At 34.8% G+C, this 144,179-nt stretch overlaps 10 protein-coding genes and 2 long non-coding RNA genes across 16 annotated transcripts in view; 7 read left to right on the top strand and 5 right to left on the bottom strand.

Annotated features, from left to right (window-relative positions):
* The first annotated feature begins 38,535 nt into the window (after window positions 1-38,535).
* Window positions 38,536-44,582, top strand: LOC146937677 (uncharacterized). 2 transcript variants are annotated; one of them, XM_085751875.1, is made up of 6 exons: window positions 38,581-38,824; window positions 39,102-39,178; window positions 41,649-41,663; window positions 41,703-41,752; window positions 43,185-43,275; window positions 44,158-44,582. In XM_085751875.1, the coding sequence occupies exons 1-6, from the start codon at window positions 38,695-38,697 to the stop codon at window positions 44,395-44,397; spliced, it is 603 nt and encodes a 200-aa protein (XP_085608001.1). In that variant the 5' UTR covers window positions 38,581-38,694; the 3' UTR covers window positions 44,398-44,582. The 2 variants fall into 2 exon arrangements, with proteins under 2 accessions (XP_085608000.1, XP_085608001.1); XM_085751874.1 differs by having other exon boundaries at window positions 38,536-38,824; window positions 41,649-41,752.
* Window positions 44,583-47,553: 2,971 nt separating this feature from the next.
* On the bottom strand, window positions 47,554-52,588 carry LOC146937678 (uncharacterized). The gene is made up of 9 exons (XM_085751876.1): window positions 52,463-52,588; window positions 51,592-51,788; window positions 51,396-51,484; window positions 51,171-51,309; window positions 50,010-50,084; window positions 49,774-49,895; window positions 49,456-49,531; window positions 48,939-48,998; window positions 47,554-47,834 (listed from the first exon to the last, which is right to left on the bottom strand). The coding sequence occupies exons 2-9, from the start codon at window positions 51,724-51,726 to the stop codon at window positions 47,706-47,708; spliced, it is 825 nt and encodes a 274-aa protein (XP_085608002.1). The 5' UTR covers window positions 51,727-51,788; window positions 52,463-52,588; the 3' UTR covers window positions 47,554-47,705.
* Window positions 52,589-63,741: 11,153 nt separating this feature from the next.
* Window positions 63,742-65,997, top strand: LOC146937679 (uncharacterized). Its single transcript, XR_015031011.1, has 2 exons — window positions 63,742-64,047; window positions 65,805-65,997. It is a non-coding gene; the product is annotated as an uncharacterized LOC146937679 (long non-coding RNA).
* Window positions 65,998-69,880: 3,883 nt separating this feature from the next.
* On the top strand, window positions 69,881-72,149 carry LOC146937680 (uncharacterized). Its single transcript, XR_015031012.1, has 2 exons — window positions 69,881-70,219; window positions 71,951-72,149. It is a non-coding gene; the product is annotated as an uncharacterized LOC146937680 (long non-coding RNA).
* Window positions 72,150-75,278: 3,129 nt separating this feature from the next.
* Window positions 75,279-77,101, bottom strand: LOC146937681 (uncharacterized). The gene has a single exon (XM_085751877.1). It carries the CDS (start codon window positions 76,810-76,812, stop codon window positions 75,685-75,687), a length of 1,128 nt encoding a protein of 375 aa, XP_085608003.1. The 5' UTR covers window positions 76,813-77,101; the 3' UTR covers window positions 75,279-75,684.
* Window positions 77,102-84,612: 7,511 nt separating this feature from the next.
* On the bottom strand, window positions 84,613-89,020 carry LOC146937682 (uncharacterized). 4 transcript variants are annotated; one of them, XR_015031013.1, is made up of 9 exons: window positions 88,806-89,020; window positions 88,112-88,206; window positions 87,429-87,455; window positions 87,236-87,289; window positions 87,047-87,100; window positions 86,858-86,911; window positions 85,496-85,622; window positions 84,991-85,397; window positions 84,613-84,887 (listed from the first exon to the last, which is right to left on the bottom strand). XR_015031013.1 is itself a non-coding variant. In XM_085751878.1 (8 exons), exons 2-8 carry the CDS (start codon window positions 88,139-88,141, stop codon window positions 85,153-85,155), a joined length of 591 nt encoding a protein of 196 aa, XP_085608004.1. In that variant the 5' UTR covers window positions 88,142-88,206; window positions 88,806-89,020; the 3' UTR covers window positions 84,613-85,152. The 4 variants fall into 4 exon arrangements, 3 of the variants coding, with proteins under 3 accessions (XP_085608004.1, XP_085608005.1, XP_085608006.1); XM_085751878.1 differs by having other exon boundaries at window positions 84,613-85,397; XM_085751880.1 differs by lacking the exon at window positions 84,613-84,887 and having other exon boundaries at window positions 85,216-85,397; window positions 85,496-85,576.
* Window positions 89,021-91,273: 2,253 nt separating this feature from the next.
* LOC146937683 (putative F-box protein At1g44080) lies at window positions 91,274-94,064 on the top strand. The gene is made up of 3 exons (XM_085751881.1): window positions 91,274-91,381; window positions 91,493-91,804; window positions 92,878-94,064. The coding sequence occupies exons 2-3, from the start codon at window positions 91,519-91,521 to the stop codon at window positions 93,945-93,947; spliced, it is 1,356 nt and encodes a 451-aa protein (XP_085608007.1). The 5' UTR covers window positions 91,274-91,381; window positions 91,493-91,518; the 3' UTR covers window positions 93,948-94,064.
* Window positions 94,065-96,095: 2,031 nt separating this feature from the next.
* On the bottom strand, window positions 96,096-100,018 carry LOC146937684 (phytoene synthase 2, chloroplastic-like). The gene is made up of 5 exons (XM_085751882.1): window positions 99,535-100,018; window positions 98,677-98,727; window positions 98,405-98,577; window positions 96,924-97,159; window positions 96,096-96,627 (listed from the first exon to the last, which is right to left on the bottom strand). Exons 1-5 carry the CDS (start codon window positions 99,890-99,892, stop codon window positions 96,258-96,260), a joined length of 1,188 nt encoding a protein of 395 aa, XP_085608008.1. The 5' UTR covers window positions 99,893-100,018; the 3' UTR covers window positions 96,096-96,257.
* Window positions 100,019-102,807: 2,789 nt separating this feature from the next.
* LOC146937685 (uncharacterized) lies at window positions 102,808-103,398 on the top strand. The gene has a single exon (XM_085749496.1). It carries the CDS (start codon window positions 102,808-102,810, stop codon window positions 103,396-103,398), a length of 591 nt encoding a protein of 196 aa, XP_085605622.1.
* A 31,505-nt stretch (window positions 103,399-134,903) lies between these two features.
* LOC146937686 (uncharacterized) lies at window positions 134,904-135,887 on the bottom strand. Its single transcript, XM_085749497.1, has one exon. The coding sequence runs from the start codon at window positions 135,885-135,887 to the stop codon at window positions 134,904-134,906; it is 984 nt and encodes a 327-aa protein (XP_085605623.1).
* Window positions 135,888-137,730: 1,843 nt separating this feature from the next.
* LOC146937687 (uncharacterized) lies at window positions 137,731-140,776 on the top strand. Its single transcript, XM_085751884.1, has 5 exons — window positions 137,731-137,807; window positions 138,635-138,751; window positions 138,852-138,968; window positions 139,597-139,719; window positions 140,474-140,776. Exons 1-5 carry the CDS (start codon window positions 137,766-137,768, stop codon window positions 140,579-140,581), a joined length of 507 nt encoding a protein of 168 aa, XP_085608010.1. The 5' UTR covers window positions 137,731-137,765; the 3' UTR covers window positions 140,582-140,776.
* A 2,853-nt stretch (window positions 140,777-143,629) lies between these two features.
* The window catches only part of LOC146937688 (2-hydroxyisoflavanone dehydratase-like), a 1,495-nt gene continuing 945 nt past the window's right edge, over window positions 143,630-144,179 (top strand). Inside the window, exon 1 of the mRNA XM_085751883.1 lies at window positions 143,630-144,179. This exon is cut by the window's right edge and continues 945 nt beyond it. Within this exon, the coding sequence (XP_085608009.1) occupies window positions 143,757-144,179 (423 nt within the window). The 5' untranslated portion in view covers window positions 143,630-143,756.

Raw genomic sequence — 144,179 nt, forward strand, 5'->3', positions numbered from 1 at the left:
GTAGTGTCGTACCAACTACACGCATACAGAAGGAGAAGAAGAAAACTCGAATCACTACCTCAAATCCGTACACAACACGAATCCGACCGCTTCAAACTCGAACACAACCTCAATCCGACAACAACGGACTACAAGATCGTGATTCAAAAATCAACGCATCACAAACCGTCATCAAAACCAGAACCGAAGCAAACAGCGTAGCACACAGGTCCAGAATCAAAACAAAGTGATAGAGGTAGTATTTCTTTTTCCGTTAGATCTAGGTCTTTTTGTGTGTGTTTGGAAATTTTTTTTAGGGTTAGAATTGGGAAGAGAAGAGAAAAAACGAGGCAAAAGAAATAAATAAAAAAAATAAGGATTTCCAGATTCCGGCGGTGGCGCCGCCGTACCGGCTGGCCAACCGCCGCCAGATTCTTCATCGGATTCTGGGTTCGTATGAACCCTACCGGAATCTTCAATCGGCGTTCTTGAGAGAGCAGAGAGAGCAGAGAACATTTGAGAGAAAAGAGAGAGTGGAGAGAGAAAAACAATGGGAAAATGAATGATTTTTTGGCCCACAGCCTATATATAGGCGATATACATTCTAGTGCGCGTGGGTGTACCGTCTAACTGTGTACCCATGCTCTCTGTCCCTTTAATCTTTGATTTAACCGTCTTGATTGCATTCTCTCCCAATTTGATCAGAGCCTTCTAATTTCAATCAGACGGCTTAGAACAAGTCAGACTCTAGCCCAAGCCCAACACGCCTCTAATCCCTTTGGCCCAATTCTATTCTTTTATTTCGCGCACCCCTGAATGCTGCTACACCCCCACCTTGTGATTGAACCCAATTTGGTGCACATATTTGTTTACGTCATTTATTTTATAGCAAGGATATTAGAATGAAAACTAGGCTTTAAGATAAATAATTTATTTTTTCTCGTCATTTATTTTCCAGACCTTAGAATGTATAGTAGGCTTAATGTAAATCATGCATGTGTGCGTGTGTGTGTGCCTCTTATTTTTTTATGCTCTATAGTTTAGGTTAAAGGGCCTTTGTGGTGACCCAACGTCACCATAAAATACCTACATTTTATTTTCTAGCTCCGTTAGCTTTAATTTTGGTTTAATTTAAAAACATCAAAAACATGCAAATAGTACAAAACCACAAAAAAAAAATTTTTTAAATAAACCTTGATTTTAAATCAAGTGACCGTCTTTTTATCTTTTATTTTCTTAAATCAAACATTAATCAATTTAATTTCATTCTGAGTCTCTTTTCTTTAAAAATAAAAAATACAAACGAGCTTATTTTGCCACTTGGCTTTTCATTTTAAAACCTTTTTCAAAGCTAATAAAAAACACACAACAAATCAAACGTCAATTTCTACCACGAACTACATGATTTTGATCCCTCACGGGTACGTATCAAAGGACTTGTCCTTCCAAATCAATAAAAAATGTAGATAATTAGGTCTTTCCTTTTTTAATCATTTAAAATTCCATTTTTTCAAAACAAGCAAGTTATAGCACATTAATTAAATGAAACCAAGAGGTTCCCGTAGAGTACTACGGACATAAAGGTGGCCAATACCTTCCCTTTATGTAACTAACCCCCGAACCCTAAATCTTTTCAAAACAAGGGGTAGTTTGAACTTTTTCCCTCTTTTTCTAAAAAAAATTAAATTGTTCGGTCGTGAAATAATTAGTGAGTCAAAAGCTAATCAAGTAGCCTTGATCTCCGAAAAATGATGCGACAGAAATGGCGACTTCACTGGGGACCCCCCTAAGAGGGTTGAGCCTAACTTGGTTTTATCTAAATTTTTGTGCTATAACTTGCTAAAAAACAAAAATAAAAGATGGAAATACGTGAATATATTTTTTTTCCTTCCTCTTTCTTGCTTCTTTTAACATGAGTGGTGAGATAAGTCCTAACCCAGACTTGAGAGAAATATAAGATAGGACGGGGTATAGTCATAGTGCCATACCAGGAGCATTCTTGGACCATGTGTACATGTTATAATCCTACTCGGTGGAGGCCTCACGGAAGGTAATACTCTTGTTGTCATGAGCATTTGTGTCAACATTATTACTTTTAATGTGAGTGTCCCGCGAAGCCGTGGACCTTAGTTACCCTTAACCCATCTTGGCCTTTTTAGGACATAGTGCGGTGGCTAAACCAAGAGCATTCTTGACTTTAGTTGATACGCGATACTACACTCAAACTAGACTACCTTATGAATGTTATTGGACTAGGAGCATTCCTATACACCAATATATTCACAAGGGGGTTGTAATTTGGGAACTTGGTAGAACCCTTGTTACATGTACATGTGAAACCATAGTCCTTACCAAATGGCGTTGTTACCCTTAAACTCTGACATTGTGGAATTTAAACCTTACGTTTTCACCGTTTGTGTTAGCATAATCATGCATACATGCATTCATTCATAAACAAACTCTTTTTCTCATTAAAAAATATATCGAAGGACTTAAACAAGTTTTTGTTGTAAACATTATAGATATGGCTACTAGGAGTATTAAGAAGTATAGCTTCCAAAGTCGAGCCTTCTTGTTAGAAGCTTGTTTCAAACCTCTTTTGATATATTTGTACAAGGTCTTCATGCATTTAAATTCGATCAAGCTTGGACTTTAGCAGAACTGCTATCGACGAGACTTCGATCTCCACGGGAAGCACGACCTCCATGTTGTATATTGGGGAAGGAGGGAAGGTTGCCTCTGTTGAAATGTGTACTGAAGTACGATATCCATGTGAGGCAACGTTAACATCTCGTGTCAGTCTTTGCGAATGAATGTCGTCTTCTGGACAATCTTCTTGATATTTTGTTTGCTGCTTCGACGGCTAAAATTCCCCAGTATATGAGAGATCCTGTCAAGAGTCTCTTCATTCTCCTCTTCTTCAGCTTCGGATGCAAGGAACTCAAAGTTGGAAGAGAGTACATGGTTAATGTGTTCAACGGGTTTATTGATGCATGATTTGATTATTGATTTTGACAAGTAAGTATAAGTTATGATTATGCAGATATTTGAGAATGATTATTTTTTGGTTTTTTGTATTACCATTTTTCCAGAAAAAAACATAATAAAACAAAGTTGGGATCAAAACGATCTTTTTATTAATGATGGGAAATACATGAAGCAAAAAGCCCTAAACAAGTTCACGTTCGTCTCGGGCGGGACGAGAGGATGTTTTTGGAAAAGCGAAAAGCAACAAACAAACATTATTTGAACAAATAAGTAGTAGGAGGAACATCAAAAACGACCCAATTGCAGCTATCCACACCATATGTCACAATATTAGGCAATATAATTTGGCAGTGGATTAATTTGCACATCCGAATTCAACCTTCAAAAAGCAACATATTGGCTTCAATCAGCTTCTGGACTTCAATCTTCAAAGATAAACAGTGATCGATGTCATGGCCGGGTGCTCCTTGATGAAAGGCACATGAGAGGTCAGGTTGATACCCAACCGGCAACTCGTTGGGCACTCGGGGAGGCTTTCTAGTTTGGACAAGGTTCTTCATGAGCAAGATGGGAAGCATCTCCGCATACATCATTGGTATTGGGTCAAACTGCATCCTTGGAGCCTGTTGTTGAGGCTGCTGTTGACGTTGGCATTCGGGCCCTTGTTGGAACTGATTCTGCGAAGCTACCAGTGAAACCACCAGGATGCTCAGTCTCCCTGATTCGGCCTGGAGTGTTCTGATTTCTTGTTCAAACTTCTCCCTTTTTGTTTGCACAAGTGTCGTAGGTGCGAGTTGACTTAGGATGAGAGCAGTCGGACCACTTTTGAAACGGGTTGACCTTTTATGGAAAAGAAATTTTGTGTGAGACTTTGGATTTGAAACTATGAAATGCAAAATGATGCATGATGCTTATGCAAAAATAGACATTTTTTTTATCGAAGGACTTATAAAAGCAAATTTGTAAACATCATAATTGAAAATTTCATTGACTAATTAAAGTACTACAAGATAATTCCCTTTTAACAAATCCGAGCCAAGGGATAGACTCCAAAGTTCATCACAAAAAGCTAGAAAATAGCATAAAGTGGTGAAATAACTGGGAAACTCTTGAGCTCCTATAGTAGACTACTCTTCAAAATCTGGGTGCGCCCCTGCGAAGAAATAAATGCACTCCTTCTTGCTGATAAATTGCGCAAGCCTCGCACTTTTGGCTTGGATCTGAGCATTTTTCTCTATCAATTGTCGCTCTTTGTTGAGGAGTTCATGCTTGTGCTGCAGTATTTCCACATCTTTATCCCCTACTTCGGATATAGCTTCCTCGTACTTCCTTTTCCAAGTAGCGCACACACAGTTTAGGTCAGCCATTTTCTCCTGGTACTTCTCTTGGGTACTGGGGGGTAAAGGTAAAGGTAGTTCCGGGGTAGTTTAGGACAAGTACCTCGGTAGAGGGTAAGGCATCCTATACTCAGCAGCTCTATCGACAACCCATTGGGTATAGGTTTCATAAGTGAGGTCCGACTTATCCCTTAATTGATTGTTGTTTTTCCTGCGGATGGTATGCCAAGCTTTCACGAACTGGTATCTCATACCCTTGCTATCGGTGAGGTTGAGATAGAATGTGCTCTCTAGTGCAATGTTGCAAGGCTTTTATTTCATAGGATACCCGAACTGGCGTCTAGCTAGGATATGGTTGTAACTGTAACAGCCCGGTGGGCCTCTCGCAAGGCACTGCACCCACCGCACTGCACTGTTACTCACAAGCTTAATCACTAGCCCCCTCACCATACTAGTGTTTTTGCCTCCTGTGGGAATCGAACCTAGTACCTGGGGATAACTACTACTTCAATGCATTCCCACTACCAATTGAGCTAGCTCAATTGGTGGTAGTGGGAATGCATTGAAGTAGTACTTATCCCCAGGTACTAGGTTCGATTCCCACGGGAGGCAAAAACACTAGTATGGTGAGGGGGCTAGTGATTAAGCTTGTGAGTAACAGTGCAGTGCGGTGGGTGCAGTGCCTTGCGAGGGGCCCACCGGTCTGTTACAGTAACTGATTCCCCCATGAATACTGAGGAGAGGCACATTACCGAACTCTCCACATGAGTCAATGATGGTTCCGGTGTCGTAAGCTGGGTTGTACCAAACTACATCGCCTGGAGCAAGGGACATGATTTTCTTTGAGTATATAGCTTTGTCTTTGGAGAGGTAGAATTGGGGTAGGTGTGAGATGTACCACTTATAGAGTAAAGGTGCACAGCAAAGGATGGTTCAGCCTTGCTTATCGGTTCTATGGTGGATGGAGTGGTAGGGATCAGCAAGGAGAGTAGGGACCGGGTTTTTGGTGAGGAAAATTTGGATGACATTAGCATCGACAAAACCATTAACGTTGGGGAAAAGCACAAGACCATAGATGAGCAAGGCCATGATAGAATCGAAAGCAAGGGTATTCTTTGCTGCAACAAAAATGTTGGCTTTATTGATTAGGAATTTGGAAGTGAGTCCCTGGATTTTCTCTTTCCCTTTGGTAGTAAGGTTATCAGTTATGTCAGATATCTTGAGATGAAGGGCTTTTGCAATATCTGATGCCTTAGGGGCCCCCTCGAGACCACTGAAAGGTACTATATCAAGTATGGGTAGACCGACCAAGTAGGAATATTCTTCTAGGGTGGGGAAAAGCGGTAGTCCGGGAAGGTGAAGTAGTGGAGGCGAGGATCGTAGAATTGGACCAAAGTCTTGAGGATCCCTTCGTCAAAACTTGTGTTGAGAATCTTGAGCAACTTCCCATGGTGAGACTGAAAACCCGCTGGATTAGTGATGACATCTCCTAAACTCCTCAAGCTTTCCAGATTTTGGCGTCAAGCGAATAGCTTGCAAACCTCTATTGTTATCTTGGTGTCAAGCTAATAGCTTGCAAACCTCTACTGTTATCTTGGTGTCAAGCGAATAGCTTGCAAACATCTTTTGTTACCTATGCGTCAAGCGAACAGGTTGCAAACATCTCTTGTTACCTATGGGTCAAGCGAATAGCTTGCAAACATCTTTTCTTACCTGGGTGTCAAGCGAATAGCTTGCGACCCTCTTTTTGTCATCATGTGTGTCAAGCGAATAGCTTGCAAGCCTCTTTTGTTACCTGTGTGTCATGCGAATAGCTTGCAAAAGTCTTGTCTTATAAAAAAGTGTCATCCCCAACGTTAGTTGTTCCAGTGATATCACTAATCAAGTCAATTTCAATGGTGTCGTCCCCAGCGTAGCTGTTCTAGTGATGTCACTAATCAATTTCAATTTCAATTACAAAAAGTGTCATCCCCAGCGTAGCTGTTCAAGTGATGTCATTAATCAAGTCAATTTCAAAAGTGTCATCCCCAGCATAGTTGTTCAAGAGATGTCGCTAAAAAGTTTTGTCTTCATTAAACTATCGTCCCAAACCAATACGGTAGTAGACAATCATTTTCCCCAGTAAAACTACATTCCCCAGCAGGATCGGATCCCTTTCTTTAACAAATTTGGGTATCTCGTTGTTGTTTCTCGTCTCAGTCAAGCCATCTTTGTCGTCCTGCATTCATAATTGCATCACATGCATTCATAGCATCTTAGGTCAAAAATGGTGTACTATGTATTTAAGTCTCTTCGACCAGTCAAATTAAAGATTTCATCTTCAAATCTCCGGACGAAGAAACTTAAATAGGGGCATATGTCATACCCCAATTTTTGACCTAAGATACCACTGACACGTGTCGTTGGACCCTACATTCATAGATCGTTCGATCCTGGTCGATCTCTAATTTTCAATAAAAATTCGGCAAAGAGGTATTTTAAAATACCTCATCTTTTTATTTTTATTTTAATTTTAATTTCCATCTTCTCTCTATTTTTTTCTTTTTTATTTTAATTTTAATTTCCATCTTTTTATTAACTTTAATTTGGTTTTTTTTGTTAAAAAAATCTTTATTGTATATTTTTTTTATTTTAATCATTATCTTTTATTTAGTTATTAGTCTTTATCCTTTTTACAATCATTATTATTCAGTTATTAGTCTTTATCTTTTATAGTATATATTTTTTTTATTTTTTGTCCATATAATATCCAAAAAGAAAAGTCCAAGTTCACGTCCAAATGCAAGCTGTTACAATCCCAGAACGTGTTCATCAACTCATGCGCGTTTTCCAGTCTCATCCCAATCCAGTGCAGATTTTTCTACCTCTTTTAACAAACCCTAAAATCAAATCCTGGCACTATAAATAAAACCAACATCACAACACAGGAAGGGGGCCGAGATTCACCAATTAAAAGCCAAAAATTTCAACGCACAGCCAAAATTAAACCTGCAAAATTCAACAGCTTCAAAAATTCACAACACCAATATTCATCAAACACGAAACCTGCAATTAGAATAACAGTAGGCACAAATACACAGAGCCCATTCACAACGCATAAGCCTGCAAACAATACAACAATTTCACAACCAATTCCTCAAAACCTCCAACATCAAAGACCAATTTTCACACATAAACCAGAGTCCCTTATCAAACCCAATCGGCCGCAAACACCCTTTCGTAACCAAACCGCATCACAGTAGTGTCGTACCAACGACACGCATACAGAAGGAGAAGAAGTAAACTCGAATCACTACCTCAAATCCGTACACAACACGAATCCGACCGCTTCAAACTCGAACACAACCTCAATCCAAATACAACGGACTACAAGATCGTGATTCAAAAATCGGCGCATCACAAGCCGTCATCAAAACCAGAACCGAAGCAAACAGCGTAGCACACAGGTCCAGAATCAAAACAAAGTGATAAAGGTAGTATTTCTTTTTCCGTTAGATCTAGGTCTTTTTGTGTGTGTCTGGAAATTTTTTTTAGGGTTAGAATTGGGAAGAGAAGAGAAAAAACGAGGCAAAAGAAATAAATAAAAAAAATAAGGACTTCCAGATTCCGACGGTGGCGCCGCCGTACCAGCAGGCCAGCTGCCGCCGAAGTCTTCACCGAATTCTGGGTTCGTATGAACCCTACCGGAATCTTCAACCGGCGTTCTTGAGATAGTAGAGATAGCAGAGAACATTTGAGAGAAAAGAGTGAGTGGAGAGAGAAAAACAAGGGGAAAATGAATGATTTTTTGGCCCGCAGCCTATATATAGGCGTTATACATTCTAGTATGCGTGGGTGTACCGTCTAACTGTGTACCCACGCTCTCTGTCCCTTTAATCTTTGATCTAACCGTCTTGATTGCATTCTCTCCCAATTTGATCAAAGCCTTCTAATTTCAATCAGACGGCTCAGAACAAGTCAGACTCTAGCCCAAGCCCAACACGCCTCTATTCCCTTTGGCCCAATTCCATTCTTTTATTTCGCGCACCCCTGAATGCTGCTACACCCCCCCCCCCCACCTTGTGATTGAACCCAATTTTTATTTCTTTCAAGTCTTGCATACATTTTATTTTATCTTTTAGCGTTGTAATTATTTTTATATTTTCTTTTATTTTTATCTTTTAGCATTGTAATTATTTTTATATTTTCTCATGCATATTTTAGGATTAGATTTATTATTTGGTGCACATATTTGTTTACGTCATTTATTTTATAGCAAGGATATTAGAATGAAAACTAGGCTTTAATGTAAATAATTTATTTTTTCTCGTCATTTATTTTCCGCAGACCTTAGAATGTATAGTAGGCTTAATGTAAATCATGCATGTGTGCGTGTGTGTGTGCCTTATTTTTTTATGCTCTATAGTTTAGGTTAAAGGGCCTTTGTGGTGATCCAACGTCACCACAAAGTACCTACGTTTTATTTTCTAGCTCCGTTAGCTTTAATTTTGGTTTAATTTAAAAACATCAAAAACATGCAAATAGTACAAAACCACAAAAAAAAAATTTAAATAAACCTTGATTTTAAATCAAGTGACCGTCTTTTTATCTTTTATTTTCTTAAATCAAACATTAATCAATTTAATTTCATTCTGAGTCTCTTTTCTTTAAATATAAAAAATACAAACGAGCTTATTTTGCCACTTGGCTTTTCATTTTAAAACCTTTTTCAAAGCTAATAAAAAACACACAACAAATCAAACGTCAATTTCTACCACGAACTACGTGATTTTGATCCCTCACGGGTACGTAGGCAAAGGACTTGTCCTTCCAAATCAATAAAAAATTATAGATAATTAGGTCTTTCCTTTTTTTAATCATTTAAAATTCCATTTTCTCAAAGCAAGCAAGTTATAGCACATTAATTAAATGAAACCAAGAGGTTCCCGTAGAGTACTACGGACATAAAGGGTGCCAATACCTCCCCTTTATGTAACTAACCCCCGAACCCTAAATCTTTTCAAAACATGGGGTAGTTTGAACTTTTTCCCTCTTTTTCTAAAAAAAAATTAAATTGTTCGGTCGTGAAATAATTAGTGAGTCAAAAGCTAATCAAGTAGCCTTGATCTCCGAAAAATGACGCGACAGGAGTTATGTTACCGAGTGATCCCATCGTGACTTGGACAAATATGAATGCATGAATATATGACTCAACAATGCATATATTCGTACGATACAACACACATCATCAACATCGTCACTGGTCAACAACATCGTCATTTTATGATCAATATCACATCATCTTCAATCTCATCAGCAATATAACATCATCATTGACATCATCAAACATTTATCACATTAATGAAACAACATCTCTTCATTTAGCAAAATTGCATATTAGACGATTCACCACTTATGCCAAGTTAATCAATATTATATTTTCATATCATTAACCAATTCAATTATATATCATTACCTTACCACTATCGTACAACCATTTACAAGTCAACATGGCATAATTCACTATTTTCTAAAATTCGTCTATTTTCACATATCTCACCAAAGCCAAGTTACATAATCACATATATTTCTCATTAATCCTACATGATATTTCTACGTCAATCATCACAATAGTTTAACCATAACAACATCATTCATTTGGAAAAAAAACTCTATTTCATTCTAAGCCATTTTCATGTTTCTATTTTCATTCATTTTCGTCTCAAAATTATCATAATCAATTCATTCTCAACCAAGCCTTCGATACCTATCATTCATTCATCAAAACAGCAAGTTTTCATCTTCCAAGGAATGCATAGGGATTGACCACCTCATCCCCTAAGCACCCGGAACACAAAGCAAGGAAATCCTTGCTCTCAGTTGGACGCCTGGTGCCAGAGCATGCCAGTCCAAGCGCTGGCTCTCTGTAACTGGGCACCTAGCTCCCCAGTTGCAGTCCCAACGCTGCAAAAAATACTTAAACGGGTGTTTCAGCCACTGTACCTTCAAAATCACCCCAAAAGTGCTTATTTAAAATCCACATACACCCAAAGTTTTAAAAATCTTTTCTCAAGGCTCAAACACGCCATTTAGGCTCTTTTGACAATGACACAAAACAACTTATACTTCATTGATCATAGTTTTCACTTAATTCAATAATAACAACTTAACACAATCTAACATCAATCAACATAATTCCACTACTTTCACTTACCCAATAACATAACAAGAAGATTAACCATAGTTTCAACATCATTCATCAAAAACTTCATGAATTCTATGAAATTAAGCTAAAAACTCAAATACATCAACTTATTATCATCAAACATAGATTCTCATGCAACAACAAGTTTTTAACACTTTTCATATATTCAAAACAACCATCATAATTAGAGCATGAAAATTAAATTAATTCAACAACAAACTCATGAAAACTCAAGAACACAAATAATCCAAAACTATACAATTGTTCATAAACCAATATAGGGAACATAACCTTTTCTGCTTTACCTCTAACTCCAAAACTTAAGTCTCCTAAGCTCCAATATTCCCCTCTATTTTGGTCCTCCAAGCTTTCTTTTATTTTCTCCCTTTAGATCTTCTTTCTCTGTCTCTCTTGCTATATTCTCACTTTTCTCTCTATTGTGTAAACTTACCAAATGATTTCACAACCCTAATTTATGACTACCACTACTTTATATATTCACACCATTTTGGCTTAGTTCACTTACTCCTATTGGGCTTAGTCATTATTCTTACTAATAAAAATAACACTACTCATTTTACAACACTTAAAACCCTCTTTTACCATTTACCTCTATTCTATTAATTCCACAAAGTTACTAATAACTTAACTAAATATTCCTCCACTTCTAGATTGCTAATAAGCCCTTTACTTCCAAATTACCAAAAAATCCTTAGTTCCTATATTTCTAATAAAAACTAATTTACCTTACAAACACATAATTAATAAAACAATTAATAAAATAATATCCTAAAAATTGGGTCGTTATAAGAAACACCACTAGTGAATTGGTCCACTAGCAGGCACAATTTTCGATATGGCCTGACTTGTCAAGCGAGAACAAAATGAATCCTTTAGTGATACAACAACATCACATGCACAACACCTGCACATTTGGGAGCATTGATGTACAAATTAGGCAAGTGTATCAAATCGTTACCAAGTAATAAAGTGATAAGTAGAGTATCATATCCACATGGATTGTCGTTTCGTCCAAACAATTCGCGTTACTTATTTTAAGTTTGACGATAAAATAAAAGAGTTGAAGGGTTAGAGATTTGCAATTTTTATCTGTTTGCAACAGAGCAAGTTACCTATTTTTGGATGCAGAAAAGTAAGCAGCGGTTAGGATTCTTCGAATCCCCCTATACATGTGATGAGGTCGTTGAGATGTTACTAAACTAATCGATCGTCAAGCTGCACCTACTGGTCACACAGTAATCCTTACGTGTGGGGTCTATACTATCTCGGTTGACTAGGTCAATCCCTCCAATGTTTGGTTACACCTGTTGGTCACACAGTGATCCTTACGTGTGGGGTCTTACCACCTCAAAGGTAATTGAAAGCATAGACTTTATATTGGCTTTCCAAGATTTCCCAAGGCAATGAAGGTCAAGGTTCATGTAGGTCTACCCTTCTATGAATATTAGAACACTCATAGCACACTCTCTCTCGCAATTAGTAGTTCTATAAACGGGCAACCCTATCAACGTCTACCTTGCCAAGGGTTTAAGAGAATGGTTCTACTAGGCTACAACTTATTTCCTTCAAGCAGACACTTGTTTCCTTAATTATTAACTAGTTACCTTCTAGGTTCGGCAGATTTTACTCAATATTAGTAATGTCACCTCCTAAGTACTTACTACTAGGGTCAACTCGCTTTTGGTATCTTCCGCTAGTTATATCTAATTACTTCATAGACAGATAGATATAAATATCAAAATATAAGCATCAAGATAGTAATATCAATATTAGGTCATGTCACAACCTACGTATCTAATCTAGGGTTGCGCTACTACATAAATAAACTAAATTCCTAATAAAATTTAATGGCAAACAAAAGATAAATAAAATATAAACGACATTAAATTAAATAAATATCCAACAAAAATAAACAGAGGTTCATCTTAGAACTCTAACCTAATAAGAATTAGTTACACATAGTAACTAAAAACAAATTACTAAAGATAAAAACATACCCTAGAAAATCAAGGAGAAGATAGAAACTCCTCTGAAGCTCTAGAATTGCCTTCCTCTAAAATTTCAATCTCTATCAATGGAGCTCAACATGGATACTTCAATTGTAGAAGGGGTGTTAGACAGGGAGATCCACTATCTCCCCTATTATTTTGTATAGCTGAAGAAGTTCTAAGTAGAAGTATCAAAAAGTTAGTGGAAGTAGGAAAAGTGGAACAGATAGCTGCTTCTAGATCATGCTTGATTCCATCTCATTGCTTCTATGCTGATGACCTTATGGTGTATTGCAAAGGTAAGCTCTCAAGTTTATAATCCCTCAAAGAAATCCTCACTAGATATGCTAATTGTTCTGGACAGATTGTTAATATTAGCAAGTCATCAATTCATGTTGGTGGTGTCTCTAACTCTAGACTTAATCATATGGTGCAACTGCTTGGTTTTTCTCTTGGATCTCTCCCCTTCACTTATTTAGGTGCTCCCATTTTCAAAGGAAGGCCAAAGAAAATCTATTTCCAGCCTATTGCTGATAGAGTGAAGATAAAGCTTGCTTCCTGGAAGGCATCTCTTTTATCTATTGCTGGTAGAGTGCAATTGGTAAAGTCAGTAATTCAAAGTATGTTTATTCACACCATGTCTGTGTTTTCTTGGCCAACAAGTCTGCTCAGGGAAATTGAAAAATGGATCAAAAATTTTATTTGGAGCGGGGACATAAACAAAAGGAAGTTAGTAAGAAAGTTTGTGTGGACATTGATGAGGGGGGATTGGGAATAAGGTCTCTTATTTGTCTCAATCATGCAACAAACTTGAAATTGTGTCGGGAGCTTCTCAATTCAGAGGAACAATGGGCTGAAGTCTTGAGAAGCATGACCATCAGAGGTAACTCATGCATTCAGTATCATATATATTCTTCTATATGGAGTGGAGTCAAAAATGAATTCAATACTGTGATAGAAAACACCAGCTGGGTCATTGGTGATGGTAAAGGTATCAACTTTTGGAAAGACCAGTGGTGTGGGGAGTCTATAACTCAATCATTTCAGCTGACCACCTCTCAAATTCAAAATTACCCTCAAATGTTGTGTGATTTTGTCCAGAATGATCAATGGGCCATTCCTTCTGATGTTTTGCATGTTTCCCTGCACTCAGATTGCTTGTTTAAGAAGTTGCTATTCCAGTCCAAAGAAATACAGATAAATTAATTTGGAAGCATAATAGAAATGGTATGCTCACTCTTAAAGATGCTTATAACTTTAAGAAGAACCATTATCCTAAATTACCTTGGGCAAAGATTGTTTGGTCTAAAGATATTCCTCCATCAAAATCCTTGCTAGTCTGGAGGGTTATGTTGAATAAACTCTCCACTGATGATAACTTGAAAAATAGAGGATGCTCTCGCCCTTCAATGTGCATTCTCTGCAGAAGACATGAAGAATCAATTTTCCATATTTTCTTTGAATGTTCTTATGCATCTAACTTGTGGAATTGGTTTTCAGCTGCTATAAACAGAAGATTATTTTTTCAGAATGTGGAGGATATATGGTCTGTTTGTAATATGTCTTGGAATCCGCAATGCAAATTGGTTATCACTGCTGCTTTGATTAACATAATAAACTCTATCTGGTATGCCAGAAATCAAGGTAGGTTTTCTAAAAAGACTGTTCCCTGGAGAAGTTCTTTGTCCAATGTCATTGCTAGCACTTGCTTATCTGGAAATTTATCAAAGGTTGTGGCATCTGCAAGCATTTCGAACTTTGTTATTCTTAAGAAATTCAATGTCAATTTACATCCCCCAAAAGCTCCGAAAATCATTGAAGTGATTTGAAGACCGCCTTTACCTTCTTGGATCAAATGTAACACTGATGGCTCATCAACGTCAACTAGTTCTGCTTGTGGAGGTATCTTTAGGGATCATGATTCCAATTTTCTTCTTTGTTTCGCTGAAAACACTGGCCATAATAATGCTTTCAATGCTGAGCTGCTAGGTGCTATGAGAGCTATTGAATTAGCTAAGCAATATGGTTGGAACAATCTTTGGTTGGAATGTGATTCCTCCTTGGTTATCAATGCCATCAAGAACAAATCTTTAGTTCCTTGGAAAGTTAGAAACAGATGGATGAATTGCATGTTAATAGTTAATAGTATGAGTTTTATGGCTACTCATGTTTTTAGGGAGGGAAATATTTGTGCAGACATTCTAGCAAATGGGTTTATCTTTGTCTCATCTAACTGTTTGGTTGAGTCTTCCAGATAGTATTAGGGAGATTTTTGTTAAAAATAGATTAGGCATGCCGAATTTTAGATTTGTGGGTTATTAAGGAGGTTTTGGTTCTTGTTCCCCTCCTTTTGTTTTTTTTTTTTGTTTCCCTTTGGTTTTATTATAAGTTTTGGTAGTCTAGCTCTTTGCTAGCTACTATTTTGCCTAAAAAAAAAAAACAAAACTCAAAACTGCTGAAATGTGAGAGAGTCTGATGGCTGATTATACATAAGAATTGTTCGGATTATAAAATCCAAATTAGTAAACATGAATCCGGATTTTAAAATCCGGAATGCACAAGGGCATTTTTGGAAATTTTACAAGGCGCTGGAGAAGGTCATAGGGTGGGAAAAGTAATTCTCTAATGATTATGCGTACAAGTCTCAAATAATTCTTTCTAGGGCCCCTCAATGTGTCTATGATCCCCTCAAAAAATTCGTGAGATAACTCTCAGAGGACATTTTAATTTTATGGGTAAAATATGCATTTCATCCCTTCAATGATAGGCCATTTGATTTTTCATCCCTGGGCTTATTAATCCTCCCATTTTGCCCCTGTAAAAGTTAATCATTTGAAAATTCGTCCCTCTTCCTGTTTAATCACTGCCACGTCATCAAATTAGCAAAATGGCATGGGAATGGACGAAAATACCCCTGGCTTATTTTTTTTCTTCCCAGAATGGCCTAAATATGATTTTCGTCCCTGTAAAAAAAAACTTTGAAAAACATCCCTGTAAATATGGAAATAAATTGGAAATTCCAATATTTTTTTAAATATGAAGAAAAAAATTGGAAATTACTTTTTTTTTAAATATGGAAATAAATGTTTGAAAATTAAAATATGAAGAAAAATAAAATTAAAAATTATATATTCTCAAAATTTATAACTTTTGACAATATAATTTCCAGTATTTTCAAAAAAAAATGTAATATATAATATTCAAATTAAAAAAACAATTAATTTTCGAAAATTTAATTTTCACTTGTTTTTTCATAAATTTTAATTTGAACAGTTTTTTTCCGAAATTTTTTTATGATTTTTAATTTTTTTTTCAGATTTTTTTAATTTAAAAACAGAATTTTCAGAATTTTGAAAAAAAAATATTTTTTAATTTTAAAAAAAGAATTTCCAATTTATTTCCATATTTACAGGGATGTTTTTCAAAGTTTTTTTTTTTTTTACAGGGACGAAAATCAAAACTGGTTCAAATCACAGGGACAAAAATCATATTTAAGCCATTTTGGGAAAAAAATAAGCCAGGGGTATTTTCGTCCATTCCCATGTCATTTTGCTAATTTGATGATGTGGCAGTGATTAACCGGGAAGAGGGACGAATTTTCAAATGATTAACTTTTACAGGAGCAAAATGGGAGGATTAGTAAGCTCATTGATGAAAAATCAAATGGCCTATAATTGTAGGGATGAAATGCATATTTTACCCTAATTTTATTTTAACACCTATAGGACATAACTTCGGAGGGTATTTGTTAGCACAAAAAGATATTGAGGAAGCTTAAACAGAAATCTTACAACTCTCTTATGATGTGATTTATGGTAAAAAAGTTTAAATTTTGATTAGTTGCAACTATGATACAATACCAAACAGATGCTTGATTGCTTTGTTATTTTGGACAAAATCTATGGTACACTCAAAAATTTGAGTATATCGGTACACCAAATATTTATATTAATATATAAATAAGTTGTTTTTTTTAAAAAAAAAAATCGTTTTATATCATTTACCAAAAGTGCCGGTGATATAATATTTAGTTTTTCTAAATTTTTATTACTCATAAAAGAGAATATTGATTATTTTATACGATAAATTGTAAAAAATTTAGTATGATTCTTATAATCAATGGATTAATGTTTTTCTTCTAAAATGATATTTTCTAAAATATAAGCGTCAACAATTAAATCTTTATTTCATGATAATGATTGTTAGTTTATAAATTTAAGAAGCAGGAGTATCGATACATGTCAATTTACAAGTGCATTGTAGAAGTTCTCTTTTTATTGTTCTATTTTTTTTAAAAAAACAATGAAACTTGCCAAGAAAGCAATAAAGCAAATAATTAATAAATAAAAAGAAGTCATCAACATATTCTTCGTTCCTATAATATTTGAACCTTCGAAGTTTAATTCCTATTTTATTTTTTTATTTTAGTCCTTTAGATACCCACCTCTTACGCTTACTAGTCTAGATAATGTTTCGAAGCCGAAATATATGGCTGACCAAAATACTTATGTTTATTTTAAGAGAATCCCCTGAAGTTTTATAAAAAGACACTCTCCCTTGAGATTTTACTCTCTGATAGCCACCATTAGCAAACTTTCCAGCTTCCTTTCTTGCCACCTCTACGATTGAGACCCATTCTCAACTTCCTTTCAAGTAAACGAAACAAAATCCTTCATATTTTCCCATGTCAATGCATTGCAACATGAGAAAAAAATGGGTTTTTCTATCATGTGCAAATTTGCACATGTTAAGAAGTTCAAAATAGAAATTTTGTATTGGAACTTGTACATTTAATATTAACTATAAAACTTTTGAATAAATAATTGTTGTTTTCCAATAAAAAGTTACTACTATTAGTTGTTTTAAGATGTGAAATGTTGCACATGTTAGACAAACCCAAAAAAATATAGTATTTTTAAATTAGTTGATTTATAAATCAATTAGTCAAAATAAATCAATTAATTGCAAAAAAGATTGCCATCAACCCATTTTGCTGCAAATGCTTCGTGCACCAATGATATTGTATTGTAGGCTCTATCATCTTCATTGTGTTTTATACATTTTTTTTAGTCTGATTTCCATTCCAAATTTATAGATTCATCTTTTTATTAGTCGAATTGTTTATTTACGAAACCAATTGAATAAACAACTTCAAAGGTTAAAGTTTAACCTTATACTTAAATGAACTATTTACATCACCATGAGAAACAGAAGAGAAAAAAAAAGAGAATTCAAAACACAACAGTGAAAGAAAACAAAAAGTTCAACGTAAAAGAGTTCATGCCATTGTGTGTAGAAGTTAAGGAGTTAACAGAGATAATAAAAGGTATTAAGTTTAAGGGTGGTATATGTCAATTTAATAACAAAATAAAGAAGGTTTGTGTTGAGTTATATTAGAGATATAGTTTACAAAGTAGTATTGGTATATATAGTTGTAACCACCCTATTAGTGGAATAACTTCCTCATTTGCAATATCACATTTTACTATCAATACACCAATTTCAAAGCTATTCTCTTATTCCTTCCATGGATGCCATGTTTCTTAACATGGTATCAGAGCTGATCTGGTATCCACCTTGAAGGATTTTCCGCTGCATTTTCTTGAGAAAATTCAATTTTCTCATCTTCAATTTTATTTTCTTTTTCTTGTTTTCTTTTTCAATTAATTTGCTCTGCGCCCTTTGATTTCTCGAGTTCTATTTCTTTTGTTCTATTAATTTGTCGTTTATCCTTATCTCCAAATTCGGTTACGATTTCTTGATCCGAATCCACGTTCTGATTCCTTGATTTATCCTCAAATCAATTGTTTCTGATTAAGTCTCTAATTCTATGATTTCATTCTTTGCTTGTCCGGAGTTGTGATTTCTAGTTCGATCTCATTTTCCATTGATTTTCTTTGTTCGTTTTATGCTTTTTCGTTCTTCTTTATTCTGTTAGTTTTGGTTCAATTTCCTGTGCGATTCAAAAGTTTTGGTCGAATTCTTACTAGATCGCAATTTTCAGTTTCGATTCGAATCAGTGATTCGAATCCGTTTTGCGATTCCTCTTTATCATAATTTTCGATTCAAGTCGGAGTCGTCGTTTTAGCATTGATTCTTTATGCCGTATTGTGAACTCTGTTTTCATAAACGAGTTGTGTTGTAATTACAGTCTGTTACTATTGTGCTCACTAGGTGTTTGTGGAAATTCCTCACTGAAAAACATATTGGTTTTTGGTTCATGATTCAGTTTTGAGAAACTCATGTGTTTTGATGGAGTTTTGAAATATTGTTTGTGGTTCTCTGTTTTGCTATTTGGACAAGGCTGCAATTAGTTCATTTTTTTGTCATCTACAATTGTGCATATGGTGCAGACAAAGTTGGATTCTACTACCTTCTGTTTTTTGGTTCACTTGTGTTGGAATGGTTCTTTGGGTACTTTTTAACACATTACATATGGTCTTGGTGCTTGGTTTTCTTCTGCTACCATTTCTGGTCGGTGAGCAATTGTTATTGTAAGTTGCTGCCTATAATTGCTTTTGATTTCCTACGATGATACACTGTTTTTTGGTTATTCCTTGGTGTATGGATGCATCTTGTTTCAAATTGAGATAGTTAAAGGTAAACATCCACCACTTTTGTTCATAAATTGTGGATCATTGGTGATTGCTGTTTGCGTAAAATACTCTCAGTGGTATAGAGGTTGATGTGCTTTTGCTTGGAAGTTGTTGTAGGTTGTATTTGCTAGTTGCTTATGGTTTGGTGAAACTTTTTTGTTGATTTTATTATACTATAAAAAAGGGATTCTGAATTGATAATAGATTGTGGAGTTACCAATGCAACATTTCCTGCACAAAGCTTTGCCAATCTGATATATGCAAGGAGCATTTGTTCAAGTTATTGTTGATTTCCTTCAGAAATGCTACTGCTGCACACAAATGATATGGTTGTTCCTTTAGTTGAATGGTAGTTGATATATACAAGGTTATTTTGCATTGTGTTTCTTCCTGTTTTTGTGGCATTAGTTGAATACTTATGTGTGTGCAAAAGGTATTGAACTGGAGTCTCTTTTGGCAGTATTTGGTGGCTTCTTAGTTTATGAGCTGTTTGATGTCCGAAGCTTGAGATTTGGTTACTATTGGCTTCTGATTTGGATATTGAAGGCAAGATTGTTTTGGGTTTTCTTTGATGGCAGTTTTGATTCCAGTTTGGACCATATACCACCGAGTTATGGATTTGACTCTTGGCTGATTGTTTCTTTATACTGTCAAGCTCTTGTGCTAGTGTTTATGTTGATTGCTCTGCCCTCGGTTTGTTCATCCTAGATCATTACAGAAGCTTTCTCTTGTTTTCGTAGTTTTAATATCATGATGTGGCAATAATTTTTAGGCTTAAATGCATTTTTGGCCCCCTATGTTTGCCATTGTAGCAATTTTGGCCCCTTATTAAAAAAAACATTTTCTAGCCCCCTAACTTCATCCCCTTTTGCAACTCATAAGCCCCTTTGATTTTGACTTGGTCAAAGCCCACATGGCCACTCAATGGACGCCACAAATTTTAGAATGAAATTAAATAATGAAAATAAATTTAAAAAAACGCAAAAATTAAAAGAAAAAAGCAAAAAGCTCAAAAATGCACCCCTTCATCGTCTCCTACTGTCCCTTCTTCCAACACCCACCACCTCTATTTTAACTCATCAAAATTCACCACCCACCAACTATATATCCAGCATAGAACCACACAAAACAAACTGAAGAAGAAAATAATGACCCATTTTATCATACATGAAATTCTACTACATGGCATATCATATTCTTGAACCTAGAAATCCATAAAGAAAGGTTCATCCTTTAAGACTTTTCCTCTAAAAATGATTAACTAGTAAACCTACTTCAGTTGTAATTTTGTCTTTGAACAGAAGAAGAAGAAGCATATTGATTTTAGATTAAAGCTAACATTTTTGTTGACTTGAAAAGTGTAGATTTGAAAATCAAGAGTCTTGATACTGAGGTGAAGAGTTGAATCTTGTTGTTCAGAAACATTGATACTGGATCTGCCTTCATTTGAAGATGGACTCACCATGGTGTGTTGTGTTGCTCAGCTGTAAAGTAATAGAGGGCGAGGTGAGTTGTGGCGTGATGTTGGTTGTCGTGGAGAAGGGTTTGGATTTCACGGATGGTGGTGATGCGGTCTTCGAGTGCGATGGTTGAGGTGGAGGAGGAGGAATGAGAGAGGGTGGTTTGTCTCGGCGGGAGAGAGAAGAGCTTAGATTATGGTGGTGGTGGTTGAAGGTCAAAGAGAGAGATTGATGGTTAGAGAGAGATTGAAGGTTGAGCGTAGATTTAGGTCGTGTTTTTAATTTTTTTTATTTTAATTTTTGGGTTTTTTTTAATTTCTTTTAATTATTTAATTTCATTCATAAAAATGTGGCATTTTTTATTATTTTTAATTCAAAATTAGCCACATGGCGTCCATTGAGTGGCCACGTGGGCTTTGACCCGGTCAAAATCAAAGGGGGCCTATGAGTTGCAAAAGGGGATGAAGTTAGGGGGCTGGAAAGTGATTTTTTGGTATAGGAGGCCAAAATTGCTACCACGGCAAACATAGGGGGTCAAAAGTGCATTGAAGCCTAGTTTTTATCCATGGTTTTCTTCTTCATCTTTCTTATTAGCCTATGGCTTTGATTCTTGTATTGTGCTTCTGTTCACGATGGTTAAGCCATGTTGATAAGCTTCCGTCATGAATGGTTAAGCGTTTTTGTGCTTCTGTTCAAGGATGGTTAAACGTCGTTTTTTGTGCTTCTGTCTTGAGTGCTTGAGAACTCATGATGGTTAAGCGTTGTGCCTTTTAGGGCTTTGTGGATGTTGGCTTCTACCGGATGGTGGTTAAGCGTTGTTGCTATGCTCTTGGCCGATGTATTTCCGGCATCTTTCCTTGTATTTTCATTTGCTTGATGTATTTCCTTGTATTTTCTCATCCCAAGTTGGAAGTGTTGTGAACACCTTTCAACTTGCGGGGGACTATTAGAGATATAGTTTACAAAGTAGTATTAGTATATATAGTTGTAACCACCCCATTAGTGGGATAACTTCCTCATTTGCAATATCACATTTTACTATCAATACAACAATTTCATAGCTATTCTCTCATTCCTTCCATGGATGCCATGTTTCCTAACAAGTTAAAAACTAGAGAAAGTGTGTGTTATTTAACAAGATCTTAGAGAAGGTTAATGTAATTTGCGTTATTCTAATTACGACTAAATTTAAAATGTTGTAATTTTATAGGATGAGAAATATATTTATAAAAAAATGTCGTAATTTTATAGGATGAGAAATATATTTATAAAAAAATGTAGAAGTAAAACATGATGTATAATATACGCAACACTCCAAGCAGCCACCATAACAACCAATGGCGGCAACAGTCCCCGAATATTTCAAACACATTTTTGTAATCTTATTGACTTTTTTTAATGAAGCAAAATGAATATTAAATTAGTGAAATACAAGAAGTTTTACAACTGGAATACAATAAAAATATTAAAATAATGAAAAACATGAAGTTTTATAACTGGAATACAATAAAATTAAAAGGGGGAAGCAATAAGATCAAAGTAAAATACAACACTTATAGCTATAGGATAGATATTTCCTAAAACAATTTGCACAACGACGCCAGATCAAGGTGAAAGCTTAATAAAAATATTATTAGTACAGATTTTAAAATTTCTCATCTATTTTCTTAAAAAAAAAATCTTATCTATTTGTCAAAAAAGATTATATCTAATTCAAAAAACTATTAACAAAACATAATGACATACGTACACTTAATAAAAAATAGATAAACTTAGCTAAAACTTTTAAAATTTAAAGTGTATAAATTATAAAATATTATTTAAATTTGGCTTAATTGAAGGAATAAAAGTTGAGCTTCATTGATATTTAGTGATTATGTAGATTTTTTTTTTTTTTTACATCTAATCATATCTCATCAAATAGATAGCGATGAAAAATTGATATATCAAAATAAAATAAAATAATTAAATAAAATAAAATAAATGTATAAACAAAATAGGATAAATTATATATTTTTTCGGTTAAGTTGATTTTAGGTATCAGTTTGGTACTTTTATTTTTTTCCATTTTATTTTGATCCCATAAATTACAAACATTAGAGAATTTAGTTTTTTTTTTTTTAAAAATCAGCAAATTTATTAAAGCAAGCCAATATAAGACGCACACGTTGCAAAACAACAAAAGAAACGACATACAAAGGTTCTGTATATAGGCGGACATACCCCAAACCTCAAGAATGAAAACCAAAACCTACAAACCATAAACAAAAGGCCAAAACAGAACCGTTGTTGGTCCTATAAAAGAGGCAGCAACAGTTGCCCAAAGCCCGCACTAAATAACCTCCACAACAAGCATACCTACCCAGCTATGCTACAATTGATAGCAACAACCCTACGCCCTAAGGAAGCAATCCTAAAATAGCTGTGAAACACGAAGCACAACATAAGTTAAATGATCTCACATACCGAAAAACAACTACCGCTTCAACCCTCACCTCCCACAGACCAAAATTACCAAGCAAAACACTCCCTTGTGTTCCAACACAACTCATAGTATAAACAAGAAGCAGTTTTCATTCTACTCAAACTCCAATACCAAGACGTCGCCTTAACTTGTTCCACCATATTATCAATCTCTGAAGCTTTATTGTTAAAGATCCAATCATTCATTGTCTTCCAAATAACCCAAATCATGGCATGCCAAATTAGACAATTTGGTTGCTTTGGTTTTTTGTCTCATTTTGGTCCCTTACAAATATTAGATACTTTCATCCTTTAAGTTACTAATTTAGACACTTTAGGCCTCCCTATCAGGACCAAAATGTCTTAATATTTGTAACTTGTGGAGCCAAAGTGTCAAAACATTGATAACTTAGGAACATGAAATGAAAAAAATTTAATGGTGTGTTTGATCTGTTAAAAAATGAAGGACAAGACATGACAACTCTAGTTGTACAATGTTTGATTTGTAAAACTATTTCATAACATAACAAACAGGAGGCAAAAGACATGACAAAAGCTGAAATTCTTATCCTTCACTAAACCACATCACAATTTTTGTCCTACGTACAAGTTGTGTGAAATACAAAAATAGTTTTTGTCGACCACAAAAATTGTATAAGACAACATTATTCAATACCATAAAATTTTGTCTTGTGCTGATCTGCCTTGTGTTGTGTTGTTCTGTCTACGACTTATTGTTTAGCAACTCAAACACACTATAAGAGACTAAATTGAGTAACATTTGTAACATAAGGGATTTGCCCCATCCTCTTCCTACGGGCGCTTATAGTCATGGTCTCCTTGTCGAGTCGACTTCTATGTGGGTTCCCAGACATAGCTACACAAAAACAATGAATAAAATCAATGAAAATCTCTTGAAAACTCATTCATGTATTTCATCAAATAGTTTCAGTGCAATAAGTACACCATTGTCTCCTTGTGTTAATTCAACTTATAACCAACCACATTATGCATAAACCTACTATAAATTACATTAACAACGACAACATTCAAATATCTGAACATAAACTAACCTAAAAATAAATTATTGAAACTGATCGTACCTGATAAGAAGGTGACTGTCGGTGCTTCGAATGCGGTGGTTGTGACGGTGGTGGAATGCGTCAGAATGCTTCTTGGAGCGGATGGGGGTGTGTACCTGCAGGCACTCCGACGCTTAAGTCAATAGAGATCAGAGAGTGAGGGTTTAGAGGGAGAGTAAGATTCTACCTTGGGGACTGCATTGAGTCCCCTATTTATAGAGGTGGAGGGCTGCAGAGCCGTTGTGGTGGCACACCTGCTTCTGGCGGTTACGAAATCGTGGGAAGTGTAACCGCCAGAGAGTTTATTGCGGGAACGTGCAGAATGTGCAAAGAGACGTTGGGGTTCGTTTGAACCGGTCTCGTTCGCTCCGTGCACCCCCCTCGCGGAGAAGGGGTGTGTCGCAAGAAATGCTGCCAAACGTGGAGTTTGGGCTTTGGGTTGTATTGGGCCTAAGTAATGGGCCAAAGGTCCTTTTGGCCGGTCTAGAACAGTAGCCCCCAAGTCATTGCTCTTGATTAAGAGCGATGCCTTAAGTGCGGGCGTTTAATCATTTGCGACCAACCGTCGGAGGGTGTTTTTTGTCGAGCATCTTTTCCGTTGGTGGGTAAAGAGAGTTTCACTCGGCAGATTTGGAGACTTTGTTGACCCAGAGGGTAGCTTGCGAGGACGGTCTGGAGTGTCGAGAGGGTTAAGCGAGCGGACTCGTTTTTCCCTGGCTCCATTCGTCCTACACCTGAGTGGATTCGCCAGGTTTGATGGGTCATGTTCGGCATCCTGATGTTTGGCACGCAAGATCATACGGGAAGATTCCCTCGCCAGAGAGTTTGGTCGAATATCATTCCGCAATTAATGCCCACGTTTCGAGGGAGAAACTGAGGGGACATGACCTTTGGTTTCTGTATGACACGTGTAAAGGCTATTGTAGTACTTGAGTACCTATAGTCTGTAGAGTGTTCTCAGTTTGTGTTTCCGAGGTGTCATCATAACCGTCGATTCAATCCTGACGTTCCACGAACCGCTACGAAAGATCAGGGCCCTTAGATGAATGGTTCGATCAAATATGGACCGTAGGAACGCTACAGGGAAGTAGAGTTGTATGTGAAGGGTTGTATTGGATAGAAAGTCGCGACTTTTGAGTGGTTTATGAAACGAGTATAAATAGCCCAAGCGTTGTTTGGAACACCACTTCGTTTCATTTTCTCAGAGAGTTAGAAGTTTTCTCCAGAGTTTCTCAACGGCGAAATACTTCCATTCCTTCAACTTTCTACTTCAAGTTCAAACCATCTGTTGTAACAGGTAACATTCTGATGACTTCATCCTTTTGCTTTTGTGTCTAGAATTTCTTTAGTTTCTGTTCTTTTTTAGAAACTGTAGGAATGCATGTCTTTAGGACAAAAGTGTTTCTGACTTGGTGGTTACCGTCGTTGGCTACGGTAGTTTCCACTGTGCATCAAAAGACTTTGAAAATATTTGCTGTCTGTTTTCTATTTAGTATTTAGAAGAACATTGGCGACAGACTTAGGTTTCATCCATAAGCTTTGGGTCTGATCGCCGGGAGTTGATCTTCCCAACGCGTCTGTTGTTTTCTTTATATTTTAGCGGTAGCGCGTGATCCCTTCCTGGCCGTGGCCGACCTAGTGGGTGAAGGAAGGGTGGATCTGACTGTTGGATTCACTTATTCCCTTGCTTTTTCAGGTCTTTCATGGAAAACGAGGGAGTCGCTGTGTCTGCTGCTTCATGGCTCCGAGAGGAGCCTTTAGAAACAGAGTCTGTGTTTGCTACTGATGGCGTGGGTGAAGCCCCTTTTGATTCTATTGGAGAAGTGGGAGATTGGGAGCTGGTTCTGCCGAGCACATCTGACAGGGTGTGTTCGGAACATGAAAACTATGTTTTTCCCATGTATGACGTGGTTTTCAAAGACATGGGTTTTCGACACCCTTTCTCCAATTTCCAACGGGAGGTGCTTCGTTGGACCAAGCTGTCACCTACCCAGATCCACCCGAACTCTTACGCCTTCATGAGGGCCTTCGAGTTGTTGTGGGATTACCTTCGCATCCCTCCTTCTAAAAATGTCTTCTTCTCCTTCTTCACCGTGCAACGGGGCGCGGATTGGGTTTCCTTTCGCCAGACCCAGAAGATGTTTGAGATTTTTGCTGGGAAGGTTCAGAGCTTCAAAGAACGCTTCTTTTTGGTTCGGCAGAGAAGCGTGGCTGATTTAGATAACCTTTTGGAGGCTGCGAAGGATGGCGTTCAAGAGCGTTGTCCTTTCTTCCACTTATGCTGGTCTCAGGACCATTTTGTTTATGAGCCGAGGGACTTTGGCCGAACCATGGCTAACCTTACTGATGAATAGAGACACCTGCGTCAACAACTTTGGGCCTTCGTTCAGTCTCTCCCGCGGAGGGTTAAGACTGATAAACGGGGGAACCCTGTGATGAGTGCGGATGGGACCCCAGTAACAGAGCCCCGCCTCATCAATACTTATGAGTTGTTGACTTCAGAGGATTTTGAAGCCTGCCTTGGTAGTTTACTTTCTTTCTGTTTTTTAGCTGCTTGCTTTCTTGCCACATCCTTGCTTTGTTTCCCCTAACTGATAAAATTTCCTTATCTTTGTGTTGCAGGAAAAATGAAAACTTTGAGGGCTCTAGTGAATGCGGCGAGTAAGAAAATCTCGGCCAAGAAGAAGCGCAAGAACGTTCAGTCTCTGGAGCACCTTATAGCTGGTTCAGGCCCCGGCTCAACCTCTGGTCCTGTGGTGGACTTCGAAGGTGAGGAGACTTCTGAGGAGCTGGTGCAGGATTCTGCAAAGAGGCAGAGGTTGAAAGTGTCTTTCGAGGACCCAATCACGCCGATCAAGGCCGTTCCTGTCCGCTCTGAGAAAGGAGACTTCATCCAACTTCCAAAGGTGCGGTCTGAACCGGAGTTGTGCGGTCCCCAGTCGACCCTTTTCTTGGATGACCCCGAGCTGAAGATTATCCAGGATATGGGCCCCGCTGGCCGGAGTAAGGCGATAACCGACGGGGTTATTGCCACCATGAAGGCCTTGGAGGTCGTCGCTGCCCTGAATAATGCTTCGCTTGAGGGTGAGGTTTGGGTCGATGCTTTGGTGCGGGAGAGGGATGCTCTGACCGCTAAGGTTGCTACTCTTGAGGAGGATCAAAAGAGCAAGAGGTCCGTCGCAGGAGCACTTTTCTTCAAACGCTTTAAGCTTCCTTTTCTTGATTCCTTAGCTCTATTTTGTTCTTCAGAACCTTTATGTCATGTAAATTTTTAACTATGGTCCTGTACACTTGAACAAATATTAGCTAGTCCAATTGACAGTTTTTAATACCTTGTTATCATCAAAACTCTCTAAGGTTTATTGTTAAACACATTTTGTTCCAACAGGGGGATCTCCTTCTGGTTGATCTCCTGGTGTAACTTGGAGATCTGATGCTCACCGAGTGTCGCGGGGATCTGGAGTGTGATCAGCGAGGGCTCCCTCCTCTACTGCTACGTACTGGGGAAGGAGTTCGTTTGGCTCAAACTAATGGGCGTGTTTGCTCCAGATCTATTAGGCGTCGATTCTGTTCCTCGATTAACGACGTCTGCCTTTGAATCGTGCGGATCAGGTTGCCAATGAGTACACCGGTTGGTGTAGCATCTTCAGGTGTCTCTATAGGGCGCAGGGGACCCTGCAGAGGTCTTTGCTGGAGAGGAACTATCTGAGCTGGTTCCTCCCTGGGTGTATCCACAGGTGAAGGTGAAGATGTCAGGCCATCCCGTTGAGTGATACGTATCTCACTTCGTATCTGGGTGTTGGCACCGTTCGCAACCATGGTGTAATTTTTGGGAAGCTTTGGTTTTTAGGAGTATAAAAACGGGGAGAGCTTATATATTTCCCACAGACAGCGCCACTGATCATACCTGATCAAAAGGTGACTGTCGGTGCTTGGAATGCGGTGGTTGTGACGGTGGTGGAATGCGTCAGAATGCTTCTTGGAGCGGATGGGGGGTGTGTACCTGCAGGCACCCCGACGCTCAAGTCAGTAGAGATCAGAGAGTGAGGGTTTAGAGGGAGAGTAAGATTCTACCTTGGGGACTGCATTGAGTCCCCTATTTATAGAGGTGGAGGGCTGCAAAGCCGTTGTGGTGGCACACCTGGTTCTGGCGGTTACGAAATCGTGGGAAGTGTAACCGCCAGAGAGTTTATTGCGGGAACGTGCAGAATGTGCAACGAGACGTTTGGGTTCGTTTGAACCGGTCTCGTTCGCTCCGTGCACCCCCTCGCGGAGAAGGGGTGTGTCGCAAGTAATGCTGCCAAACGTGGAGTTTGGGCTTTGGATTGTATTGGGCCTAAGTAATGGGCCAAAGATCCTTTTGGCCGGTCCAAAACAAAAAATATCCTAAACACTAACATTTAACCACAATTAAAAAAAAAATCCTACAAAACTAACATTGTGAATTCAAAGGATAAATAATACTTACTTGAGGATGACTTGATTGAACTTTTATAAGGAATTGGGTTGATTTGCGTTTGAGTGAGATTGGAGGAAGTTTGGTTGAATTTTAATTTATAAAAATACAAGGTTAACTACAATTGTTGTTTTGGATTAAACCCAGATCACAACGACATTTAACAGCCGCTAACAAGGGCGAACAACAGCTAATTACCGCTGCAAATAACGAACAACAGTTAGCTACCGTTGGAGTTATTTAGCCCATTTTAAGATATGGGAGAACAAGTGTGTAAAGAGCAATTTCCATGATAACAAGCTGTATGAGTCAATCTTACTCATTTATATAGTTGGACCGTGTCCCCATCCCAATTGACATATCTACTTGCATCGATCTATATATCTTGGCATTTATAGCTTATCATGTCTATAACTTTTTGTTAAAAAAAATAAGGCTTAATTGCATGTTTGGTCCCTTATGTTTATTTTAGTTTTCAAGTTGGTCCCTTACGTTTTGAAAGTTTCAAGTTGGTCCCTTACGTTTTAAAAGTTTCAAGTTGGTCCAAAACGTTGCTCATGTTGGAATAAGTTAGTCCCTTATGTTTATTTTAGTTTTCAAGTTGGTCCCTTATGTTTATTTTAGTTTTCAAGTTGGTCCCTTATGTTTTGGACCGACTTGAAAACTAAAATAAACATAAGGGACTAACTTGAAACTTTCAAAACGTAAGGGACCAACTTGAAAACTTTTAAAACGTAAGGGACCAACTTGAAACTTTCAAAACGTAAGGGACAAACTTGAAAACTAAAATAAACATAAGGGACCAAACATGCAATTAAGCCAAAAAAATAACGAGTAAATAGTCAATTACCCCCCCTCCCCTTGAAATTGTAACTTTTGTCAAAAACCCCCCGGAATTTTGCAAAACGTCAAAAACCCCCCTGAAATTGTCTAGCGTCTGTCAATTACCCCCCTCCGTTAATTTCCTCCATCCAACATGCTGATGTGGCCGTTAACTGCCACGTGGCACTGCCACATGGTCAGAAAAGTCATGCCACGTCATAGGGGGTAATTGACTATATATATTTTTTTTGAAAAAAATCTGATTTTTTTTTTCTTTTCAAAATTAACATTTGTGTCATCCACTGACCTTGCAAATACCCCCTGAAATTTAACATTTATGTGCAAATACCCCCCTCAAATTTAAAATTTATGTAGCAAATATCCCCTCAAATTTATATAACTTAATATGCAAATATCCTCTCCAAATGTAAAACTTATATGCAAATTACACCTTGAATCATAAAACTTTGATGGTAAAGTAAAACTTATTCTTCTAATCACAATAAAAAAGAAAAAAAATCACATCTTTAAAATAAAATAAATATAAAAATCACAATTTCAATCTATAATTCAAACTGTAAGGCTGGTTACAATCAGTAACACAAAAAATGCAGTAGCATATTTCATTCAAATTAACCTCTAGGTTAAGAAAACATTGAGCTTTACCTGTGAATCCACCAATGAATGTCATAATACTATTTCCATTGATCTTCGACTTGGACTGAAGACAATTTTCATGTTCAGTCAGTAGTAACTTTTTTGGTGGCAATAATATGCTTGCCTATAACCAACAAAAAAAAAAAAAGATCTCCAAGGATAAGAAGAAGTTATTTAATCTACCCAAAAAAAAAAAAAGAAGAAGAAGAAGTTATTTATAATTTATTTGAGCTTATCTTATAAAAAAATCACATCTTTAAAATAAAACAAATATAAAAATCACAATCTTAATCTATAATCTATGATTCAAGGTGTAATTTGCATATAAGTTTTACATTTGGAGATGATATTTGCATATTAAGTTATATAAATTTGAGGGGATATTTGCTACATAAAATTTAAATTTGAGGGGGGTATTTGCACATAAATGTTAAATTTCAGGGGGTATTTGCAAGGTCAGTGGATGACACAAATGTTAATTTTGAAAAGAAAAAAAAAATCAGATTTTTTTTCAAAAAAAAAATATATAGTCAATTACCCCCCTATGACGTGGCATGACTTTTCTGACCATGTGACTGTGCCACGTGGCAGTTAACGGCCACATCAGCATGTTGGATGCAGGAAATTAACGGAGGGGTGTAATTGACAGACGCTAGACAATTTCGGGGGGGTTTTTGACGTTTTGCAAAATTCAGGGGGGTTTTTGACAAAAGTTACAATTTCGTGGGGGTAATTGACTATTTACTCAAAAAATAACTGAGACAAAACTACAACTATAGCTGATAAATTTTGGTATATTATTAATAAGTTAAATGTTTCTAATTCCTACAAAATAACGAGTTTTTAAGTTTAATATCTATAAAATATAAATAGAGACTAAAAAAGAATAAATATTTTGTAAAATTTAAATTTAAAAATTTGTAATTTTATAGGGACTAAAACATATCTAACTTAATTTTTCTTTTTTGAGTGGAAAACATATCTAACTTATTATTAACTAAGAGATAATGACTTTGATAAGTTGAAAAAATGGATAGTTCCTAGTGGCCTACATATCAAGCTTGGGACCAATATAGGGCATGTGGAAAAGGTTGCAACAATAGAAAAACATAAACAAAAACTTTTCAAATTCAGAATTAAATTATTCCGTTTGACTAACATGATGGAGAATGCCCAGTTGTACCAGCAGATAATAAGACACAACAGCGTGCATAGGGATCAAAAGTAGTGATTGAAAATTTTATAGTGACTAAAAGTCGTAGGAAAATTTTAGACGGACTAAAATGAAAAGTTGACATATTTATAGGGACTAAAAACATATGGGAAATGCTAACCGGTGCCCCCGGGCACTGGTTAAGGATATGAAAAAGGAAATTATATAGTAGTTAATGCATTGAAATTGTGTAATTAATTTATAATAAAATCAAAAACAATTTTCTTTTATGATAATAATTTCCTTTTATGGTATGCTTAACCAGTGCCCCGAGGGGCACCGGTTAGCAGGACCCAAAACATATTTAACCCTATTATTTTTAATAATTTTCATAATGGGGACGAAGTGAGTAAATGATGAACAATTGTTCCATTACTTTATCCTAGCTTGCTTGTATACCTCATAAATACCTGTTTTGAAAATAAAATCATAGCCGTGCCTAATCCAAGACAAAAAGAGAACAAAGTGGTGTGAATGGAAGCATATAATATATTATTATATAGGTTTAATTTACGTGCATGGAAATCGAACCTCGAGAAACACTTGTGTGGACCAAGACCAAAAATTTTGGTTTGGTCACACACACAAGATTTTCTCTTTCTCTCTCTTCTCTTCTCTCTTCTACATTTTCTCTCTCTTCTCTCTTCTCTCTCTTCTCTCTTTGTGTGTGACCAAACCAAAATTCTTGGTCTTGGTCCACACAAGATTTTCTCTCGAACCTCTTCTCCTCGTGATCAATTAATTAATAATCAAGGGGCTGGTCAAAGTCATGACATCAAAGGGGTAGCAATCAGTGGTGGTCCATGATTTTCCATATGGACTAGGATGCATGGGAATATGTAAGCCATACATACATCAAAAAATTCTAAGGTTATAAGGTTCCTTTTTCTTTGGTGCTTGAATTTTGAGGTTAATTTAGTGTTGAATACGGCATAGGTCCAAAAAAAGTAGGCACCGTCTATTATTGACATGAAATTGATAGGAATTGGGTAAAGGGAAGGCAACTTGCTTTCCTCTATAATACTACATTCATAACCTTGACTAAAGGTATTTCTTTTTAAAATTATATGCTACATATTCACACCAGTTAAATTCAAGATTTGTTTTTTGTTTTAATTTGTAAAGTTCAAGAATTAATTACATTTAATCTATATACACACACACACACACACACACACAGTGGCGTTGCCAGGACCCCGGGTCAGGGGGTTCAAACCTTTGTAATGTAATTAATAATTATAATAATATATACCAAAATAATATATTTGAAAAATTACATTGTAATAAGTTTAAGTTGTACTAAAAAATTTGCGAAGATACTCCACAATTGTCATCCAAGCAATTTTATATTATGAATGTGTTGAATAATCAATTTTTTTATCAATGTTATCAAACACGTCTCTATCAATATAAGTAAGAGAACTGCTAGCCACAGTTGCTTTAACACTCGCTAAAAAACACTCGCTCATTTAGGATGACACGTCCCACTTTTTGCTAGTGAGTAGACAGGCAACCGCTTCTCTCACAACACATTCTGCAATCTCTCTTTTTCTTCCCCTTCGTCATTCGTCTCTCTCATCACAACCCATCATCCCTCACCTTTCCACACCACGAGTTACAACACATCTGTTCAGTAAGTCACTGGCTCACTTAACCTTCACAGACCACAAAATTAGATTCCTCTTTTACCTTCCTCAAAGAGATACCCTTCAAAATTATACAAAGAAAGTCGACTAATTTCTCGCTCCATCTTCGTTTTCAAATCAATCTCCAAACCCATCTTCATACACAACAAATTCAAAATTCAAGTTCAAGTTGGTTCACTTCTTTGGTGAACCCTTGTAAGAGGAGTGAGATAAAGACACACCATAATGAATTAGAGTTTGATCTAACAAGCCTACTAAAGATTAATAACAACAAACAAAACTCAATTCAAGACACACACACCAATCCACACCGTTTTGCAAGAACCCAAGCACTAGTCTCCACCAAGAAATGAGAGAACTAGATTTTTCTGTAACTTTGATATGCTTTAGAAATGTCATCAAAATAGGGCTTTTTTGTTGGAAAAGGAATCCTCAAATTAAAGTTGATAGATACGATTATTAAAAAAGTAGGAGTGTTGTTATGATTCCATGAAGTATGAGAATATAAGAGAGGCAGGGATTTTTTTTGTTTTGTTTTTGACAGAAGGTGGGACATTAAAAAGGTGTAATAAAGAAAAGGTAAGATTTTTTTGACGGGGAGAGCCGGTCATCCGGTTAAGAATTGAAAAAGCCTGGTGACGTGCCTTGAGAAACGAGCGAGTGTTTTTTAGCGAGTGTTGAAGCAACTGTGGCTAGCAGTTCTCTATAAGTAATGAGACAATCATTTATCTATTCGTCCTCAATTTGACTATGAATATAAATTGTTTTATAATACTAATGAAATATAAAATTTTACTTTTCCGATTAACACATATAAAATTAATTATCTTTTAAATTTATGTATAATTGTCAATATGATTTATGTAATTTATGATGGATGTAGGGCTAAATTTTAGGTGCAGAAGTAGTACTAACAACTCACGTTAATTAAGCAAGCAAAAAGCTAGGTAGGTGCAAGAAAAATCTTTGAACTCAATAGAAAATGTTTAATGCCAGCCTTAAATAAATTGATTGAGTCAAGATATATGTACATTACATATGTACATTACACCACGTTATTAGACAATATGCTCCAATGTGTGCAACTTTACGTTTACAAATGAGAGAGAGTTGGTACAAGCCTTATATTTAAGGGGGTTCAAGATGGAGGAAACCCAAAATAATAGGAGTAAATTAAAGGGTTGAGGGGGTTCAGCTGCATCCCCTGGATACAAGCTGGCTCCGCCCCTGCACACACACTCTAAACTCATATGATGATGGTCGTTAGTTTTTTGAGATTAACAACAAGTCTCAAATTTGAATCATGAGAAAGCAACAACTTTAAAATTCGTGGAAAAAGAGTTTTGCAGTGCACGTGCTTCTACCCAACTTAAGGGTTGCTACATTAATTTAAACAAAATAGATTTTTTTTTATTTCTTTTAAGAGAATTTATAAAAAATAGATATAGGGTTGAGTTTGCTGACATGTACTAGCTTATATTTATATTTTTTTATCAAACAAAATTTATTAATGGAAGGACAAGACTCCAATTTTATTAAAAAGGTTTAATCGATTATCTTTTTAAGAATTGAAATCATTTTCTTTCGGTACAATTGAAATCGTTTAGAATATGCATGATATATGAAAATTCTAATAACTTCCTTCATGATATGTCTCTGTGAGCGTAGCTCAGTTGGCAAGGACACACACTTATTCACCTTAAAAAAAGTGAATTCTAACCACTAAGCTACTTCACAAAAAAAAAAAAACTTTCCTTCATGATATAATAATTTTTGAAACTTTGTGAAATACTTTGTTTAATCAAATAATTTGATTCTTTACATTAGAAAATGATATTTGTACAACATTTTGTGACTACTTTCTAACAAGTCTATCTCATACTCATATTATGTTCTCATTCTCCCTCTTCTGTTTTCTCTTTCCATTGTTTTTGACCAATAAAAAGATAAGGAAAAAAAGAGGTTGTCATAAATGGTTGTACAAACATCATTACTCTTTTACAATTTATAATGAATTCATCTCATTATTATAAAATCTCTAAATTTAAAGATGATTATTATACTCTCTGCCTCATAAAATGCAAATTACTTAAAGGAAAATATATCATAATCAATGTCATTTTATATTTTTGATGTAATATTATTATTTAATTTTATTATTCAAGTATTTGTTTGAGGAATTATTATTAAATTAATATTATGTATATACTCCCAAATTCAAAGATATACATAATTATATCCCCTTTCTTTAAATATTTTTTGAAAAAATCCCTTTCTGTAAATATATCTTTGTTTTTTTTAATAAAACCAAATCTCATGTGGTTGACAGTAGCTACTGAAAATATAATTATGAAAAAAATGCACATTTAATACATAAAGTAACACTTAATATACTACTCGTATGTAGGATAAGATGATTTATTAGAAAAAAGTATGTGAAAAAATGAAAATATATGAATATTAATATTCTATAGCAACTTTATCTATCCGTGGATCTATTCTTGCATGACCACGCATATATTAACGCGCACTAAAAGCTGTATTTCGTATATGTCCTCTCGGTATTTCCCACGTGACTTTAAGATTTGGACACGTGGGCTATAAAAGGGTCATGTTATCTTGTGCCCTAAGGGCGCATGTTAAGGAACTCAAAATAAGAAATTTTGCATTGTAAAACATGATAAAATAACTTTTAAGAAGTTGATTGCACAACTTTTGATACGTATATTTCTATAATAAGTTTCTTAACATGTGCCCTTGATGGCACAAGTTAACATTTGCCTAAAACAATTATACATTTTAGGCTAAATTGCATTTTTGGTCCTTTAATTAAAATTCGATTGATTTAGGTCCCTTAACTTCTATCTGTTACACATTTTGGTTCTTTCCGTTAGTTTTAATTAAAAAAAACGTTAGGTTTTCTTCATCTTCTTCTCCTCTTTTTCATCTTCATTTCATCTCCATCAACCTTCAACAACAAGAATCCCAGAAAAATTCCAGAAGAAAATGAAGAAAATCTAACATTTTTGAATTAAAACTAACGGAAAGGACCAAAATGTGTAACAGAGAGAAGTTAAAGAACCAAAATAAATCAAATTTTAATTAAGGGACCAAAGCGATACTACCTAAATAGTTAAGGGACCAAAAATGTAATTTAGCCTACATTTTATTGAAGGAAAAACAACAACTATACATACTTCTTTATAAACAAGTATAAAATTATAGATTATTTGTAAAAAAAAAGTTAATTTAATTTGCACCAAAAACGAAACTATTGTTATTTTGAAAGTCTAATGAAATATTATTTATTCTTTGTCAATTATATTTTAAAGTTTTTTCTAAATGACAAATGTTAGTAATAGTTGTTAGATTAATAGTTACTCCTACGTCTGAGTTTGAATCCGTAACTTATAATTCATTATCTTTCCATTCAGATCAGTTATTAGATCGATAATTATGGGTTGGGGTGGAAATATGCTTGGGGGAGTTGAATGATCTACCCTACATCAAATATAGACCAGTTCATCCTTTTTTTCTCGATCAAATATATAAAATGGTCATGGTTGATGCCATTAAATAAGTATTTCAAACGTGCTGCTATACTTTTGAAGGTGAGAAAAACACAAGGAGAAGATTGAATTGTGTTGTCTTTTTCAAAAACATCTATATGTGTTTGTAAAACAGTTCAAAGTCTGAAACAAAACAGAGTTGTGTTCAGAGTATGAAACAGATTTGAATGCAGCGAAATAAAATCAAACAAGGAGGGAGGGAGGGAGGGAGAGACAGAGAGAGAGAATAATACTTGTTCCTCACAAACCGAGAGTAGTCCAATCCCCATGTACTTCTAAGGGGTTTACTGTAATCTCAAAGATTAAAATTTGCTCAAGCACACAAGCAAGAAACTTCCTTTGCTCAATCACACAAAAAAGAGATTTTTATTGCTCAATCACACAATAAAGAGACTTCTACAATCTAACTTAATCAATAAGAAATTGTTTGTTTTTACACTTGATATACAATTAGAGGTGTAATACAATAAAGTTCAAATGGACTATGAGAATTAAAAAATTCTAAGATATGAAAATTTGATAGAATTTCTCTAAGTGTTTTGTGCGCTATTTAATTTTGATAGAGTTGGGATACTTGTAAAATTTAGGTGTTGTCTCATATTTCTTCAGTTGCTTAGGTCTATATACAAAGGAGATTCTGAGAGCTGTTGTTGAAGAGTGTCAGTGCATCAAATGAGTCCATAAAAAGCTTGATCAAAGACGTTGAAATGTTTCCTCAAAAGGTTAATGTCGTTGAATAGTCATTCGAAATTCATTTTCTCCAAATAGAATGATTTTTTGCATTCTCTTTGCCTTTGAATTCCTTTATTTGTTTCTACACGTGGTCGAAAGAAGACAAATTGCACTACCCTGAGACTGATAATGACATTTCTTCAAAAAAACGACAAACTGATTCAGAGTCTTCAACTTCTGACATAACTTTTAGATGTTTCATCCTTCAGGTCTTCATTTCTCCAGAGTCTGATTTTCATATGCTTTTGAATGAAATTCCTATTCTGATCACGATGTTGACTCTATGATTGATCTTTCTTCAGATCTTATACCAAGTCATATAAGTTTCTCATTTGCTTCAGATGCCACCTTATGTGTTCACAATCTTTCATATTTCATGATCAGAACTTCACTTAAGAGTCAAAATATAATTTTATAGTCCTAGATACTTGAACACATATTAACATATTCAATTGTTCTTATATACGTTGTTACATCAAAACATCAAAGACATTAATTTGTTTTTATCTTTTCCATTAATTTAAACATATTAATCTGCATTAATTTTTCGCATATTTAAATGTACTATTTTAAATATCAAAGTGGAGTTTAATCTCATTAGCCTAATATATAGTTCGTTTGTCTTGTCAAACAAAACTCGGATTACTTATCGCTAGTTATTGGACCAAAGTCTTTGGATAGGATGAAGAGAAAAAATATTAGAATGATCACCATTTTCATAAGATATTTTAACCATGTGTAAGGATATCAACAAAATTACTCATACAACTAAAGGAATCAAAAATACAATTGACTATTCAATAGCCCACAATTCGAAAACAACTTTGATAAATTAATGTCTAATAGTACTTATTCAGTCTAGTCTCGGTTCCTTATTAATTATTATCATTCATAAAAAAAAAAAATCGCTTTCTAAATCTGATTTATCAAACAAAACAGTAGTCAATTCAAGAAATCCAACACCATATTAAAGTGGATTATGTACATTTTCATTGATGTGCCATAACTGACACATATTTTTTTTATACCTTTCATTTTTAGGAACGTTTATCTTTGAAAATAAAATAAATATTATGTATTTTTTTAATCTAGTGATAAAATATTATGTACTTCTAATATATATATCCATTACTTTGATAATTCATTTGAAAAGGATATAATGGATCATTTTTCAAAAAGGTGGAAATACATGGAATGTTCAAACCCAACAATGAGAGTACTTTATAAAAAATAAAATTAAAATTTAAAATAAAAGAATAAGACAGGAAAATATAAGAATATATGAAAAGTATAGTTTCACCAATAATATATCAGTTTTCTGACAAAAAAAAAGTCATTGACCACAGAAAACATTCTATGATTGCTGCTAGCATTTGTATTAGTCTATATCAACACACAAAACCAAAATCTTATCTATATATATGGTTTTCCATTAGCTTCTCTAGCTGCTGCTGCATCATCACATTTCATATATTCTAAAGTTGAATCTAAATCTGAGAAAATGAAGAACAATAATTCTAAGAGAAGTGGTGTAAGAAAATACCACAAATCAAAACAGCCACGCCTTCGATGGACACCGGAACTTCATCAATACTTTGTTCAAACTGTTGAAAGTCTTGGTGGAAAAGATAGTATGTTTTTCTTCATGATCATCATGTTTTATATAGGGTTTGCTACTAATTTATTTGATGATCCCTTCAATTAAGAGATCTCATATATCTTTTCCATAATATGCTTTGTTAATCATCTTTCATATCTTTGTGTTCTATTTTCAGTTTATTTTCTTCTTTCAATCATGGTTTTAAATTGCGGTCGCTGATATGAAAGAATTATGTATAAGTATTAAGACGGTGAATTTTTTCGCTATGGTTTAACGAGTGCTAATAATTTTGCAAATTAATTTTGCAGAGGCTAGTCCTAAACACATTTTGAATATGATGCAAGTGAAGGGGTTGAGAATCTCCCATATTAAAAGTCATCTCCAGGTACATATATAGTTCATGTTCACCCATATATATTTGATCCAACCTCAATTAATTTAATCCTCATTATTAGAATATATACAATTATGCAAAACTAATTTATCTATCAATGAAATATATTTTCTTGCTCATTTTCTTTTAAAAGTAAAAATTAGACCTGGATCTTCTTCTCTTGGTCTAACATATTTTTGATAGACTATGGTTTCATAATATCTCTTTTTCATAATATGTGAATATTGGACCTGTTCCTACTTTAGTTCTATATATTCCCTTATGGAAAATTCTCTTTCTTTTCATAATGAAATCATGGGACTGAAGAAACAAAATCCAGTCTAGGGTATTTTTTGCAGTACGTACAATTACAACAGTAGTATGTGGAAACAATGATTTTGTGACTTTTCACAATTCCCATGTATATCTCACAAACGTTGATGATTATCTTCCTTTTACTTTTGATGACAAAATTTCATCGAGACTCATCTTTTATCCCATTATAAACCCCACTTCTCTACGTTGTTACTTTTGTTAAGCTTTTTCACATCGTGTGAGATGAAATTCTGAAATGATCTAGTAATAACTAATTTATTTAACTAGTTAAAAATTATTTTAATCTATGAATGTATAAAAGTGTCACTAATCCCTTAATGTAATTAAGGTATTGGATGACCCGATATACAGATTTTCATATCATATCTCATATTTGACCCTCATCTCGTATAAAAGAATGAACATCTTAAACGTGATTCTAGTAGTCTAATAATAGTGATTCGTGCGACAAATTTTTTAATAGACTTTGAGATTATTTTAGTAATGTTGCAACTAATATTGTGCATGTTCACGTTTTTATAAAGGCTAACATCCATTTGATATAGTATTTAATATCTAATAATTTAATGACATGTGTTTTTTATACTTTATTAATTTTAAAATAAATTAAATGTTGTATTATTTTTGTCTTGTGGGTACCAGCCGATGAACATATTTTTTCAAGAAATAGACTTTGAGATTATTTTAGTAATGTTGCAACTAATATTGTGCATGTTCACGTTTTTATAAAGGCTAACATCCATTTGATATAGTATTTAATATCTAATAATTTAATGACATGTGTTTTTTATACTTTATTAATTTTAAAATAAATTAAATGTTGTATTATTTTTGTCTTGTGGGTACCAGCCGATGAACATATTTTTTCAAGAGGAGTGTTAAAACATTTTTGTTTCAACACGGTCTCTAACACTTATTTTTTATTGGATAAAATTTATATAATTTCAACTATTTTATATGTAACATATTTTTAATGCGTAGAACCTATATTGATATCATATAATAAAAGAGTGAGTGTTAGAGATAAAATGTTTTTATCACTCCTATTTTTTAATGGTACCAAAGAATTCACCTTGATTAAAATCACCTCATCAAGATATACACATCTTCTTTATTAAAAGATTAAACAAATACATGATTACATTGGTTTCCAGATTATTTTAAAATGCATTTCGTGCATGCGCAATTATATAGATTAAATAATTATGTTTATATGAAGCAATTACCATAGGTTAGGTACATGGGCATTATATGCAATGTGCTAGCTTCACAAAAAAGTAAAATTTAGATACATGAAATGAAATTCTTTTCTCTTTGTCTTTCGTCAGGATCAATGAAAACAAACGTGTTCTAGCTTGCTTTTTGAGATGCTATAAAAGCACACGGCTGTATAAGCTTTAAAAAAAGTCGATTTTTTATACTTTTATATGCTTGAAAATCGGATCTACACTTCTCTTCATTTGCTAATCTTGAGAATGATTACGTACTCCTTCCGTCCCAAAATATAAGCAAAAATTGGTCAACGAAAGTTAATGTATTTGGTACAAATTTTTAACCAGATATATTAACTTTTGTTGACCAATTTTTACTTATATTTTGGGACGGAGGGAGTATATGTTACATTCTTGTTTAGGTAAAAGTATATGTTACCAAAAAAAGGAAAAAGTGAAGAAATATGTCTAATAGAAATACATTAAGAACACTATCTTTTCAATATTTGTTTTTCATTCACTTTTTTATTAGGTAAATTAAAACTCATATGAGGCTCAATACTTTATTTGAAATCTATTTTAAAGTGTGATATTCATGTTGATTTTATCCAATAAAAGAGTGAATATTAGAGATTGTTGTAGCACTAATCCTATGTTGTTCGGAAATCTAAAAGCCATACTTGGTGTAAGTGTGATTTTATTTTGCACTTAGCTTTCTTTATTCTTCTGCTTTTTAAATTTCTGAACGAAATAATTTATGGTGAAGACTATAAAATCATGTAATCCTCTAAAAAAATGTATATAATATAAAATACAAAAGTTTCTAGATAAATATATTATTTTTAATATATTATACTATGCAAATTTGCACATAATAAAAAATTGCAATATTTATTTCCATCAATAATGTTAAGAGAATGCTGGTCGGTTTTTAGATGTACAGGAACGTGAAGGGACAAACTATTCTTGCACCAACACTGGAAGAAAACAAGGCACAATTCAATCATCTTCCAATCTGCTCCAGTTGTTCACCCCAAAGGTAAATTTTATCAAATGGTGCATTTTTATTCAAAAAATCAAATGGTGCATTTAATATATGCATGTTTAGAAAAAGTCTAAATATGAACATTTTTTACAATTTCTAGTAAACTTCAATGAAATATTGAGTGCATCTAATATGAACTTCCAAAAAGTTGGTGAACTCTTACTTTTTAAAGTAAATATCAAAATTTTCTTCATTTTTTTATTAAAAACGTTAAAAGTCCACCTTTAAATCTTTTTTGGATGGTTCATATTAGACAAATCCTAAAACATTACATCTCTTCTTCTTTTATTATTATAAAACTTACTATTTTACCAAAACTAATAATAGTCCATCTCCATACCTTTTTTCAGGAGTCTATATTGGACAAGCCTTATTTTACTTTGCTTAACATACTTTTCTTTGAGATTATATATTTATATAAAAGAATTAAAAAAATCCGAAGTAAAACTGTGTGTTAACCTATTACATATATAGCATGTGAGTGTATACATCTTTAAACTAAGAAAAAAAATAGTGATATGATAGGTATGATAGTTTGATGATGTCATAGAGAAAATAAGGTGTTGATAAATAAAAAAATAGAAAATAGAATGTCCAACTATCATTGTTGAATAAGTAGGAACCTCACAAATTTTTTCAAAGGTAAACACTTACTATTTTTGGTACAATGATAGTTTGATGATGTCATAGAGAAAATAAGGTGTTGATAAATAAAAAAATAAAAAATAGAATGTCCAACTATCATTGTTGAATAAATAGGAACATCACAAATTTTTTCAAAGGTAAACACTTACTATTTTTGGTACAAAATTGAATTTTATTAGGATATAAAAAGAGAAATAAATGTAATTAATATTCTATTAAATTAGTAAGGGTCCACCTTTAAAATAATTTTAGATCTCTATATTAGATGCATCATCCCTCTTTCCTAAAATAAAAAGATGCATCCATGTTAGACCTCTTCTTTGGGATGCCTTCATGATCTACCAAAAAAAAAAAAAGACAATTATTTTGAAAATAGACAATTAATAATCAAATCTATAATACATATCCAAACTATATCAGAGACTTTGGTTTTCTCCTAATCTAAATAATTTTACTACTTCATAATGAAATATAAGTAAAAATGATAGTTGTAAAGTTGATGTATGTGGTTAAAAATGAAATCCACATACCTAAATTTTTCAATTATCCCTTTTATTTTTATTTCATTTTAGAGGGTTTGAAGATTTGCTAAATATATGTCACGACTCAGTACTTGCCTATATTAGTCCATTTCTTTGATTGATTTTCATTTCTGGTTTCTTAGTTCATCAATCTTTTTTTCTTTAGGAGCTAATAATCATTACATGCACAAATAATGAAACATTTTTTTTTATAACATTATGATTATTAACTTCTTTCACATCCTTTCATTTCCCTTCAGATCGAGGAATATCAATCAAGAACTTCAACCTTTACACAACAAAAGACTTTCACAAGCAAGTGAAACTGATCATTATTATGATCTAAATCAGGTAGTCCCTCATGCCCCCAAAATAACGGAACTTCGCATAAAAACCTAACTTTTAATGTTCTTAAACAGTATCACTCGTTAACATTTTCCTATTTTATATTAGGTAGTACCATTTCAATTCTGCTGCAAAACATTGATACGTTTTTCCTCTTTTTATCAATTCAAACTTTTCCTTAAAAAAAAATCAATTCAAACTTTTATCCATTCAAACTTTTCCTTAAAAAAAAAGGGTTAATTATGTTTCTAGTCCCTATAAAATAGCGACCTTGTAAGTTTAGTCCTTACTTAATTTTAATAGCATTTTTAGTCCCTAATTTTGTTTTTTTGCCCTGAGTATTAATCCCTACTCAATTCAAATTTGTTTAATTTATGCTTAAACTCTTAAATTTTTGAACAATTTTTTGCAGACATGTTTAGAACATTACTAAAAGTTCCTCCGCAAAAAATTATCGCAAAATTTGATTTCTACATCCAGATTTTATTACTTTTTATCTTTAACTTTTGTCGTTTTAAAAAATTCATATTTAATTCATTTCATGTCTGAAAATTCTAAATTTTAGTAAACGAACCTTTCATAGTGTTCTAATCTTGTCTCAAAAAAATCGTTCAAAAATTTAAGAGTTTAAGGATAATTAATCAAACTTTGTTTTAGCAGGGACTAAAATTATAAGTAATTTTTTTTTTTATAGGGACTAAAAATGCTATTAAAATTAAGTAAGAACTAAACTTACAAGGTCGCTATTTTATAGGGACTAGAAACATAATTAACCCAAAAAAAAAAATCAATTCAAACTTTTGAAGAATTTAAGCATCAAATCACCTAAAACCAAAGCAAGTATTCAAACATCAAATCATTGTATAAATTTATTGCTATATGTTGCAGGAGCCTGAGTCAAGTGCATGCTTTCTTAGTGACATATCAAATGAAGAAGACGATTGTAGAACTACCAACAAATATCTAAATCTACCATTCCCTTTCAGTTCTCTATTAATTCCAGTGGTGCATAGTGATCAAGGAAGAACACATTTTTCTTCACCAAATACGACAAATAATCATGATGTAGATTCTAGTTCTATAAAATCCCATGGGAGAGATTATATAAACTTGGACCTATCAATTTGAATATATATAAATATATAAGATGTAGCCTTTCACATGTATTAATACCTATCATTATAGTCTTATTAGATAATGTTATGTTATATTAAGGGTAGTTTAGTCTTTTTCATGTGTAGTAACCTTTCTGTTTGTCTTGTATTGTACGTTAAGACTTTGCAATCTATTGGGAATAGCTTCTTTTGTTCTTTCTCTCCTCTCTTCTTTTCTATGGATTCGTTATTTAATGTCATAATTTTTTTTTAAGCTATGTAAGCTATTCTTCCTCTTGAGCTTTTTGTTGAATATGATCTTCCTTTACCCTTGGTTAGTTCCGGACATTCATTCACTCTTGTAGTGACCTATCTTTCCACATCCAAAGAAACTTACAACTTTCTCTGCCTTATCCGATTCTTTACCCTTAAGTGAAGCCTTCCTAAAGTTGACAAGGTTCTTGTCATTATGTTTTAGACCATTCCTCTTAATGTAGCGTAGCATCTCACGAACAATCCTATTTCTTCTTCATTTAGTGAATCATCATCGGATTCACTTTCACCTTGCATCGAAGAACTAGCCATGGACGAGTTGGCATTTAGTGCAATTGATTTTTTTTTCCTTCTTTTTGAGATCTTCCTCACTAGACTTCAATCAAATTATCTCATGCTCATGTTCCTTGAGTTTGTCAAAGAGTGTAGTAATGCCAAGGGTATTAAGGTTTTGTGATTCCTTAATAGTCGTTACTTTGGGTTGCCAATCCATAGTCATACATCTCAAAACTTTGTTAGTGCAATCTTGGTTTGAGATGTCATTTCCTAGATTTTGTAACTTGTTAACAATATCAGTGAATCTCATTTGCATGGATCCCATTGAACTTGAGAAGTTAGAAAGACCCCCACAATTCACCATGTTGTTTTTGGCCAAAATTTTGCACTTGCCACCCTTTTGTATATATAGTCACTTACTCATAATAACACCCAAAATATTGAATCATTTGCATATATTCTCTCTAGGGTGTCCAAACCTCATTGTTCATACATTCTTCAAGATTAAACAATTTTTCTTAGAATCACTTTGATCTTTGAGTCATAGATTTCTAGAGTGCTATAGGGATTGTAATTTGGTTCATTCAAGGAAATTGATTGGGTAAATCAAGGTTAATCTAAAGTGAAGTGAATAATCTCATTCCACCTCCAAAGGTCTTGGGGGTTCTTTCTAAAGTTCTTGTGTTCAAGGGGATGCAATTGCCGGACGGAGCATCGAAGAGTTCAAGTGAAGAACTTCAAGGGTTGCACGGGTGATTGAGGATTCAAAGACATCAAGAAGCACCAATTTCAAAGGGTTTTGAAGATTGGGGAGTGATTGCATAAGAGTTGAAGAACTAGGGTAGTTTCAAGGAATTTATGTATTCACATTGTAATCAAACATTCATATTTCTAGTGGAAGTCCTTGGTGGAGACGTTTTCCATCAAGAAAAGTGGATTAGCCCGAAGCAAGGATGAAATGGCGAACCACTATAAATCTCAGTGTTTTCTCTCTTCTCTATCCTCTTTAATTTTGATTAATTGTGTATTTGATTGCTTGATAAATGGTTAGTGTAGAGATTGAGTGTGATCTAGGTTTAAACCATTTAACTTGAATTTGTTCTTTGAATTGGCTTTATCTTACATCACTTTAGATCACACTTAGTTTCAATTCATTGTCAATTTATCAAACACTTACACAATTGAGTATAATTGATTAATTGCTCTTAGGTATGGTTTAGGATTGTACTTGTTTTATAACTTGTGTGAATTTTATTAATATTAGATTGTGCTAAGATTGCTTGGAATCTCTCAATTCCAAGTGAATATTACCTTTTGTGCATAGTCTTATTAAGTTTGTCATTGCCATTGAACCTTGCATAATCCAACAAGTCGGAAATCACTTTTCTTCAAAACGCTTTTGCTACAAACTCAATAAATTTTTTATATGCTATTCACCCGCCTCTAGCGCGTATTACCTTGCCATATCGACAAACACACTCTAGAAATCTATGACTCAAAATCCACAAAGAATATTATAAGAAGTGTTTAATCTGAAGAACAAGTGGAGAGAAATGTTTGGAGACTCTGGAATGTTATTTGCAATTGATTCAGTGAGTTGGAAGGTGTATGAGTATAGCTATATATGGACAGGAGTGATAAGTGCAATATTTGTGGTAAAAACAACGACTTGATTTGAATCATAGTAAGTATGATTTGATTCAGACATATTTAAAAGGATAAATTTGGAGCTATGAAGATCGGTACGATTCAAGCAACATTTGAATCGAATCAAGTGGTTTCAGATTAAAATTGATATGATTCAAAAGGGCACAGGGGAAATGAATCGCTTCAAATAAACCAGATAAAGGTTAATACTAATCAAAGAACAGTAATATGATTCATCAAGGCAAATCACAGAACCGGAGAACTCAAATGATATGCATCAACAACTTGTGATTCGATTCAAGCATGATACAAATATATAAAAAAAAATCATGAAACGATTCAGATTGACATGCCCAACAAGAGTCAAGACCAGAGAGCACAAATGATACGAATCAAGGCATAGTGAATCGATTCAAAGGAAAGAAAAATGAGTTTTGCCACAAAATGAAACTTGACACACAAGACACTTTAAAGAATCTTAAGAACATGGATTTCTAGGTACTTTAACATATGTTAAACACTATAAAAGGAACAACAAAAATCATCAAAATATCTAGCAGCCTAATCAAACATCGAAACAAAACTACACTAAATGAATCTTCATTAATATCTACATTATATGCACTCAAAATTTATTTACTAAACATTCATAAGAATATATATAATTTTTATAATATCATTATCATAGTCAATGACTAAAATATGTTGTACGATTAACTTTCTTCTATTGATGAATTTCATGCTTCTCCATTTTTTTATAGAATATTTCAATCCATCCCTCCCATGCTTTGTTATGCATAATAATATCAACATTTGATGTTTAATTTGTTCATTAGAAAGCTAAGCACAGTCGCTTGCACACTCCCTTTTGATATTAACAACTACAGTGAACATTTTATTTTAAATTTTAAAAGAATCAGATCCTTTTTTGATAAGTCCTATAAAGTTCAATGAGTCATCAAATGCTAAATATAAATGTCTCTACCAACATGAATTTAAAACATGGTTTTACACATTCCAAGGATCCAAACAATTCAAAACTGTAATTGGATATTGTTACATCTTTCAGTGCAGGTTAGACAAGGTGACATATATAAACAGGGAAATCTATACATATTTCTGTAATAAGCATTACTAAGAAGATTACTATTGCCTCTTTGCCAATGTCTTCCTCAAGCCTCTAACGATCTTTGCGAACCAAACCAGGTTCATGACAGATAGCACCATAGGCACAACAATTATCAATATCTGCCCAATGATGTGCATTTTCTCAACCTGTTGAATGATTGAACAATATGAGATCCTTAGTTGTTAAGCATGAATAATGGTATATATACTCGTGTCTGTAGGCACAATACACTAGCATAGTAAAAAAATGATCCTTTCACCTCTACCACCCTTCTGCTCCACACATGATGAGAACATAACTTACAATTTTAGTTGTTAATGTGAGATAGATATTTAGAGAATGATCTCACATGAAACAATGGATCCATAATATGAAGATACAACATCCACAACTTTTTTCTATTAGATGGGATGAATCACATGGATCAAACGATGATATATCGTCCTACCATTTACATCTACAGTGTGTTGTGTTGTGGATGGAAGAAAGAAGGAGAACCGAACGTGACATAAGTCACATAGGTTGTATTCCAACGTGACTTATGTTACGTTAAGTATAACACATGCGTGACTTAAGTCACGTGGGGGGGATTTTGGGAAGTCCAGTTGAGAGTGAGCAATTTTTTATGGAGAAGAGCAATTTTCCTCTCACAAATGAATGGTAAGGATTGTCAAGAATAGACTCATAATGGTGTCAACCCTTCCTTTGACCCTATACTATGACAATAGCTATATAGCACAATGTTGTCCCTTTTTCTCATTGAAAAACTTAAGAAAGTAACTCTTCCACTTTTCATGTTAAGAGCCATTTTGATAATTAATCTCCCCACTTTTATACATGATAAGATGTTATGTTGGTTTCTTAACGCCAGTGTTAACAATTGAAAATTCGAAAACTGAAGTTAAGTCTAGGATAGTTTACCCCTCTGCATTTCCTTTCTATACACTATACCCCTCATACACACCCAGTTTGGGGGTTGGCCATCTCGTGCCGCTATCCAGTACTAACAACAACTTTAGTAAAATCTTTTTTTTTTTTTTTTCTAATGATACGTCTTGAAATAACCCTTTAAATTCACCCAAAACTTAACTTTTTAATGCACTTGTAATCCTACTTGAGTTTGAAATTTTAAATTCAAATATACATATATATTTTAAATTTTTGAAAGACAAATATTGAAGTCAAGATCTGCAGCTATAAAGCACCATACACCACAACTTTCAAATCCAGTGTGTGAATAGTGTAGTTACCTGATCAAAATGCAGGTATACATGGTAAAACATGTAAACGAACAGAAGTATTCTGGCAACCTGCAAATAGACCATTCCGGTAAGCAACAAGTCCAATAGGACCAAAGTTATAAGGCTAAAATATGGTTTTAGTCCCTGCGTCTCGTTTTGGTTTTAGTCCCTGGTAAAAAAAAATTTGTTTTTTGTCCCTACAAAATTTTTTGTTTTTTAAAATAGTCACTGACCCCATTTTTGTGATGATTTGCATACGTGGCACTTGATGACTGAACCCATTTTGTAGTTTTTGGTCCCTCCAGGGACTATTTTCGAAAACAAAAAATTTTGCAAGGACCAAAAACAATTTTTTTTTTTACCAGGGACTAAAACCAAAACGAGGCATATTTGCAGGGACTAAAACCATATTTTAGCCAAGTTATAATTATATATTAACATGATATGATATCTCAAAATAAGGATACTTCAACAAACATGGCAAGAGCTATACAAATATATTTCAAACTGCAGCGGTTTAACCCACCATCCAAGCAAGGAATATTACAACCCCATTGATGAGATAAGCTTTGGACCTTTTCATACCAGCTACATCGAGATACCTTCACAAAAACAACAAAAACATAAACAAAGACAAACATTACATGACATTTTAAAATTCAACTATAAGGGTCCGGGAAGGGGTCCCACCATTTGGTGTATTGTACGCAGCCTTACCCTGTTTTTACACAAGAGGTTGTTTCCAGGACTTGAACCCGTGACTTTACAGTCACATGACAACAACTTTACCAGTTGCGCCAAGGTTACCCCTCATTTTAAAATTCAACTATAAGTGCAAGATTACCATCTCAAATTGATTCCCGGAGTAGTTGCCTCAGAGATCAGGACCATGTATGTGTAAAGCTGCCCTTCCCCGCTCAACATTGAATATGCTACTGCTACTAAAGAAAACAGATGATGAATTACCTGAACCAATGTTAATATGAAGTCAAGTTAAATGTCTTAAATTGAATAAGAGCATTCAACTACATAATAAAGTTGGCTTAATATATGCAAAAGTTGAGAAGATATTATCCTTACATACTCATATCCACCAAGAGAAGGAAAATACCAAAATATCATTACAAAATCAGCAACGAAGTAACCAACAGAAACCTGTCACAACAAATATCGAACATAAGATAGAAAAACTTCTCCACCAGATAAAAGAGAATGTTGCAGGTCACAAAATGGGTTGAAATGTAGAACAATGTAGGCTATAACAATTCAAAAATTGATCTGAATCGTTAAAAGAAAAAAGTAGGAAGAATATGAATTATGAAGTTCCATTAGATCCGAACCATCCATTCCAATCGGAAAGAAAGGCGATATGATTTATATTAAATGACATAAATAATAACAGGTCCACCATATCAACAAAGGATAATAGAAGCAATAACTTCAATGATGCAACACACATCGTCAATGATAATTGAAAATAGCTTCGCAAATAAGATTAGAAGACATTATTTGGCCAAATTCGTCAATGATAATTGAAAATAGCTTCAATGATGCAACACACATCGTTTCATAATCATATCAGAATCCTTTCCTAGCTCTTTAAGATAATTTATGAATTGTCTGATTGTAATTCTTTTGTTTCAACTCTCATCATGTCATTTTGTAGTTTTTGAAAATCCATTCCGCCAAGTAATTCATCAAAATGTTAGTATTAAATCTCATGCAAAAAAATAAAAAAAACAAATGGTACTCAACTCAAGGATATGCAAATTATATATAGTCCTCACAAAATAAACACTCTCTCCTAATTTTGTTCATGCAACAAACTTGATTATCAAACTCCTCATTGCAGAATGACTTAACCACGAGATACTTTGTTTTTCACATGGCAGATTTACAGCTATTGCAAATTTATCTTTACACTCGCAATCTATATTTTGACATAAAGATAACAAGTTAAATTTCATTTTTGCGGGAGTTAAAACAGAACTATACCTTATTAGCAGATTTATTTTTAACATGACTAAATTTATAACCTAGAAACCCATGACAAAAAAAAAATATCTTTAGACTTCAATAATAGCACATACAAAAGACTGAACACAAATCATGATTCATAACATCCAAGTATATATAAAGAGAAAGAATATAGTCCACCCATAGGTTTATCTCAGATACGATATTAGTAGTGGAAGGAACTCAAGAGAAAAGATAATGAAAAAAAAATGAGACCATACTTACCCCCAATGCAAATGTTGACAATGAAGAGCTTCGAACTGTAATAGGATCGGTAGATTGGTTGTCAGAAAATAAATTTGAGCAAAACACCATGTATAATGACATAGTTGTTATGAAAATTGAATGAATAGTTGACATAGCTCTGCACAAATAATAGACGTCCATAAACATTTTGTATCATGAGAAGAAAAAAAAGATATATTTCTATCGATGGAAACATTCAGTTACCGGTTATTCCACTCAATACGTTGGATTTTCGATAAGCTGGAATAGGTCTTAAAGTAATTAGTACCAATAAGTTGAGTAAGATCATAGACCTGAAAAACAAGCAATGCAATATGTAAATCAATAAAATAGCAATAATATCTTTTGAGCATCATTCATTAAGAAAATAGAATGAGACAACACACAAAAGTGTAAATACCAGTTTGCAAGCAAACATGCCACCAATAACAGAAGTATATGGAATAAAAGAATCGGCTAGTAAATAATCCTTCACGAACAAATTAGCCTGATTCTGGTAAGATTCGAGCGACATCATTTCTTTAGATTCCAACATTGCAGCACTACCCCTTGGTTGAGAAATCTCTTATAGACTGCGTATTCTATTTTTCTTTCCACCTAAAGACAACTAGAACGTAAACAAATAGTGTTTGAAGACATGATATTAAAAAATTGAAACCCAAAAGTATGAATCATAACATCACTTACCTTCGAAAATAATATAAGTCACGGATAACATTAACTTTTATAGAAGCTGATTGTCAACAACTCTATGTCTATAGTATAGCAGAGAGACTAACCATGCAATTAAATTTTTCTTAGATGAAACCGAAGTGTTTCTAAAGAGGAAAGAAGATATGCAAAGAAAATTTATGATAAGTTTTGTTTTTCTTATAATCAAAAAACAATACAGAATGTCACACACCCAATTACTATCAAAAGAGCTATCTAGTAAATATAAAAATACATAAATAAAGGATGACAAAAAAATCATCTTCATTTAGTAATGAAATATCAGAAAATTTTGCAACAAAATTCAAAACACCATTCTAATAAACAGGATTTGAGACATCATTAAAAACTACATAAACTTTTGCTGCAACTAATAATAACACTGACATCATTCATGACACAAATCTTCCAATTCATCATTTCCCTTCTCACAAACAAAACCATTTTTATAAATTTTAATGATAAAAATAATAATAATAATAAAACATTTGTTTTTTTTTCATTTTCATGTAAAACTTCAAATTAAAATATGCAAAAGAGTAAGGAGAAAAGCATCATACCCAGAAAAATGAAAATGTGAAATGAGATTTCACGCTGCAGAGGAGTAACGATCCAATACTGCGTCGTTTTTGAAAATAATTCAGAAACGCATTTGATTGAGAATTTGAGAAAAACCCAGAAAGATGAAGATCGTGAGAAGATTGTAATAACAGAATTTTGTTACGTAACAGCAAAGTGCTAACCGCTAATTCTCTTTCCCATGTTTTTTTTTTTCCTTCAAATGTGATAGAATAATAATTATATTATTTTTTTAAGGAATTATTATTATTTACTTATTTATGTTGGAAATTTAGGTTTAAATAAAAACAGGTTTCATGTTCAACAATTATGAATCAATAGCGGAAGCAAACAAAACATTGAACATGATTATGATCAGATCGACAACATGTTTGATTTATCAAGGATATTAAGAATTAGGGTATTAGGAATACCTGGATAAAGCTTTCATGTAGTCCTCTCAACATTAACCGTAAACCGAGAGAGGAGGTGATAATCTGAAACACACAGCAAGAGGGTTAACGGCAGCTGATTTGGTTCTTCCTCAACCGGTACCTTTATGCCTCAAGTTCTCTTCAGATGGGGAGAAGAGAGAGTTTGCCGTGTACGGTATATTGGGGACCATAGCCTATTTTATATTGGATGACCATTAGGGTTTCCCATTATTCCGTTAATGGGCCATCCAGACATCCACTCATATTGAGTCCATATCCATTAATTAATTAATATTCTAAATAGAAATCTAATAGCCTTATTTCTTAATTTGATCACTAATCAACTAAGGCTCCAAATTGATAAATAGCTAATATAATTATTATAAAGATATTTGCCCACACAATATCATTGGAATATAAGTAAATATTAAAATATTCCAACAATCTCCCACTTGGGCTACATATCTTAATAATTATACCAGAGTTCTTTAGGCGCGCGTATGAATGCTATTTATCTTTAGATTTCAACTTTACAATCTGGTCCACCTCATACATTAATAATGGGACCACCGCGGCTGTCGTCACTGACGTATAACGTGACGGAACCCCGACGACCACGATATCAATGCACTTGATGACATAGATCGATATGGATGAGTGGCATGGAAATTTCATGTAATGTGATCTCTAAATCATGTCTATTTCCAACTGATCCAACTTAAAACTTTAGTGAGATCAAAATGAAGTTTGCAAATTCAATATTTGCACAAATGATACAAAAATGGTTATAACAATAACAACCTCTTAAACTTTATTTCTGCAGAAAATCATAACATAAAGTCTGTATCAATACCAAAACAAAAGTATAGAACATAAAATGAAAGAGACTCCCACTAATCCAAGACATCCTTAATGACAACAACAATATGAAAGACCTTAGGTGTCAAGTCTTTGATTAATGGGTCAGCTAGCATAAAGTTTGTCTCTAATGTTCTATCATTTAACAACAATAATTTATAAGTTAATGAATCTTATCAACTTTGTTATTAAAACATTATATGACTACATTATGTCACTAAATAACTTAAGTGGTCTTTCAGTGCCTTTTTATTATGCAACCAAGTGACATAAATACTTACAGTCATTTCCTGAGTTAGGATGTCTATTATATACAAACATCCAAAAGTCAGATTCTAACACACTAATGATCTCCAAATTGTTAGATCTCTGATGTGAGCATAAGCTCTCTTGTTCTCTTTAATAATCCTTATGGTTGCCTTTTCAACAATTCAAACTTTGAATTGTTAAAGTATCTGTCAAACAATCTAATTATATGCGTTATTTCCAAATGCGTATAATAAGATCATACATAAGAATCCCATAAGTAAAGCATAAGAATATACTTAAGTTTCTGAATTCATAAATTTCCTAATAGGCAATATTTGAGACTGAAAAGTCTCTCTCGGTGATTATAGTCACCCATAACTTATTATGTCAATATATTTTCAACTTTATTGATATAAATCTTTTGTGACATCTGAAGGATACCTTGAGAGTAATCTCTAAGTATCCAAAACTTGATACAAAAGAAGTGTCCCCAAGATCTTTCGTCGCTAAACTTTCGTTAGAGATTTTCTTGGTTTCACGTAACATATATCATTGTTGACTAACTAAAATATAATTGACACATTAAACTTGAAATATAAATTTACTCCACTGAGCTTACTAAATCCACAACTCTCCATAATATTATCTCAAAACCAAATGAGATAATTACTTTATGAGAATTTGTGGTAACACTAAAGAGACAAATTTCTTAACTCATAAGTGGACTTCATGACTTTGCAAACCATCTACTTTGTATCCATTGACACAAAAGTTTTCTTCAGTTGCACCATATTGTATCATTAATGTTGCCATTAATAAACGTTGTATTTCCATCCATCTTATGTAGCTATAATAAGCAAACTAGTATCATGACTGTCCTAATAGAGTCTTTCGATTAAACCAAGTAGAATTTCTCTTTTCAGTCAATTCTTTATGACACTAGAAGCCCTAGTTCTTCAGGGTGTTGAGTTTGAACTATATGAATTAATTTCTTAACTTGATTGAGAGGAAGAACAATAATGGCCTTATGAGGATCCAAAAATACTATAATAGTAACTACATGAATTAGTTTAGAACTAATTCTTCCTCATTCAATTTTGTTCTATTACCATATCTCTCCCCCAAACTCAATATCCTCAAGAAAATTTAACAATTTATGTCTCAAAATTTCCTTAATTTGTGGGACGAAAAATTTATAGTATTCAAAACCTTAAACAATATAGAATGTCACAATCATAACTGAATCGACTCTAATAATTGAACTTAAAAGACACATTGAATCATCATTTGAAAATAAAACTCAAAATATCTTGATTTATTCAAAGAGAAATTAAAACAAAAATTAATTCAAATAATGATTCACCAAATTGTCTTTTAAATACAAAAAATAAGCTAATAAAGACAATCTAAAAATAGTTCAAAGATGAATAAAATAATCTTTATCGACTATGTCCATTCTAAATTGATATATCTTTCAACATCATTGGACATAAATCAGTCAAGACTACCTTTCTTTATTTGCCCTTATCTTTTGAGGTATTTTTCTGAATGAGCACCATTTTATTTTCTCTTGCTTCAACCTTTCCTTATTTGCACACTTTATGAATTGATCATTTAAATGATCATTTCTAACTGTAACAGTTATAAACTTAATTGTGCAAATAGAATACTATATACTGAATTCTCGAACAAGTCATATGATAGTCGAAATTACTGAATTTTCGAACAAGTCATGTGATAGTCGAAATTATAGTGTCTTAGCAAGATTAAATATTTACATAATGTGCTCCTAACATTTTCTTTGCCTAATAATCTTAATGAAATACTCACTCTCCAACGAGAGCTTGTCTTTCTCTATATTGCTTTTGAAACCACCTTAGTTTAAGCAAAGAAAATATGACAAAAAATTTGTTATCTTAAACAACACCTCTAATACATATGATATTTCAGCTTTATGATCTCACGTGACCTATGAGATTTGGCGCATACTCACTTGTCAAACTTAATTCTCACATTAGTTGCTGAATTTTTGAGAGAATGTGAGTTTCACCAACCTTATTTAAGGTCTAGATCCAAGAACAATGTAAATATTATTCTTTAATTCCTAAAGGAACTTTTAAGAGTTAAAATTTAACTCAAATTAACAGATACATAAACTATATTAGTTTAAAGAGAACAAGAGTAGTAAAAGCACTCACCAAAATACCTAGTGCACCATCAATATCAAGTCTTTAAACAATGATATCAATTGCTAGTGGTATTTTACAGCAATGATCAAACAATGACAATTTACTTTAACAAAGAATAAATTCTTATAATTGTCGTGTGTTTACCATCACAAGTGTAGATGTAAACTCTTAAATACTTGAATGAGTTTACATTCACACAACATTAGTAGACATGTCAAAATTAATTAATTGTAAGACATGCACAATTGATTCTTATTTGTAAATTAAAAGACAAAAAACAAGATACCAAGCGCACCATTAAAACACAATCTTTTGATTGCTAAGAATTAATTGCAAGTGGTACTCTCAATGCAATGATCAAATATTGGTAATAAGTCCTGTCAGATAATGGGTGCCTTTTGACATCCTCATTATCCACATGGAAAAACTTAAGAAGTCTTGTCAGGTAATGGCCGTCTTTTGACATCCTCATTACCCACATGAAAAATTTAAGAATTACCACATATTTAACATCACAAGTTGTAAATTAAAAGACCCAAAAAAACAAGATACCAAAGCACCATTAAAACACAATCTTTTGATTGCTAAGAATTAATTGCCAACGGTAATCTCAATGCAATGATCAAATACGGTAATAAGTCCTGTCAGACAATGGGTGCCTTTTGACATCCTCATTATCCACATGGATAAAACTTAAGAATTCCTGTCAGATAATGGGTGCCTTTTGACATCCTCATTATCCACATGGAAAACTTAATAATTACCTCATATTTACCATCGCAGGTATGTAATTATCCGGCCAAGCTGTGCCTTCCTTTTAGCCGACTAAAACAGCTCGCATGAACAATTCCATACTACATCTTTTGTAATTCCAATTGAATCAAATCTACGCAACAGAGGTTACTTTTGCAACTTGTTGTTTCAACCAAAACAACCAAAATTACTAGACAATTCAATAAATGAATTTAAATGATGGTCTTAAATTTACATGGCAGATGGGAAATGTCTTAAATTTACAAGGCACTACCGACATAATGTAGGCCAAATTAGTTCATTATGTTGCTAAATAACCATAAGGCCACTCAACAACTCTTAAGTGTGAAGACAAATTCACAATAATTGAAAAGAAGATGCAAGTCCCAAAAAAAAAAAAACAACACCAACATGTGTATGACAATGCATTTACAAATATCACATAAAAGCGACAACAAAAATAGCATGAAATATATTCAAAATGCATGATAAGACAAAATATTGTAGAAAACTTAATAACAATAAACTCTAACATCATAATCATGCTATAAGAAAAATATTCAATTTCAAAACAAAAGAAAATTGAATCTTATACACACCAAAATATTAATGTCACAATTGATTCGCATATACCAATTGATTCTTTACGTAAAATAATGAATAACTCTAGACTCAATTATTTCCTAAATAAGGAAATATGCTTTATGTTTATAAATAAACAAACAAAACTAGAATTATTATTTCTCAAACTTTAAAGAACCAAATTCTTACCTTATGTACAAAAAAAATGCTCCTAATATTTTGAAATTCATTATTAAAAGGCAACAAATATATCACAAATATATTTTAATCTTTATGTGCCTACTTTTCGAAATAACTTTTATGTACGAAATCTTGGTGAATCAAAAAAACTAATTTCAAATGAAAATTAAGCTGCAAGATATGATAATGATATTTGAAAATCATGCCAAATCAAATCCAAATACTTATTTGTTAACAACACATTTATATTTATTACACCTGCTACCAGAAAGATATAACAATATAAAAAAAACTTTATAAATAAGTCAAAATGAAAGATTTGATTTCAAAGTAAGGAACCGATACTTAAATTCAAATTAAATAGTTATCATATCCATATTCAAATCCTTATTTTGAAAAAACGTGCATATACACCAATCTTTCAGAGATTTCAATTGAAAGTTTTTTTTTAAAACAAAACAATCCACAATAGATTAAAATCCCCTAAGATCCATAGTGGAAACAAAAGTTTGTTAACAAATTAATCAAAATAAACAGTTTGTTAACAAATTAATCCATATTGAAAAAAACGTATCCCATGTGGCCACTTGTCTATAAAATGAAAAATTTATATATAAGTTATCTTAATTTCACATGAAATCAATTAACCAATTAACGTGAAAGCCAAGACACATTATGATCCACAGAAGTTGGGAAAAAAAATATCCAAAAATCCCACACAAAAATTGGATTCACAAAATTAAGCACAAACCACAATATAGGAAGGAACAATTACGCTTTATCAGCTATAATGTTATACGCTGTTAAGCCAAAAAAAAAGTTTGCAGGCGTACTTTTGAGGTACATACAGGAAGCAAAATCAATCGGAATTTTCATTCAACTTTATTTTTAAAATAAATAAATTATCAATATAATTTTCTTATAAATTGATAACTACAAGCAATTAACAGTTCAGGAAAAAAAAACTGGATTCAAAGGAGTGAAAAATTGTAGAATGATATTCCACATAAATCTTTAATCCAAGTCAAGCCATTAAAATGCACATACGATTGAAAATAAAGGGAAAAGAATAATCCCGATGGTCGGTATGTATGAAACGTTAGACCCAAAAAATAAAAAATTAAAACCGAGATTTAAAACCCCAAATTTAAATTACGGTTCAAAAATTCACTAATTTTAAATTAGGGTTCATGCAAAATTTGGGAACAGAACGCAAACTTAGAATCAAAACCATGGATAAATCCCAATAAATCAAACATGAAGTGGCTCTGATACCCCTTGTTGGAAATTTAGGTTTAAATAAAAACAGGTTTCATGTTCAACAATTATGAATCAATAGCGGAAGCAAACAAAACATTGAACATGATTATGATCAGATCGACAACATGTTTGATTTATCAAGGATATTAAGAATTAGGGTATTAGGAATACCTGGATAAAGCTTTCATGTAGTCCTCTCAACATTAACCGTAAACCGAGAGAGGAGGTGATAATCTGAAACACACAGCAAGAGGGTTAACGGCAGCTGATTTGGTTCTTCCTCAACCGGTACCTTTATGCCTCAAGTTCTCTTCAGATGGGGAGAAGAGAGAGTTTGCCGTGTACGGTATATTGGGGACCATAGCCTATTTTATATTGGATGACCATTAGGGTTTCCCATTATTCCGTTAATGGGCCATCCAGACATCCACTCATATTGAGTCCATATCCATTAATTAATTAATATTCTAAATAGAAATCTAATAGCCTTATTTCTTAATTTGATCACTAATCAACTAAGGCTCCAAATTGATAAATAGCTAATATAATTATTATAAAGATATTTGCCCACACAATATCATTGGAATATAATTAAATATTAAAATATTCCAACAATTTACTATCACATCACACTAATTATTGGGAAATTCTAACTTGTACACAACCCCAAATTAATTTCATTTGAGCACACACTCGATGAAAAAAAAAAAAAAGAGAATGGATTTGAATGATGTGACTAAATAATTTTTCTTTAAATTTTTTACATTTGTGTTTGTGACCAAATAAATTTGATTTGGGTTTGTGCCTATGTAAGAATTACTCCTAATTATTATACTAATATTAAACAAAAAAAACTATATATGTACCTATATACTCTATGAAATCTAGAAACTATACACATGAAAACATATTCGTATGAAACGTATTGGATAATGATACTCCACAAAAGTTTATGAATACAAATAATGTTGACAATGCCTTTCTTTTTAACGTTCTTTCTAACACTCATTATTTTATTAGATTAATCACCATCAGTCATAAATTATAGAAATAGAACTCACGTAAAATGGTAGAATATATTTTAATTTCATCGATAAAAGAGTGATTATTAAAAGGCTAAATTGCATTTTTGGTCCCTTAACTATTTAGGTAGTATCGCGTTGGTCCCTTAATTAAAATTCGATTTATTTTGGTCCCTTAACTTCTCTCGGTTACACATTTTGGTCCTTTCCGTTAGTTTTGATTTAAAAACGTTAGGTTTTCTTCATCTTCTTCTCCTCTTTTTCATCTTCATATCATCTCCATCAACCTTCAACAACAAGAATCCCAGAAAAATTTCAGAAGAAAATGAAGAAAACTTAACCTTTTTGAATTAAAACTAACAAAAAGGACCAAATGTGTAATAGATAGAAGTTAAGGGACCAAAATAAATCGAATTTTAATTAAGGGACCAAAGCGATACTACCTAAATAGTTAGGGGATCAAAAATGCAATTTAGCCTTATTAAAAAAAAAGTACTTTTAGTATTTCTCTTACCAATGAAGTATAGAAATTAATTTTTATTTTATTTATAAAAAAATTTCTATCGAATACATAGAAATATTTATAAAATATTAGAAAATGAAAATGTAAAAAATGTGAGATTTTCTACGAAGATTTTTGAAGTATTTTATATTAATTCTATAATAAAAAATAAAAAATATTGCGTCAACTTGATGTGTGTCAATCTTTTTTACTATTGTCTATCTCGAACCATGTAATCAAAGCATTTCTAACTTGAACCATTAATGTATTTATGAATTGATCGATTGGTTTAGTATCCAAATGTTGAAAATAACAATTGAGCAAAGTCAGCTGGTTTCAATTGGTTTAAACATACAATAAATTCGACAAAAATCACAGGAAAATTGCTCTTCTCACTACAAAAACTGCTCACTTGTAATCGAACTTCTCAAAATGACATGTGTGACAAGTCACGTAGACATTATAGCGTGACTTAAGTCACATTGGATTACAACCTACGACTTAAGTCACGTTCGATACATCCAGCGTGAGTTAAGTCATGTGGCGTACCTTTATAGATCAGACATCATCTTATCTCTTCGTTCTTCCTTATTTCTCATCCTAAATCTATAAAAAGTAAAAACTCTTTCAAATCATCCAAACCCCAATTTCTTTAAGTTCAAATCAACCAACACTCCATTAACAAGTAAATTTTCATAATCAAACACCATTAACATTTTATTTTATATGTTAGATTTTTCCTCTTAAATTAGAAATTTTTTAGTTTTAGGGTTTGTTTAAATTTTGATTTTTTTTTGCAAAAAATGATACAATGTTTACATGTAAATGACTTATGTTGTTTGAATATATTGTTGCATGTTTATGTTGTAGTTTTGAGTTTTAGGGTTTATGTATAATTTGCACTTCAAGTGTTTGATGAAATGTTTGAATGAGTTTTTCATTAATTATTTAATTTCTTATGTTGTAGATCTGAAACAATTGACAATTTGCCCAACGCTCAAGTATGATTCAACGGTGGAAACTCTTATTTGTTCAAGGTTCGGGACAATGTCACGTTAAAATATCTAAAGTATCAACCGAAGGAAATCAACCAAGGATTTAACCCCGGAGACACAAGGAGGGTGGAAGACGTTTTGTATGGACGTCCCGGTAGGGGTGGGAATGAGCCTGGCCGAGCCGGGCTTTGCTTAAATAGGCTAGGCCTAGTTGAAAAAACTAAGGCCTAAGCCTTGGCCTTTTACCTATCAAAGGCTTTATTTTAAGCCTGACCTGACCTTTTTAAAAGCCAAGTCTGGCCTATTAGCTTGTCTAAAAGCCTAGTTTGTATTATAAATTGCAAACAGAGTTTGTTCATCAAATTTTTTTCCTTTCATTTGTGCAACATACTTAATATAGAAATAAACATTAATTAGATACAAATTAAACTAATAAAACACAATTGGTGTGAGCAACTCTTCGTTAGATGAACTTCATCTGATATATGAGAGAAATAGCAAGAGTTGTGTTGTATCCCAAATACAAAATAAATAAATAAAAACTGAAATAATAATAATTGTGGTACGAGAATTTGAAGGATCAGTAATTCTTTCTGATATATATATATATATATATATATATATATATAAATGTGGAAAAATGTAATATACTTATATACGGGTCGGCCTGATAGGCTTGATAGGCATTTTTTATAAGCCTAAGCCCAGCCTAATTAAGTTAATAGGCCTTTTAAAAAGCTCAAGCTTGAATCATTTATTAAACGAGCTAGGTCGAGCCGGGCTTTTAGTAGGCCGAGTCATAGGCCCTTGATGGGCAGCCTGGCCTATTCTCACCCCTACGTCCCGGGTTATTGCAGTCCGACAAGATAATGGTCACATACGACGACTGTGTGAGGAGCATGTTCTCCGTATTTCGTCAGCACTACATATTCCCGAGGATTGAGATGGATGCAACGTTGTTGAGGTCGCCTGAAGATATTCTCAAGAGTTTGATTCTGCTACAAGATTATGTTTAGGTAGCATCATTATTATGTAGTGTCTTTATTTTGTTGGAATTTATGTTTAATTAATGGCAGTTTGCTGAGAATGTTGATATTAAAGTGTCTTATACTTAGGGTAAAGGTTTGCAAGACTATTTGACAAACTCAAAAGAATAAAGAGAACACGACACATGTATTTTACAAAATCAACTTTATAGGTTTCACATTGAATTCCTTCGTATAGGATGAGTGTGACGAACGAGAATGCACTTGTAAGATGTTGTTTTGTGCTTGATCATGCTCCTTAGTCAATTGAAACTTGTCAGTTGGCAGGGCAGTAGAATTAAGTTTAAAAGAATATATTGGAATGCATTCATGTTTGTCGTTACTCATCTTATATGAGTGAATTCGATGTGATAACCTATCAAGTTGATTTTGTAGAATACATGTGTTCTCTTCATACTTTTGAGTTTTCAAATAGCCTTGCAAATTTTTACACTAAGTATAAGACACTTTAATACCAACATTTTAAGCAAACTTTCTAGAATTTAATTTAAATCCAACATGATAATGATACCACAAAGTAATGTAATATAACGTTGATGAAATAAAAACTAAATAAAATTGTGTATTTTTGGAGTTTGTTACACATACTTATGCAACTTTATTCAAATTTATTCAACTTTATTCAAATTTATTGAAAAGTACCTAAATGTATACTAAAACGTACCAAAATGTGCAGCAAATCCAAAAACATAAAATAACATCCAAAAAATATGACATTATTACTAGTCATTACATTTAATCATCTTCCTCATCGCTTAAGTCAATTGGGTTGTCATCGACGGTTCCTTGGGCGCCTACTTTTGGCTGTGGACCAAAATAACACGTTCTTTCACTCCTTCTCATCTTGTTGAAATTGTACATTAGCACATTCACATTGCTTTTTTTTTTTTTTCCGGATCCTTCGCATTCGATGTCGTACCATGTCATGGTAGTTTTTGCTTTCTTCTTCTCAACCTCCTTTTTCAATTGAGCATCACCCTCTTTCTCAGACATATCTATACCATGCAAAAAAATAAATGGTCAAACCTATGGACGGACCTGATGTAACATCCCGCTCGTCAGCTAATGGAAATTTTACCTGTGAAATGTATCAGAGGAATGATATTCATGGAAAGTAAGTTCATGGGTAATATTTTATGACATGTCAGTATATTACGGATAAAGTATCAGTGTCAGATTAAACACGCTTGAGGCAGGGGCATAATGGTAATTGCTCGCAAAGGGGTATTTAAGTGGTTTTGGCTCAAAATATTCATTCTTCACTTGTCTTTCTCTCTCTAGGTTTTGAGAAGAGAATTCTCTCCTCCTTCTCTCTAACCCACGCCCTCCCTCTCCACTCTAAATCATCCAAACTTCTTCCTAGTGTGATCAAGCATGGTTATGGGTGGCTTAGCAAGCAAGGAATTAGTGGAGGAAAGATTAAAGCATGGTTTTTGGTTGAAAGCTACGGATCAAGATTGAAGCAAAAGCTAGGGTTTGAGCTTGGATCTTGAAGGAAAGCAAGAAAACATGATTAGGTGAGTTCCATAGATAGTTTACCTACCTTTGGTTGTGTAAATTCATGTTAGAAAGGATTGAATTAAGGTTATGAGAGGTTTAGAACCCTAATGTTCTCTTGATCAATTCTTGTGATTTATATGTTAAAATTGCCATGAGATATGTTTAAATAAGTCTATATATGTTGTTGGATGGATTTGGTGCATTACAGGGTCGAATTGGACGAGTTTTGGGTCGAAAATGGCGAAAACCCGCGGCCGAAAACACCGAAAACGCAAAATTCGCAGCGCTGCGCCTGTACAAGGGCGCTAGGCGCCCACACACAGGGAGCTAGCGCTAGGCGCCCTACTCCTGGCGCCAGGCGCCCCAGACAGGACAACGTTCGCGTTGTTCTGCGTTCGGGTGCTTGGGGGCAGTCGTGTGGGGGTCCGTAGCGATCGTTTCGACGTGTTCTTTTGCTGTTTTCACTTATTTTTCTACTGGAACAAGTTTGGCTTTATCAAATCATGGAATTTATAAATGGCTTGAAACTTGGGTTTATGGCATTTTCGGTCTTTAGAAATTATTGGAAATTTGCACACATCGTCAATTGATCCTTGCATCATTAATCGTGGCAATCTTAGCATGTAACACAAGGATGGCTCAAGAGAGTTTAAGCATGATGGGGTAGCAATGAACTATGAAAGGGAATGTATGTAGAGCCTCGGCTTAGCTAGTCGAGAACTAGAAAGATAGCAAGAATCCCTAGAATGATAAGACGCGAAGTGTAATCTCTTCGCACATGAGCTAGAATAACTTAGCTAGTATGTAAGTTGTGGAATGATAAGTTATTTCTCTCCACCATGTTAAGTATGAATAAGTATAAGTTACCGCCAATCGGATCGATTAAGGTTCAGGTAAATAAGCAAGTATGTATATGTTTAACTTATGCACGACAAGACTATGATTAATATGTGTAGGTGACATGTCTCTTGCTATCCACATCAGGGGGATACAAGGGGTTCTCGTAATGAGAACGATTCAAGCCGTAAGGGACCCGCATGTCATCGAGTATGCAAGACGTAGGTGTTCGTATCTCTTGTTATCCACGCCAGGGGGATACGGGAGGTTCTCGACCTAAGGGGAACGGTTTAAGCCGCAAGGGACCCGCACGACACCGAGGGAGTCCGATGTACGTACATCGGTCATGTATGGGATTGATCTCGGGGTTACTCCACCCGGGACTATCCGTAAAATGAATCAAGATAATAACTGTTTGTTCAACGCTAACCTAATGAATGAACTTAGATACGTTTATGCACGATATGTTTATGTTATGTTTATGTAAGAATGAATTCATGCACGTTTAAGTTTAAGAACAAGAGCATGAAATGCTATTAGACGAAAGCAAGATATGTATAGGACAAGTAAAGAAAGCTATGCCCGTGACGACCTTAGGTTTCCCTAATCGTCCGGATTAGAATCATGTCATGAATATGCTATGTTATTTATGTTTAGGCCTTGTTACGTATAGCGTACACTTGGCAATGCGGTTTAGGTTCCCTCAACCGCCATGACATGTATAGGTGAGAAGCCTATAACAAGTAAGATATGACTATGACGGCTCTAGTATGCACTACCGTCTAAGTTTGCAAGTCCCCACACACGTATAATCAACCGTCAGGTTGTAATGTAGACACGTGGTGACCGTAGGTTTTCCCTTGAGGTTGCCTATAGCCTAGGATTTAGGGGAACTCACTGAGACATTATGTCTCATCCCAATCCTTATTTGTTTCAGATAAGCAGGATGTTTATGCATGTTCGGAGCCGGATGGATATTACTTCAAGGATACGTTCGTAAAGCTGCAGGACGATATGGACATTAAAGATGTATTTTTATGTATGGATGAATGTATTGTATTATGATCTATACGAACGTGACTTGATGTAAATATTATTCATTCGGGAAAATTTTATGTTGTATATTTTAATGTATCCGGTACTAATATTAACGCACGTGCCAGACTTTCTAGATACGTCTGGTATGGGTGTTACAATTGGTATCAGAGCAGGTCGATTCAGACCGTGCCTTGGGTCATTAAATTACAACTAAGGTAGTGGGACCATTGGGTTCCGGGTAAAAGTTCTAGTTGTTGTTGTTAGTTGAGCCTGATCAACTCAATTAAACATTCGACTATTAGGATGGATGCCTGAGAGCTGGATAGGACTCAGGAGGAACGAAGTATGTGATGAAGTAGTTTGATTGTGCCAAAAGGTGGCCGGTGAACTAATCAAGTAGAAGTGTGAATCCTCCGGGAATATAAGATATGTTAAGAAGAAATGTTTCGACAATTCGAGTATGATGTTAGTGATACTTCATGTATCCGTAAGTGAAGAAGTTGGATATATATATATCTAAGCATGACCGGAAGCTTCGGTAAGAGTCGTTGTTGGAATGGGATTATTGTATGCAAAGGAAATATACTCTGGAACGTAAGTACAAGACTACAAGTTAAGGATAAGTCGATATGTGTTAATGGAGTTAGTAAGCTCTCAGGGATTGAGATATGAGAACGGAAGATAAAGATTTATATGTTCAGTAAGAATATGGTTCTAACAATGAATAAGTTGGCAGAGAAATAAGTTAAGTCGTTCTTAGCGGACGAAGTTAAAGTTTTAAGTGGAAGTTTATGTTAAGTGCTAGGATAACAAGATATAAGTTTCTAATGTGCCGTGAATTGAATTGATTGATGTTAATGATTGTCATGCAAAGGTTATAGAATTGTTTTTAAGACGATCGAAAGGAACGATATGCATTGGGATACTTGAGGAAATAAGATTTTATGAAAAATATGATTTTCTGGAAAACTAATTTTTAGGAAATATGCCAATAGCGAAAATTGCGCTAATAGCGAAATTACTCCAGAGGATTTCGCTAATAGCGAAGCTGGGGCAAAATTTTCAGTTTTTCTGAAACCTGTCATTTCGTCTCTAGGGTCAGTAGTAGCTATTGGGGGTTGTTTTCACAATCTTTTATGTAACAAACACTCGCTATAATATCAAGTATCGAATGCATATCACACCCTATGATTTCTAAGGAAGAAAATGCAGACAAGTATTAACGGTATTAATCCGGTTTAAGGCAACATTAGAAGTTAATGTGACAAGAGCTGACGAAGAGCTTGAGTCAAAAGTTTTAAGGTTCCGGCATATGAACGGATAAAGTGGATGCGCATGCATAAGATGAAAGGTAAGTGGTAAAGAATTATGTAAAGTCGCGAGATTTTCAGATTTAAGGAAGTTATGAGTACCCCCGGATCTATGTTTTGCTTAATTGAATTGCTAAAGCCCGTTAAGATATTAAATTCAAAAGTTTACAAGATTTTAGAAAGGTAGACACATATGGGTGATTGGAGTTGATGTTTATAGATTTTAAAATGGAATTTTTGTAGGTACCGGTTGTTACGACTCACGTAGAGTGGGCTAAACTCACCGGAACTAAGGTTGGATGACACAGTTGTGTTGTCAACTTATTCCGTGATTTTACAGTAACGACTGGGGCCAAACTTATTACGTTTTTATATAAAGAGAAACTGACAACGCCAATGACCCGTGTGTTAAATTATGATGTTTTCTTAAAGAAAGAAATTAACGAGCAAGCATTAGTTTGATTATGCGAAACATAGTATGCGAGAATACAAGGATGCAGTGAAGTATGATGAAGGAAAATATGTATGAATTATGATAAGTCTACTATGGGAATTCAAGATTTCTCAGAAACAAGTTTATGTATGATAAGTGTAAGTCATGAGGTGAACTCAACCAGTGAGAATATAAGGTCTATTCCCAAGTAAAGTATTGTGGTAATGTGACAAGTCTACTATAAGATTCAATCTTGCAAGGTATTGTGAGGTGCATTTTTATGGCAATGGTTGCCATATGAAAAGTTCAAGAAGATGATGCTCATATGGGAAAATTAATGTGAAGTTTCAGTCGTCTCAAGGGATTAGAATATTGGTTAAAGTCAACTGGTGGGAATCAGAGTGACGCAACGAAAGTTAATAAATAAAGTTCAGACAGTAATCATGGAATATGGAATGTGATAGTAAGAGCCTTCGTTAGAAGCATTAAAGGACAAGCGAGAAGTTCTCAAAATATTAAGTAAGAAAGGAGACTTATGTAATCACTCATGAAAAGGGATAAGGTATGTGGATGTGACTTCATCTAAGTATGATAAGGAAGGCTAGAGACACAACAAATGAAGAATATGTACTATGATAAGGAAGATGCATGTAAGAGTATGTGCCATGACAAGAGAAATACATGTAAGAGCGGAAGGAATCCTTTTTGTGACTCGAAGTAGAGATTGAATTATTAAAGTGTGGAACCGGTATTAAAGAAGAAATGTTATGCAGAATAAGGTAGTAATATGTGATCGTAGCCGGATCTGATGTTTTGAAACTTCAAGTTTATTGTTCTTAGAATGAGATAATAATATGAGGATCAAGGATCCTATAAGATATATGTTATGCATTTATGTGAGTCTCCAAGATATGTATGTAAGACAAGAAAGAATAAGAAAGAAGTTACTTTTGAAGTTCAAGAATTTCATTATGGATGGAGATATAAATCATGAGTTATGCACGGCGAGTTGCACACCCTCTTATGCCAGACTTGTTAAATGATCACGATACTTGCTATGAAGATTTCGAACTATGGTTTAAAAACTCTTGAATATAAAATGGATATTGAGGGACTTGAAACGAAATTATTATCCTACATGACACTTTTCACAAAATTCTTTTAAAAGATTATGTCTCTAATCGTTTCAAGGATCTGAATACTTATGTTAAAAAAAAAAAACTTCTTAAAGTAATATGTTAGAATGAGTATCGTCATTATTTAACAAGAAACGACACTTGAAGGGTGCGAATGTTATAGAGAGCAAATGTGTTGAAGTGAACAACAAATATTTTCGAAAAGTTTTATGAGATGTGCAAGTATATGTTAAGAGTATTCAAATGCATGGAGGTCTAAGTCGGAAGTTTTAAGAGCATTTAAGTTACAAGATGGGTTGATGAATGTTATATGTATAGGCGTAATTAATTTCACCTCTCTACGACAAGTTATATGAGTCATCCATGAATTCGGGTGCAATAAGAATGGTAATGAGATCGAAAGATTTCTTAAGACTCCGAAAAGAGACAAGTGATTCGTAGAATCTTCAAAATAAGTAATGTCAGAGTTCGGCACCTGTCTCAAGGTACAATAAGTAACTGATGTATAAATTATATGTTTACCCGATAAGATTATGTATGCATGAAAAAAAAATGTTTTAAAATTACAAGTAAGCACTGCAGGGCAAACCTGGTTTCTGGTAGGATTCCAGTTAAAAAGGCAAATCCTGAGTGTTCATGTTTATGACAAGATACCATTAGGAATGGTTTATGTTAAGCGGGTAAGATCCGAGTCTGAGGCAATAAGTTTATGTGTAGCAAGGTAAGTTCTGAATCATGATATACTAAGAAAACTCTAAGTTTGAGTGATATTAAGACCAAGAAGGCTATGCTCAGTTGCATGTGGGTTAAGAAACAAGATGAGGACATGATATGACGAACCCCTTGAGTGTGTATGAATTGAAATGTATGGTTCAGACCAAAGATAGTAAGTTTTTTGTCAAGATGATTGGTAGTCGATCTCTAAATTTCGAGGACGAAATTCCTTTAAGGGGGGTAGAGTGTAACATCCCGCTCGTCAGCTAATGGAAATTTTACCTGTTAAATGTATCAGAGGAATGATATTCATGGAAAGTAAGTTCATGGGTAATATTTTATGACATGTCAGTATATTACGGATAAAGTATCAGTGTCAGATTAAACACGCTTGAGGCAGGGGCATAATGGTAATTGCATGCAAAGGGGTATTTAAGTGGTTTTGGCTCAAAATATTCATTCTTCACTTGTCTTTCTCTCTCTAGGTTTTGAGAAGAGAATTCTCTCCTCCTTCTCTCTAACCCACGCCCTCCCTCTCCACTCTAAATCATCCAAACTTCTTCCTAGTGTGATCAAGCATGGTTATGGGTGGCTTAGCAAGCAAGGAATTAGTGGAGGAAAGATTAAAGCATGGTTTTTGGTTGAAAGCTACGGATCAAGATTGAAGCAAAAGCTAGGGTTTGAGCTTGGATCTTGAAGGAAAGCAAGAAAACATGATTAGGTGAGTTCCATAGATAGTTTACCTACCTTTGGTTGTGTAAATTCATGTTAGAAAGGATTGAATTAAGGTTATGAGAGGTTTAGAACCCTAATGTTCTCTTGATCAATTCTTGTGATTTATATGTTAAAATTGCCATGAGATATGTTTAAATAAGTCTATATATGTTATTGGATGGATTTGGTGCATTACAGGGTCGAATTGGACGAGTTTTGGGTCGAAAATGGCGAAAACCCGCGGCCGAAAACACCGAAAACGCAAAATTCGCAGCGCTGCGCCTGTACAAGGGCGCTAGGCGCCCTACTCCTGGCGCCAGGCGCCCCAGACAGGACAACGTTCGCGTTGTTCTGCGTTCGGGTGCTTGGGGGCAGTCGTGTGGGGGTCCGTAGCGATCGTTTCGACGTGTTCTTTTGCTGTTTTCACTTATTTTTCTACTGGAACAAGTTTGGCTTTATCAAATCATGGAATTTATAAATGGCTTGAAACTTGGGTTTATGGCATTTTCGGTCTTTAGAAATTATTGGAAATTTGCACACATCGTCAATTGATCCTTGCATCATTAATCGTGGCAATCTTAGCATGTAACACAAGGATGGCTCAAGAGAGTTTAAGCATGATGGGGTAGCAATGAACTATGAAAGGGAATGTATGTAGAGCCTCGGCTTAGCTAGTCGAGAACTAGAAAGATAGCAAGAATCCCTAGAATGATAAGACGCGAAGTGTAATCTCTTCGCACATGAGCTAGAATAACTTAGCTAGTATGTAAGTTGTGGAATGATAAGTTATTTCTCTCCACCATGTTAAGTATGAATAAGTATAAGTTACCGCCAATCGGATCGATTAAGGTTCCGAGGTAAATAAGCAAGTATGTATATGTTTAACTTATGCACGACAAGACTATGATTAATATGTGTAGGTGACATGTCTCTTGCTATCCACATCAGGGGGATACAAGGGGTTCTCGTAATGAGAACGATTCAAGCCGTAAGGGACCCGCATGTCATCGAGTAAGCAAGACGTAGGTGTTCGTGTCTCTTGTTATCCACGCCAGGGGGATACGGGAGGTTCTCGACCTAAGGGGAACGGTTTAAGCCGCAAGGGACCCGCACGACACCGAGGGAGTCCGATGTACGTACATCGGTCATGTATGGGATTGATCTCGGGGTTACTCCACCTGGGACTATCCGTAAAATGAATCAAGATAATAACTGTTTGTTCAATGCTAACCTAATGAATGAACTTAGATACGTTTATGCACGATATGTTTATGTTATGTTTATGTAAGAATGAATTCATTCACGTTTAAGTTTAAGAACAAGAGCATGAAATGCTATTAGACGAAAGCAAGATATGTATAGGACAAGTAAAGAAAGCTATGCCCGTGACGACCTTAGGTTTCCCTAATCGTCCGGATTAGAATCATGTCATGAATATGCTATGTTATTTATGTTTAGGCCTTGTTACGTATAGCGTACACTTGGCAATGCGGTTTAGGTTCCCTCAACCGCCATGACATGTATAGGTGAGAAGCCTATAACAAGTAAGATATGATTATGACGGCTCTAGTATGCATTACCGTCTAAGTTTGCAAGTCCCCACACACGTATAATCAACCGTCAGGTTGTAATGTAGACACGTGGTGACCGTAGGTTTTCCCTTGAGGTTGCCTATAGCCTAGGATTTAGGGGAACTCACTGAGACATTATGTCTCATCCCAATCCTTATTTGTTTCAGATAAGCAGGATTTTTATGCATGTTCGGAGCCGGATGGATATTACTTCAAGGATACGTTCGTAAAGCTGTAGGACGATATGGACATTAAGGATGTATTTTTATGTATGGATGAATGTATTGTATTATGATCTATACGAACGTGACTTGATGTAAATATTATTCATTCGGGAAAATTTTATGTTGTATATTTTAATGTATCCGGTACTAATATTAACGCACGTGCCAAACTTTCTAGATACGTCTGGTATGGGTGTTACACCTGACCTCACAAAATCAGTGAGGCACAATTTGTTGTAGATCTACATCAATGGTGGAGTCAGGAGTAATTTTTTGAGGGGACAATTTCTTTAGGGTATATATACTACTTCTCACAATAATTATTCATAAAAACATTGTAGATATAATGGTATATACTACTGGATTTTAAGTTTGTGCATTTTTTATGGTATTTTTAGTTAAAATAATATAGTTGAAAAGCTATAATGAGCAAAACAAGAATCAAACCCATATTCCCCACCCGAATAGGGCAAGCCTTTACCATTGGATTACACCATAAACATGTGATTAATTTACAAAGATTGATTTATATAATATAACATTTAACTAAAAAATTAAAAAAAAAAAAAATTAACTGGGCCTGGACTGGTGTGGCACTTGCCACACCGGGCCTAGTCCAGGTCCGCCCCTGGTCAAACCTACTCTAATCCTAAAAATTCTACCGCAATTTTGACAATTTCTAGAGGTAACATTCAATCATTAACATTTATCCAACAATTTTAACTTTCTCTTTTTTTCATGATTAATACTAATGCTTTCAATTAGCTAAAATGATCATGCTTTTCTTTGCCTTCAATCCTACTTTTAATGGCCTACATGTTAGATATATTTTCCAGATCAATGACAGATTTTTGCTTAAATTGTACAACTCAACTTCATGAATGACAAGTTTAGGCATGCTGGTAAAATAAGCAAAGTCAGCACCTGTGTTCTTGTTCTTTCACAGCATAACTTTCGAGTATAAAATATGCAACACCAAAAATAATTGTGACAAGAAGGTATTTGGTTGCTGTCAGTGTGAACCTTTTGGTGTGGATTCTCTCTGGTGTGAGCAAATACTTTCCGATGTTAATAAACTTTCCAATCATAAATGTCTTAATGTGACTGTGTTTGTTTGATTGAATTGGTTATGCATCTGATTGAATCATACGTTCATACTTAAGAAGTTTATTTGTAATTATGAAGTTGTACCAAGTTGTATTTTAAGACATTAAGTTTGTCTATATCTTTTTGAACCTAGGGTCCCGATTTCATAACCTTGTGAAATATGCCCCTGCTTAATCAGAAAACATGTACTAGTTAGGGTTGAAACAAATCTACAAAATGGCCACGATGAATGGTTTTCAGAGACAAGTTTTTTGGATACGATTGTGCGTAAGCAAGTAAATGAAGAGCTTGAATTAAATATTAATATCCAATAATATTACACCCTAAAGGAAGACAAAAGGATGATTTTCGAGTGTCTCAATTAGGAAAAGATAAATTAGTCTAGAGTTTTCAATGAATGTGGCACTAGAAAAAGATTATGCACATGATTGATGATAATTTATGTAGTAGAAAAGTCTCATTGTTAGTAGATTGGCAATGCTTCTAAATACACATTTAAATATGTCGATTTGAAACTGAAATAATGTTGAAAGATTGGCCAAAATTTGAAATCTTATGGCATGGACTGCTAATTTTAAGTTGTAAGAGCAGCAGCAAGTCACTCTGAATGTCCATCCCTAGGAAAATACCTCTTTCACGCATATGTCTGCATCTCTTGAGGCATCACAAAGCATATCAAACTAAGATTGTTTTTTATTCTCTATCCTGCCATTGCATTTTTCCACGAACTACTGATAATGCACTCAACCTTTTAGAATGAAAGCAGACAGATGTGATGAACTCATTATCTTACACCATAATTTTTTTAGGTAAAAGGTTGTTATAGTGAAAAGGAATCATTGTAGAGAAAAGACAATGGAGTTGACCATCATTGGACTTCAACCGAAATGGGGTATCACTTTATGAAGCACGGATACGGACATGCACACGACACAGACACAGACATGCCGACACAGCTAATAATTTGAAAAAATCACATAATTCAGTGTAATTACAAGTGTGGTGTCTTGTCGGTGTCGGACACAACAGATGTCCGACACTGGGACACGCCTAATTCAAGGAGTGTCCATGCTTCATACAGTATTAGTCAGTGGCTAGCCAGAATAGAGGGAAGATCATAGTAGTTAATAGCGGATAGCGGCGCGTAGTGGCCGACCCCAAAAATGCTATAGCGGGATAGCGCATAGCGCTATGACCGCTATTTCATAAAAACAAAAACAACAAAAATAAGGAAACAGAGAGAGCAAAATAGAGTTTTATATGAACAAAACAGAGGATTGTTTGTACAAACTACAAACAGAAACAGAGAGAGCAGAATGGAGTTTGGAATCCATAATAACAAAGAAAACTAGAACTAAAAAGTAACAGGACAACAGAGTTTTGAGATTGTTAAACAAAAAAATTACAGGATTTACAGAAATACCCTTGTTTTTTTTAAACCAAGGGCAATTTTGTATTTTCTCTTAAAATGAAATAGCGGTTCTAAACTGCAAAACCGCTACGAAGCGTTGCGTCGCTATAGCGCCGCTATCTCACCGCAACGCTATGGCTTGTTGCGTAGCGCTCCGGCACCGCACCGCACCGCGCGGCCGCTATAGCGGCGCTATTAGCCGCTATTGACTACTATGGGGAAGATCGAACCTCAACATAGCAGGTGTACAAATGCACCAAAGCTAGAGCATATACTAATAAAATTAAAGCCTATCAAAGAAATATTAAAATTCTCTATCACTCTGCACTGCAAAAAAAAGTGAACCAAGAAAGATGACCTTGGTAGTGTTACAATCGATGGTGGCATCATCATCCATTGTGGCCAACCTCCAAATCAATTAGTTTTTGTTTCTTCTAATGCACTGTTATTTTTTCATATATCTTACAACTTGAAATGGCAAAGCAAACAGAATAAGTGAGAAAGCACTACCATGACTAGGTGAAACAACATAGCTACAATTTTTGTACAAAAATTAGCAATATTAAAGGACTAAGACAGACCTAAAATAATAGGAATGAAATGGTGAAGTTGAATCAAAATTACAGCATTGGAAGAATCCCGGGAAGTCGCGAGTAGTGAGAACGAGTCACCAATATGAGAAGAAAGAATTGATCATGAATTATTTGAGCGAAGTAGATGTCAACGAGATGAAATGGTAAATCCATCTTTGTTTGCATCAAACATAAATTTCTCCAAATAAATATATCTAAAATAGCTCATGACAAAGTGTTACCAGGTTCCAGAAGATCATCAACTACCATATATATCATAATTACAACTTAGATAAGGCATTAGGTTAATATAAAATACATAGATAATCTTCATAAAAGACAGATTAAAGGGCTATTGTATGTCAAAGAATAGGAAAAGGGAAAAAAAAAACTCTGCTACAAATTAACTAATCCAATTGGCAAGATGACAATCTAACTAATAAAAATTGAGTATATAGAGAAGTTCGAATTTGATTGAAACAAAACAGAGATGTAGATTTGAAGATACAGTAAGCGGTGCAACAAATAAAATACTAACGAGATTCAGGGCTAAAAACCAGTAAAGGTACTTATGCAAATCAAGATGCTCAATCTGAATTCTGACCTTTATATGCATCCAATAACAATGGTAAATCTTTCTGAAATGGGGTTACATATCGCTCCAAAAATGTTTTCTCAGCCATAATAATAAAGGTACTTATGCGCAAACTACTCTTTATCAAACCCCTTGACTTCAAAATCTTAATAACTGCACATCTAGGGATAAGTATCTTCTCCAAGCTACGGATCAGAATAGCAGGGCATCCTACAATGTCTTGTGGTGTAAGACCCACATCGTTCACCAAGAAGTTCATTGTTTTCATAATCTTTTTTTCTGAAATCATCATACAATTCGGCTGTTTTTGGAAAGCCAAAAGACACATATCTCTCGACCAACCCCACCTCTCAAAAATCTTGATTTTTGATTCCCAATTCTCTTTGTCCATCTTTGCGATTACTTGAAGTGCCAAAACAAAATAAGACATCAAAGGATCAAACCCCATTTCCTTGACTGAATTAACAGCCTCAACAAATCTAGAATGCTTGGCGAACGCTACATTGGGAAAATTGGATACCAGTAGAGAAATGGAACATTGAGGCACACCAAGTTTTCTCAAAACCTCAATGTTTGCAACAGAATGATTAACCATTGAATGATAGTTAAAGGTCCATGTTCCACGCATCAAAGTTGAAACTACCTCTTTATCATTGCGAACTAAGCTTCTAATGACCTCATAGCGAGGGATAATAGATTTCTCCAAGCTTGATAACAAAAAATTAGTGTTCTTAATTAGTATTTTGGGAAGATCAGTGGTTGAAACCCCAATGGATTGCAAAAAATTGAGTTTAGGCAAAAGGGTCTTTTCAGGTTTTGAAAAAAGTACAGAAGGGTGTTTCTTTACATAGATACGTAATTGGGAATCAGAGAAACCATAGTTCCTTAGAAGTTGAATAACAGCATTTTGGGCATTAGGGTTTTTGCGTTTCAACCTGTTGAAGAGTTTAAGGGTTGTTTCAGGGGAAAAAACACATGAATTAACGAGGTTTGACACTGTAAAGGTGTCACCTTTATGATGGTTTCCAACAGAGAAAGAACGAGAAAAATCATTGGGAAATAGAACACAAAATTGAAGGGTTCTATGATGAGTGAATCTAGTAATAAGAAAATGGTACATTGGTAATGAATGAATGAATGATTTACTCACCAAGTTGTTTCAGGTTGCAGGATTATGCTCGATTCCATAGAATGTTCAGAGTTCACACTTCAAATGAGAAATTCAACAAATAAAACGATGGCGTTTTCCCTCAAGCTTTCCTAAAATTTACTCATAATATCCCTAAACCCTAATTTATCATAGCTCAAAGCAATTGCGTTTCAGTTTCTGGATTTGAAGAACCCTTAAGAATTTTGACTTTTTTTCTGTTCATCGCAATGTTGATGCTTTTTAATCTCATTTAGGATCTTATTGTGTTCTAAAGTGTGTGTTGGTAATATATATATGGAAAATGCTCACAAGTGCCCATTGTTTAAGCATCTAAAAGTGTCAATTTTTGCATTAGAAATTGTACGGTTATAACTTTTAAAAGTGTTTGACTTGTATTTTCAAGACATAGTTTCTTTTTTTGGGTTCCTTAAACAATGTCCTTAGGGCACTTGTTATATATATATATATATATATATATATATATATATATATATATATATATATATATGAGTGAGGATCCATTGACACCAGGTGTCAACGGATTCGTTGACACCAAATCCTAACCCTCCATTTCAGTTTAATCACCAAATCCTAACCCTCCATTTCAGTTTAATCAAAGGCTCGTAATTACTCACTAAAAACATAATGTGATCTCCAACTCTTCTAGTGTGTGTAATCTCGCTCTATTATTGTGTGTTTTTTCAACCGATCTTGAAATTAATAATATTTAATGCTGAAAATTGGATGCATTATTGTATTGCCAAAGGTGAACGGAGGCAATCAAGAAGATATCTTTCTTTATTTATTTCAATCACAGACATATCATATATCATGACAATGGAGGTTTAATATTTATTTTTTTCGATTTCTAACGAGATGCTCATAACAATTGTTTGGAAAATTTCATGTTAATGATAGTTATTTTATAGTAGAAATTAATCTGAGATGACAAAAAATAAAAAATTGATAAAATCAACACTTAGTAGAAATAATCAAATCGCACTTTTTCATTCTTGTTTTTCTATTAAGTATACGGAAATTTCATCCATTGACATGGAAAAATTGCTTCCAGATTTTGTTTATCCCAAAAAATGCTTGTTGTATTTTTAATTTCATTTTTTGTTATGACTTCGTCAATCACAGGTTTTTAATAAATGGATGATATTCTTCTTTTTTTAATAAATGGATGAAATACATGTTTTCTTAATCCATTCATATGGTAAAAAAGAATGGATATATTTTTTAATGGTAAAATAATTAGTATGTGGAGAGAATCAAAAGGAAACGAGCGCATGACATCTGAGCCATTGATTAAACTGAAATGGAAGGTTAGAATTTGGTGTCAACGAACCCGTTGACACTTGGATCCTGACTATATATATATATATATATATATATATATAGGAATTAGTTCACATATGCGTTGCTATACCACCCTTGACTTTTCAACTTATTATTCAACTTACACATTAACACAAATAAACTCCAAATGCATTGGTTGAGAAACTTATTAATAACTAGCGGAAAGACGGGCACTATCGTGCCCGTCTGTCCACTCTTTCTACTGCGCAAACGCGTGTGATTAATTTTATTATGTTTGTTTGTATAATTTTGATTAAATTTTTTAAATATTAATGAAAAATATTGATATATTGATTTATAAACAAAATATTGTGAAGGCATATAACAAAATTATTTTTTAACTCAACATATTTTAGTTTGCCTGCATATAAAATTAAGATAAAATAATGATCATCTATTGTTTATTCTAATAGTAATTAGTAAAAGAAACATTATTATGATTACGATAAAAAAATATCTTTAAAAACTACATTTTTCGTAAAGTCTCCATCTATGTTACCTTCTTTAATGAGAACTTTTGTTGAATTTTGAGAAACTCCTCTTGATAAAGCTACATATAATTGACCATGACTGAAAACATGTCGTAGAAGATAGATTCCGACATTGGGAATGGTCTGCCCTTGTGACTTATTTATGGTAATAGCAAAATTTGTCTAACGGGAAACTGTTTTCTTCTAAGCACAAAGGGAAGTCCCAACTCACATTTATTTTTAATTTAATTTTGGGCAAGAATGCTCTTTTTTCAGCATTGTTTCTTGTTAGGATTTCCATATCCAACATATTCTTAAATAAACCACGATATAACAATCGTGTCTCATTACACAGGCAATATCTAGGGTCTATGTTTCACAACAACATCAAAGGTGCACCTTTTTTTTACCTTTAAAATATGTGGTGGGATACTTCCTTGAGCAATTGAGTTTAGGAATTCCTGTTGATATAAGTTATAAGTTGAAGTGGAAGAAATAGTCACAAGAAGGGGGGGTTTGAATTGTGACCCTTTTAAAATTTAGTCCTGCAACTTAAATAAGTATATATACTCAAGAAGATTCTTGGTAAATGTTAGTCTAACAAGATTAGAGTATTAGATATATAACAATTGATTTATACACGACCAGAATGTTCTGGATTAAATAAACCTTAAATGATTAAATAGTTTTGTCAAGGACCAGAATGTTCTGGAGAATGATTATATAAGTCGAATGAGAAAAATGATATTAAGATAAAATGTGAAAACTATTTTATCAAGGACCAGAATGTTCTGGAGAATGATTAATATAAAAGCAGAATGATAAAACAATATTAAGTTAAAATATAAAGTTATTTTAACACGGACCAGAATGTTCTAGAGAATAATTAATATAAGAGAGAATGATAAAACAATATTATAAGCTGAATTTAAACTTTAGTTAAATATTTATGCAGTTGTTTTATCTTGGACCAGAATGTTCTGGAGGCAGTTAATATTGAATAAAATAATATAACAATATTAATGATTAATTTTGGACTAGAGAACTCTGGATTAATTTGATTGTGATTAATTAGGACCAGAATATTCTGGAGATTAATAAATATTAATATGAGTGTGATAGTGTGTGTATATTGTGTAGCTTTAAATAAAAGAGAAAGGGAAGAAGAATAACACAGGAGAATTATCCTGGTTCACCAAACCCGGCTACTTCCAGTCCCCACACCTCGTGTGAGATTGTCCACTATAGTATACAGTTGGTAGAAACTTCTAACCAACACTATAAGGTCTTGATCACACCAGATCAATCCATTACACCCTGTATTATCAACCTCAGCAGACTTCTACAATTCTTTGCTTTCGCACAAGAAAGGTTGTTACAATTTTTTCTCAAACTATCGCTACGGATAGACTTAAGAATTACAATACACTTTGTATGAGAGATTGGTTTAGGATCGAATTTACGCTCAACTCTTGTTTGAGGGTATGATGATCAGAACACACTCACAATATGTGATCCACAAATCTGTTATGAGCTGGAGTGTGTTATAGATGAAGAGATTATGATATTTGGACTTTAAAAAGTGGATTATGGTTAAAATCAATCTCTTAGCCTTAAAGGCTTCTCAACTCTTGTTTGAGATTTCGATGAACAAACTCTTGATGTTCATCAAAGATATATTGAGAGAGCAAGAGCTTGTTTGTTTGTGAAGAACTTTGTAAGTGAATAATATTTGCACTTAAGAGATGATTGCTTTGTATTGTAAGTTCTTGGTTTGATACTTGTAAGCCTTCCTCTAATTATAGAGCTTAGAGAACTTGCTCCCCAATCAATAAAACAGCTGGCCCTTGCTTTATTTGAATTAAGATTTGCGCTCCAAAATTGTTGCTAGAATTAATTGCCCTTGAAGAATATTCCTTGAAACTTCAACTTGCTCAAAACTAAAAGCCACGTGCATTCTGCCAGCTTTCACTTGTTGTTTGCGCAAGACAGCTTCTTTGAAGTGACTTCATGATGTCACAAAATGCTATCATGTATATGTCACCAATTTGATGCTTTCATGATAATGATTCTTTTTCCATTAATGGGTCGAGAGAAACTAAGGCCCATAAATATTTATTGTACCAAATTAAGTTACATGATCTTTTCCTTATTTGATGAGTCATTTATTCCATAATAACTTTCTTGATCTTAAGGATGCGTAAACCATTTAGCATAAAGTCCACTCTTGTCCTTATGCGTGGATGTCATCTTGATGGTTTTTGTTATGTGCCAAGATCATTCTTGAGATTATTCTTATGAAACAATTTCTCACAAAAATCATTAGTAATAACAAGAAAAAATAAAATAGATATGTTTGTAATCCTTAAAATAATAAACGAGGATGTCACCTTCACTTTGTATGACCAGAATGTTCTTTGTAGGAACATGAGAGACATTTCTCAAAGTCAAAATTCATCTGATTGATTTCTATTCTCCCAAATGATATCTTGAATAGTGATGGAATATTCTTGGACCATCATAAGTCTTTTATGATAGAATCTCCAAGCATATGATCATGAATTTTCTTCTTTGATATTTCTCCAACCAATATCATTAATGAGTGAATTAATAAATAATTTATTTATGAATTGATTTCTCTTCAAAGTTGATTCTAATCATTTTGATGAAATGATGAGACTGATTTCGAGTGTAATATGCATCCTCATCATGAGAACATTATTTCATCGGAGTTGATAATGTTCTTTTCTATGACAATATATTCTCGGTTAATTAACCTTGAATTATTTTGTTGGTGATGCGATTTATCTCATAATTTCTCTTGGTGATTGCACACAATGTTTCTTGTCCATTGAGTATCTTTGAGATGTTTTAGTTTAGGAATGTCTTTTATTCCTTGATTCTTTAAGGCTTTGTTAAAAACCATGTGATGAGAATGATGAATCAATTACTAAGAAAGTTCACCTTCTTGTTGAATCTTCACTTAACACTCATTTGATTCAAACAATATTCTTTTTATATCTTCTTTGAGCTTGTGATACTATTGTTTTGGTATTCTTCCAATGAGTATATATGTGCACTTGTAAGAGACTTCTTTCTTGTGAACTTCTGTGAAAAGACTCAAGTGCAAACATCAGTAGATCACCATTCATAAAACTTAGTGTTTATTCCATAAGGTTTGTTATCATTAAAACATTCATCAAAAAGATTTTTGTTTCAACATAAGTATCCCCTTCAACCTCGTCAAATGACAACAAATTATCTTCTTCTCTTGGAAACTGATTGATAATTAATATTTAATATAGTCCTAACAAATATTTTTCAAAAATATTTTTAGTCATAATCTTTTTTTAGAGGATTTAAAGTCCAATCTTTAACATTATTTTTTGCTCACGTTTGTTACTAATCTTTTTTAGAGGATTTAAAGTCCAATTTTTAACATTATATTTTGCTCACGTTTGTTACTAATCTTTTTTTTTAAAAGATTTAAAGTCCAATCTTTAACATTGTTTTTTGCTCACGTTTGTTACTAATCTTTTTTTAGAGGATTTAAAGTCCAATCTTTAACAATATTTTTTGCTCATGTTTGTTACTAATCTTTTTTTAGAGGATTTAAAGTCCAATCCTTAATAATATATTTTGCTCACGTTTGTTACTAATCTTTTTTTAGAGGATTTAATTAATGTCCAATTTTTACCATCATTTTTTGCTCACGTTTGTTACTAATATTTTTCTAGAGGATTTAAAGTCCAATTTTTGCCATTATTTTTGTTCACGTTTGTTACAATTGATGAAAGGCTAAGGAAGAGTAACTTATATTAATAAAATAATATGAAAATACTGTTTTTTGTGGAAGTAATAAAATAATATGAAAATACTGTTTTTTGTGGAAGGGATATGAAAATACTTGGCAATCTTTGTCGGTTGTATTGAAGGGAGCAACACAGATGTACTCCCTCCGGTCCTATTTATATGAAAATTTTCAAAAAAAAAATTGGTCCTATATATAAGAGAAAGTCACAACTTTAAGATACATTTATTGTTTAAAAGACTTCTCTAACCCTCATTTAATGTTTGTCTTTTTAATATTAGTGGGTATACTTAATACTTCACAAAATTTTATGAGGGGATATTTGTAAAAATATTCAAAAAATTACAACCACTAATGATTGTCTTGGTTTTGATGATTTTTGGTTTCTTTTCTTATAAAAAGGACCGGAGGGAGTAGTAGTTATTGATCATAAAATCGGCTGAATAAAAAGTAACATGAGTGTTTGTTTTGTGCTAGTTTTTTGAGTTTGATCTGTGGTTAACAGAGGTAAAAGAGGGTTAACAGGGACGATTAGTGACATAGATTAGTAATCCACGTGTTATTTTATAATTGGATAACAGTAAGAACAGTTCATGAGGAATTGTGTGTAAGTTTTCTCCTTAAATTAAATTTATTATTATCTATTTGTTACATGTGTTATTTGTATTTAAAATTAAAATAAAAAATTAAGGGTATTTTTGGAAAGAAAAGTCCAACCCAAAAGTGTGCTGAAAGGGGTAGTTTTCTTTATATATAGTATAGATCTATTTGTTACATGTGTTATTTGTATTTAAAATTAAAATAAAAAATTAAGGGTATTTTTGGAAAGAAAAGTCCAACCCAAAAGTGTGCTGAAAGAGGTAGTTTTCTTTATATATAGTATAGATAATATTGTGCGGCTACATTTTTTTTTTTATTTGAAGATCAGAAGACTAAAATTGTTATTCAGCGGGAAATAAGAAAACAAAAAAATATTTAAACTTAAGAATTATAAGGACTAATTTGAGATTCAAATTTTATAAGGTAAGAAATAAATTTTAAATTCTTAATTTTTAAGTGATATTAGAAATTCTCAAAATTTAACTTAAAATACTTCATAAAATTTCCTAAATTTATCATTTAAACAATAGGATTTACATTAAAGAATTTAAATTACCCTATAAAACAACATTAACTCGAAAAATTCTCTCATCCAAACCACTCAAAATTATCCAAAAAATATAGGAATTTATGTGAGTGCTTGTGGTAGTAGTATACAAAGTATATTGGGGTTCTCCTGTGATGAAGAATCCAATTTTACAGAAAATGTCTGAGAATAGAAAAAAGAGTGACTAATGAATGTTGTGTAAAAGTAAAAGTAAAGGACTATTAAAAGTAGGAGAATGTTAACCAGTGCCAGTTTATAGTTCCAAGACAGAAAATTCTATTTTTGGATTCCTTAACCAGTGCCCCCGGGGCACTGGTTAACAAGACCCTTAAAAGTAAAGGAATATTGGAGTTCTTCATTACATTATTCATGAAATTACATCTATCATGTATTCAGACAAGTTTAGTCAGAAATTGTTGAAACAGTGGTGGACATTGAACACTAGTTGTTCTTGTCCGGATCAAACAAACTCTTCGAAAATCTCAATAACTGGTGACATGGATAATTTTATATTTGTAAAACCTTATGCAGAATATATCATATGCACAGTACTATATATATACCATGATGATGGTTATCCTTAAAGTCAATCTATAACTTAGATATCATGCAGATAGCACTGAGATGGATACAGGAGGAGTGCAATTGTGAAAATAATCAAATGCAGCGTAAGATATTTATCCTCTTAATTAACTAGTTTGAAATCTCCTAGTTTGAAATCTCCCTTTTGGTTGGTTGTTTTCCCAGTTTCAAAGAACCTGTATAGCAAAAAGTATTAAGTCCTAACCTAAGTAACCTCATACATGCATGACAAGTTTCACCAACAGGTCTTTTGGAAGCATAAGTTTTATTCATAAAAATGAAGTTTTAAATCAACAAAACTACTTTCTCTAGGAAAATTGTACTACCCTCTAGAGTGTCAGAATACTTCTTAGTTAGCAGGAGATAAAACATAACAGTTGTGAAACAGAGCCAAATGATACAAAATGAAGTAAACCTTAGTTTCATGTGCTCAGCCAATTCAAATGATACAAAACTGATAATTCGTTTTTAAAAGCAGAAGTGTAAGGGGCCAAGTATTAAAAAATATCTTGAACAACAGAAAATAGGAAGGAAAAAAAAAAACTCTGAAAAAGTCAATATAAAACCAGCACATGCATTCAATAGGAACTGCTCCTTGTCTATGGTGGTGCTGCTGCAGCTTCTTCAGCTTCAATCAAAACCTCCATATCCTCTAGGTATTCCGGATAACGAGCTTCAATAGGATCAGAGTAAAATCCGGAATCAGATTGAATCAAAAAATCATTTGAGACACTAGAGTTAATTCAGAGACTAATTTACAAGGCAAATGGAAATACCTTCAGAACCTTCAGCATCAGAGTTGGTCTGAGGCGCATCATTTAGGCCATTTCCAAAACCAATTGCATCTGGTGGTGGTACAATATTTTCTGAAGCTTGTACTAAAGCTGCTTCTGCTTCAGCTACTTCGGTTTCCAATTCCATAAGAACTTCCAAGTCCTCTATGTATTCCGGATATTGAGCTTGCTCTTGTAAAGCTTGCTCTTGTAATACTTGTGCTTGTAAAGCTTGCTCTTCCGCGGCATTCCTGCCAGCTTGAATCCCCTGGTCATATATGTAGGCAGCTTCAGCAGTGGCCGAGTTAAATGCTGCAAAGTATCCTTCTTGATACGATTGGAAATAGCCATAACATATATTTGGGCTAATTCAGGTACTGGTCCGTGGCGGACATGAGGGACGACTTCACCTGTTCATAGTGATTTCAGATTGATTCAAAATATCATTTGATATTATAATTAATAATTAGAATAATAATTTGGATTTGTAAAAGGCATATGATAATACCTCCGGACACTTCGGCATAACCAATATTGTAACCTTCGTAAAATACATCATAGTTCGTTTGAATAGCAGCATTTTGGCCATCTTCAAAACCAATATAATACACATGTGCATGATGAGCATTACCATCCTAGAAACAAAGTGAGTCTAATTAAAAAAGAAACAAATCAAGTTAACAAGCACAAAATATGAACAAAAATATTTCAATTCAAAAAATAATTAAACTAGAGTGCAGGGTATCAAAAAAAGACTATAAATGTTCTGATCCTCAGTACACAGTAGCTAGGTCACAGAAATTTAGGCCAATGTTTTAAAAGCTTTTCTAAGAAACAAGTTTAAAATTGCCAAAATTGTGCACCATATTCTGTATAAATATCACATAAACTGAAACTGCAGAATTTATAAACACTAAGAAGCTTCACGTGAATCCTTCAAAAAAATAAAAAATAAGCTTCATGTGAAGAATGTCTTGACTATTCTTAGACCACTGAAGAGAGCAAATGGAATTTATACCTCTAAAAACATGAGAATAAGATTAAGAATATACAACATAAAGCATGTGACAAAACAAGAATAACTAGTGTTACCAATCAACCAGAACAACAATAGCAAAACACTTAACTGAAAGACTCATTTGTGTAGAAAAAAAAAAGAAGTTATACATCATCCTTCCATATTTGACATAACAGAAAACATAGTCATACATCATCCTTCCATATTTGACATAACAGAAAACATAGATCATAGCTTTGGTTAGACATCCCCAAAGTGCTAAATATGATGAAAAATAAGTTTCAAGGAAAGCACAACAATCACTATACTGCATTACAACAAGCAATTTTATAAGATAATGAACAGGGAAAATATAAAGTTTCTAAATTATAAACAAAGTAATCTATGTCCAACAAAAATCAAATATTGAAATACCAATGGAGTCACAAACGTAATTCCTTTTCAAATGCAAGAACCAAACATAATATAACATAATATCACAATGGACACAAAACAAGAGCAAACAACATTGGACAACAATCGTGTGCAGTCATCAATTCCTACATTTACTAGCCACTCCAATCAAACGACTCATAAGCAACTTTAGCAACTTTAATGCCGCAGGTAAGAAACACACCAAAACAATTGGATACGACACAAATTAAACATAAATAGCTTAATATGGTTCACAGCCAACCACCAATAGCAATCAAAATCCTAAATAAATTAGACTGCAGTGCAGATTTTAGTTTTACAAAGTTAACAAACATAAAGAAACAAATAACTATTGATAACCTAGATTAATCAAAAATAATTATTCACACACTAGAATTAACAAACACAGTAACAACCTTAGAGTTAGCAAAATCATACCTGTACTCCATGATTATTTCCATCATGGTTATTGCCATTCATCACAGCTATGCCCTATAATCACAAACAAAAATAAATACAACTAAATCAGAACAAGTGCACATTTTAATTTTACAAAGTTATCCAAACCTAAAGAAACAAATAACTAGCAAACACAGTAACAACCTTATAGAGTTAGCAAAATCATACCTGTACTCCATGATTATTTCCATCATGGTTATTACCATTCATCACAGCTATACCCTATAATCACAAACAAAAATAAATACAACTAAATCAGAACAAGTGCACATTTTAATTTTACAAAGTTATCCAAACCTAAAGAAACAAATAACTAGCAAACACAGTAACAACCTTATAGAGTTAGCAAAATCATACCTGTACTCCATGATTATTTCCATTATGATTCTGACCATTCATGTTAGCTATACCCTATAATTACAAACAAAAATAAATCCAACTTCAGAAAAATATTTAATTATACACTTATACTAAGTTAAACAGTTAATAAACAAAAATAATGGAATACAACTTAAGGCAACAAAGGCAAAGGGTTAACAAACAGCCATACCTCTTCTGCATTATTTCCATCCATTCCCTAAAAACAGAAAAGAAAAAAAGAATTGAAACAAATCAGCCATGACTCTAGAAAGAATCAACAAGCAAAGAATTGAACAAGATTAGAAACTAATTAACAACCCAAGTAGAATTAACAAGAATCAAAGAATTACTAAAGAATTAACAAAGAATTGATACCCAATGCATAGAAATCCTAATGCTAACCTTGGAAGAATTACATAAAATTTAATTGCAAAACCCTAAACAACTACACACTTAAGAACATGCTTTGAATCTGAAACTTTCAACAATTTTGAGTAAAAGAAGAGGCCCTAAAACTTACAGAGATTGTAGAGAAATGAATCACAGTGGGTGATGAATGAGGAGTTGTGTAGGTTGTGTTACAAACAATTCACACTATGCAAAAATCTTTTTTCTCTTGTGGGTGATGAATGAAGAGGCCCTTTTGTTTTTCTTATTTATACACAACTAATCAAAATAACTAACTAACTAACTTCTCTAACCATATAGGTTATTGTTATTTGTAGTTAGTTTATTATTTTGATTAGTTAGAGACTCCTAATTACAATCCAAATAACAACTTAACCAACTGTTTTAACTAATTAACCATGCCATAAAAACCTTCCTATTTATTTATTTATTTATTGGCTGTCTCAAAATATTGAAGGTTCTGACCTTAATTGAACTTCTAGTAGAAAGCTCCATATTTCGATTAGCTAAATGCTCCTTCTCAGCGGCCTCAAAGTAGGCTTTCTCGGCAGCAAGAGAACCTGGTTTAGAATATTTTTCAGGTGTTTAAAAAAGTACATTATTCTACAAAATATTACAAACTGGAAACATTAAAATGAAATGAAACCAATGAGTGATTCCCATCTTCAATACTGATCTTTTTATGGTTTTAGTTTTGGTCTTTATGGTGTTTGTGTTGGATTAGTGACTCATCATTTTTAACAATTGTTTTAATTGTTGTCTTACATTTGCTAAGTGATGTTCAATCCTGTAACTAATGAATGTTCCAGTCTAATCTATTTATTTGAAAAGAGCAGCATGTGATTCAAGTTTTACACAATATTCGTTTATCTTATTCTTATTCAAACAATAATCTAGATGTTAAAAAATTGATATTCAACTTGGTTTGAAAATAATATTAAGTTCAATATTTCATTGCCACCAATTTCATGGTTCTGTAAAGATTTTTCATCAATTGGTTTTAATTGTGTGCAGTTAAGGCAGTGATAAGCGCAAGGGTACTAAACTAGTTTAAACAACAACACAATCAAATAAAACTACCAGAAACGCAAGTAATTACAGAGTAAAACAATAAAACAAATTCACCTAGGAATACACACTGAGTTGATGTGAAACACACCTTCTTTAAGGATGTAAGTTTATGGAACATCTATGGAGGCATTGTGCCGTACACGTGGAGTTCGATTGGAAATTTCTTCAAAAGAAGGATCCATTTTTTTGGCCAGACGAGGCTGAGATCGGCAGTGGAGTGACGGAGGAAAGGATGGCGAGGCATGAGGAAGTTGATAAGCGTCAGATTTTGTTTTTTGGGGTTTCAGAAACGGAATGAATGAATTTGGGGTTTCAGAAACGGAATGAATGAATGAAATGAACGAGGAAAATTGCTCTTCTCCTCCCAAAAGGGAATTGCTCACTCCCACGTGATTTTCCTAAAATGCCCCCACGTGATTTTAGTCGCTTCGGACAAATTTTAAAATTTAAGATACGATACGTCGGAATACTTCGATAAAAAAATTAAATTTAAACTACATAGTATTAAAATTGAAAATACATAATATGGACTAAAACTTAAAAGAAAAAAATTGACACAAAACCTACACCAAACAAAAAAAACGATAAGGCACAACAATAAAATTGTCTTCACACAACAATCAACAATAACATCGTTCTCAAACAAACAAAGAGACGCAAAACAGACGGCGGCAACAATAGAAATATAAATTTAAGTAAATATTGATTTTCCCTTAGACCCACAAGAATTGAATTTTTTATGTTGAAGGCAACTGCGTTCGCCGGTTGAAACCCATGAGTGATAAGACATCGGTTTGTTCCTATACCATAGTCCCCCAAGGTGCGTCTAGATGGAACATCTCCCATCCTAAATCAAAGAGTATTTTGCTTGACCCTTACAGAAACAACAAAAAAGAAAAAGATACCGTCATAGCACCGCACAACATAAAATAAAAGCAACAAGAATAATAGAAAATATTTTTTATTTAATAATATATAAACAAAAATATAAATGACAAAAATCCTAAATAATAATGAAATCGCCTCGTTGAAACAATTCAACAGTCTCCGAAGTAATAAAATTTATAAGTTTGTATCCACAGGGACTGTGTTAATCTCAATTTAGCAATAAGGTTACTATCTAGGATGTGTAAATTATTTTGGTGCCCGTACAGTTATGGGGAAAGAGTGGGAGGCTCAGGCTCGAGCTTTAAAATGAATTATGCTCTTCTCCCTGCACTTCTTGCTCGCTGCTAACTGTTTGGACAATTATACCCCTGTGTGAGTTAAGTCGTGACTTAACTAAGTCACGCTGCGTGACTTAACTCACGCACCTTATAAGCTCTGCGTGACTTAAGCCACATATCACTGGCCTGACTCACGCACCTTATAAGCTCTGCGTGACTTAAGTTACGCACCACTGGCCTGTGCGCGAGTTAACTCACGCACGTTGGCCGGTGGTCAGAGCTGAAAAACAAACGTTTTTTTGGTCTTTGGTCAGTTTTTCAACATTCAATCTGCACGTTTTTTTTACCAAATTTACACGTTTTTTTTGACCACGTTAATGGTATTTATAACCTATACTACCATTCCCACCTATAAATACCCCTCCATACTTCCCTATTTCTTCACACCATATCACTTTCCCTCCCTCCTCACTCTCTCCCTCTATTTCTCTCTCTTTTTTTTCAATAGTCTCTTTGGGGGCAAAAGTGAACAGACTTCTTCGGGGCAAAATAGTGAGCAGCTGACTTGGGGAAGTGATCAACCCTTGGGATAAGTTTAAATTTGCTTTTTTTTTTACCCGAGAAACTTTTTACCGTTGGTAAAAAGAATCTTCTTGGGGTATAAAAAGATCAGATTTAAATTTAACCCAAGGGTTGATGATGTATCTTCTCCAAGAAGGCTGCTCACTATTTTACCCCAAGAAGGCTGGTCATTTTTACCCTAAGAGGGTAAAAACAAAATAAGCAGATTTAGTGAATTCGAATAAATTATTGTATCAATTATTGTATTGTATGAATTCTATTAATAAAATGAGATGTTGTTTTATGTATTAATTTTGTTCATTTCATTTTATTTATATTTGCTTTTTTTTCTTTTCTGATTTTGTATTTAATGAATAAATCTGAATAAATATTAATTTAGTTCATTTCTTTTTATTTATATTTGTATTTATTTAATGAACAAATTCGAATAAATATTTATTTTAAGTATATAAATAAATTAGAATAAAACAAATAAATAATTTAGAATAACGTAAATAACTTAATTTGAATAAATTAAATAAATAAATTAGAATAAAGTGAACAAATAATTTAGAAAAAAAATAAATTAGAATAAAGTAAATAAAATAAATTAGATTAAAGTAAATAAAATAATTTGAATATAGTAAATAAATTAAAAAAAGTGACTTAACTCACGCTGCGTAACTTAACTTGCACACATTTTTACATTTGCGTTAGTTAAATAACGCAGTGGTAGTTTAGGTATTTCAGCTCGGCACGAGCGAAACTTGCTAGGAGAAAAGAATTGCTTTAAAATTCCATTCAGCCCAAATAAGTTATTTATAATCTCAGTTACGGTTTTAATTTTTTATAATCTCTTTTCTTCAAAAAAATTTCTTGATAATATCTCGTTCTCCGATTTTGTTCTCCGATTTTTATTCCTGTATTACTCTTTCGGGTATTTTCTCTCCTCTTTTTTACTCCGTTCTGTTTTTAGTTTTCCAATTCAATTCTTTTTTCTCTTTTCAAAGTCTGTGAATGAATTAGTTGTAACTTTGTTGTGTTGCAGATAATTTTGCAAACAAATCCGCCTCCATGGCAAAGGAATATGGAATTGGGTTTTTGGAGGAAGTAAAAGCTGTGTTTCATGGTAAAAGGGGAGAGTATGATGAGTTTATCAAAGACATAGATGATTTCAAAACCTGCATGAATGATCATCGAATCATCATACTTCCAGTTCAGGAATTTAAAGAAAGGATGAATAAGGTGCTCAAAGGGCATAAAAATTTAATCTTAGGGTTCAACGCCTACATGAAGCATTTAATCACGCTTCCGATTCCAATGGATGATGATGATCATGATGAACGAGGTTATAAGACTGGTTAGTTTTTTTTTTTTTTTTTTTTTTTATGATTATTGTATTTCACACATGTTGATAATTTATTTATATTTATATTATACACAGTCATGAATTGATACAAATATTTCATGAAAACAACCTTCTCTTACTCAAAATATTTCATGAATTGTTATTTATCAATAAATTATTAATACACAATATCACCACCAAAAAAAAACTTATTAATACACAATATAATCTTAGTTTTAATTGGGCTATTGACCGCAAGCATGCAAATTATGATATTGTTAATCTGTTTGGCTGCACAAGCTAAACCTATGAAGCACTGACATGGATACCAAATATGACATATACACGGATAAGTTGACACCGATCAAATTTTAAGAAAATTATATAATTTAATGTAATCATTAGTGTCAGTGTTGTGTCGGATACGATATATATCCGACATCGGGATATACCTTCAATCAAAACTGTTCGTGCAACAGAGAGCTAAACTATACTAGCTTCCACAATGAGGAAGTTTGTTGTTGATTGTAATTGTTGTATGAGAACTACATTGTCGTCATGATTGTTCATGATGTAAAAGAACATGGGCATGAAAAACTTATTTCTATAGATTTTTAAGGAAATGTTTTTTCTCACATGACTGCAGGGAAATCTCATAAAATGTTTTTGTTTTCCCCTCATTACTTGGCCTTTTTATGTATTATTTTGTTGTTGTTGGGGAGCAGGGGTCAATATAATGCAATTAGTGGTTGTTTTTCTGGTTTAGATCGGCACATACTTGTTTTATTTGGTTTGTTTTAGCTTTTTGGTCTGCTTATCTATTGTTTGCTAATGCTATACAGTTGCATGATCACATAAATGGGAAAGTAAAACTTACCCATGTTAAAAAAAATTAGGATAGTACATAATTGTATTATATTTATATCTTGATCTCGATTTACGTTTGGAAAAATGGGAAAATAAATCTCTTCTTTATCTCCTCATTTTCTATGGTATTATGGGACAAAAATAAAATATCATGTTTCAGAAATTTAGAAAAAAAACACATGCTTATAACTTACGTTGTCATTTGTTGTGATACAAAGGGAAAAAAAAGGTGGCGGAGAACAGTCAACTTCCTTGGGATTTGCTTGATATCATTTGCAGAATGCTAGATTTTGATGACATTTTTCAATTTGGTAGTGTGTGCAAGAATTGGCGGGAATTTCATAAAATTTATTGGAGGAATTTCGTGACATCACAAGAACCATTACTTATCCAAAGGTCTTCCTATATTAAGAAATCTTTTTCTTTCATCAGTTTACCTCAGCAAAAAGCTTATCAGTCAAAGATGATCAATAACTACTACTTTGGATTTGCCTATCAAGGGACTTCTAGCGGATATTTGATCATGACGGGGAGAAATAATTCATTTATACTAATTAATCCATTTACAAGAAGAAAAATGGTAATCAATAACTCAACCTTTAAAGTTGATTTATCTTGTTTTTCTTGCCAAGTCTTACTTGCTTTTTCAAAAGGCTCAGAGGATTTTGTCTTAGTGGTTTTGTGTGAAAATAATTTGCATGTCTATCAATCTCGAAATCATGGTTGGACTACTTATTTGACATCGCATAAGGTTGTCGACTTTGTTGTTTTGCACAATACCATATATGTTGTCACTGAGAAGGCCAACATAGGGTTACTCAGCTTGAATTCTGCAAATATAAATTTTTTAAAATTGAAGAGTACTCCTATTGTACCTTTTACTTCTTACTCACACGTAAGGTTGGTTACTTGTGATGGACTTCTTTTAGTGGTCAATGTTATGTCCACACAAATATTTAATGTCTACAAGATAGACTTCTCAACCATGGATTATGTCAAGTTGGAAACTTTGGGTGATATTGCATTATTTTATGCTCCAAGGAGAAAGTACTATGCACTGAGCAACCCACGCAAGTGGGGTTATGAATACAATTCTGTGTATGTCATCGATCTTCCATCCGACAAATATAGAGTGTACAAAGGAGATGACAATAAAATTCCAAAAATAACTCTACCTTTTGTAGTTTTTCAACTTCAGGTTCCTTGTGCATCCCCCCTCTCAAAGCGCTACTTAGATTGGTGTTTTAGACATATACACTATGAGGTAGATTATTCTCTTGTTGATTAGCATGCTTATTATCATACACTTTGTGTTTGGACCTTGATCTTGTGTTTTTTCTTTTATTTGCGAATATATTGACTACACTGAAAAATCTTGTCATGGTTTATGATTGCAATATTAGACTAATATTGAGTTACTACTATATAGAGAATTCTATGTACATTTTGCTAACATGTAGCTGTAGCATTCAACATTGCTTGTTGTGGATCGTGGTACATCAGGGAGATGCATATCATGCAACATGAAAGTTTTAAGGATGTTTGTTTTTCTGTCTTGGGGGAAGAGCTGGTTTCATAAAGGACTCTTTAATATCACATTTTTTTTTCTTCTGGATTTTATATTTTCTATCAAATATAAAATTAACAATGCATTATTATATGCAGGGGCCGGGGTTCGAACCCCAGACACCCCACTTATTCACCTTATAAGGTGAATTCTAGCCATTAGGCTACCTGACCAAAAAAAAAAAAAATTAACAAAGATTCATTTTTCCCCAAAACCCTTGGAGGTGGAATGAAATTATTCAATTCACTTTGGAACCTTGATTCCCAACTAAGATCCTTGAGAGAAATCAATTTACAAACCATGTAGCACTCTAGCAATCTATGACTCAAAGACCACAATGATTCAGTGGTTTGGGAGTTGCGAGGATATGGCTATATATAGAAATGAGTGGGAAATGCAAAATTTCGGCCAAAAACAACTAATGAATGAAATCATTAAAAGTTTGATTCGTATCAAACATATGAAAAAGGATGAATATGGAACTATGAAGATTGATACGAATCAGACAATATATGATTTGAATCAACCTTGCTCAGATGAAGGTTGATACGATTCAAGAACCTATGAATCGAATCAACACATTGAAAAACAAGTCCATAAAGAATCATTGATACGAATCACATAAATTTGAATCGATTCACAAATGATACAATTCAAAAAATCATGAATTGTATCAAAATGCATGATACAAGCCTAATGTTATAAACAACTTCACTTAAAATACTCAAGTGTTTTGGGAGACACCAGCACTCTATAGCAAGGACGATTGGGGGAACCTTTATAAATTTGGTATTTTCTTCTTCATTCTCTTTATTTCATAGCATTTATAGTTTGATATATGTTAATTGTTGATTAGATTAACTGATACATGTTAAGTCATTTAACAATTTGAAACTTACTTGTGCAACAATACTTTGTAAACCCAATTTGACATTTAAATCACTTCACATTATTGATATTATCTTTTCAATTGATTCATCATATACCTAATCCTATTGTTTCTTGTGGTAATATTTATTTTCATAAGTTATGTTTGGTTTGAGATTGAATTTGGTTTTGTAACTTACTTGTTTGTTAAGTTTGATTGAGTAATAATAATTCAATTGTGAATTTCTTGTTCAAAGTCAAATTATCTTATTATCAATGCTTGCTTATTTACATTGAAGCAATTGTATAATTTCCAATAGTCAAATTCGATTTCACGAAAAGTTTTTCAAACTATGCTTCCATGCAAAGTTTTTTAAGAGAGAATCTATTCACCCCCCTCTAGATTTTTATTGTATTCGTCATATCAACGAACTGATGGCAACGACCACAACGTGGTCGCGTCAAGTGTAATGTAGATGCTTCTTTTTCCGACTAGCTGAATATAACATATATTGGAATGTGCTTATGGTATGAAGAGGCCACTTTTGTGTTGGCGAAGACTGTGTATTACCCCATGTGTACCGCGGCTGTAAGAGAAGCTTTGTGGTTATTTTATGGATTGCAATGACCAAGTGATATAAAATTCGACAATGTTGATTTTGTGTTAGACTCCAAAGTGAAAGGAGATGTTTTTTCACAACAACCTTGTCGATGTTATGTACATAATTTGACAAGTGGCCACGTCTTGTAGACATCTTTTAGTTATTCATTTTACAAACTCTAACGTTGAATTTACTAGGAGAAAAACAAGTATGATAACTCATACACTCGCCGAAGATGCTATATCACCATCCTGTCCCACCATTTATTCTGATGACCTCATTGTATTGTTACTTTTATTATTAATGAAATATTATAAGCATCTTTCATTAAAAAATATCCCCAACACTTTCTGTCCCCTAAAAACACACTTTCCGTATCTCGGAAACACACAATAGATAATGAATGAATTCTTCTTCAACATTACTAAACTTGAGGTTGATATGTATACAATCATTAAACTAAGAAAACATATACATGATAATTTTTACCATTCTGATTTCTAGGAAACTAAATTTTCAAGATCATACCAAACTATTCAATGCTTTTGAAGCACACTCATGTTCATCTTGTAGTCATTTTGGTTAACTTTTGTGGGCCAAACGTTGCTATTCCAAGAGCAACAGGAAGTGACAAGAGCTTTTTAGCTTTTCCTACATAAGCCCGTTTGGTGAAGTTATTATAGTCATTAGCTTCAATAGAATCTAATATCTGCCTATACAACAGCAAAGATGCCCAAACAGGCCATCTACTTGCTGAACTGAGCTCTGAAACTCCCTTCTCTGCCTCATCAAAAAACATCCTTGCTCTCTTTATTTGACCCTTCATGAAATTGCGCCATTTGTCGGTTACTCTGCCTCGAAAAATGTCATCATCTGATAGGCCAGCTTGTGCCAATTCATCTTGCGGAAGGTACACTCTTCCTCTTCTAGCACTATAAGACGACCATGGAAACAAGAAAAAATTAGATTAAAAAAAAAAAAGCACTTTTGTGAGTTTTGAAGAAAACATGGGTGCCATCATCCATAATAAATATGGTTAAATATGTTTTTTATCCCTATAAATATACCAACTTTTCGTTTTAGTTCCTCTAATTATAACCACATGTCTAGCACAAGTGCTTGGTATGGAAAGTGTGGAAGAGTTGTAGACACTACCGAGTTCGATTTCTAATTAATGATAAAAAATAAAATAGAAATAATTGTTGTATTGTATTTCAAAGAAACTTACTCTTCTCCAACGTCTCTAAGTATGTTGGTAAGTTGATTAGCAATGCCAAGTGCCAATGCAGCATTGTAGATGCTCTCTGTTGAAGCTTTGGATTGTGGTTCTATCCCCATTACAGGAACACTCATAAGGCCCACTGTCCCAGCAACATAGTAGCAATATAGGTATAGTTCATCAAAGTTATTGTATCTTGATTTTCTCAGGTCCAGCCTCATCCCTTCAATCATGTCTTTAAATGGCTATTCAAACACACAATTCAATGTAAATAAGATCAGTTTTCTTTGTCTTAAAATTAAGTACCTTCTATTTGCTTAAATGACAAACACAGCTATGACTAAGACGTAAATTAATTCTAGAAAAAATGACTTGCAAGACGAAGGCTTTCGCATATTACCACATTTTCAAGTCATATTTATTACAATCATTGTTATCAAAAACGCGACTTAAGTCCAAAAATCCAGGTTTTTGCGACTTTGCGTAGCTTCAACGACTCAAATCCCTAGCAAAGTCCCAAAAACAGGCAAAATCCTATCAAAATCGTGAAATCCGTTCAAAATCGCAGGATTTTGATGGATTTTGAAGGATTTTGTTATTTTTTGAAAAGGGTCAATTTTTGACCCGGTTTGTAAATTGACCCGATTGAATCCATGATCCAGTTCTATAAATACCCATAAGGCCAAAACATTTCATTCTTTCACTTCCTCAATAGTTACACGTTCATCTAGTTAAAGATGAACTAAACCTAACTAGTTACATGTTCATTTATGTATATGTATTTTGTGGACTTTGAACTTTAGTCATTTATTACTATATGCAATTTATAACATATATTTAGCATTATTTTTGTTTTGGTAGAATCCTCGATTTTGATTGCGATTTTACGAGTCCCGACTTTGCTATCCTATATCGATTCTACAAAAGTCCTTGAGTAAAATCCTTCGATTTTGATTGCGATTTTACAAGTCCCGATTTCGCTACTCCCTTTCGACTTGAAGTAAAGTCCCGATTTTGATAACCTTGATTACAATGTAAGACTCCTTACACTCCATCACATCGAACACTTGAAATCTGAAATGTAACCTGCAAGTGGGTGTGAGTCCCATCAAATTTTAGATAGTCTCTGATACCATCTTAAAATTTGTATTTGGCCTAAATCAGCCAAAACAACTGGCTTGTAAGTTTATGGATGTCTCCCACTTATGACACGTTTTAAGACTAAATACATATCTAATCTAATGCGAGACTTTAACATCACTCATAGTCATTCAATTATGTGACATTCACCACCCTTATATGTGTGTCATACAAGCAAACCTTAGAGAGATGAAATCAATTTTACCTAATTTTAAGCAAACATATTCCTCATTGACTAGTTTGAGTTCTGTTGTACAAATTTTATTATTCAACTAGCTATAATTTTTGAAGGTATAAAGGTTAAATTTCACATTTCAACTTTGGGCATGTGGTTGTAAGTTGTAACCTACCTGTATATCAACAGGGTACTTTGTAACTGTATCTGAAAGTGCAGCATCATACATATCATAAGGACGTCCTTCAAAAACATCAGTTAATCTTTGTTCCCATCTGTCCAAGGCCTTTGGTGTGATGTGTGAAGCATTAGGACCATCCACTAACTCATCTGTTCTTCTGCACCACACTGTAATAATACATAGAGTGGTCAGTTTCTACTGAGGACCACAATCCACATTAGAGAAGCCTTTGTAACAGAAATTTTGAAGTTACTAATTAGACATACCGTAAATGGCCCATATGGCTTTTCTTCTCTCTTGAGTCATCAATTGTGTGCCTGAGATTTGAAGTTTTGATCAATAAAGGACGAATAAAGGATCGTTACTAAAAGTTTGATCAAATGATTTTTAACATTTACGCGCACTGCCATATTGTAAGTTTGAATTGGCGGCCAGTTTAACATAATCACGCGTGTGACCGTGTTTTTGACAATATCTTACACTTTAGAGCTTCAACAAAACACGGTGTTACTGAGATCATGTCAAACTCACCCTAAATCCGTTATGTAACATATTCGCAAAACATGATGAAAGATCAAATAGTTGAATTTTTGAATTATAATTTTGTCAAAATCACGGTGTGAGTCATTTAATCTCTATCGAACTACTTATATGGATGATTGTAGTGTCACTAGGATATTCTTTCGGTAGGAAACTTGAGACCACATTTCGGTACAAAGTTAAGACATCGTAAACTATTTTTGGTCTTAACCTTCATTCGTAGAAGAGATGGACCATGCTAATTAATAGTTCAGTCGGAAGGCTTGTAAAGTTTGACCGATGATTGTTCCAGTTAGGATTTGAACTCAAATTCTTAAAACGATTGACGAGCAAAAGGTTAACAAAACGAACCCTATGATATATCGTCTAAATTCAACATTCCACTAGAATCAACCAAAAGGCAAGATAAACGTATGAAATTTGAACCGATATGTGGTTACTTCTAGAGAAACTAGTCCATGACTAAAGCTTCTTTACATGCAACTAAAATAACAATGAACTTAACAAATGTCCAAAAAATATTCATGTTATCAAGATACAATATAAATGCGAAAAATCTAAAACAAAAGGGAGAAAGAAAGTACCTAAATAAAATGTCTTTGCATACTCAGCACATACATCACCACATCTATCATAAGCAGAACTCAAAAGTTCCCCATTGGTGAAATCACCTTCAATAGGCTTATCATCCAAATTCAAACCTCTCTTTTTAATATCTTTTCTTTGTTCCTTCACTAGAGCTGCTTGCTTCAACACCACTTCATACACCCTCTCCTCTGAGGATCTTGTAGGTTCAACAATTGCACTTGAAAAGCTAGCATAGCTAACTCCAGAACAATGTCTAAACCTCCTTTGAGTTCTTACATCTCTTCCTCCAAGACCCATTAAGGAAATGGCATTCTCTTTGAGTCCACAATTCACCCAAAGAAGAACACCAGACATCTTAGGAATAGAACAATTTGCTTCTTTTTTCTTTTAGTGTACACTAGAAAAAAGAAAGAACGATATAGAAGCTGAAAAATGAGTAGATGAAAAACTGTACTTTTTTGTGAGGCAATTAAATGGTTTAGGAAATATTATTCTAAATTTGAGGATATATAGAGAAAAATATGAATGAAAGGCTTGTGTAAAAGTACATCATTTTGAGGAATATGCTATCACATGTAACCTTAGCTGACACTTGCAAGTTGCAAATGTATGGTCAGTGGTGTTGTAATCCTGAACTTGAAAAACTTGTTTGTCTTTATTAAGCCAAACTCTCTCTCTCTCTCTCTCTCTCTCTCTCTCTCTCTCTCTCTCTCTCTCTCTCTCTCTCTCTCTCTCTCTCTCTCATCACTTTTTAGTGGTCCAATGTTTTGTTTTTTTTGGTTGATGTTGTACCCATGTTGGTTATGTGTATTTGCTTTTAGCCAAGTTTTTTTTTTTTTTTATGAAACAAAGCTTCTAGCCAAGTTGTAAACTCTGATATGTGTATCTGCTACTCACATATGGGTATCTATCTACTCTCAGATGTGTATCTGCCTTCTCCACATGTTTATATTTAGGGTTATTGTTCAAATTGTTCCTATAATTCATAATTATGATATGTGTATCTGCCTAATTATATTTAGGGTTAATTAGTCAAGTTGTAAACTTTGATATATTATAATTATGATTATGATATGTGTATCTGCCTGATTATATTTAGGGTTAAGTTGTAAACTCTTATAGGTGTGTATGTTTAATTATGAATTTTCTTTTTATATAATTATGAATTTTTTAAAATTTATAATTAATTCGTTTCTCGTCTAAAAACTTGAAAATTTTGTGGTGACGTTTTTTAGTATGTTCTAAACACGCCTATAAAATTGGAGAATGAAATTTGACTTGTGAGTATATGCTTATTCGGAATAAAATTGTGATTTTGCATGTTTCGGTTGAAAGAACAAAATAAATTGAGGCGTTTTTGAAATGCTATTAAATTTGCAGGTTCTCTCTATGTATTTTTCTAGAGGTCTCTTCAAAACAATCACCTCAAAATTCGACTTTTAGGTGAGGTTTCTATTGTTTTGATTTTTGAGTTTTTGGCACTTCAAAAATTCATAATTAATTTGTTCCTTGTAAGAAAATTCTAATTTTATGTGCGAGGTTTTATTTTAACGTCCAAAACATGCATGCAAAAATTCATGAAAGAATATAGGGGGAAAATAAGCAAATTTGTGGCGATCTTTGGGGTCAACAAGATTTTGATTCTGATTTCAAAGCATTAGAATGGAGAGAAGGAGGATTAGTGAAGATTTGAGATAAACAATCATAAGTAGTTTTAAATGTATTGTTGGGAAGTCACTTTATCCACATGGAAGCTGTAAGTGTTGATTGTTAACATCTATGTTCCTAATTGTGATCTAGTAAGGAAAAGAAGTTTATGGCGGGAAATGGTGGATTTATCATAAGAGAGAAGAGGATTGATTTGGCTAATTTGTGGAGACGTCAATTCCATCCAATATAAAAATGAATGTAAGGTAGTTCTTGGAGTAAATATGAGGGACAACATGGAGGTATTTAATAAGTTTATCGAGTAAGCTCAGGTGATTGATCCACGTCTTCATGGAAGGAAGTTTACTTGGACAAGACTAGAAATATATGTTATGATATGAGTAGAATTGGCAATTTTTTGTTACATGAGGGGTGATTTAGTATATGAACGAATTGTACTTAATGGGCCTTAGACGAGGTAGTATAACATCAAGGCCAGTGGCGGATCTTGAATAAATTTGTTGGGGGTGCCGAACTTCTATGGAATATATATCAAACAGTTTTATAAACTAACAATAAACAATAACTAGCCTGGTGGCTTAAATCCCTTGAAAGAACCAAGGGATTGTGGGTTCGAATCCCATCAGAAATGCCTTTTTACAACAATTTGTAAAAATAAAAGACAAAATATGTTAAAAAGAACCCCAAGAAGTGTTGAACCCGCGAACTTTTACCAATATATGGCACCCCTTACCACTGCAACAACCGATTTGTTATTGACATATTACGCCTAATATAGTATATAAGGGAATGCTGGGGGATGCCATGGCACCTGCCAGCCCCTTAGAAGATCCGCCACTGATCAAGGCTCCGTCTTCGGTAGGAGACCTTAATAGGTCTCCTACGGTAGGAGACATGTTTTTTTTTTTTTTTTTGTGTAAAATGAATATGAACCATTAGATAAGGGTTGATCAACCTTTGGATTATAAAAGTCTATGAGTCTTACTATATGCTATCAACACTCAATAATTTCTTTTATTTCATCATCATTGTCTCTCTCCTATCATCTCTTGTGCATTTTTCTCTCTCTCTTGACAATTCAGATATGCAGCAACCAACAACAAAGGAGCTTGGATCATTGATGGTCTAGTGGCAAGAAACATGGTTGAATGGAGGGGATGTTGGAGAGGGGCGCAGACTGCAGCGAAAATCTGCGCCAAACAATGTGGGATGAAGAAAAATGCTCTCTTTAATTGTTGAAAGATTTGCTTTTTGGTAGTAATTTTTATGGGGTGTGTTCTTGATTGCAGATGTAATATTTTCTCTTAAGTGTATATAAAAGTGTGAATCCTGTTATTGCTTTGTTATTTATTGGATATCAAAGATTTGTTCTTTTATCTTTAATTTATTTATGAAAGTGTGAATCCTTCTTTAAGTTCATGCCATATCCTGGCACTAATTTTTCACACACATGTACAATTAGTTTAATATAATGTTAGATTGAACTAGAACAGTGAAGGCTAATATTGGATTTTACATGACTGATAAATGTGCAGTGAATATTATTGATATTGTGTAGATTGGAGAATGAGATTGGAAGGGGTGAATGAACAGTAATCCCTATGGAAGATAATAAGTTCATGGTCCAGCTTTATTCAAAAGGAGATCTTGTTAAAACCCTTAATCGTAGTCCCTGGTTGCTTGATAATAATATGATTATCTTGAAGAAAGTAGCAGTTGGGGAGAACCCTTTGACGATGCCAATGAATACAACAGAGATATGGGCTAAAATACACCAACTGCCGTTTGGATTCATGGATGATAAAGTCGGTTCCTTAGTCGGAAGCCACATCGGAAAGATGGTAAAATTTGATGAGGAAAATAACTATAGTCCGTGGAGGAGGTTCATGAGGGTACGAGTGGAAATTATTGTGGAAGAGCCGCTGCAACAAGAACTTGTCATTGAAAGGGAAGAAGGTGAGAATATAAAACTTGTATTCAAATACGAGAAACTAGGCAAATTTTGTTTTGTTTGTGGTGCTATAGGCCATACTGAAATTTTTTGCAGTGATAAGTTTGAGTTCAGCTCTACAAGTAGCGAGAAAAAATGGGGGGCTTACTTCCGTGCTGAGAATAATCCCGTTGGTGGTGGTCATAAAGAGGCGAGCAAATGGATTCTGGGTGGCCGGAGCAAGAATTCCGGTGGTCGGTAGGTGGAAGGAACATCCATTAATGACAATCAAAATAGTCATTCAATGACAATCGATGGTTATGGAATTTCAAACCATAAAGTTTATGGGCGTATTAAAGTCGGAATTAATGCGGAGTCAAGGGAATTAACTTTTTTCAAGTTCATGGAATGTCAACGGTCAGATGGAATCAAAATAGTAAGATGGTGGACAGAAATTGATCCCACTGAAAATACTAGTGGTGGGTCCAAGAAGGAGGAGGTCAAGACCAACAAGAATTTTTTTGCTCCGAATCTCACAAAATCGGATCAAATAAATCAAGTGTTAGCGGAAGGTATGATAATGAAGGATGAATTTTAGTATGCAAATGGTGGGGGTGCAGAAGCAATGTGGAAATTGATAGAGCTAGAGGCCCAGCAGAAGGTGAGCCCACAAAATTCAAAGGTTGGTGACAATGAGGAAGGGACACGTGGGGGCAAAGGTATGGGTGTGAAGAATGTTGCCGATAGCAGGGCCCCACAAGGGGACAGCCGCCAGACACAACGTGGCTCAAGGACAGCTTGTCCTTTTTTACATTTCCCAACAGCAGGTGGCCCCAATTGTTCAGCAATCATTACCGCCATTATTAGGTAATTAAAAGATGTTTGGAACATATTTCAAGAAATTGTTTGTCTAGGAATCCGCGCCAATAAATGTTGTTTTCAAGTCCAACAATGCTGTCATAAAAGTACACAAAGTGGACCAATTTCAGAATTTAATGACTAGAGGCAATGATGAGCAATCATCAGTTTTGTCCCCTGTCTTTAATGTTGTTGATTACCATGCTGCCTTTGACTCTACTAAAGATAAAAGCAGCCAACCAAGCCCCCAAGAAGAGACAAAACCGCATCTGCTATTCAGACACATGGGAAGCCGCCCAAGATAGTCTTGATGCGCAGTCCAGTGCAGCCTGGCTCCTTCATGGCTAGTGCACGTAGGGCCAGCAGAGCAGGTGGGCCTCAAGAGGAAAATTGGCCTAAAGAAAGGTCCAAAACAGAATTTGTTGAGGAAAAGGATCAAGGAAAGGAGGGGCAAAAAGGAGTGTCTGTTTTTAACAATCCCGATTTTTAAAAAAATGAAATGGTGGGACCTAGTAACCCGGCCTGTCGAGATCAATGAGTATTGTATGTTGGAATTACCGAGGCCTGGGAAACCTGCGTGTAATTCCTAAAATTAAAATCATTGTTCGGTATTACAAACCGGATATCCTATTTCTTAGTGAAACTATTTTTCAAGTTAATAAAATCGAGAAATTTCGTTATTTGTTGGGTTATGATTCTTGTTTTGCACCAATTAGAAATAGCAGAGGAGGCGATATTGCTTTCTTTTGGCAAAATACCTTTAATTGTAGCATTGTCAATTACTCTTCAAATCATATCAGTGCTAAAATTGATGAAGATAGTCGTGGGGTTTGGATGTTCACAGGCTTTTATGGATATCCAGAAGTTAGTAGAAGAAGAGACTCGTGGAATTTTATTCGTAGTCTTGCTAGACAAGTTACTTTACCTTGGTGTCTGATGGGGGATTTTAATGATATTATTCATGCAGATGAGAAAAAAGGAAGATCCACTAGACCTAATTGGCTCATTAGGGGATTTAGAAAAGCTGTTTAAGATGCTGATCTCGTTGATGTACACATGAAGGGTTATCCATTCACTTGGTTTAAAATTTTGGGTACCCCTCGTGCTGTAGAAGAAAAGTTAGACAGGGCCTTAGCAAATAATTCTTGGATGTAGGTGTTTCCTAATGCTAAATTAGAAAACCTTGTTGCTCCGTCTTCTGATCACTTTCCTATCTTGTTGGATAGAACACCGGTGGCGCGTTCTCATAGAATTAAAATGAAAATGCTTGGAGAACTGAAGAGTGGATAAATGAGGTAATCCAGAATAGTTGGCTTGGGAATGTGAGAAACAATGTCATTAATAAATTATCCGCATGTGCAGAAAATCTGACGCATTGGAGTAAAACTCATTGTAAGAAGCTCCGGGTTGATATTGAAAGTTGTTGAAATCAGCTCAGTCGAAGTCGCAGTGTTAGTGGAATTCAGGATGAGGTCCAATTCGACAATTTGAGGAAAAAACTTGATCATCTACTTATTCAAGAGGATATGTATTGGAGGCAGAGAGCAAAGACACATTAGTATCGTGATGGAGATCTGAATACAAAATTCTTTCCTGCCGCAACTACTTCTAGAAAGAAAGTTAACAAAATTCTTTCTCTAGAAACTGATGAAGGAATCCGTATTACAGATGATTCGGAGATGTGATTGATAATGAAGAATTACTTTGAAGAATTATTTAAAGGACATGAAAGTGTTCGCTCTCTAGTGGCTAATCTGCTAGACCATGTCAACAATAGTGAAGACAATGATCAATTAACAACTCCTTTTTGTATAGAAGAGTTTAAAGAATAAATGTTCTCCATGCAGCCTGACAAATGCCGGGACCTGATGGTTTCAACCCTGGATTCTTCAAACATTTTTGGTTAGTATGTAGAGATGATATCTACAACTAGTGTTGCCCGTGGTTGAATGAAGGGCAATTTCCTCCAACCTTGAACTCCACGAATATATCCCTAATCCCAAAAGGTACAGAACAAAAAATTATGAAAGACTAGAGACCCATAGCACTGTATAATGTTCTTGACAAGCTTCTATCGAAGTTCCTTACAAATCGTCTAAAGAAAATCCTACACAAATGCATTGCTGATTCACAGTCAGCTTTTGTGCATAACAGATCCATTATGGATAATGCTTTAGTAACTATTGAGTTGGTTCATTATATGAAGACAAAAACAAAAGGCAATGAGAGAATTGTTGCGCTGAGGCTCGATATAAGTAAAGCGTATGATAGGATTGACTTGGCATATCTCAAAGATTTTATGTACAAGATGGGTTTCTCGGAAAAGTGGATCCAATGGATCATGATGTGTGTAGAAACAGTTGACTATTCCAATATTGTCAACAAAGAGATGGTGGGACCTATTATTCTACAGCGTGTTCTAAGGCAAGGTGATCCATTATCACCTTACTTATTCATCTTGTGTGCGGAAGGTCTATTCGCATTGATCAGAAATGCTGAAAATAGAGGGGATCTTCAAGGTGTACGCGTTTGTCGTAGTGCCCCGAGGGTGTCCCATTTACATTGTGCTGATGATTGTTTATTGTTCTTTCAAGCGGAGGAGGATCAAGCAAGGGTAATGAAGCAGATTTTAACAACATATGAGGCGACATCAGGTCAAGCCATTAGTCTTCCTAAGTCTGATATTTTTTATAGCATAAATGTCCAAGAACCGCTGCAACAATCCATCACCAATATCTTAGGGGTGCGTGCAGTTTTGGGTATTGGCAAGTATCTTGGACTGCAATCAATGGTTGGGCGCAGCAAAAAGGCAACCTTCAGTTTCATCAAAGACCGAGTATGCAGAAAATTAGTAGTTGGAGTAGCAAATGTTTGTCCAAAGCAGGTAGGGAGGTTATGATCAGATATGTTCTCCAAACTATTCCTTCGTAAGTCATGAGCATATTCATGTTACCAAATTCTCTCCTCGACGAAATTGAAAAGATGATGAACGACTTCTGGTGGGGAAATGAAGGTGCAAGTAACAAAGGGATGCATTGGTTTTCTTGGGAAAAGTTATCGATACACAAAAACCATGGTGGTATGGGTTTCAAAGATTTGGCTGCTTTTAATGTTGCAATGCTTAGAAAACAGGGATGGCAGCTACAAACTGAGTCGGATAGTTTAGTCTCAAGAATCTTTAAAGCTCGATATTACCCAAATAGTAGTTACCTGGATTCTAAATTGGGTCATAATCCAAGTTTTGTTTGGCGCAACATCTTCAGCGCCAAGGTGGTCGTTAGGAATGGTGCTCGCTGGAAAGTTGGTTCTGGGTTTAATATTCCTATCTTTAGCAAGCCTTGGATTAGGGCAGGATCTAACATTCATCCTGCTGGCCCTGATATGTTGTCTATTCAACCTTATTCAGTGGGCCATTTAATTGATCAAAACGCTAAAGTTTGGAATGAACAGTTGGTTTGTCAATTATTTGCAAATGAAACAGCCCAAAATATCTTGAATACTTCATTACACCAACAAGTCCAAATGGATAAATTGATTTAGAAGGTGGAGAAGAATGGGTGTTACTCGGTTAGAAGTTCTTAACGCCACAATGTTGCATGAGAAGGAGGGGCTATGGTGTAGAGTTCTCAAAGCCTGTTATGGAGAGGTTTGGGGGCAGGTGCTGGAGGGAGGCCGCCAAGTTTCCTCGTGGTGGAGGTCGGTGTGTAGGGTTCGGGAGGGGTTGGGCGAGAGTGTCGGGAGGTGGTTTGATGACAACATTCGTAGGGTGGTTGGTGATGGTAGGAATACTTTTTTTGGCACGATAATTGGGTTGGGGATATCCCTTTACGGTGTAAATTCCCCCGCTTATTTGATTTGGCTGTTAGGAAGAAGTGTTCTGTGGAGGAGATGTCAAGGGTCGGTTAGGAGGTTGGAGGTAGGGGTGGGAGTGGGGTCGTAGGCTATTGGCGTGGGATGAGGATAGTGTGAGGGAGTGCTCAACTTTACTTCTTAACATTGTTTTGCAGGAAAATGTTATCGACACTTGGAGGTGGTTATTACATCATTCTCATCGTTACACTGTGCGGGAGGCTTACAACTTTATCACCAACAATGGTAACTCGGTGGACAGGTCGACAGTAGTTGATGTATGGCACAAGTTTATCCCTTCAAAGGTGTCTTTGTTCGTGTGGTGCCTCCTCCGAAATAGATTGTCCACTCGAGATAATTTGGTGCGGCGACGTGTTTTGTTGATATCTGACTCGGTTTGTGTGTCTAGTTGCGGTGAACCAGAAACCGCAGCCCATTTATTTTTTGGTTGCAACACTTTCAGTTTGCTTTGGTCCCATGTGTTATATTGGATGGGTCTTTCTGCGGTGCTCCCAGGTGACAGTCGACAACATTTACTTTAATTTACTAATATGGCTAGATTGCCTAGAGCCACCTACTCTTTCTTGATAATAATTTGGTTTGCTACCGTGTGGGCTATTTGGAAGGAAATAAACAACCGTGTGTTCCAAAATGCGGCTTGTGATTATTCCTCTATGGCTGAAATAGTAAAACTAAATTCTTTCTTATGGCTGAAATCATCGCAGACATCTTTTAATAATAGTTATCATGACTGGTGGAAAAATCAACTTCCTTGTATGGGTGTTACTGTGTAATTGACTATGACTCTTTGTTGGTGCTTTATTTAGAACGACACCATCTTGTTGTTTTGTGCTGGTTGGTTTACCTTTTGCATGTCTTGTGCACGGTAACTCAACCTTGTTTATAATATATATCATTTTTGTTTGTTCAAAAAATATTGAGTATTATTATCACACACCAGCCTGTATAATTGTTAACTAAAGCCACTAAAATCATTGCTACCGTTATGCCGATGTGTTTCATCGAAAGCCATTAAAATCGTTTCATATTAAAATCATTCCATAATTGGTTGCTGCAATATTCAATTCAGTTTAATTGAATTTAATTAATTGGGTTCATTACGTATTAGCTAATTAAGTGGCCGAATCTTCTCAACGTCATAGGGTGTTCGCGGTGCGGTTTGGATCGGTTTTAAGACAAAATATCATTTGATCCAAAATAAAAATCACACGTTGTTCAGTTCAGTTTGGATGATTATTACAAAAAAATTGAACCGATCTGATTCAAATATATGCGGTTTAATTTGGATCGGTTTTTGGATATCCAAAATGTAAAATATATTTTTATTTATTTACTTTTTTAGAGTATGAAAATTATCGATTGTTTTTTAAACTCATGAAGTAATAATAATATAGATTAAATTAGTGTAATATATATGATTAAAAACCAACAAACAACATAATATTGCAATATATAATACTACTAAAAGAATAAATAAATATTAATATCTACTTTTGCGATTCGGTTTGCTTTGGTTTGGTTTTGAAAAGTGACCCGAAATTCAATTCGATCCTAGCGGTTTTTATAAAACAACATCAAAATGCATTCAAAAATATTCAATTTTTTTTGCAATCTTTTGATTTTTTTAGATTGGTTTGCGGTTTTATTTTGGATCGGTTTAAATTTGAAAACCCTTAGTAGCAATAACTACTTGGATGTGTTGACCGACACCTCCATTAGTTGTCCTATTATTTGGGAATAGAAATAAAACACAGATGGCTAATGGGGATAAGTATATAGTATCGACTAAGAGCATCTACAATGGTAGTACACTAATAATGGACTCTTTTAATGGACCGCATGCACATCTAATTTATTTATAATTTTTTAATAAAAATTCCTACTAAGGACTCAATGACTCGAATGACAATACACTAACAAGGACTCCAATGAAAAATGGTTAAATAGTTCTCACTAACTTTACATCATTATACAAAAGTCATTTATTTATTAAATTATAAATTACCTCATAAAATATTACTTCTTTTGAAGGTGAAACCAACTTGTACATATTTTATTACTTCTTTTAAACGTGGGACTGTTTAGTTACTCATGAGAGAGAGGGTCCTTATATAGTTGTATGCTACTTAATAGGTACTCTATTTTTCTTCCTCCAATGAGAGAATCCACTAGATTTAATTAGTTTAATCTTACTTCTTACTTATATATAAAAGTTCTTAAGTCTTTTAGACAACTTTTTGGTGCCAAAAAAGTGGTTGCAAATTTCCTTCCTAATTTTTTGTTCTTTCTTTAAAAATTTTAGAAAATGATCTCATATCTTATCTTATCGGCTAAATTGAACAACCGGTCCTTTAACTTAATTCTTTTTTTTTCAATATGGTCCCATAACTTTTAAAAATTTCAATTTGGTCCCTTATATACTCTACCGTTAACCATTTTAGTCATCTCCATTAGTTTACAACTTTAAATATCTAAGGTGTGTTGATGGAAAATCCCTAATTAATTTTAAAGATAATAAACCTTGATGATTAAGGAATTAATGGACTTTGATTAATTTCTTGGTATTTAACTTGTGATCTTGAGTGTTTTACTAAGACATGAACAAGGTTTAAATCATACCAAGATACAAGAAATCAAAGGACATTTGAATTCATGAACTAACTATGAGTTTAGAAAGTTAGTTTAGAATGTTGCTTAGAAAGTTGATCAGAATGTTCAAGCAGAGTTAAGAAGGTTGTTCTTACACAAGCCCAGAAACTCAAGAACATTATCAAGAACATGCAAGTCACACGTGACATGAATAAATGTCCAGAAAAGTACATTTGAATGGATCAATCAAGCAATAAAGGCATTTACAAGATTAATGTCAAAAAGGATATTCGATGTTCATTTAAAACTATGAACATTGAAGAACTAGGAATATTCCAAAAGGGAATATCATCCTAGGTGTTACAATCACTGCTCTTCATTGTTGTTTTACTATTAGGATTTGATTAAATCAAATGGTAGTCTTACAAATCATCCTAAGTGAAACAAAAGGAACATTCTGATAATCAGAATGTTCAGCTCAACACATGCTTTATGAACAGTAAAGTAGGTGAAAAGCAAAAAGCAAAAGCAAAAAGGAAATCTTCTCTCACTCAATCAGAGTTAGACACGTGGGATTTGGTATTGTACAAGGACCACAAAATCCCTCAAAGCATGAGCATGAAGATGAAGAATCTACTTTATCTCTCTTGCACAACTTCCAAAGCAAATATGGGAAGGTATTATCCAGCAACATTCTGATGAATGTGGAAAAGCCACTGCTTATGGATAATGCCAAGAAAATCATATGAAACGCATATGATAAACCCAGAAACTCATGTCTTCATTCATACATGATGATCCCAGATGAATATCTTGATGAACTCAGATGAAGATCATCAAGAACGCAACAACATTATGATGTATTCTCAAGAACACAACAACATTCTAAAGTTCAGAATGTTTACCCAAATTTTCAAGTAAAAGTCAGTGAGGCCCAGGACACATGGCATAACACCATTTGTTACTCTCCAATAGCTACAATAGCCCAAGAACTCTATAAATAAAAGTGAAAGGCTCATCATTACTTGCACCATTAAAAAGCATCAAGAAAAACAACAAGATCATTGTTGTGAAGCTTTAGCATCTGAATTGATCATCACTGAGATTTCAAATTGTTTCTTAAAGTGTAAATAAATTCTCTCTTATCTTGTTAAAGATAATTTCTCCCTTCATTCTTATCTTGTCTGATTTCTATCATTCAAACTTCATACAAATTGTAATCAAAATCTCATCTGGCTTTAGGGGTACTAAAGTGTTAGTTTGAGCAAAGGTTGTAAAAGTCTAAGTGGGTAACTTAGCAAGAAGGTGCAAGCCTGCTGAGGCTTGGAGAATACATTTGTTGTAATTGTTCAGGTGAACAAGATTGTAAGGTGCAGGATTTGAGAAGTTATCTCAAGCATCATAGTGGAAACTCTCACAAGATTGTGAGGAGTAGACTATCCCACATTGGGTGAACCACTATAAATCTTTGTGTGTTCTTCTTCTCTTCCTTATAATCTTTATTTTCAGTATACACTACACACACAAACACTCATTTATATTTAAAGTATTTTTGCATAACTACTTCAGAACGTTCTGAAGTCTGCTCACTAACTTAACCATTCCAAGTAAACAACTTGAGAATTAGTTTTAAGTTACAGGTTAATTTTTAGAGGGTCACAATTCAAACCCCCCTTCCTTGTGACTATTTTATATACTTCAAGGTGGACCAACATTGTTAGTGGTCCCCACCATAGAACTTATTAGATTTTTTAATTTTAACCATTCGATCTTTTATTTAAAATATCGACCTCTGGATCGTGGAACTATCTATTGTAGCTTATAATGGATCACTATCACGTAATTTTTTTTCTTCATCTTCTTCCCTAATATTCTTCTTGATCATCATCTTCATCTTTATTCATCATCTTTAAAAATACAATAAAAATAAAAACCCAGAAAATCATGACAACAAAACTCTAATTCATTATTTTTAATTAATTAATCTTTAAATCACTAATAAATCCCCAAATCAACCTCAGTTTCACCCAAATCTGGAGAAACAAAGGATAATCCATATGAACACTTATTTGGAGTTTCGGTTCTCTCAACCTCTCCAGTTTGTTCACCTGGATCCTCAACCATGATATAGAGCTTTTATCTATCATAGGAAACAAAATCACTGGAAAAATTGATTACATTGGTTACACCACTCTCCGCAAATCACTTCGCCGAAAAAATCCCAACGCATTTAGTTGAGCTTTATTCGACTCTCGTGGAACTTGATCTTTCTCTTAATAACCTCATCGGTGAAATCCCACACAAGTTCGGTGCGTGTACTTCATTTTCATTGTATAATTTCGCCGATGAACTTCCTGTGAAGGTTTATCGTTGACATCGTATAGTTTGAAAGAGCTAGTGTTTAACAACTTTGTGGATGTTTAAGGTTGTTGTTGCTGCTGTTGTAGAAATTGTTGATATAAATATTGTTGTTGTTGAAATTGATATTGGGTGTTTGTGATTGTTGAAAATGTTGTTATTGTATTTGATGATTGTTGTTGTCGTTGAAATTGAGATTGGAAAATGTTGTTATTTTTGTTGATGATGAAGAAAAAATTGTTGTTTGTTTTTGTTAAAAATAGAGGATTTACATGAGATCTTGAATATGGTTGTTGAAATTGTTTGGAGCAAAATGAAATATGAATTTTATTGTTGTTTCAATTTGAGTTTTGGGCTTGAATTTTTATGGTACTTTTTTTTTTTTGGTATGAAGTTGGAAGAAGATGAGGAAAGAAGGTGAAGATTAGAGGTGATTTTTTATTTTTAGAAAATTCAAGAGAAATTGGGAAAATGAATAGAAATTATCATATGTTATGAGTACATTGTATACTATGTCTTTTTCAAATCCAACCCTTGATCACTAATCATAAGTGACATTTGGACAAGGGTAAACGGATTTTGCAAAAAAAAAAAAAAAAAAACTAACGGAGAGGACTAACTTGATATACGGAGACAGAGATAAGGGACCAAAAGGAAAATTTTAAAAGTTATGGGACCCATTTGAAACAAAGAATTAAGTTAAGGGGCCGGGTGATCAATTAAACCTATCTTATCTTATATATAAAAGTTCTTAAGTCTCTTAGACAAATTTTTGGAGCTAAAAAATTGGTTGCAAATTTCCTTCCTGATTTTTTGTTAATTTTTTTATTTAGAAAATAATCTCATATCTTATCTTATATATAAAAGTTCTTAAGTCTCTTTGACAACTTCTTGGAGCCAACAAATTTCTTGCAAATTTCCTACCTAATTTTTTACTTTTTTTTTTAAAGAAAATGATTGCATATCTTATATATTAAAGTTCTTAAGTTTTTTAAACAACCTTTTGGATTCAGAAAAGTTGTTCCAATTATTTTCTTAATTTTTTGCTTTTTTTTTTTTTGAAATGATCTCATATCTTATATATAATGGTTCTTAAGTCTTCTAGAAAATTTCGGGGGTTTTATTATTTTTCTTTTGGAAAAGTTCTTAAGTTTTTTTAAACAACTTTTTGAATGTCCTTGTGAGCTTAGCTCAGTTGGTATGGATAATGTATAATTAGCTCAGTTGGTATGGATAATGCATAATATATGCAAGGTCCGGGGTTCAAACCCCGGTCACCACAACAAAAAAAAAACAACTTTTTGGATTCAGAAAAGTTATTGCAATTTTCCTTTCTAATTTCTTGTTTTTTTTTAAATGATCTCATATCTTATATATAAAAGTTCTTAAGTCTTTTAGAAAACTTGGAAAATTTTATTATTTGTCTTTTGAAAGATGCAAGGTCCGGGGTTCAAACCCCGGCCACCATAACAAAAAAAAACAACTTTTTGGATTCAGAAAAGTTATTGCAATTTTCCTTTCTAATTTCTTGTTTTTTTTTAAATGATCTCATATCTTATATATAAAAGTTCTTAAGTCTTTTAAAAAACTTGGAAAATTTTATTATTTGTCTTTTGAAAGCATTATTAATGATTTTTTCATAACAAAAATAAGACGGGTCAACCCTACTCCTTTATCTTTTTACATTAGTTTCAGATGTGCTTACTGTAATACCATATTTCCCGTCGATAAAATTTTAAACAATAATAATATATTTAATAGCAATGATGTTGCACAACTCAATATTATACCACCATTGGGCCATAAACACATTCATTAGATAAATTCATCGTAGTGGAATAAAATATTCAAAGGTCACAATTATTAAACCGATGCTGGTTTTTCAACGATCAAAAATAGAAAATAGCAATATTTCCATAATCCAACTCAAAATGCAATAAAGATTCAATCGTCAACCCCAACCCTAGTGTAGAAATCATAGCTCGTAGCGACTACATTTTATTTTCAACTAATAATAAAAGAACTAAATGGAGGCATCTCCCGTGTCCACCTTCTAAAACGTCCCACAACTATTCTTCGTCAACCTGAGTGTCTACACTCAAAATACAGCCACCACAAAGGAAAACAACACAACAAACGAAGGGGGTGAGAAATCCAGTCATAACACAGTAATAAGGAAACAATCACCATATTGAAATATCATAAGAACAATGTTCCACCATTACAAGATCATCAACAAGTTTCATTCTTTCTCAACATGTCGTATATCACACCATTGCATCACTTTCACATTTAAAAACATCAAGTACAAGCACGTCATTTAAATGCATATGGACTCTTCCTAAGACCTATATGAATGTGGTACCACACCTATCATCACCAAGTTGCCAGTAGTATATTACTGGATTTTTAATACCAAATTTCCAGAGGTATGTTACTGGACATTTCAACACCAATTCAACACCATTTTTTTCCTCGACTCAATTCTATTATGCATGCATGGGGACCGACTCGTCAAGTAAATACGCATCAACACATCATCAACACATCATTCATTAATGCACGACTCTCCCTAATTATTCACAACACCACAACAAAAACAAGAACAACATCATAGTTAAACATCACCATTTCCATCACCAAATATGAATATATCTCGCTCTTTCATCACTGTACCTTCTACCCATCACCATTTTCATCACCAAATATTATTAAACAACACCATTTTCATCATATTTAACATATAAATAATATCACCTTCATCATTAATACATTTCACTTCATCATTCTCGTTTTTCACTATCATTTTCTCCCTTTCACAACTCTTCCTACATCCGTCGATTACCCTCTCGAACTACTTTATGTTATAGATTCACATTTGTTTTCGGACTCATCCTTAGGACATCTAAATATACTCCTCTTGCCTAATTACTATACTTACACAATTTGATTTGATGATTATATCGAGCCTATAACATTCTTAGATGGCTAAGTGATAAGTCAATAATTAGTGTTTTTAGGTGTCTACTTTAGTTTATTTTATTTAGATTTTATGTGTTTTTATTCACTTTCTAGAGCTTTGTTACTTCAATTGCTTGTTATTTCATTTCAGGAACAAATATGGTGAAAGATTAAGTCTTGAAGCAAAAGAAAGGGTTTTGGAGCATGATTAAAGGATGGAAGGATCTAGAGCATGATTTGGAGCTGATTGAAGACAAAAATATAAAGATCTTGTGCAAAAATATCAGGCATGGCCGTGCCTGACAATGGCGTGGTCGTGCCTCCAAATGTGTTCATAGTCTGCCATTTTCTAGAGAGACTGACACAACCCGTGCCTGCAGGCGCACGACCGTGCTTGATGCCAGCGCCCCTTTTGCTGCTTTTGTTTTACAAGACTGGCACGACCCATGCCAAGCTAGGCACGACCGTGCCAAGGTTTCAGGCTGTTATTTGTTATGTTTATGACCTAAAAGCCCATGGATTTCCTTGTGAAACATTCTAATGATTGATTTCTTAGGGCTTAAGTCAGATTTAGGCTATAAATAGATCAGCCACCATACATATCTCATCATATTTTGTTCTTGGGAATTTTTTGTGACAATTTTTTCCATTAATCAAAGTTATTCTTTTATTTCTTTTGAATATTCTTGCGTGTGGGGGGGCCTAATAAAGTGTCTAGAGTCGTAGTGTTCCCAAACTCCCTTGAACTTTATTCTTTTGTTTTGTTTTTATAGCAAGAGGCATGATAAGTAGCTTGTTTTAAATGTAAAATATGGCATAAATTTTTTTGTTTTGTCTCTTCTTTAAAGGTTGTTTCTTGTACATGAAAGTGGTTTCTTGTGTTTTTTGTGTTCTTGCTATACCCATATCTTGTTTTATTGTGAAAAACTCTCCAATGAGAAAAGCACCCGGTTGCAATCTTTGAGCAAATGTATGAATAGGTATTTTAAGGAGCACGTTCTATCTTTAGTGTTAACTTAGACCCTTTAAAGTCTTTAGAGTAAAAGTAGTATAAGTTTGTGTGGGAAATTAATCAATTGTGCTTCAATGTTATATTCTTAATTGTTAAAAGTTAAATGGGGCGGGAGAATGGCACCAACATGTGGGGGAAAGGACAATCCCTAACTTCCTAATTGTGGTGGTGACTCCCTAATTTGAACTTAAAGAAAATAAATTCATCAATGCTAGGGGGAAAGGACAATTACATCCAAAAAGACTTCCTACGTGGAGATGAAATAAAAATAAAATTTTGCAGCACTACTTAGGGTGATTTTGAATCTAGGGGGAAATGACAATTACATTCGAGAAGACTTCCTATGAGGATAGATAGCCCCTAAGCATCTGCAGCCCATTTATGCTTAATTGTTAATTTAATTCAATTTTAACTTAAATTCTCATCACTCTTATATGAAATGAAGAAAGGACTTTTCTCGGTTACTTTAGCATTAAGGATAGAACCTGTTCCTCATAATATCTGTCTTATACAGGAGCAAGAAAAGGGTTGGACTGTACACACACACTCACTTGAGACTTGATGTTGGGTTGAATAGGTTCATGAGGAATGTTTGAAATTTTGATTAGTGTACTTGAAACAAAACCTTCAATGAGACTTGTGTTTTCAATTGCATTGCCAGAATTAATCCTTTTAGTTGCTGCTATGTCTATTGCCTTTTGCTTGAGGACAAGCAAAGATTCAAGTGTGGGGGAGTTTGATGAGTCATAAATTAGTCTATTTTAATGCTTTATTTAGTTTAGTTTTATTTAGATTTGATTTTATTTTATTGCATATTTATTTCCTTTTTGAATATTTTACTTTAAATTTCTTTTTATTATATTTTAGGAACGAATATATGGTGGAAGGTGTCTTGGAGCAAAAGAAAGAGGACTGGAGCAAATACAGTGCGAAAATACGAAGATACGGAACAAAAATATGTTCCCACCAAGTCAGAAGCTTGGCACGGCCAGTGCCAACATGTGGCACGGCCGTGCCACCTCCAGAGGCCACTTTTGCTGCTTTTTCTTCAAGCCCAAGTTACCCTGTTGCAGCTTTACTGTTTTGCCCTTTTAATTGCTTAGTTTCTAAGTCAATTGTAAAGCTATAAATAGAGTAGCACTCCATCATAAACATTCATCTTTTGTTCTTGGAATAAAAGTTCACTTTTATATTATTGTTCTTTTACTTTATTGCTTTCTCTCTTCTGCCCCACGTCTACAATGAACGTTAGTGAGTAGACACTTCTTTGTCTTGGGATTGTTGGATAAGTCTAATGACGTAATCCAGATCAAGCCAAGCCTTAAACCCTAATTATATGTTACCTTAATCGCTAATCTAAATTCACCGTTTTAACTTGAATTAATTATTATCAAACTGTGGAAGCGAACGCGGAGGGTTTGATAATGGTTAATTCATCATCACAGATATCAATTCATAAAGCGAACGCGGAGTTTTGATATCCGAACAAGTGATTTTAGACAAGGTTTGCGAAACATGAGAATAGTCTAGCAAACCTTGGGACACATAAAGTTTCGATCTTCAAGGGTCCCAAAGGCAATCACCCATGAGAATAGGTGTGGTTGTTGGAGGGATACACTCACTGACTTCGAGAGAAGCTGTGGTATGCTAAAGAGAAACTTGTCCTTAGAAATTAAGATTAACGCATAATTATAAGTTTAAGGCTTTCTTGTGAAAAGATTCGTTGTTATGATGAACCAATAATCCCAAGGCTCTTTTATTATTATTACTATTATTTACCTTCAGCAACTAAACCTCCCTTTTTATAATCTTTCTTCTTTTCTAATCATTCTCTAAAAGTTAATCGAATTCATAACTCCCTAGCGGAACAATACTCTTTTACTACTATTACTTCGATAGACCGTGCACTTGCGGTTTGGCCTATCAGCCGTCAAATGCAAGCTCTTCGTCACTACTCTGAGACGAGGAGCCGTTACGTGGTTCAAGAACTTGAGGAGAAACTCCATCGACTCTTGGAGTGACCTCTGCAACGAGTTCACCACCCATTTCACCGCGTCAAGGACGCAACCAAAAACGATGGCTTCCCTCGAAGCCATCGTCCATGGAAAAAGCGAGCCTCTCCGAGACTACATCGAGAGGTTCAACAAAGAAGCCGTCCAGGTCCAGGGCGCCAATGAGACAATGAAGCTGTACCTCATTGCCAAAGGCCTAGCGATCACCCAAGGACTCTCAGCGAGTTCCTAGCGATCGCTAAGATCTACATCGCCTACGAAGAGGCCTTGTACGCGGACAGCCTTAACAAGGTCATGAAGGAGGAACCTGCTGCTGAATCCTCCAAAAAACCCTTCCATGTGAAAAAGAGGGAAGGCAAAGCTACTCGGGAGAGCAAGAGGCCTAGTGGTCACTTCACCGAGTACACTCCTTTGGCCATGTCAAGGGAGAAGATCCTCGCCGAGATCGCAGTAGCCGATCTAGCAGAAGTTGGCATCAAGCCACCAAAGGCTCCATCTCAGGAGAGGAAAGGGATCGACAAGATAAAGTATTGTCGGTTCCACAAGTGCCACGGACACACCACCGACGACTGCATCCATCTGAAGGACGCCATCAAACTCCTCATCCAAAGGGGTAGTACGTGAAAAATCCAGAAGCAGAACGGAAAGCCGTCGAGCTCATAGGCAACGGGTCTGAGCCCGGAAGGACCATCGCCATGTCCGTGGAACATCTCGGTGATTTCCCTGACAACGTGGAAATCACCCCCTACTCATGCACCTGGGAACAGTTCCCGACCGCCAACATCATCACCGGAGGAACGCTGAACATTTCCATGGGCAGCATGAAGACGAAATTTCAGGAGCTCATGGATGTCAATGCCATGGCCCCCTCCACTCGAGGAGGAAGGCCACCTTTGGCATTTTACGACTCCGAACTGCCTGGTGGAGCTTCAAATCCTGCCATCCCGTTGCTCGTGCGAGCATCGATGGCTAACTCAGATGTCAGACGAGTCCTAATAGACACAGGGGCCTCATGCGACATCATGTACACCAGCCTGTTCAGAACTCTCCAACTGACGGAGAAAAACCTTTCTCCCTACGTTGGGGATGAACTCTATGGCTTCAACGGCTCATCTACTCAACCGTGGGGGTACGTAGAACTACTAGTCACCTTCGGCGAAGAGGAGGCCAAAAAGACAATAAAGGTCCCATTCTTGGTGATCGATTGCCCTTCTCTCTATAACTGCATTATAGGGAGGACCGGGTTAGCCCAGCTGGGGGCCATATGTTCAACCGCTCATCTGAAGTTGAAGTACCATGCAAAGGACGACATCATCGCCTCTCTCAGCGGAGATATCCAAGCTGCAAGGAGATGTTTCCTCCAAGCTAATAAAACCCAGAACTCGGTTTCCCAACCCAGCAAACCTGCTGGGGACAAAGGGAATGCTGCTGCGAGTACCCTGGACGCCAACTTGGTCGAACTTGACCCCAGGTTCACCAAGGAAGACCTGAAGGAGCAAAAACAGGAGAAGAAGGATCCGCTCAACGCGAAACTTCTTCGACCTGTTCCCGATGGTGAATTCGAGCTGGTCCCTTTCGGGAACGACCCCTCGAAGAATTTCAAGATCGGCAACCAGCTGATCGCCTGCCTAAGGGAGAACGCTGACCTGTTCGCCTGGAGCGCAGCTGACATGCCCGGAATCGACCCTAGCGTTGCCTGTCACCAACTGACAGTGGATCCCGGCGTTAGCGCTGTAGCCCAGCGTCGTAGGAAGCAGTCTCCTGAAAGGTCAGAGGCTGCAGAAAAAGGTGTAAAAGACCTCCTAGAGGCAAAGTTTATTTTCGAGGCCAAATACACTACTTGGCTTTCCAATGTTGTACTTGTCAAGAAATCTAATGGAAAATGGCGTATGTGTGTTGACTATACCGATCTTAATAGGGCCTGCCCTAAAGACGCATATCCTCTTCCTAACATCGATAAACTCGTTGATAATTCCTCTGGCTATAAACTTTTATCCTTCATGGACGCCTATTCTGGGTACAATCAGATACCCATGGCTGAAGAAGATAAAATGAAAACAGCCTTCATGACCGAATCAGGGAACTATTACTACAACGTAATGCCCTTCAGTCTACGAAACGCGGGGGCTACTTATCAATGTATGATGAACAGAGTCTATGACAAGGCACTTCTTGGCGGCATTCTCGAGGTCTACATGGACGACATGATCGTAAATCCCCAACAAGAGGTGGATCATGCCTCCCATCTCAAAAGAGTGTTCGAGCAAACTCGGAAGTACAACATGCTCCTCAACCTAGAAAAATGCACATTTGGAGTTCAAGCGGGTAAATTCTTCGGTTTCTATCTGACAGAAAGAGGAATCGAAGCGAATCCAGATAAATGCCGAGCATTTACTGAGCTTCCAACACCCCACTCCAAGAAGTGCATCCAAACGCTCAATGGAATGCTGACCGCCCTCTCAAGGTTCGTGGCTAAGTCCGCTCAACACGCACTTCCTTTCTTCAAGCTCTTGAGAAAAGAAATGAAGTTCGAATGGACGGACGAGTGCGAGACCACTCTAAAACACCTCAAAGAGACACTCTCTACGCCACCAGTGCTTTCGCGACCAGATCAAGGTGAAACACTATACCTCTACCTCTCCGTCTCTTCTGACGCGGTAAGCGCCGTCCTCATCAGAGAAACGGCGGAGGGACAGAAACCGGTATACTTCACCAACAAAGCATTTTTGGGGCATGAAACAAGGTACCAGAGAATCGAAAAGGTAGCCCTCACACTCCTCACCGCAGCCAGAAGACTAAGGCAGTACTTCCTAGCGCACACGGTGGTAGTCCGGACGGACCAACCCATCAGGCAGATCCTGGGTCGCCCAGACGTGGCCGGTCGGATGATGAAATGGTCACTCGAGCTATCCGAGTTTGACATTCATTACGAATCCAGAAAGGCACTAAAGGCTCAGGTGTACGCCGACTTTCTCGTCGAGATGACTTTCCCAGCTGAGGAAAGCCCTGGAGAATGGACCGTCTTCATAGATGGGTCATCTAACTCCAAGGGAAGCGGAGCCAGAATAATCATCGAAGACAACAAAGGTATCATTGTCGAAATTTCCCTCGCTTTGTCTTTTCTTGTTACCAATAACACTGCAGAGTATGAAGCCTTCCTGGCTGGCTTGCGAACCGCCAAAGACATGGGGGCCAAAAAGGTGAAAATCTTTACTAACTCGCAACTAGTGGCTTCCCAAGTCACAGGAGAGTTCCAAGTAAAAGAAGACCACCTCCAAAAGTACGTCCAGTTAGTACTAGAGAAAATGAAAGAATTCGACGCCGTAGAAGTAACTCACGTTCCCCGCGAACAGAATACTCGGGCAGACATTCTTTCAAAACTCGCAAGTACGCGAATTGCGAACGAAAACAAAACGGTAATAAAAGAGGTCCTCGGCGAGCCAAGCATCCAGAACACAAGAACTCTGCATCAAGAGGTTAATTCAATCATCGGAATGGAAGATTGGAGAGGACCCATCTCTCGATACATAGAGAATGGCGAACTCCCGACCGATCCGCAAGAACAGACAAGGTTGAAACGAAGAGCCAGCTCATTCACTTTAGTGGAAGGAACCTTGTACAAAAGAGGTTTCAACATTCCGCTAATCAAGTGCCTAGGAGCCAATGAGACCCTAGAAGTCCTCCCCGACATCTACGACGGCATCTGCAGACAACATCTTGGTGCAAAAGCTCTCGCAAAAAAGGTCCTACGAGTAGGATACTACTGGCCTACCATGCTGAAAGACGCCCAAGACTACGTGAACCTCTACAATAAATGCCAGCGACACGGGGACATGCACATAGCACCTCCCGCTGAGTTAACATCCTTGGTCTCACCTTGGCCTTTCGCGTGGTGGGGCATCGACCTTTTGGGACCATTCCCCAAAGCCGTTGGGCAACTAAAATATCTTGTCGTCGCAATTGACTACTCAACCAAATGGATCGAAGCAGAACCATTGGCCAAGATCACGGCCAAAAACGTACTCCGCTTCTTCAAAAGAAACATCTTAGCAAGATTCGGAGTACCAACATTAGTGATATCTGACAATGGTACACAGTTCACGGACCAAAGGTTCCAAGACTACTTAAGGAATTTCGGCATCAATCAAAGCTTCACCTCCGTCGAACACCCTCCAGCTAACGGCCTCGCCGAGGCTGCAAACAGGGTCATTCTGCGAGGAATACGAAGAAGGCTAGACTTGGCCAAAACTCAATGGGCTGAAGAGTTACACGCAGTACTATGGGCCTACAGAACTACTCCCCATTCCACAACTGGCGAGTCACCTTTTCAGCTCACGTACGGGACATAAGCGATCTTACCCATTGAGTTAACTGAACTCACATGGCGTACGGACACCAGCCCTGACTTCCCGGCCAACACGGCAAATCTACGTGAAGAGCTCGAATAGCCGCTCGCCACAGCAAGAAAGTCAGGATAGGGGCAACCTTGCGAGAAGCAGTGCTAAAACAGAAAATAGCCGCTCGCCACAGCAAGAAAGTCATCAAAAGAGAATTCGAAGTAGGCGATCTCGTCCTCCGGCGAAACCAGAAGGATTCCGAAGAAGGGAAGCTCGCCGTCAACTGGGACGGCCCCTTCAGGATCCGGATGAAGACCGGGACGGGTGCTTACGGACTCGAAGACCTCCATCAAAATGCAATTCCAAGGACTTGGAATGCAGAAAAACTCAAAAAGTACTACACTTAGATGGAAAAACAACGCCAACTCACTCTAATGTACATACTTAGTTCGATACAACGAACTCATCGCTCCCAGTCGAGCAAATAAACGGAAGAGGAAAGTCGTGCCACTCCGAATCCAAAAAGAAAAAGGATGAGAGGATTTTACATAATAAATTCTCTTACTCCTCAGTATGTACGCTTACCGCTGTGACATCACTGCTCGGCATGTTAGGTAGAACCCCAGCTCGCGATGGGTGTTTCACGCCTCAGTGGAGTGAACTTAGAAAAAAAATTCTCTCGTTCATCTGCTGTTACACGTCCATAACTTTGGACACACATTCAGATAAACAATCTCTTGGATGTGCAATACTTCTAACTAATACTCCACGTAAACAGTTAGAAAACTTCTTGCCTGAGCTCTTCCTTGCAAAACTACACAAAGGTAAAAACTTTTCAAGCAAAGTCAATTATTACCTGGAAAGCAAAAGGCACAACTTTGATTTCATCAAGTCAAAGCTACAAAACGCTGGGCGGGCATGCAAAACTCTCCAGTCATTAAGTCACTTCGTCGAAATAATGACTGCGGGGGGTAGCCCGTTCCGCTACACTCAACTTAAAGAGCTTTGCAATCCAAAAGCAGACAAGTTCGCAAGTTGAACAACTAAGAGCACACGAATTATTGCAATCTGTCAAAAACATAAGGCAGATAGATAATTCGCTCTCGACAGCGGGCATACGAATTATCGCAGTTTATCAAACATACAAGATAGATAGATAATTCGCTCTCAAACAAATACTTCAAACAGTATCAAAAAGCATCACACAACGAGCATGCAAAATCAAGACATTATACTTGAAAGTAAATCATACACTTCAGAAACAAGTATAATTGAGAATAAAGCAATCATATTATAAAGGTGCTAAAACCACTAAGGGCACACAATGTCATTACAAGTTGGTTGTTGAACAAGAGATTAATTAGAAGGCCTCATCAGGCCTGGGCTTCATCAACATGCCCGTCTTCTTCCTCAGGATCAGGAGGCGGAATGATCACCCCATCTTTCACCTCGCTAAGAGGATGAATTCCTTCGACATTCAGCCCAACGCCAGGGTTCGCCACCTTCAACTAGGCCACCGCCCGATCAAAGCCAAGTTGGAGGGCCTCCACCAAGCTTCCTGGCCGGAGCGCCGCAGGACAGCGAGGTCTTCCGCCTCATCCTCTCCAAGGAGGTCCGCCTTCTTCAGAGCCTCCTCCAAAGACACCTTCTCCTCTGCCAGCTTCCGGGAGGAGTCGGTTGCTTGCTCAAAAGCAGTCTGAGCTCCAGACAACTGCTCCTTTAAAGAAGCAAGCTGACGGTCACGCACCTCCGCGACGGACCTCTTGCTCCTTTGATCCTCCTCAAGAGCGGCAACTTTGGCGGTCAAAGCGTCCCTCTCCCGCACCAGAGCATCAACCCGAAGCTCACTATACAGAGTAGCATTGTTCAAGGCAGCAGCAACCTCCAAAGCCTTCATGGTGGCAATAACCCCATCAGTTATCGCCTTGCTTCGGCCAGCTGGACCCAGATCCTGGATGATCTTCAGCTCAAGATCGGCCTTGATCCTGACATGAACGGCCTTGATCGGAGTGATCGGGTCCTCGGAGGGCACTCTCATCCTCTTCCTCTTAGCAGAGTCCTACACCAGCTCCTCAGATGGCTCCTCCCCATCTAAGTCCACCACATGACCAGGGGTTGAGCTAGGGCCAGATCCAGAAATCAGATACTCCAGGGACTGGACATTTTTGCGCTTTTTCTTGGCCGAGATCTTCTTGCTCGCCGCGTTCACAAGGGCTCCTAAGTCCTTCTTCATTTTCTCTGCAAACACAAAGACAAAGGAAACTGCGTCAGTTAGGAGAAACAAATAAAAAGGCAACAAAAGAGACAAGAGCAAAAAGAAAACAATAAACTACCAAGACAGGTATCAGAATCATCAGAGGTCAGCAACTCATAAGTGTTGATGAGGCCGGGCTCTGTTACTAGGGTCCCGTCCTCACTCATCACAGGGTTCCCCCGTCAGTCAGTTTTCACCCTCTGAGGGATGGACTCGATGAAAGACCAGAGTTGTTGACGAAGGCCTTTCTCCTCGTCACTCAGAGTGGCGACGGTTCGACCGAAGTCCTTCGATTCGTAAGCAAAATGGTCCTGAGACCAGCACAAGTTGAAGAAAGGATGGCGCTCCTGCTCACCATCCTTGGCGGCTTCCAAGAGGTTGTCTAAAGCAGCCGCACTTGACGGCCGTATCAAGATGAAATGCTCTTTAAAGTTCTGGACCTTGCCGACAAAGATCTCGAACATCTTCTGGGTCTGGCGAAAGGAAACCCAGTCCGTACCCCGTTGTACGGTGAAGAAAGAGAAGAAGACATTTTTGGAGGCAGGGATGTGAAGATAATCGCACAACAACTCAAAAGCCCTCATGAAGGCATAAAAGTTTGTATGAATCTGGGTAGGTGACAACTTGGTCCAGCGAAGCACCTCCCGCTGGAAGTTAGAGAAAGGGAGCCGAAAACCCATGTCCTTGAAAACCACTTCATACATGGGAAATATGTAATTTCTGTACTCCAAACACACCCTGTCGGACGTGCTCGGCAGAATTAGCTCCCAATCTCTCCCTTCTCCAATGATGTCGAAAGGAGCTTCGTTCACACCCTCGGTGGCGAACACAGATTCAGTCTCCAGAGGCTCTTCTCCAGGCCGTAAGACAACGGACGTGGCGACTCCCTCCATTGCCGTAGTAGACCTTAAAAAAGTAAGGGAAAAAGTGAATCCAAAGTTCAGATCCACCCTTCCTTCACCCATCAGGTCGGCCACGGCAAGGAAGGGATCAAATTGCTACATAAGTCCGCTAACGAGATCCATCTCTTCCTCTAGCACGAGGATACATACCAACTGAATTCCCCTTGAGGTCGGCCTCCGACGAGCAAAACGCCCGCACTTAAGTCGTCACTCTTCATCAAGAGCAACGACTTAGGGAGCTACTGTTCTAGACCTTCCAAAAGGATTCTTGGCCCATCCGCTTAGGCCCAATATCACTCCAAGCCCAAACTCCACGTTTGGCATTATTGCTCACAACACACCCCCTCTCCTGAAGGGGGTGCACGAAGCAAAGAGACCAGTTCAAACGAACCCCAACGTCTCTCTTGCACGTTGTGCACGTTCCCGCAATAAAATCTCTGGCGGTTACACTTCCCACGATTTCGTAACCGCCAGATCCAGGCGTGCCTCCTCAACGGCTCTGCAGCTCTCCACCTCTATAAATAGGGGACTCACTGCAGTCTCCAAGGTAGAACTCTTTTCTTCCTCTAAACCCTCACTCTCTGATCTCTACCGACTTGAGCGTCGGAGTGCCTGAAGATACACACCCCCCATCCGCTCCAAGAAGCATTGACACGTTCCACCACCGTCACAACTACCGCATTCAAAGCACCAGCCGTCTCCTTCTGATCAGGTACGATCACATCTGATGTTTCGAATGATGTCTCAACATGTCCAATTATGCATTATTTTTAAAGTTGTCTCTTTTGAAGTAATGTTGAAGTTTCTTGTTACTTTCCTTCGTAATGAGTTCTTATGTTAAAGTGAAATAAGGTATGACTGTATGGCAATTTTTCTTGAATGATTTCAATAAATATCCTAAACTGCTCATCTAACTTGGACTTATCAAACCCTTGCGGGAAAGGAATTTTTGTCAAAGGGGGAGATTGTTAGGTTTGTAGACTATAGTTGGCCGCATTTTGTTAAAACAAGTGTTCTAGCAAGATGTCGGACAAGATGTTTTGACATGTTGGTACGACATCATAGCGTGCCTTGTTTTGCAATCTTGGAAGATTATATTTTTGCGTAATATCCTTGAAGATTTTATTCACGATACTTGTGGTCCAAGAGCCATGTGTTTCTAGAAGTTGTTCATGTTGGTTTGCATATGCCTTATTTTCCAAGTTAAATGTCGTGACATTTAAGGAAATAATATATTTGCTCCTAGAATATTTTGATTGAATATACGTTTTGTTCAGCTGGTTTTTGTTTGGCCCGAGTGAAGAAAAAGCCTATGCTTATTGGCTATATAAAGGAAGACTCAAACCCTTGTGAAAATTCGAAGCCCACATATCAAAGAAAGAGTCTTTTAGGGTTTTGTGTCTTTGTTAAGCCTTATGCTTTATTGTATACCTCTATGATTGCTGCTATTAATTATCATAACACATAGTTGGTTTGATTTAGTTGAGTTGTATTGGATCAAAACCATCTGTTGAGAAAAGTGTCTTATTAGGGTTTTGAGTCCTTGATGTGAGCCTCTATTTGTATCACCTTGATGCATTCAGTTGGACTGTAGTTGAGTTGTAAACTCAAAATCACTCATAAGCTTGTAAGCAAGAGTGGATTCTACTGTCTAGGAGTGTGTCTCCATTTCCTTTATAATTGTTGAGTCGATCACTTGGATTGTGGTTGAGAGGAAGTGAGAGGGAGGTCTCATATCTAGGAGTGTCTTAGATAGAAATTACACGGGTAGTAATTAAGTGAGAAGGCAGTGAACTGGGATTGTTCACGTGTGAACTGGGATTGTTCACATAGAACTTTGAATTAATACTATTCTTATGGATTTCCTTGCTGGCTTGGAGCCCCCAGATGTAGGCGACGTTGCACCGAACTGGGTTAACAAATACCTTGTGTTATTTCCTTCATGCTCTTTACTTTAAGTTATTTATTGTGTTAAAGTATTTGTTGTTACGTTGTCCTGACATTGCATTAGACATTCTTGATGTCTTGACATCGTATACGACATCTGTCCACAACGTCCCATCATTTCACACATAACAAATAGATAAAAATAAATTCAAATATCAAAATAAACGTGTAACAAACACAATTTGAGTATATTTATATCTAAATTTTTTTCTTTATCCATTAAAAAGTGTAACGAAGTAGAAGAATACACACACACACACACACACACACACACACACACACACACACACACACACACACACTTACTTTTTCATGATTTCAATTTTTTTTTGGATAAGGCAAGAAGCAGGTTAGGCATCAGGGAGTCTGGAAGCATCCCAACTAGGTTGGAACCCAACCGGAACCCCCATCCTCTACCGCCAATTTCATATATATTATTAAAAAAAGGGGAAAATAATATGTACAGGGGGGTAGGCCAAGACCCTCTGCAAAACAAAAACAAAAAAGCAAGAAACAGACAACCTACGTAAATCGAAAGTTAGGCAATCCGTGCCTTTCCCTAAAGAAAACGACAAGGGAAAAGTGTTAAACCAAACCGCGCAAAAATTTCATTCTCGAAAAATATGGGAGCAATTAAATGTAAAACCAAGCTGGAAACAGTTGTGCCATCTATTGCGGAGACGGAAAGGTACCATGGAGGGATTTTTAAAAGCTAGAACCGCACTTGAAGAATCGCTTTCAATCTAAAGCCTATGCCAATGAAACGTAGTTGCATATTCCATAGCCAAAACTTGAACCTACGGAAAGAAGGAGGAATACAGAAATTATCCAGCTGAGATGTGTCATAGGGATGCAATTACCTGTGGAAAGAGAACCACTCAAAGAAACCGAGGCAATAATGCTATTTCTGGTCGAGTAAGAAGAATATTTGATGTTCCCAAAACGAAAAGCATTTCGCGCAATCCAAATTATGTGCACCGCATGCACAACAGCCGATACATATACATAATGCACAAGACTGCTGCAATGCAAAGGAATACAATGCAAAATAGATTCCGTAGATTGAAGGTCGAATGAAATGTTCAGCAAAGACCCTAGCCAAGTCCAAATTCCAACCGCAAATTCCCAAGAAAGAAATACGTGGGAGGACGTTTCAGCATGACGGAAGCATAACCCACAAACAGACATGAGTGCATCCACGTGCTTCGAGATTTTCAAATGTCGGAAGTTTACGGTGAATAAGGCGCCAATAAATAAATGAATGGGAAGGTGGTATGTTCAGCCCCCATATGAGCGAAGCCCAGTCAAGAGTAGGAGAGGGCACTGCAAAAATATGTAAGCTTGTTTGGCCGTGAGAGCCCCATCTATAGAGTGCAGCCATACCTTTTTGTCGGGAAACAATGTTCGAGGAAGAGTTATATTGGAGATACTTTCTGCCACCAAAGGATGAGATAAAAGAATAGGAGGAAGTCGCCAATGACCATCAACAATAACTGAAGAAAGCTTCATTGAGAAAGACGAAGCCGTAGTTAAGTTCAAAACAGAAGCAAGTGGAGTGCCAAACCAATTATCCAGCCATAAATTAATAGATTCTCCATTACCAATCAACCAAATCGAGTTATCCACTACCATATTCATATGATCCTTAATGCCAGACCATAGAGAGGATTTAATGTAGCGACGACGAGGAATTCCATTACAAAAGTATCTATTCCAAATCAGAACCGCACATTGAGAGCTTTGACAGAAAAGTATCCAACTCAAGTGTAACAACAAAGCATCATTAATAACAGAAGTTGGCTTTAGGTCCAAGCCACCAGCATCCCAAGGTCGCCACTCCAAATAATTTTTTTAATCCAACGATTAACTTTAGAAGGGATTTTGGCGAACGATAAATGTGAAAAGAGTACAAAAACATCCGATGAACAATGGACTTCACCAACTGATGATGTTCCTTAGCTTAGTTTAGACTAGTTTATCATTTGATGATTGTCTTATAGCTAGCATGTTAAAGCACCCTGGAGTCTATGTGGTTTGGTCTTGTTGTTTTGTGTCCTTTGGAAAGAGTGTCAAAAATCATTTTGGATCATTTTGAATCGACTCATTACAGTCTGAATCGATTCAATAAAGTCTCTGACTTCATGTGAATCAATTCACATCTACTTGAATCGATTCATGTATGGATCGTCTCTTTTCTGTTTGAATCGTCTCACAAAACTCTTTGACTTACCTCGAATCGATTCATAAGAAATTTGAATCGTATCAATCTTCATCCTGGGTTCACTTGAATCGACTCAATTGTGTTTTGAATCGTATCATCCTTCATACTTCTCTGGTCTGTTTTTTTGCTGTCTGAATCGATTCAAGCATTTAGTGAATCGATTCAAGCATTTAGTGAATTGATTCAATCTGTTAAATTTGTGCGAAAATTGTGTCTTTTCAACCCTTACTATATATACACTTCTCTCAACATCTCCAAAACTATTGAATCATTTGCAACTATTCTCTCTAGGTCTCAAAAACTCACTGTTCATATATTCTTCAAGATTAAACACTTTTTCTTAGAATCACTTTGTTCTTTGAGTGTATAGATTCTCTAAAGTGCTAGTAGGGATTGTAAGTTGGTTCTCTTAAGAAGATGGATTGGGCTTAATCAAGGCTTCAAAGGAAGTGAATAATCTCATTCCACCTCCAAAGGACTTGGGGGTCTTTCTAACCGTTCTTAAAGTCGAAGGGGGTTCGTTTGCCGGACGTAGCATTGAAGACTCGAGTGAAGAGTTCGAAGGAGTGCACAGGTAATTCAAGGATCCGAAGATTCAAGAAGCACCAAATTCAAGGGTTACTTGAAGTTTGGGGGAGTGTTTTACATAGGAGTTGAAGAATTAGGGCTTTAATTTGAAGGAACTCTTGTAAACATTGTAATCAACATTTGTTACATAGTGGATGACCTTGGTGAAGGCGTACTTCATCAAGTAGAGTAGATGTAGCCCTAAGCAAGGACGAAAAAGGGTGAACTATAAAGGTGAGAAAAACACAAGAAGGGGGGGTTGAATTGTGTTAGCTTTTTCTTCGTTTTCTCCTAAGCTGAAAACACTGACCAGAAACAAATAGAGACTGCTTCTAAAGTGAAGTTCAGGACTAACTTGCAGCGGATAAAAATAGAGAGAGAGAGAGAGAGAGAGAGAGAGAGAGAGAGAGAGAGAGAGAGAGAGAAGAAAGACACAAAGCAATTATACAGGTTCCTTCTACAAACCAGAAGTAGTCCTGTCCCCCTTGCACTTTCAAGGAGAGTTCACTATAATGTAATATCTGATTACAACTGCCCACTGCTACAACTAGCAAGAGACTTCAAATGCTCAAGCACAACTGCAAGAGACTTCCTATGCTCCTGAACACAATCAAGAGACTTTTATTGCTCAAGCACAACTGCAAGAGACTTCTAATCAAACAGAATTACAAAGAAAAATGTTTGAGGTTGAACACTTGATATACAATCAGTGGTGTTCACAATACAAATAAGATACAGACTCTTAAGACTCTAGAATTTCTAAGATATAAACTTTGAAACAGAAATTTTAAGTAAACTTTGAATGCAGAACAATTTCAGCAGAGTTTTGGCACTTTTAAATTGTTGTTAAGTCCTTGCTAATCTCTAAGTGTTCACTCCTTTATATAGAGGTGTGAAAGAGACGTTTTGAATTGCCAGCACATCAAAAAGAGTCATTTGAAGCTTTGGTCAATCACCAATGATCTTTTGCCTGGTATGGTTGTTGTCCTATGAAGGATCCGTTTCAAATCCATTCCCATTATGAAGGAACATCGTTGCAGGCAGAGCTGTTTTTCTTGTCCTGTAGTAGAGACAAAAACATAGTAGTGGAGGTAGTGGTTGTACACTTCGTACAATTGTACTCTGTCAACGCTTTTTGAAGATAATCATCCAATGCCTTCAAATCCTTTCAAAATGACTGTTGCTTCACATTTCCAGTCTTTTGCAATGCTTAGACGGGTTTAAGTCCATTGAACAGCCCTTGAAGCTTTAAGTCTTGCATCTCCTGATGAACTTCAACTTCTGGTGATCTTCAGCTTCTGATGAGATGCTTCTGATGAACTTTCTTCTGATGACGTCATCACTTCAGGAGCACTTTGATTTCACGAGCACTTCTCTTCTAACGCATTAAGCTTCCTTTTTGTTGATACTTTAGCTCTCTTTTGTTCATCTAGAACCTATTTAAGATGTAAAATTTTGTCTATGGTCCTGTACACTTGAACAAATATTAGCTTATCCAATTGACAATTTTTTAATACCTTGTTATCATCAAAACTCTTAAAGGTTCATTGTTAAACACATTTTGTTCCAACAAACTACTATAAACTCCGGTGTTCTCTCTCTTTTTCCCTATCCTTTTTACTTTTTGATATTGCTTGTGATTAATTGAATAATTAATAGGTTAATTGCAAGTATTGATCTAAGTTGTTTTTCATTGAAAATTAACCTAATTTATTGAGTTAGGTTTCACATAATTTGCTTAGATCAATTGATTGCAAAGTCCATTCAATTCTTCAATTACACTTGCATTGTGTTTTGATTTGATAGCATAGTATTTTTGTTCACATAGGTTTGGTTTGAAATTGTGTATTGTTTTGTACCTTGTTCAAGGATTATTAATAATTGATTGTGTAAAAAGATTTGTATCGTGAATCTCTCAATTCTAAGATAAAATCTTATTCCACATATATTTGCTTCTTGTTGATTCATTGATTGTGATTGTTCAAGCAAAATTCCAATAGTCAATTTCATCAAAATCCGTTTTTATCAAATCTCCGGAAAAACTTTTAAAAAGCTATTCACCCCCCCACCCCCCCACCCCTAGCTTGGTAACTATCTAGCCATATAGACCAACAATCCGCATAGAGAATATGAGTCTGAAAATCAATACCTTGGCAGTACGGCATAGGCTGCATGGAACTAGCAACACGCTCAACCTCAATGGCTCTACTTAAAACCTCCTCTGCTAGACAAAAGAGAAGCGGATATAAGGGGTCACTCTGACGAACTCCTCTTTTGCAAGCGAAATATCCCACGACACTTCCATTTACCAAGACTGACAGGCGAGCAGAATCTAAAATAGCATAAATCTAGTCACAAAAAAGGGAGTAGAAACTGAATTTCTTAAGAACCAACAACAAAAAATTCCAGTCAATAGTGTCAAACGCTTTCCGAATATCAACCTTAATTGCCAAATTACCACCATAATGTTTCCGATGTAACATATTAATAACTTCTGAAGCTAAAACAACACAGTCAAGTATATGAAGTTCGCGAACAAAACCTCTTTGTTGGGGGGAAATTATGCGCATGCAGATAATGGACAATTTGTCTGCAAGAATTTTTGTAACAACTTTAAACTGAAAATTAGCCAAAGCTATCGGCCTAAAATGACCCATGGAACAAGCCCGAGGTACCTTTGGAATCAGCACAATAATATTAGCATTAAGATTAGGAATGATTACCCCAAAATAAAAAAAATCTTGGACCGAGCAAACCACCTCATGAGCAACAATGTCCCAAAAATACTGAAAGAAATGACCATCAAATCCGTCCGGACCAGGTGCACCATCACCATTTAAATCAAAAACAGCCCGCTTAATTTCATCATTGTCTGGGGCCGCAGCCAACATTAAATTATCATTGTCTGTGACCAATAAAGGAATCACGGTTTCCACCAAATTGTTAGGCACACAATTATTTTCAACACGAAAGATATTTTGAAAATATGCAAGAACATGTTCTTCAACCTGATTTGGGCCAGTCAGCCGCACCTCTCCATTCTGCAACATAGAGATCAGCTTCGAAAAAGACTTGATTTTTGTTACCCGATGGAAATACGCGGAGTTTCTATCACCGTGAATAAATCTCTGATGCCTTGCCTTTTCACGCCATAATTGGTCTTGACAGTTAAGAGCCTTTGTAAGGGCTAACTGAGAAAGAAGCTCTTGCGCATACATATCATCATCCAAGCCGTGGGCATCAATCAATTGCTGAATACGTAAAAGCTCAGCCATAGCAAGCTCGACTTGTTTATGAACATCACCATAAGTAGATTTGTTTGAAACTTTGAAGGCCTTTTTAACACGAAGAAGCTTATGTTGCAGCCGATGCATACCAGTCCCTACCACATCCAAGATAGAAATTCATTACAAGAAGTAGAAGCAGGCAGCCTTGTTCCCCTCTTCTTATGAGCACCCAAAACCGCATTAAAATCCCCCACAAAAATCCACGGTGCCAAATAACGTTGTTGTAACGATGTCAAATCAGACCAAAGTTGTCGACGATGCATATAATTAGTACCGGCATAAATCCCTGCTATATAAATTTTTGTGTTGTTACATACATGTTCCAACACCACACACTGAGAGGACTCAAAACGAACAACGAAATCCACATCAGCTCCCCATAAAGCCCAAAGATTCGGCAACAGAGAACCTCTATTATTTGCAAAATATTTAGTAATTTTAGTATCTTTCCAAAACCAGCTCAGAACAGAGCTAAGAGAAACCATTGGCTCGGCCAAAAAAACAATAGATGGGCTATGAACATGGCACAATTCACTAAGAGCAACCCGGGAGTCATAGTTGCCAACACCCCGAATATTCCAATATAAAATCTTCATTTAGAGGTGGGTAGGGGACCCTTGGAGCGGGTTGAATAAGTCTCCTTTGCTATTTTCTTCTTTTGCGCATTTGATAAATAAGGAGTCAAAATGTCTGCAGTGGTGTTATGCAATAGCAAATCATTCACAAAATCAATTTCCCTTTGTAACACCGGATCATCTGGGCCAGCTGCAATATTATTTATATTAGGAAACTCAGATGCCAAAGTGATAAGTAGTTGTACCTCATGAACCAGGCTAAGTGTGCGAGTAATTGCATCAGAAACATTTTGTAACGACATATGGAATGCAATATCCGACAGTTGTTGATGGGAAACAACGAGTTGCCCCTCTGACTGTGTCTCTGTTATGGATGTTTCCTTAGTGACATTTTCTTGTGGAAGTGTTTGTGACTGTGTCACATCTGTATTCCCCACTTCCTCATGTTGAATTGAGGTCACTTGGCAAGTTGCATCAATTTCAATAATCTGCTGAGTCGTGGCTCCAGCCCCTTGGACGTTCTCTTCACAATGGTTTGCTGTAGAAGCAAATGCTTTAGAGGATCCAATACCTTCTGAATTTTCTATCGGCTTCCACCCTTGCTTGGGTTTCTGGGAATGGATTAGCTTCTTGCCTTTGTCAAGTGGTTGTTCGTTGTTGTTCTCCCGTCGTGGCTGCAACCAACGACATGCCGAAACATTGTGGCCAATGCTTTTGCAATGTTGGCAAAAATCAGGCAGTCTCTCATACTCTATCGCCACCGGAAACGCAAATCCTTCATGTTCTACCATGACCTCATAAAAAATATCTTTCGAAAGATCCAGGTCCACAAGAATGTGGGCATAATGGCTATACAATCTGTTTCTAGTCACATTGTCAATGAGCAACGGAGTTCCCACTGCCCCCGCAATTTCATACAAGTTTTTCTCCATCCAGTATTCTTGCTGTAATTCCCATAATCGAATCCAAACCTGAGTGTGAGTTTGTTGTTGCGTGCACATGTTGAAGTCCTTTGTCCATTCAAAAAATTTGAGTAACCCTTGCTTCAAGCTAACCGTACCAGCTGCTCAAACGGTTCGCATATCCTCTTGTGAGTTGAAGAAGAATTCATAAAAACCCCGCCCAAGAGACATCAGATTCCACGAGCCCTTCACTCTCCAAAACTTCTGTAATTTGGCAGTAAGGTCTTTGGAGAAGTAGGGCTTATCTCCTTTGTTTAGCATCAACCGACCGCGAAGGTTGGTTTTGCAATAATCAAGTCCACGAGAATAAACATCATTTGTGATTTTGACAGAGAAGGTTTCACCACGAATGTAAGGCACCGGGAGAGGGTCAGCGAGTATCGTATTACCACACAGAGCGTGCGCAAACGATGACTTAAGTGCAGCTGCTGGTTTCTGAATCGGAGCAACGACAGTAGGCGTAACATGTGGAGGAACAACCACGATGGCCTGGGGGAATGGTGTCGTGATTCCATGGTTGAGGGCTGGAGGCGCGAACTCTGCCTGTCAGTCAAACATGGCTTAGGAGGGCGAAGCCACGCCTGATATATGGCAAAGAAGGAACTAGATAAGAAGTTGATCGGAATACAATCAGAACCCCAAACAGAAACCCTAGGCGAGAAACCCTAGCAAAGCATCAAAATTTCCCTATTATTTCAATTATACTCTTAAGCAACTTTTTCTATAATAAAGATTGTTGTTGGTGTCATTAAAAAAAAGAATTTAGATAATATTTTTTTGTTATATTTTAAAAGCAAAAAACATTTATATTTTTTCTTTTAATCAAAATTTCATATAAATAATGTTCATAATTTTCAAACGTTAACGCAATAAAAAGAGAGGAAAGACATACACGTGAGTGTCCGTCTTTTCGCTATTAGTAAATAAAATAGTTTAAATGAAGGGTAAAATAAGCTCATGTATTTTAAGCCTATTTTCTTTATATACGGTATAGATAATTTTTTTCCCGAGATACAATAGAAGTAGATATAAATATTAAACAATAAAATGTTTTATATTTTTTTAAGAAATTATATGTTTTATATATTTTTTTATTAAAATAAATTGAGGCTTTTCAAAGGCTTCTCTCTCGTGAGCCGTCACCAAAACCCTAGTTTCTTCTCCTTCATCCACCAAAGAGGGGTGATTTAGGGTTTTTGACCCAAAATCACCCTCTAACTCATTTTTCTATTTCCCTTTTATTGAAATAAGTGATTTTCACATCTATTTCGTGATTTTATCGTCTTAGTGCGACGTTGATTCAGATTGTCATATCAGCTTCGATCCAGTGAAGATCAAACCAATGACTTTGGAGTCGTCAACGTTTCAGATCCGGAGACATGAGTATTCCGGATACTTAAATATAGTCATATGTGTAGGCTTTAGTACTTTGCCATTTTATGCTATTAACATGGATGTTGTGAGTTTGTTTACAGATTCATCTTTTTTGTTTTTAGCGAATTTTCATTGTATCGATGTACTCTATCAATTTGAATGAATGAATGAATATTGTTTATTTTTGTCAAAATAAATAATTTTTTTTTATTAGTTATAAATAATTTGACTGATATAAATGTACATACTAATATTTATAGACTTTTTTTTTTTAAGGAATATTATTTATAGACATTTTTTTAAGGAATATTATTTATAGACATTTTTTTTTTGAAGGAATATTTACATGACATTTTTACTAAGACAATAAATTCAGTCAAAATACATACATACAATATTTTTTTAATATATAAATTTTGACTCATATATATAAATAATTAACATAAAGATACAAAATTCTATTATAAAAGAGAGCTTTCGTATTCTTGATTTCAAAGAACTTTTTTTTCAAAATTTGAAGTTTCGTTTCTCTTGTGAGTACCTATGGCAGCAAATCCAAAATCGAATAAGATTTTTTCAGGAAAGGTAGAAATTGAGTGTAATTGTTACACCTATTTTCAACAATGCACTATTCTTATTCTCATACATATTTTAGTTTTTAACGTTTCATTATGTCATTTCCACCCTTTAAATTTTGTTTTAATATGTGAATTTTTTTTTTCATAAATTAAACATCACATATTCATATGATTTTCGTTCAATTCTAGTATACAGTTCTACATAAATCATGTAAGATCATTTTTCCGTGATAAATCAGATAAAACAATATATTGGTGTTTGTTTTTCCCTTTTTTTTTATTGTGTTAACATTTGTAAATTATGAATGATATATTTTATGAAATTTTGATTTTCATTAGAAGTATACGTCTAAATGTATGTGAATTTCAAATTATAATAAATCAAACAAACCACGTTTATCTTTTTCAAGGTTTTTTCTAGATTACATTTGAAGAATGGTGGATAATTTACTCATCAACCAATGAAAATGAGCAATTTAGTTAAGATAGTTCATGTATACCACTTAAAATTGTGAATGTTTATTGGTTGAGGTAAATTACCCATCATTCTTCTATGGGTACCCTAGTTGTCACCCTTTTTCATTCACACCAACAACACCAGACAAACCCAAGTGAGTTAGATATATGTACGAATTAAACTTTCTTATAACAATTTTCTAGAATAATTAGATATCCGTCAAAAAAATATAATTAAATAAATTAAATCCGAATAGATTTCTTATTTGATAGAATGAATTAAATTAATGTTTTGTAGACATGCATTGGTTAACTTTCAAGAAAATATATATTCAAAGTTTAACTATGTTCGTTGCTTGTGTTATATTTTTAATGCAGAAAGGAAGAGTAGTTTATGCTGATCCAATATCATGGATATCTCCAGAGGATAATAGTGATTATGATGGTAGTGATGATAACAATGATGCTGCCATCATCACTACTCCAACGAGGAGGGTAAATTTGATTTTATTACAAATTTTAATATTCCTCCACTCAAATATTTTCTAACTTCAATTTTGTTTTAATTTTTATTGATGTATTTATATGGGTTTAGATTGTAAGTCCATCTACTTCATCAGCAAGAAACCCAAGACGCCCTTTTCCAGCTGAATGGAAAGATAGGTGGGAAATTGAAGAGAGACCACGAAGCAATGGAATTAGGAGTGACAAGGTTTGTATTAGAATTTAAAATGTAAACTTTTGTTCACAAAATAATCAATGTGATAGTTTTTCTTTTTTTTGATACTAATGTGATAGTTTTTCTTATTAGTGATAGTTTTTTTTATATCATTTTTTAATTAGATGCAAGAATAGGAGGTTTGAATGAGGGGATTTTAGAAATTCTACGTCATTGTAAAACTAAATAAACCTACAAAATAATTTCTCCTTATAAGGTAAATATATTATACTTTTTTTATGAAAAATCCATTCAAATTATTTTTCTTTTTACGGCAAAATAATCATACACATTCATGAATATAATTGAACAATTTAATTAAATACTTTGGATTATTAATTTTTTTCTCAATTTCTTTTGGTCTTATTCTTTCGATAACTTTATCCAAAAATTTCAATTTCAACCAGTTTTAGCGGTATAATCATTGCTAGAGGAATAGCTTAAGTTTAAAAAAATTCATATTTGCATAAATATTATTTTTTATTGAATTGTAGTCTCTACGAAAACACCATTTGCACATATTCCGAACTATTGTTATCGTAACATTTTGAACATGTACTCATCTTGTATTATTTTTTTATTAACAAGATCAAAATTTAATTAAATAATTGTTGTGTTGTAGTTTTATCATCATAAGACGGAAGGCTTTACATGTCGCTCCATGAAAGATGTTGAGAAATATGAGAAAGATGGAACAATGCCAGAGCGTAAAAGAAAAAGTGAAGGAAAAGGAAAAGAAGTTGATGTGAGTACACTTTTTTTGAATATTTCAAGTCTCAACTCTTATACTTGTATAGTTTTATGTTATGTTTAACATTGTTTTGTGATGTAATATTAAAAAGTTTAGGACATATTAGCTAGTGTAATTGATTTTTAATTACTAATAGTAATGTGGTTTAAAGTGTTGGTGCTACGACTTTTAGCACTATATATGCTTGCTAATCATGATTGGATAAATATAATTTGTAATAATAAAAATATAACATGATATTTTGAAGTACTAACATACATCATTCTTTCTCTCTAGATTTGTTTGTAGATGAGAATTTTTTTTAATAAGCTTCGTAATTTCATTAAGGCCAAAAAAAATCTCATTTCATATTTATTTGTTTTTTTATAAATGTTAGAAACACTTTATTTCTAATACATTATCTTTAACACTCACATTTTTATTGGGTGAAATTCACATAGATCCCACACCATGAGGAAGTCGTTTTCAAAGTGTACTATCCATGATGATTTCATCATATATAAAAGTGGTTGTTAGTGATTGGGTTAGAATGAGAGTCTCCATAACTTTACTCTTAATTAGATTTAAAAATGTAATTCATCAAGTGAAAAGTCTTATATTATGTACCATTTTTTTTTTTGTGGTGTCCAGGGTTCGAACCCTAGACCTTGCAAATATTACGCATTGTCCTTGTCAATTGAGTTAAGGTCACATAGACATATTATGTACCATTCTGACATGATTTTATATATGCTTAAAAAAATTTCAGGCGAATATTGCTAAGAAGAAAAAGGAGAAAGCTGAAAAAATGAGAATTCGCGTGGAAGAGTTCCTTGCAGAATCTCACAATAACTTACTTCACTATTTTGACTCTTGAGCAAGAGATATCAAATGGATAAGTTACTGTGATTTTTAGTAATATATCGTTTTGGTTATAATAAAATCACCTATTGTTAAGGTGACACTAAACTCATGGAGTATTTTCTTTTAGTTTGAAAAAGTACATTTCTTTATATTTTAATATTTATGGTTGGATACTTTTAATGTTTGAATGATATGAATGGATGATACTTCTCCCTTCAAAGTTCTTTGCTTATACCTGTGGTGGTGGTTTTCTCCTTTAATTGAGTTTGTGTTGAATAGGGGTAGGCACTTGAATAAGATGAATTCTTTGTTGGTGTTTTTTCGTAATATTATGAGGCATAACATGTTGTAGCACAACTCCTATTGCTAGTATGTACCTAGTACCTATTGTATATAGGATGATCTCAAAATAATGAGGCAAGATCATTCTCTTGGTGGGAAATCAAAGAGAGGCTGCATGATTTGATAACGGGTCGATGGTTTAGGTCAAAGGCCATAAAATGTATTCGAGTCGTCTCAAATTATAAGTTGTTTTAGGAAAAAATTTCCTATAAATTATAAGTGTTTTCGATACCAATGGATGTTTAATGTTAATTTTTTTTTATCATATAGGCTTAACTTTTATTTCTCATGTCACTACTAATCGAAGGATGGTAAAATAGCTCACAAATTCTCTTTCAAGTGCAAAATCTATTACATTTTTAATCTATGTTAAATGGTCAAAATGAAGTATAATTTAAGACGGATGGTGTAATGGAAAATCATTGGTAGTTGAATATTATCAATGATTTATAAAGGTCACAACTCTAAGTATGTATCTGTCGAACGATTCAAATACCATGAAGAAATTATGGAGGTAAGTAAAAACAATGAAGCTCTTAAATTTTTCAATATTTTTTGAAAGGTTTTCCTTTAATTTAATTGATTTACATAGTGCAAACATTGAAGTAGGTTGATAAAAGAATCATATAAATAAATTCATCAGGACCTAGAGCACTATTATTGTTGAGTGAAAAAACTACAGCTCTAATCTAATGAGAGAGTAGCGTGGTAACCATAGTATTAACATCATATGTGACCATTTGATAGTAGCATAGAAAACTATAGCTCTAAATTTGTATTTGTATTTTAGATTAATTAAGATTTTTTTAGTGTATGTGTGTTTGATATTTTACTTTTGCTTACTATGTTATTCAAAGTTTTCATCATCGTTTAACTGTAACGTTCCTCTCCATGTTGGGCAAACGAAATGGATTATTCCCTTTCAGTTGGATTTTCTTCATATAAAAGAGTCAAATCAAACCCTCTGGCCACTAGGGGTTCGAATTTGTCACCACTTAGATAAATCCATTATAGGATATTTTGATAATTTTATTATAACTAAAGCGTGATTAATATTAATTTTTAATTTAATCTCAACAATTCTTACTTGAAACACTTGATAACAATCAATATTGTAATATCCAATAGCACTTGGATGAGATGATAAAATATCTCTTTTATCTTAGTCTGATATCATGAGTTTGAATACAATCTTAAAAATGCAGCAGTGTTAAATCTTTTAAAGGTCTACAGTGTTAAATCTTTTATACACAATTTATAATAAAATCAAATAAAATTGGACTTTTTTTTAAGCAACCACAACCGTACTTGTACCAAACAAAAATAATCAAAACTATAAATCAAACGATTTTCTTAAAAAAAAAAAAAAAGGATCTTGTTTTTTACATTAAAAATCAATAATATTCGAAACCACATTTACTCAACCATTGAGTATGACTCAGATTGGTTACATAATGTGGAGCTTGTGAGCAAAACATTTACTTAGTGTGACGACCTAAGCTTGCAAGTCCAAATAACTTCTGAGGTCTATTTAGAATTCTCCTGTTTGGCACATAATGTACTTTTAACCAAACTTTTTTAGTATCTAAAATATGATTTAAAATGAAATATAAAATAAGAGATTTATATATAAAGCTAATTTTTTTAGGCAAATTAAAGTTGTTTAGTGTATTTACAGTAATTTTCAAACTAAAAATTTGTATGATAAAATCTTTTTCAAAAGCCATGAAAGCTATTATATTTCAATTTTATTCTTTTTCATAAATCAGAATTAACTATTTTTAAGAACTTATTAAAAAAAATAGTGTTTGCCTATTATTATTTTTTACTTTAACCTATGACGATAAAGAAAGTCTAAAAAAATCCTGGCCAAACACTCCTAAAACCATAGTCTGTTCACATAAAAGAAATTTACCATTAATTTTTTTTTCTCTCAATATTTTGTTAAGTTTCACCATTTTTGAGTTTCGTATTCTATTCTACTGTTTAAGATTGACTAATTTTTGTCAAAGAATTTATGGAACATACAAGGTAATTTTTCTCACTCAATCAAATTTTCTATCGGTAAAAGTAGATCGAACCATAAACAACTTGCTTAAAGATCCACGTCCCTTACAACTTAAATCAACGTGTTAATGTTAATCCCAATAGAGTCTTGTGGTGGATTAGTCTAGGGGTTGGTTTATTGTGGGGTTCAATTACATGTCTTTATGCTATACGGCTGGAGTTGGATGATCCTAGATGGTTTTATGATGTTTTTTAATTTTTGCTCTTGTTTTATTGTGGATTGTACTTTGATTTTGTTAGTGATTAGTTTTTTTTTTTTTTTTTTGAATAAAAGGGCAATTTTATTAATGTACTAAATCCTGAAAGTACACCTCCAGAATTGAGGAAGGCACCTCCTCTATCCAAATTTTTGTAGTTGAACTACTTTTGTATTAATTTTTTTTCTTTATTGGTACAAGAACTACTTTTGTATTAATTATTTGTATGTATTTGTGCTCTTTAAGAAATATTCGGACGGTCTTTAAAATTTCTTTAATAATTTTTTTTGACCGTAGAATTTCTTTAATAATTTTCTTTTTGTCAATATATGAAATCTAACTTTAAATAAAGTTAAAGTATTTGACAAAAAAAAAGTATTTGACCAATTAATACTCTATTCTTCCTTTTATCATAAAATGACAACTGCGCCCACATGTAGATGCATGAATCTCTTTCTTTTAAGAGTAATGATATTTGAACAACTATTTTGATACAATTTTTGGGACAATCCTTGTTGTTTTTTCTTTTCATTGTTCAAAAACAGTGGAGAGAGAAAAAGGAAGACAGAATAAAAAGATAATATGAGTATGAGAGAGAAAGTTGTACAAAAGTTGTATAAAAATGGTTGTACAAATATCATTTATCTTCTTATAAATACCAACTTACATCATCACCATAAACACCACACCCTCATATTTCACTTTGCAAACTCCATTCAATCACTCTTTTCATCCTCAATTGAAATGGCTTCCACAGCACCAACCACACCAAAAACCGTCGCTAAAGAAATAGTTACCGAATTTGGAACATTCGTTCGTATCTTTAGCGACGGTTCAGTAGAAAGACCATCACAAACCCCATTTGTTCCTCCATCTCTCAATGACCCAAACACTGGACTTTCATCCAAAGACATAGTAATCCCACACAACCCCACACTTTCATCTCGTATATACCTTCCAAAAATCACAAACCCACCTTCCAAATTACCAATCTTGGTTTATTTT

This window comes from Medicago sativa, chromosome 3 (assembly GCF_051527215.1).
Source record: "Medicago sativa cultivar Bolivia chromosome 3, Bolivia_mono, whole genome shotgun sequence".
NCBI lineage: Eukaryota > Viridiplantae > Streptophyta > Magnoliopsida > Fabales > Fabaceae > Medicago > Medicago sativa.

Excerpts from the sequence above, each read along its gene's own strand:
- LOC146937684 (XM_085751882.1), bottom strand. The coding sequence starts at position 99,892 with ATGTCTGGTGTTCTTCTTTGGGTGAATTGTGGACTCAAAGAGAATGCC. Across the intron at positions 98,728-99,534 it reads TGCAAAGACATTTTATTTAG|GCACACAATTGATGACTCAA; the intron begins GTACTTTCTTTC and ends TTCAAATCTCAG. Across the intron at positions 98,578-98,676 it reads AGCCATATGGGCCATTTACG|TGTGGTGCAGAAGAACAGAT; the intron begins GTATGTCTAATT and ends GTATTATTACAG.
- LOC146937678 (XM_085751876.1), bottom strand. The coding sequence starts at position 51,726 with ATGTTGGAATCTAAAGAAATGATGTCGCTCGAATCTTACCAGAATCAG. Across the intron at positions 49,532-49,773 it reads CCGGGAATCAATTTGAGATG|GTATCTCGATGTAGCTGGTA; the intron begins GTAATCTTGCAC and ends GTTTTTGTGAAG. Across the intron at positions 47,835-48,938 it reads TATACCTGCATTTTGATCAG|GTTGAGAAAATGCACATCAT; the intron begins GTAACTACACTA and ends ATCATTCAACAG.
- LOC146937685 (XM_085749496.1), top strand. The coding sequence starts at position 102,808 with ATGGAAGATAATAAGTTCATGGTCCAGCTTTATTCAAAAGGAGATCTT.
- LOC146937686 (XM_085749497.1), bottom strand. The coding sequence starts at position 135,887 with ATGTGCACGCAACAACAAACTCACACTCAGGTTTGGATTCGATTATGG.
- LOC146937687 (XM_085751884.1), top strand. The coding sequence starts at position 137,766 with ATGGCAGCAAATCCAAAATCGAATAAGATTTTTTCAGGAAAG. Across the intron at positions 138,752-138,851 it reads TCACTACTCCAACGAGGAGG|ATTGTAAGTCCATCTACTTC; the intron begins GTAAATTTGATT and ends ATATGGGTTTAG. Across the intron at positions 138,969-139,596 it reads ATGGAATTAGGAGTGACAAG|TTTTATCATCATAAGACGGA; the intron begins GTTTGTATTAGA and ends GTTGTGTTGTAG.
- LOC146937683 (XM_085751881.1), top strand. The coding sequence starts at position 91,519 with ATGGCAAAGGAATATGGAATTGGGTTTTTGGAGGAAGTAAAAGCTGTG. Across the intron at positions 91,805-92,877 it reads TGAACGAGGTTATAAGACTG|GGAAAAAAAAGGTGGCGGAG; the intron begins GTTAGTTTTTTT and ends TGTGATACAAAG.
- LOC146937682 (XM_085751878.1), bottom strand. The coding sequence starts at position 88,141 with ATGGAGCTTTCTACTAGAAGTTCAATTAAG. Across the intron at positions 87,456-88,111 it reads CTACTAGAAGTTCAATTAAG|GGAATGGATGGAAATAATGC; the intron begins GTCAGAACCTTC and ends TTCTGTTTTTAG. Across the intron at positions 85,398-85,495 it reads TTATGCCGAAGTGTCCGGAG|GTGAAGTCGTCCCTCATGTC; the intron begins GTATTATCATAT and ends CACTATGAACAG.
- LOC146937677 (XM_085751874.1), top strand. The coding sequence starts at position 38,695 with ATGAAGAACAATAATTCTAAGAGAAGTGGTGTAAGAAAATACCACAAA. Across the intron at positions 39,179-41,648 it reads ATATTAAAAGTCATCTCCAG|ATGTACAGGAACGTGAAGGG; the intron begins GTACATATATAG and ends GTCGGTTTTTAG. Across the intron at positions 43,276-44,157 it reads ATTATTATGATCTAAATCAG|GAGCCTGAGTCAAGTGCATG; the intron begins GTAGTCCCTCAT and ends TATATGTTGCAG.
- LOC146937681 (XM_085751877.1), bottom strand. The coding sequence starts at position 76,812 with ATGTACCATTTTCTTATTACTAGATTCACTCATCATAGAACCCTTCAA.